At 43.6% G+C, this 144,179-nt stretch overlaps 1 protein-coding gene across 3 annotated transcripts; it reads left to right on the forward strand.

Annotated features, from left to right (window-relative positions):
• The first annotated feature begins 62,139 nt into the window (after positions 1 to 62,139).
• CHST3 (carbohydrate sulfotransferase 3) lies at positions 62,140 to 117,246 on the forward strand. Of its 3 annotated transcripts, none has more exons than XM_043986317.1 (4): positions 62,140 to 62,235; positions 63,759 to 63,860; positions 111,987 to 112,262; positions 113,548 to 117,246. In XM_043986317.1, exons 3-4 carry the CDS (start codon positions 112,123 to 112,125, stop codon positions 114,785 to 114,787), a joined length of 1,380 nt encoding a protein of 459 aa, XP_043842252.1. In that variant the 5' UTR covers positions 62,140 to 62,235; positions 63,759 to 63,860; positions 111,987 to 112,122; the 3' UTR covers positions 114,788 to 117,246. The 3 variants fall into 3 exon arrangements, with proteins under 3 accessions (XP_043842252.1, XP_043842251.1, XP_043842253.1); XM_043986316.1 differs by lacking the exon at positions 62,140 to 62,235 and adding an exon at positions 62,692 to 62,908; XM_043986318.1 differs by lacking the exon at positions 62,140 to 62,235 and adding an exon at positions 63,037 to 63,151.
• Positions 117,247 to 144,179: the final 26,933 nt, after the last annotated feature.

The raw sequence follows: 144,179 nt of genomic DNA on the forward strand, positions 1-144,179 counted from the left end.
GTCTCTCTAACACCATTCCCTTCTCCAACCCAATCTCCACACAGCAGCCACAAGAATGACTTTATTTTTACTTATCTACACTCAGATGAGATCTATATCCTGCCCTACCCTTCTCCTACAATAGAAGTTAGGTCCTTCAGAGAGGAATTATTTCCTTTTTGTCCTTATCTAGAACAATGGATAGCCAGGCACTAATAAGAAGAGGCCTTGAGGGCTGTCAACGTGCTAAGATGAGGCCACTCCACATCCTTTATCTGCCCTCCCAGTTCCTCTGGGATTCATTGTTCCTGAAGCTTCCTGACTTTGGAATATGGGAAATGGATTCCCCAGTTCTCACATTCATTGGCTCATGTCTTCATCCTGGGAACTCTGTGGAAAGATATTGCTCATTAGAATAGCTAATTATAGAAATAGTTATGGGCTTGATAGCTAAGGGATATCCTAATCAAAAGGCAAAAATGTAAAAGGTAGCCAGAGAACATAAAAATGAATAAGATATGGAGCAGGTAGTCTGATGCCACATGAAAAGTGGAATGCTATCATTTATAAAGCACTTTCAGGTTGTGCAGTGGCTAGAGCACTGGGCTTGGAATCAGGAAAACTCATCTTTTTGAGTTCAAATCTGGCTTCAGACACTTACTAGATGTGTGACCCTGGGCAAGTCAATTTAACCCTGTTTGCTTCAGTTCTTCAACTTTAAAATGAGCTGGAGAAGAAAATGGGATAAGCACTCCAGTATCTTTGCCAAGAAAACCCCAGCTAGGGTCAGCAAGAGTCGGACATGACTGAACAACAACAAATTACAAATATTATCTCATTTGACCCTATCAACAACCCTGAGAAATGGGTGCGATTATGCCCATTGTATACATGAGGAAGCTGAGGCTTAGAGAGGTCAAGTGATTTCTGCCCAGGATCACACAGCTATTAAGTGCCTGAAGCTGGATTGAACACAGGTCTCCCTAACTACAGGTCCAGGGCTCTAGGTATTGCATTACCTAGTTGCCTTTCAAAATCACAGAATGATTTGAATAGAAGCCAGTAATGCATTGTTACTAGTAGTGCAATCAATTGAAAGGTTAATATCGGTGGCTCCTTAGGACACAGTTTCCTTATAAAAATGTCAATTATCCAGTTACCTTTTCACATCCACCAAGCACAGTCTGAACTACACCAATCAGCCCCTTTCTTTCTGGTGGTCACTCTCTTTGGCCTGCTGGCTTCTGCTGATGGTGCTGTCACAATGACCCAAGTAGCCACTATCCCCTTGCTCTGGTGTTCAGGATGGTGAAGATCCCAGCTGCTTTTCAAGATCCCACAAGGCCCTATATGAATGAAAGAAGACACAAGGAGGGGGTGACTCCCTCTCCTGTACCTGATTGCCTTGGCCAAGACATGTGCTCACAGGATGGGGCTGGGAAGAGGGTTCGAGGGCACTGCTCTCGCCCATTCAACTCTCCAGACTGACAAAGCATGGCTCATGCTCTAAAGGTGGAAGGAGGAGGAGGAGGAGACAGAGAGGTCTGAGGTATGAGGGTGATCCCTTAAGTATATCTCAGAAGCCAGCTAAAAGGTATTTCATCACTGTGCAGTATGAACCCCTTAGTCAACATGGAAACAGTCAGAGGATATCTTCGAATTGGTGAGAAGACCCACCTCAAGTTTCCATGAGCTTTCCTGGAATGCCAGTTGAGCCCACCTAAAGGGACCCTCAGGGATCATTACTCTTATATCCTCCCTGTCTAGCACAGTACTTTGAACAGTCACATAATAATAAATTATCAGGCAGTTACCTAAACAGCCCAACAACAGAGTAGAGAGTGGTCTCTTAAATAGTTGGATTAGTCTCTGAGATATTCTTGGTGGCTGATAGAATTGCAAGCAATTGACCTCTGGTAACATATGGGACAAAGGGAACTCTGTCAGTCATGTGCTTGGTGGCTTTTAAAAACCATGAGTTAGCTCTGTAGAAGGGCTTCACTATTTTTTTTATCATAAAAGCATTTTATTATTTTCCAGTTACATGGAAAGATAGTTTTTAACATTTATTTTCATAAGATTTTTAGTTCTAAATTGTTTCCCTCTCCCCTCCCCAAGACAGAAAGCAATCTGATAGAGGTTATATATGTACAATCACATTAAACATATTTCTGCATTAGTCATGTTGAGAAGGGCTTCACTCTTTACCTTTTCCCTCATGCCCCTTGAAAATTACAGCAAGGGTGGGAGCAGCTTCTCTCTTCTCCCTCCACTCCCATTTGGTAACAGCAGGCATTTTGAAACAGAAGCACATGACCAGAGGAGGCATGTGCATATAAATATCATTAAAGGGGATATGAAGGTAAGTTGGTAAGAGGAGTTAAAAGCCTGACACCAGGGGCAGCTAGGTGGTGCAGTGGATAGAGCAACAGCCCTGGAGTCAGGAGTACCTGAGTTCAAATCCAACCTCAGACACTTAACACTTACTAGCTGTGTGACCCTGGGCAAGTCACTTAACCCCAATTGCCTCACTTTAAAAAAAAAAAAAAGCCTGACACCTGAAGTTGGAAACGCTGCTCAGGAGATGAGAAGTCTTGGTCAGAACCTCTTCTATCCCTAGTCTTGGCCTCTGTTGGTATGGATGCTAGTTCTGCCTGAAATGGCATAGAGCAGTCCCTAGGCCAGGGTTTCAGGAAAGCCTGAAGCTGGAAGCCATGGAGACGATAGTCAGGTAGAGAAGTTACAGGTCCTCTCTGGAGCAGGCTCAGGTAGCCCAGAGAAATGACTCACCTAGAGGAATGCCTTCATCCCCCAGGATGCACAGAAGCTGTGAATGAAGAAGAAGGGGCAGTGAGGGAAGTAGGAAGTCAAAGGGGCCCGTAGGTGATTCAAAAAATGTTTGTCAGATTTAATTGAATTGACTGTTCTTTTCTTAATAGTCTATCTGCCCTTTATCTCTTCAACATTGGATTCTCCTGGTTGTCAGGATGGGGGAGGAGGTGGCTCATCCAGGATGAGGTGGGTCATCTTGGAGGAGGTGAGCTGAATTTAAAATCATCAGACAAATGTAGGTACATAGTGCCTTCTTGAAGAAACAAGTTATGTATTCATTAGGGTGATCTGAACCAAGAAGAGTCTAATAGTCCTCGGGACCCTCCACATCCTGATAGGAACAAATACCATATAGTCCAAGAATTCATAATTTATTTGGTGTCATGGACTCCCCTTTTTGCTTTCTGGTAAAACCCATGGGTCCTTTCTTAGTGGATGACGTTTTAACACATAAAGTTTTTAACACATAAAATATGTAAGATTACAAAGGAAACCAGTTATATTGAAAGATGCATTTTCTCCCATTTTTGTTCATGGATGCCTTAAAATCTAAAACTACCTATGCCCTTTCACCCAGCAATGCCATTTCTAGGTCTATTTCCAAAGATGATTAGGGGGAAAGGAAAAGAACCTATACATTCTAAAATGTTTATAGCAGCTCCCTTTTTGGTGGCAAGAACTGGAAATTGCAGGGATGCCCATCAACTGGGGAATGTCTGAACAAGTTGTGATATATGACTGTGATTGAATACTACAATGCTGTTGTTGTTTGTCCTTCATTCTCAAAGAGGACCATAATATCAGGATGATGTCATGACTTGCACTGAATTGGATTTTCGTGAGGGAGGGCTATGCAAGGTTACCAACCTCACTCTCTCCTCCAGAAGCAAGTTATACATCAGGACAACTGGAGATGGCCCAGGAAATTTAAGGCAATTGGGGTTAAGTAACTTGCCCAGGGTCACACAGCTGGTAAGTATCTGTGGTAAGATTTTAACTCAGGTTGTTCCAACTTCAGGGCCAGTGCTCTATCTACTTCACCACCTTGCTGCCCTCTCCTGTGCTATAAGAAATGATGAGCTCATTGATCTTAGGGTGAAAAAACAACAACACATGGAAAGACTTCCACGGAATAATGAAAATGAAATGAGCAGAAATAAGAGAATATTGTATACAGTAATAGAAATATTGTTTTAAGAACAACTTTGTCATACAGGCATTTTATTATTTTCCAGTTACATGTAAAAATAGTTTTCAACACTTGTTTTCATAAGATTTTTAGTTCCAAATTTTTCTCCCACACTCCCTTCCCTCCCCCTTCCCTGAGGCATAAAGCAATCTGATATAGGCTATATATGTACAATCATATTAAACACATTTCTGCATTAGTCATGTTGTGAAAGAAGAATCAGAGCAAAAGGGAAAAATCTCAAAAAAGGGGGAAAAAAAACAACCAAAAAGTAGAAACAGTATGGTTTGGGGGTAGCTAGGTGGCGCAGTGGATAAAACACTGGCCTTGGATTCAGGAGGACCTGAGTTCAAATCTGGCCTCAAACACTTAACACTTACTAGTTGTGTGACCCTGGGCAAGTCATTTAGCCATCATTGCCCCGCCCCCAAAAAAGAAAGAAACAGTATGGTTCAATCTGCATTCAGAATACACAATTCTTTTTTCTGGATATGAAGAACATTTTCCATCGTGAGTTCTTTGGAATTGTCTTGGGTCATTGCATGGCTGAGAAAAGCCAAGTCTATCACAGTTGATCATAACATAATGTTGCTGTTACTGTGTACAGTGTTCTCCTGATTCTGATCACTTCATTCAGCATTAGTCCACTTAAATCTTTCCAGGTTTTTCTGAAATCTGCCTGCTCATAATTTCTTACAGCACAATAGTATTCCATTACATTCATATGCCACAACTTGTTCAACCATTCCCCAATTGATGGGCATTCCCTCAATTTCCAATTCTTTGCCACCACAAAGAGAGCTGCTAGAAGAAATATTTTTGTACATGTGGGTGCTTTTCCCTTTTCTGTGATCTCTTTGGGATACAGACCTAGTAATGGTATTACTGGGTCAAAGGGTATGCACAGTCCCATAGCCCTTTGGTAAGAACAACTTTGAATGAATTTTGATTATTATAAATACCCAAATTAACTATAAAGGGCATATGAAGAAAGATACCATCTGTATCCAGAGAAAAAACTGATAAATAGAAGTATGTATAGAATAATTTTACATATATATATATATATATACACACACACCTATTTGTGTCTAATGGTGGCCATCTCTATGGTGGGAGGGGGCAAGAAAAAATATATTTTCATGATAACTTGTATATTTAAAAGGAACAACAAGTTGCACATAGTAGATTTGCAATTTCATGTGCAATCATCTTTTTATTATACTATGTTATAGAAATGCTTGTTTTATTCCATACATTCAAAATAAAATAAGATTTTTTTAAATATTGGGGGAGGCAGCTAGGTGGCCCAGTGGATAGAGCACTGGCCCTGGATTCAGGAGGACCTGAGTTCAAATCTGGCCTCAGACACTTGACACTAGCTGTGTGACCCTGGGCAAGTCACTTAACCCTCATTGCCCCGGAAAAAATTTTTTTTTAAATGGAGGGGTCTCTGGATTCCAAATTAAAGAACTTGTGAAACAAGCCAACCCTCTCATTTTACAGATCAAGAAAATGAGGCTAAGGCAGAGCTAATGAATTGTAAGAGAGGCTTCCCTCCTTCATCAGTTTGGAATTTCACGATCCTCTATACCAAAGCAGATTACAAGACTGGTCTTTTTCAGACATAGGCACTTATCAGAGCAGGTACTTGAGGCCTTCCAGCTTCCTAGGACCTGCCAGACCTCGAACTTGGCCATCATAGCCTTCAAGAATGGTCACCTTCATGCCAAGGCCAGCCAGCTACAGAATCCCAGAGTAAGGAAGGACATCAGGGGTCAGCTAGTCTGAACCTCCCTGGATGAGAATCTTCTTGATAACTTCCCAAACGAGGGGTTGTCCAGGCTTGACTTGATGACCTCTAGGGAGAGAGAATGCACCAGCTCCCAGGGAAGCCCATTCTTCTTGTTGTTTCCTTAAGTGGAATTAACCAACTTTTCCTTTTTTGCTACCTCCACCTAGTTTTCTCCTTGGGAGAGAGGCTACTCCTTCCACATGACAGACCTTCAAATGCCAGAAGATAGCTATCTTCCACCTGGCTCCTAACTTTTTCTTATCCAGGCCAAATAGCCTTAGATCCTTGATTTGGACCTGGTAAATTGAACTCACCTTGTGTTACTGCTCTTTGACTGTGAACTTCCTATTACCACCTTTTTGTTCCATCCTTTCCACTCTAAAAAGAATTCTTTTTGGAAGACAAAACAGAAACAAAAGAAGGGCTGCATAGCTTTGCTTTGGGCAGCAAGGTGGCTCAGAAAATAGAGTGCTGGGCCTGGAGTCAAATGTGACCTCAGACACTTACTAGCTATGTGACCCCAGCAAGTCATAAGTCGAAAGTCACTTCACCCAGTTTGCCTTAGTTCCTCATCTAGAAAATAATCTGGAGAAGGAAATGGCAAACCACTTGAGTATCTTTGCCAAGAAAACACCAAATGTGGTCAAGAGTCAGGCAGGACTCCAAAATGACTAAACGACAAAGCTCCCCTTTCTCTTATCTTTGGTTCATTATGTCATCTCTTCCTTGGATCCTCTTTGAATGAAAACTTGTGACCTTTCCAGCCTTATCTACTGTCTTCTCAACAAAATATTCTTTGTTGGTTAATCCTTTCATTCTCCACATTTAGGCTTCATTGCTTAATGCAATGAAGTCACAGGAGTGAGTGATTTTCTGCCAAAGACTTGAATAGGTCTTTCCCTCTTCAGCTCCCCTCCCTCCCTCACCTTTACAATCTCCCTACCTTTCTCTTCCCTTTTCTTATCTCCCTACTCCCCTCTCTTATATCCCTTCCCTGCTCCTTACCTCTCCTCCTCTTTCCCACCCTCTCTTCCTTTCCCAAGATTTCAGCCCTCTGAACTGATTTATCAGAATCCCTTAGGTATTTTATCTCACTAATACCTATCTATTTAGGCTAGGAGCAAAAAGGGGTAACATATTGGAAGTACCTTTGAGCTAGGAATTAGGAATTCCAGTTCTGCCCCTAATTAGCTGTTTGTCTCTAGGTAAATAACTCCAAGTCTCTGGGCCTCAGTTTAACCCAGTTCCCAACCATGCCTGGGGTGGTTTTGCTATGATCTGTAGGGAAGAGGTGACTCTGTATTGGCTGAGGTGATGCTTAGCATGATACTGCAGACATGTCATAAGGGAATTATTTCAGCTGGCTTCAGAAACTCTTCAAAGACACATGTGGAGAAAGGACCTCCTGGGAAGTAGCTGAGACAGACGGACTTTGGAGTGGAACATCTAGATCCCTCTGAGAGTTGGAACCATCATGTTTCTGACCTCTGTTAACCTGGAAATTAATGAAACAATCAATATAGGAGAAATAAGGTCTTTAATTGGGGCAGAGGAACTAGAATACGGAATACCTCAAAGCAAGAATACCCAAAGTTGGGGACTGAGGACAGGGTTTATATGGTGTAACAGAACAAAGGGACTGCCCTTGAGTTGAGTATAGAAACTACTTAATTCTACTTTTTTTTTTTTGGTGAGGCAATTGGGGTTAAGTGACTTGCCTAAGGTCACACAGCTAGTTAAGTGTAGAGTGTCTGAGGCTGGATTTGAACTCAGGTCCTCCTGAATCCAGGGTCGGTGCTTTATTCACTTCGCCACCTAGCTGCCCTGCTACTTAATTCTAAATAGAAACTGTTTAATGTAAATGGACCCTTTTGCATAATAACCTTAAGTCCAGGGAGCAAGGTGGAGAATCTTTTGAAGGGGATAGTTTGTTTGGGGGAGACCCATAAGACAATCAAGAGTCTGGAATTGACAAAGATTGGTTAGCCCCAGGCAATTCATTGGGGATTGTGTGGGGATCAGTCAGTTCTCAGTAAATTTGTGGTTATCACCTCCAATGCCTATGAGATAGAGACCTCTGAGAAGAGAGGACCACCTCTGGATGAGATCTTTCTCTTTCTCCTGGTTTTGAACTGAGATCATTTCTTGCTACCCGATGAAGTGACCATGTACTCCAGTATTTGCTGGTATATCCTAATCCATAGGACTTCCAGTTTCTGTTTGCTATTTGGCTTGGGTGATTGGGTTTACTTGCTGCTTGTGATGGTCTTTTGCCTAAACCAACATTTGATGAGGAAGGTCTAAACTGCCAAGTATAGACTAAAGGCTTCCCTCTCCCTTGAAAGTGATCGGAGGAGCAACTTTCCTTGTGAGCCCAGATTCATACCCGTAGGCCAGAGATATGTGAGGTGGTGGTAGATATAATTCTGGCCTGAAATTCCTCTTAATAATGCTGATTAAATTTTAAAAGTATGCCCTGCATGCATGTATATATGTGCATGTATGCATGTACATACATATGTAGGAATACATGCACACATATTATTGTGTGTTTTTTCCTGGTAAATATATATTTGGGCACCTCCATGGCACAGTAGACAGAGTGCTGGGCCTGTAGTCAGGACAGACCAGAGTTCAAATCCAGCCTCAGACATTTACTAACTGTGTGACCCTGGGCAAGTCATTCAACCCCTGTTTGCTTCCTCTGTGAAATAGGGGTGGTAATAGCACCTCTCTCTCAGAGTTATTGTGAAAATCAAATGAGATCATAATTGTAAGGCACTTAGCACAGTGCCTGGCACATAGTTAGTACTATATAGATATTCGCTATTATTATGTTAAACATTTACAACATACCCCTCCTTCCAGTGCTAAGATTCTAGGACCTGGGTATACAGTATTCTATCAGTCAGTCTCAAGTATTTAATTAAGCACTTGCTCCAGCTCTCATGCTAGGTGCTGGGGATACAGTGACAAAAAGTAGAACAGTCCTTGCCCTCACGGAGCTTACATTTTATTGGGGGAAACAACCTGTACACATTCAGGTATGTAAAATAAAAACAACCTAATTGGGCAGGGGTCACTAGCAGCTGTGCAGGATCAGAAAAGGCTCCAGGCAGAAAGTAATGCTTGGGCTAAGTCCTGAAAGAAAGATCTGAGTGATTGTAAGAAGCAGCAGTAAATGGGGGAGGGCATTGCAGGCAGAGCAAAGGTACAGAAATGGGGGATGGAGTATTGGGTGTGATGAACAGCAAGGCCAGCTTGGCTAGACCAAGGGTCCTTAACCTTTTCTGTGTCATGGATTCCTTTGGCAGCCTGGCAATGTCTTTGGATCCCTTCTCAGAATAAGGTTTCTAAATGCATAAAGTAAAATATACAAGATTACCAAGAAAATCAATTACACTGAAATAGTTATCAAATTATTGGGAAAAAAATAATTTCACAGACCCCAGGTGAGACCATAGAATCTAATGAGGGACATAATAATGTTTAAAAGTCTGGAAAAAGACAATCCCAAAAGACTAATAATGAAACATACTATCCAAATCTAAAGAAAGAACTGATATTGATGGAACACAGACTATTTTTCACTTTCTTTCCATTTTTTTTCTTTTATTCAAGTTTTCTTATATATATGACTTATATGATAATGTTTTACATAATTGCACATGTACAACCTATATCTGATTGCTTACTGCCTCAGGTTGGGGAGAGGAGAGAAAGGAGGGATAAAATTTGAAGCTCAAAACTTTAGATAAGGGGCAGCTAGGTGGTGTAGTGGATAAAGCACTGGCCTTGGATTCAGGAGTACCTGAGTTCAAATCCAGCCTCAGACACTTGACTTACTAGCTGTGTGACCCTGGGCAAGTCACTTAACCCCCATTGCCCCGCAAAACAAACAAACAAAAAAAGCCCTTTAGATAAAAAGGTTATTATTATTATTATTAGTGGGACAATGCGGGTTAAGTGACTTGTCCAGGGTCACACAGCTAGTAAGTCAAGTGTCTGCCCCCTATTTTAGGCAGTTTTATTTAGGGGGCAGCTAGGTGGCACAATGGATAAAGCACTGGCCCTGGAGTCAGGAGGACCTGAGTTCAAATCTGTCCTCAGATACTTGACACTTACTAGCCGTGTGACCCTGGGCAAATCACTTAATCTCCATTGCCCCACGAAAAAAAAAAATAAAATAAAAAATAAATTTATTTTAAAAATAAAATAAAAATAAAAGTCTGGAAAGGTAGATTAGGGCCGGGTTGTGAAGGACACCAATACTGGAACTCAATTGAGGAATGGAGTTCATTAAGGTTTCTATTCTCAAACCATATATGGGACTTTAGAGGAAGTTTTCTTTGAACCTTTAGGAGATCAGTTCTCAAATTCTTCCTAAGTCTAAGGATTGCACAAGACCAGGTCACATGTAGCTCCTGAGAAGATTTTGTAAGTGCAGACTCATGTATGGCAGGCTGAAGATTTTGGGTTTTTTTTTTTAATTACAATCTTACAAAATATAATCTAAATGCAACTCTTTCAGATCTTGGGGGTACAGAAAAAAGGAAGCAAAAGGGGAAAGGAAACTTTACTGAATTATTTCAGATGAGCCAGTGCAGGATGTGGAAAGGAGTGGAGCAATGTACAGGCCGACTAATTAATTGTATTCCTGATGAGCAGACCACAGCCTCCATGCTCTGGGGAAAAAGGGAGAGAGATAGAAGCCAGGAGAAGCTGACAGTATAGCTGTGGGTGGAAGACATGCACGTGGTGAAACTGACATGTAATTAATACATACAAATGACAAGGTAACAGACTCAGTTCAGACTTCAAAACCTAGGCTATATTCTCTTCCTTTCTTCCTTCCTTCCTTCCTTCCTTCCTTCCTTCCTTCCTTCCTTTCTTTCTTTCACAATGAGGGTTAAATGGCTTGCCCAGGGTCACACAGCTAGTGTCAAGTGTCTGAGGTTGAATTTGAACTCAGGTTCTCCTGAATCCAGGGCCAGTGCTTTATCTACTGTGCCACCTAGCTGCCCTACCTGGGCTATTTTCAAGGCTCAACTAAAATCTCATCTCTAGTCAGTCAATCAACATTTATTAACTGCCTACTATGTGCCAGGCACTATGCTAAGTGCTGAGGATACAAAAAAAAAAAGAAGCAGAAAACTGTGGTCCTTACCCTCAAGGAACCTACAGTCTAAAGGGGAAGACTATAAGCAAACAAATATGTACAAACGATTATATATAGGATAAATAGGAAATAATTAAGAGAAAGAAAGCATTAGGATTAAGAGAGTTTGGGAGGGACAGCTAGGTGGTGCAGTAGATAAAGCACTAGTTCTGAATTCAGGAGGTCCTGGGTTCAAATCTGACCTCAGATACTTGACACTTACTAGCTATGTGACCTTGGGCAAGTCACTTAACCCTCATTGCCCAGCCCCCTCCCCCCAAAAAAAGAGTTTGAGAAAGGCTTCCTGTATAAGGTGAAGTTTTGTTTAGTCATTTTTCAGTCATTGACTGAACGTTTTCTTAGCAAGTGTAGTGTTTTGACCTTTCCATCTCCAACTCAATTTTACTGATGAGGAAACTGAGGTAAACAGGGTTGAGTGACTTGACTAGGGTCACACAACTACTGAGTCTCTAAGGCCAGATTTTAACTCTGACAGAGAAATGATGGACTAAATATGCAGAATCAGACAAATGTCTTTAGATGTAGCCATAGTAAAAATTGGTTTTGTTTTGCTTGCCTATATATATTTGTTAGAAGGGTTTTGGTTTCTATTTTATTCCCAGTGTGGGCAGAAGGAATGAGGGGGTGGGAGGGATAAATACTTGTTACTGGAAAAATTAATTATAATAAAAATAAGGTTGATATTTAGATCAAATACAGTTAATATTCAATTAATTTATTTTTTTTAAAGTATGCTAGAGGGCAGCTAGGTGGCGCAGTGGATAGAGCACCAGCCCTGGAGTTAGGAGTACCTGAGTTCAAATCCGGCCTCAGACACATAACACTTACTAGCTGTGTGACTCTGGGCAAGTCACTTAACCCCAATTGCCTCACTAAAATTAAAAAAAAAAAAGTATGCTAGAGGAAACAATTTGGGTAGAGTTAATCAGAGTGTTATAATACATACAGCAAACATTTAAGTGTCAATTGGGGGCGGCTATGTGGCAGGGTGGATAGAGCACTGACCCTGAAGTTGGGAGAACCTGAGTTCAAATCTTACCTCAGACATTTACTAGCTGTGTGACCCTGGTCACTTAACCCCAGCTGCCTTAAATATCCAGGGCCATCTCTAGTCATTCTGACATATATCCAGTCCACTGGACCCAGATGGCTCTGGAGGAGAGAGTGAGGTTGGTGATTTTGCATAGCCCTTCCTCTCTTTAATCCATTGCAAGTCATGATGTCACCCTGATGTCATGGTCCTCTTTGAGAATGAAGGACAAAGAACAACAACAAATGTCGATTGAATAAATGGCTAAGGGATGAGAATGAAATGGACAATATTCCAATCAGGAATGTGGGTAATGCTACCTTGACTCTCAATGATTGTCTGCTTCCAGAAAGTCACAATAAAAAGACACCCTAAAATTTACCACATTCGGGTTTATCTGGGAGACATGTTTAAGGTACATGAATATAAGTCATATCTGTTTGACCTGCAGAAGCCCTGGTAATGGAAGCAGTGAGTGGTATTGATAAAGGCAGGCATGGAACCTGATGCCCCCTAGTGAACAAACAGTTACATAACAACCAGTGGTATAAGAGATTGCATCCTTCCTTAAGTGACTGATCAGATTGTTTGCTTCTCTTCGGGGCTGATGCCCTCACCACATTTGCTAATTTTTGATTCTAGCTTTTTCCCTTGGGGACCAGCAATTCCCTGAGATACTTTGCATCCTGGCCAAGTACAACAAACCACACTCTGGCCCAGTGACTGGAATGAATACTGGCCTCAGGTGGGGGAAAGATATTGCACGGAGGGTGGGAGGGTAGAAACACAGATTTGGGGACACAGGTGTAAGGCCATTGTTGGTAAGGTCACTCATTCCAGCTCACTTCCAACTTGACTTCCAACTTGAGATGATTATCCCCAATAACTAGATGCTAAGCTCTGTTGCTTCACTACAAATGGACTTCAAGATCTATCAGCATCCTCCAGATTCATTTATCTCTAAATTCAGCACCCTGGGCAAAAGTTCTAGTTACTGTTCTGTGACCCCCACTACTTGCCTGCTGATCCACCTCATCAATGCAAAACACCCCCAAATATGAAGGACTGAACAGAACCCCTGAATAAATGTTAACCATCCTGTAACACCTATCAAGAGACTGGCTTTGGAAACTAGAGACCAGCTGGAGAGAGTAAATAGTTGTCAGAATATCAAGTGATGAACAAAGCTAACACATCTGTTTAGCCATTTTCTGTTAACCAAGTATCCCATGAGGCATGAAACCTTGGGCCCTATAGTTGTGTAACTCAAGGGTGGCCACTAGTGCCTTCGACTTGGAAGACTTGAATTCAAACCCAACCTCAGAAACTTACTAACTGTATATATGACCCTGGGCAAGTGCCTTAACCTTGGTTTGCCTCAGTTTCCTCAACTGTAAATTGAGGATAACAATTGCACCTGCTCTGCAAAGTTGTTGTGAAGATCAAACGAGGTAATATTTGAAAAAAAAAAAAAGAGCTAAGCACAGCGCCTGGCACATAGTAGGTGCTGTATAAACGTGTGTGTATACATATATATATATATATATATATATATATATATATATATATATACACATACATACATACATATATGGAGAGAGAAAGAATCTCAGAAGGCAGTTTTTGTGCCTAGTGGAATGACCTGATCTATAAACTCAAAACAAGTTGCAAATTTACATCTGCAACACTCCAAGCTGGGGTCCTAGGTGGCTATTTTTTTTAGAGGACCCTTCAATAAATCTGTCTAGGATATATAAGTTTTGTGTATGTGCTACCTTTTATTTCTCTGACTGGCTTACTATAAACTCCTCTATTTAGAGACAATTTGCTGCTCTGGTGAGGAAAATCCCTCTAGCTCCCTCCAAAGCCCCCCAGGAACCCACACACTTGGGTGACAAGTTATGACAACATCACCTTAGAGACTTAATGGATCATCATTTATAAAGTGTCCATTATGTGGCCACTAAGACAAAATGAACAGTCCTTGCCCTCAAGAGGTTTTGAGTCTAGGGTTGAGATAATACATTGATTCATCATATCATATGTGTGTATCTTCACAGAAGAGAAAGAGTGCCTGCCTTCAAGAAGCTTACATTTTTATCATGGGAGACAATGTATACACAAACGGGCAAATTCAAATTAATTGCAAGGTAATTTGGGGTGACAGGGCACTAGCTTCTCTGGGGATCAAGAACAGATTAATGTAGAAGATAACTTTTAAAATGAGTCTTGGATAAAATGAAGGATTGCAAGAAGTAGAGTTGAGGAGAGAGAGAGAGCATTGCAGACATCCAGCACAGCCTGTGAGAAGGTATAGAAACAGGCAAAGGTGTGTCATGTATGAGGAACCTCAAGAAGGCCAGTTTGGCCAGACTTTCGAGCAAGTGAGGGGAGTAATTAATAACTAGGTTGGAAAAGTAGGTTAGAGCCAGGTTGTAAAGGGCTTTAAATGCCAAACAGAGGAGCTTGTCTCTAAACCTAAAAGGAAAGGGAACTATCAGAATTTATTGAGTAGGGAAGTGACATGGTCAGGTGGAGTGGCGGGGGCGGGGGGCGGGGGGGGGGGGATTTACTAATGAGGACATTCCTCCAAAGCAATACCTCTGAGGGTAAGTTGGTGTTCCAGACCCAAACCATTATTAGACATTTCCTGTCCTAGACATACATGCCTATTAGACATTTCAAACTGGATGTCTCATGGGCATCTCAAATTCTCCACAGCCAAGGCAGAAGCTATTCTCTTTATCCAAAAATTCACCCATCTTCTAAATTTCCCTACTTCTGCCACCCATCAAGTCATCCAAGTTCACAACCAAGGACTCCTCACTCTCCTTCTCTTCACATTTCCAGATGCCAACTCTTGTTGATTTAGCCTTAGCAACACATCTCCCATGTATTTCCTTTTCTCTATTCATACAACCACTCACTAGTTCAGACCTGGTCTATTGCAATAGCCTCCTAACTAATCTTCCTGCCTCAAGTCTCTCCCCCTTCCAACCCGTTCTCCAATTAGACAGTCAATAAGCATTTATTAAGTACCTACTATGTGCCAGGCAATGTGCTAAGCTCTGAGAAAACAAAGAAAGGCAAAGACCGTCTTTGTACTCAAGTAGCTCATGGTCTAAAAATGATGTTCCTAAAGGACATGTCCAGCTATGCCATTCCCCTGCTCAATTAACTCTGGTAACTCCCTATTAACCAGAGGATTGAATACAAGTTCCTCTAGCATTGAAGACCTTTACACCCTGACTCAAACCTGCCTTTTCAATTTTATTATGCATCATTCTCCTTTATGCATTAAGCCACCCAAATTTTCTTCGTTCCTTCCTTCCTTTCTTTCTTTCGGGCAATGAGGGTTAAGTGACTTGCAGGGTCACACAGCTAGTAAGTGTCAAGTGTCTGAGGTCAGATTTGAACTCAGATCTTCCTGAATCCAGGGCCAGTGCTTTATCCACTGCGCCACCTAGCTGCCCCCTCAAATTGTCTTTCTTGCTGTCTGTCCCTCACATCTAACACTCCCTGTCACATATGCCACAGGGACTAATCCCAAGGCTGAAGTCACTCCCTTTTCACCTTCACTTCCAAGAATCCTGTTTCCTTCAAGATTCAATTCAAGCTCCACCTCTTACATGAAGCCTTCCCTGATTTCCCCAAGTGTTAGGGCTTCCTCCCTCCCCCTCCAAAAAACTAATTATCTTGTATTTATTTGTATACATTTTGTATATACTTATTTTGTACATATCCATGTGAGTATATATTGTCTCCTCCATTAGATTGTGAAATCCTTGAGGTCAGGGACTGTCTTTTGCCTTTCTTTGTATTCCCAGCACTTAGTACGGTGCCTGGCACATAATAAATGCTTAATAAAGGCTCTTTTGCTTGATTGATTTACCTTGGTTTCCCAAGCAAGTGGGACAGTTCCTGGCACCGCATTTAATAATTGTTTGTTGATTGATTCATTACTCGATCTGAGAACTAGAGTATCACATTCCAATAAAGATCTCTGGCCAAATAAAGCAATATATATTTTTTAAAAGCCACCCACTCACAGTCCAGTATCCCAGTATATGTTCATAGGAAGGTAGGTGGGTTGGGCCTTTGTAAAAAGTGTTGGAGTAAACAAGGCATGGTATGGGCAGCTAGGTGGCACCATAGTGCACAGAGTGCAAGACTCACCTTCCTGAGTTCAAATATGGCCTCAGACATCTACTGGCTGTGTAACCCTGGGCCAGTCACTCAACACTGTTTGCCTCAGTTTCCTCATCTATAAAATAAACTGGATAAGGAAATGGCAAATCACTCCAGTATCTTTGCCAAGAAAATTGAAATGTGGTCATGAAGAGTCAGATATTACTGAACAACAAACTGCATAAAAATCGCCTACGACTCAGAAGACCCAGACTCTTGTCCCAGCTGGGCTATCTGTGAGATCTTGGGAGAGACAGCCTAGCTTCATCTCTTTGCTCTACAGTTTGCTTATCTACAAAATGAGAATAATACTACATATAATACCTATATCACATGGTTGCTATGAGGATAAGAAGACATTTAGTATAAATCCATATGGAAATGCAAGATATTCATTGCTACCCACAGAAGCAAATGTATAAGAATTATTTCTATTTTATAACAACTATATAACATTTACGTATTCTAAGGTGTTGTTATTCACATTTATATAGGGTTTTTTGTTTGTTTGTTTTTAGTGAGGCAATTGGGGTTAAGTGACTTGCCCAGGGTCACGTAGCTAGTAAGTGTCAAGTGTCTGAGGCCAGATTTGAAATCAGGTCCTCCTGAATCCAAGGCTGGTGCTCTATCCACTGCGCCATCTAGCCACCCCTATATAGTTCTTTCAATATTCATTTTCATAAGATTTAGAGTTCCAAATTTTTCTCCCTCTCTCCCCTCCCTTTCCTCCCCCCTCCACAAGATTGCAATCAGGTTATATATGTACAACCCACAAGTGTTCTTTTTATCAGTTCTTTCTATAGGGGTGCATAGTAAGCTTCCTCATTAGTTCCTTGGGATTGTCTTGGATCATTGCACTGCTGAGAGTAGTTAAGTCATTCACAATTGCTCATTGAACAATATTGCTGTCATTACACACAATGTCCTCTCAGCTCTGCTCACTTCACTATACATCAATGTTCATTAGTCTTTCAAGGTTTTTTCGGGGATCATCCTGTTTGTCAATTCCTGTAGCATAAGACCATTCCACTACAATCATATAACACAGCTTTTTTCCATCATTCCTCAATTGATGGATATTCCCTTGATTCTCAATTCTTAGCCTCCACCAAAAGTTGCTATAAATATTTTTTGTACAATTTTCCCCCCTTTTCTCTTTTTCATGATTACTATTGTTAACTGTTTCCCTTCCATCCTATTCCCTTCCCCATGATATTTATTCTATTATCCATCTTCTTTCATCCTATCACTCTTCAAAAGGGATTTGCTTCTGTCTGTCCCCTCCCCCACTCTGCCCTTCCTTCTTTTGCCCCTCTCTCTTTATCCCCTTCCCCTTCTATTTTCCTGCAGGGTTAGAGAGATTAATCCACCCAATTGAGTGTGTACCTTAGTCCCTCCTTGAGCTAATTCTAATGAGATTGAGGTCTTTGAGCCAATTTTGATGAGTGTTAGGCTCATTTACTGCCCAGATTAAATAAATTACTCCACCTAGTTGGGTGTGTCTGTTAGTCCCTCCTTGGGGCAGCTCTGATGAGTTTAAGATCTTTGAGCCTTTTCTGACGAGTGTAAAATTCATTTACTGCCCTGCTCCTCTCCCATCTCTTCCCCTACTCCATAAGCCTTTTCCTGTTACTTTCATGTAGGATTTCACTTCTGCCTTTCCCCCTCCCCCAGTGAATTCCCTTCACCTCTCAATTTAATCCTAAAGATGTTATCATCTAGCTAAGTGACACAGTGGACAAATCATCACCCCTGGACCCAGGGGGATCCCAGCCAAAACCGGGCCTCAGACATAAGACAGTCACCCACTGTACATAACCCCAGGTATGTCCCCCAGCTCCGATTTTTTTTTAATGGTTCTCTAGGGTCTTGTATTTGAAAGTCAAATTTGCCATTCAGTTCAGGTCTTTTCATCACAAATATCTGAAAGTCTTCTTTTTCATTAAAGTTCCACTTTTTTCGCTGAAAAATAATGCTGCGTTTTGCTGGGTAGGTGATTCTTGGTTGTAATCCCATTTCTTTTGCCCTTCGGAATATCATATTCCATGCCCTCTGGTCCTTTAATGTAGAAGCTGCTAGATCTTGTGCTATCCTGACTGGGGCTCCACAGTACTTGAATTCTTTCTTTTTGGCAGCTTGCAATATTTTCTCCTTGATCTGAGAGCTCTGGAATTTGGCTATAATATTCCTAGCAGTTTTCCTTTGGGGATCTCTTTCTGGAGGTGATCAGTGGATTCTTTCAATTTCTATTTTAGCTTCTTCTTCTAGAATTTCAGGGCAATTTTCCCTGAGAATATCTTGGAAGATGGTGTCTAAGCTCTTTCCTTGATCATGGTTTTCAGGTAGACCAATAATTTTCAAATGATCTCTCCTGGACCTATTTTCCAGGTCAGCAGTTTTCCCCAGAAGATATTTCACATTGCCCTTTTATTTTTTTATTCATTTGGATTTGCTTTATTGTGTCTTTGTTTCTCATAAAGTCACTGGCTTCCATTTGTTCAATCCTAATTCTTAGGCAATTATTTTCATCAGAGAGCTTTTGTACCTCCTTTTCCATTTGACTTTTCAAGCTGTTGAGTTTTTTCTCATGTCTTTCCTGCATCACCCTCATTTCTCTTTCCATTTTTTCCTCTACCTCTCTAATTTTATCTTCAAAGTCCTTTTTGAGCATCTCTATGGTCTGAGACCAATTCGTATTTTTCTTGGAAGCTTTAGATATAGGGGCTCTGATGTTGACATCTTCCTCTGAGGGTGCCCCTTGGTCTTCCTTGTTACTGAAGAAACTTTCTATGGTCCTAACCTTTCTCTGTTGGCTCATCTTGCCTTTCTTTTACTAGACTTTTAGCTCCTTAAAGTGGGGCACTGTTTCCAGGCTGCAGTATCCCAAGCTTAAGAAGGCCCAGGTGGTATGATTTAAGGAGAATCAGGTTCTTTCCTTGCCCGGCCTGTTTCCTGGTCCTAGATGACCCCAGACCAACTTGCCAATCAACCAGCTTTGTGTGTTGTGGTTGTTAGCTACAATGAGCCTGTGCCCCTCCCCAACCTGGGCCCCTGCTACTCGAACCTACCTCCTGGTTCTCAGCAGGGGTTGTAAAATCCAAGTTCTGCTTTAGCACCAGCATAGACACCTGTAGTCTCTCCCCTGCCCAGGGCTCAGCCCACTCACCAGACTGTGAGCTTAGTTCCAGATGACACTGGTGCTTCAGCTGATTCAGAGGCTCTGGGGGTCTGCTTCTCTGGTGAGGACTTCCTGAGACTGGATCTGTGTCAGGGTGACTGTGGGGTTGGGCCCGACTCCTGTATCAGCACAGCAGCTCCCTCCTTCTGACCTTCCAAGCTGTTCTTGGTTAGAAGATGATTTCAGCACATTCTTCTGTGAGTTTTGCTGCTCCAGGCATTTTCCTATGGCATTATTTGGATGTTTTTTGGAGCAATCGTGTCATGAGTTCGGGAGCTCACTGCCTTTCCTCCCACCCCTATATAATTCTAATTGTTGTTGTTGTTTGTACTTTGAACTCAAAGAGGACCAGAGTGACATCATGCTGTCTTGGTAAGATCAGCCACAGGCAGACACACTATACATGGTTCTAATAAACAAATATTGATTAAGCATTTCCCTATGTGTCATGCTCAGAATTCTTAGAAAAGAAAAAGAGACCTTAGAGATCATTCAGATTCATTGGAAATGAACCCAATCTAATCCAACAAAATTCAATTGAATAAATATTTAATTTGTGAAAGGCACCACACCAGGCACAAGAGATACTACTTAATTGTGTTGTTGAGTTATTTTAGTCGTGTCCAGCTCTCCCTGACCCCATTTGGGGTCATCTTTGGCCAAAATAATAGAGTGGTTTGCCATTTTTTTCTCCAGTTCATTTTACAGATAAGGGAACTAAGGCAGAGAAAGTAAAGTGGCTTGCCCAGGGTCAAGATATAAAGTCAGAAGATGGAATGTTGTGTATAGGGAATAGCTAGTTGGTCACATTGAGGAATGGAGAGTATGTGAAGGGATATATTGTAAAGTAAGACTAAAAGGACAAGTAAGCAGTCAGATTATAGAGGGCTTTAAACAGTGGGCTGAGGATTTTGTAATTTATACTAGACATAAAGAGAAAATTTTGGACACATTTTTGAGGAGGGAAGTGAAATGATCAGATCTAAGTTTTAAGAATATCAGTTTGGGGGCACCTAGGTGGCACAGTGGATAAAGTACCGGCCCTGGATTCAGGAGGACCTGAATTCAAATCCAACCTCAGACACTTGACACTTACTAGCTGTGTGACCCTGGGCAAGTCACTTAACCTTCATTGCCCTGCAAAAAAAAAAAAAAAGAATATCAACTTAGCAGCTTTGTAAAAGATCAGAAAAGGGATGGGAACAGACAGAAAGAGACCACTTAGATGGCTATTGCAATAGTCCAGGTCAGAGGTTATGGAGGCCTCAATTAATGTAGCAGCTGTGAGAGCATAGAGAGTAATAATAATAGTAGTGTTATATATATATATATATATATATATATATATATATATATATTTAGGGTTTTACAAAGCACTTTGCAAATATTATCTCATTTTGATCCTCATAATATCCTGGGAGGTAGATGCTATCATTAGTTTCATTTTACAAATGAGTATATAGAGACTGAGAGACGTTGGGACTTGTTCAGGGCCGCACACCTAGTAAGTGTCTTAGGTTGGGTTTAAATTCAGGATTTCCTGATTCTAGATCCAGTCAGTGTTCTACCAGCTTTGACACCCAGCTGTCTTGGAATCCCTGTCCTAAAGGGACAGAGACGAGAGATATGGTGATAATTTATCATAACTCTTGGTGGCAGCTAAGAATTGGAAATCAAAGGAATGCCCATCAAGTGAGGAATGACTAAACAAGTTGTGGTATACAATGGTAATGGAATATTATTGTGCTATAAGAAATGACAAGCGGGATGATTTCAGAAAAACCTGGAAAGACTGATATGAACTGATGTATAGTGAAGTGAACAGAACCAGGAGAACATTATGCATGGTGACAGTATTAGTGTTCTATGAGCAATTGTGAATGACTTAACTACCCTCAGCAATACAATGATTCAAGACAATCCCAAAGGACTAATGATAAAGCATACTATCCACCTTAAGAGAAACTGATGTTGATGGAACACCAACTGAAGCATGTTATTTTGCATTTTCTTTCTTTTTTTATACTTTAGTCTTTTTATATAAAATGACTAATATGGTAATGTTTTACATAATTGTACATGTGTAATCTATATCTGATTGCTTACCACCTCAGGGAGGTGAATGGGGAGGGGGGCGTGGTAGGGAGGGAGGGAATGAGAGAGGGATAGAATTTGGAACTAAAAACTTAAAATAAATAAATAAGTAAATAGATAAAAATAACTAAACAAACAAATAAATAAATGAATAAACAAACATAAGGAATGAACAAATAAATATATAAATAAATAAGTAAATAAGAGATACAGTAATAGAATGAACAAGATAGTGGCTAATATGATGGAGGAGATTAAGCAGAAAGGAAGAACCAACAATGACTCCAAGGCTACAAATCAGGGAAACAAGAAAGATTGTGGGAAAGAAGTAGGGAAGTTTAGAGAAGGGATGGATTTTGGGGAAAATACCATGAGTTCTGTTTTGGACATGTTGAGTTTAAGGGGAATTTGTCCAGCAGGTAAATGAACAACAAACAAGGCATAGTGACTGATGCTTGACTTTAAAATCATTTTTGATTAAATTAAATTTTAAAAATAAGCCAAACTTTAAACTTCATGTAGCCAGAGATTCTATCATATACTGCTTTGCCTCTGTACTATGAAAATGATAGGTGCTCAATTAATAACTATGAAATTATACTCCCCCAAATTTTTTTTAAAAATTATACTCCCACTGTGAGAAATGGGTAGTTGTCTCCTCTCAATGTGGATATAACAGTCAGTCATACTCCCCCTGACCTGTTTGTAGGACAAAGGTCTCAGATCCCCTCCTCCCCCTCAGGTTAGCAAGGTCACATGGTTCAAGGAGCCCTGGTCTCAATAAGGTCCGCTTCAGAGTTGTGTCCATATAAGGAAGTATAAGGTCCACTCCTGAGTTATGCCCATACAAGGAAGAGGGGTGGGAATACTGCGTTCCGATTAGCTAGTTTTTGCGCATAGATTGTAACCCCACCAGTGATGAAAAAGAGGAGGGTCCATTTGTGTTAGGGACTAGGGTATAAAACAGGGCCTTTGAGCCCCCTTTCTGGGCACCCACTACCTGCAAACTAGGGTGCCTCCTTCTCATGAGAAGAAATTAAAGCCTTTCTCACTTCGCTGCTGAGTTCCTGCGAATTATTGAGAAGAGGATGGATTTTTCCCTCACCCACTACTTTCTAAATGGTGCAAGTCATGACATCACCTCCCAATATCATGGTCTTCTTCAAGAACAAAGGACAAACAACAACCATTGGTGGTATCACCCAGAATCATCTTCCTTCATCTGGCCATGGGTGGAAAGGCCAAGGTAATTTTACCCCTTTGTCCACATAAGTGAGGTGTAGCATCTAGGACCTGGCGAGATTTCTGTCACAACAGCCCTGTCTGTCCTTAAAGACAAAACCCATGTATTCAGGAAAGGGGCAATTTCTACTTCTGGTTCCTAGAAAATAAAACCATGTGCTGAAGTACTGACATTAGCCACCAGAGGGCAGAAGAATACAAGATTTGACTATCCAAATATTTGGGAAGGTGGTTTTGGTTCACAATTAACCAGCTGTAGCCAAGGGTTTTTTGGTGGGGTTTTTTGATTTGTTTGTAGCCACGTTTTGTATCCCATTCACGCAGCAGCACAAAAATAAGAATTCTGTGGGCAACAATGTCTATTCATCCATAAAGGTCAAATAAGACGGGCTTTCTAGTTACAATATAAGAGCCCGTAGGCAGAGTAGGCTTCTGGGGTATCTATGATTTAAGGTTTAGGAAGGGTACCCCACATCCAACTATGTCCCACATTGATACATAAAATTCTACTATTAGAAAGTCATTCGGGGCAGCTAGGTGGCACAGTGGATAGAGCACCAGCCCTGGAGTCAGGAGTACCTGAGTTCAAATCCGGCCTCAGACACTTAACACTTACTAGCTGTGTGACCCTGGGCAAGTCACTTAACCCCAATTGCCTCACTAAAAAAAATTTTAAAAATTTAAAGAAAAGAAAGTCATTCCTTTGGATGACTATAGCATGGTGAAATACTACCAGCTCAGATCTAGGGATCAGAGAGTGTGGATTCTCTTCCCAGCTGGGCCAATAACATGTAAGACCTTGGGGGATTCAATTCAACAGACATTTATGAATTTTCTAAGATATGAGAGAGAGGCATGGCACAGTGGTAAAAGAACTATCTGTTGAGTCTAGGTTTAAATCCCATTCCTGACGTTTGCTATCTGCATGACCCTGGGTAAATCCCAACTCCCTTGGGTCCAATTTCCTTAGCTGTAAAATAAGGGAGTGGGACTGGATATCCCATGAGAGCCTTTATCAAGTCTTGATCTATGATCCTATGATCCACAATGCTAGGTGAGAGATTCAGAAATTACAAGCATCCCTGCAGTCCCTGTGGAGTGTACCTCCTATCAACAGGCACACAGACAAGCAAACGTAGTAATTTGCCGAAAGAAAGAGCACTGATGTTTAGAGGGACCAGGGAGGGTTTCCTAGAGAATTTTCCTCCTGAGCTGCACTGTGAAGAAAGATGAAATACGAGAGGCAGAAGTGAGGAGGGGGTATATTTCAGGCATGAGAAATGGCTCGTGCAATCGCACAGGTCCGGGGAGTGGGAGGAAATTGAATGTCAAGTCTGGGTAATCATAGCTAGTAGTCCAGTTTGATTAGGATTAGAGCAAGGGAGGGGCTACACGATGGAATAAGGCTAGAAGGGGAGAATGGAGCCAGATTGTTGGGAGCCTCGAAAGATCAGCCAAGGGGGATGTCTTTTAGCCTAGAAAAAAATAGAAAGGGAGTTTTTTTTTTTTTTTTTTTGCTGGGCAATTGGGGTTAAGTGACTTGCCCAGGGTCACACAGCCAGTAAATGTCAAGTGTCTGAGGCCGGATTTGAACCCAGGTCCTCCTGAATCCAGGGCCGGTGCTCTATCCACTGCGCCACCTAGCTGCCCTGAAAGGGAACTCTTAAAGGTTTCTGAGCAGAGGAGTGACCACGTCTGGTCTGTCCTTAGGAAAATTCATTTGACAGCACTTCAGAGGCTGGACTGGAGACTTGGGAGATCAAAGATATGAATTTTAAAGTCACTTCCCCTTTGGGGCCTCAGTTTCCTCTTCTGAATAAAAAATGAGGAGGTTGAACTAGATTCTTTCTAAAATATCTTATAGATCTGATTCTAGTTGTTTCCTTTAAATGTGGAGCCCTTGGTGGGGGTCTCCAATTCCCTGGAACTGAAAAGGCTACCACCAAAGGGAGGGCAAGATAATCGCCTGATATATGTATTGTTAAGCACCTAAAATCATAAGATCTGGAGACAGAAGAAACATTCTAGATCATATTGGTTAAACCCTTTATTTTGGAAATGAGGAAACTGAGGTCTACGGGGTTTCCAGGACCCATCTAAAGTCATGCAGGCCATGAGAAACAGAACTAGAAATTGATTTTCTAATGCAGTATCCAGCTCTCCTGCCCAGAGCTAGAACACAGCTCGGCCTCCCTCCCAGTTCTTTTACAACGAACTGCTATTGGGGCAAGAGAACTGCAAGAGATCATGGAAATGGGACTCACCAGAGACAAGGGCTCAAGTTCTCTCTCTCCCCAGACCCAACATACTGATCTCAGGCAACATACGTATTATCTAGGATAAAACACTTTTGTTCCCTGAGACTAATTTTTATTTCTTCCTATCTTACAATCTTATAAGAATTAAGCAAAAAGATTTTTATGTACAATATAATGCTATACTGGAGAGTAGAGTTATTATTAATAAATACTTGTTTTTTGTTTTTTTGTTTTTGCAGGGCAATGAGGGTTAAGTGACTTGCCCAGGGTCACACAGCTAGTTAAGTGTCTGAAGCTGGATTTGAACTCAGGTCCTCCTGAATCCAAGGCCAGTGCTTTATCCACTGCGCCACCTAGCTGCCCCCAATAAATACTTGTTAAATAGGCAGCTAGGTGTAGCAGTGGATAGAGTGCCAGACCTGGAGTCAGGAGAACCTGAGTTAAAATCCAGTCTCAGACTGACACTAACTATGTGACCCTGGTCAAGTTACTTAACCCTGCTTGCCTCAGTTTCCTCATAAATGTCCCATGAGAACCTTTAGCAATTCTTTTTTTTTTTTTTTTTTAGTGAGGCAATTGGGGTTAGGTGACTTGCCCAGGGTCACACAGCTAGTAACTCTTAAGGCCGGATTTGAACTCAGGTACTCCTGACTCCAGGGCCAGTGCTCTATCTACTGCGCCACCTAGCTGCCCCACCTTTAGCAACTCTTGATCTATGATCCTATGATCCACCATGCCAGGCAGGAGATTCAGAAATCACAACGGTCCCTGCAGTCCCTATGGAGTGTACCTCCTATCAACAGGCACACAGACAAGTAAACACAGTAATTTGTCTAAAGAAAGAGCACTAATTTTTAGAGAGACCAGGGAGGGTTTCCTAGAGAATTTCTTCCTCAGCTGAACTGTGAAGAAAGAATGAAACTAGAAAAGGAAGGGGCAAACCAAGATGCTAAGAAAACCCCAGATGAACTCATGGAGAGTTGAACATGATTGAAACAACTCAACAACAACAACAAAAATAGAATAACTGAGTCATAATGAAAGTACTCACCCAAGGATTCATTCATTCATTCATTCATTCCTATATAGTACTCCCTCTGGAAGCTACCCCCCTCCCCCAATTCTTTCTTGTAGGTTACCCTTGGATGGGACAAAGGTGATAGGAACCTACCCCCAGGTTCAAAGTGTGTTTTGGTTTGTTTGTTTTTAACTGATAGAAAAATATTTATTGATCTTTTAGGATAAATTATGTGCAATCACCTTTTGGAAAAATCAGACATTCATAATGGACATATATTTTTTAAAAACCAGAGGTTAGCCTATGGTGCTAACAATGAAGGACTTTTTTAAAAGAGCATTTTTTTTTATAATTCCTAAATCAGGTACAAGACATCTTTATCAAGACATCTTAGAAATGAGTATCTCCAAGATGGAGGAAGATGGGATGCCATAGAGAAACAGATTTCAGAATAACAGAGAACTTGCTCAATGAAGAAAAAAATTAAGGAAATAATTTAAAATTTTTATTTCTCTATTACAGTTTCTTTTAAAAATATTATAGATTCATGTTTACCAATATGTATATGAAGGATGCCCCAAAATTCTTAACACAGCTTTAAGTCACTAAGATTTTTGGGTCACCCTGGGACATGGACACACACATAGAGTATAAATATATTATATATGCATACATATGTATGCATATATGATTCTCTTTCTTTAATCAAATTAGTCAATTATTTGTCTATTTTATTGTTGTATTTTTCCCCACACAAAACCAGCTCCTAGATTTATTTTTAGTTAAATAACTTTTTACTTTCAATTTTATTAATCTCTCCTTTGATTTGCAGTATTTCTATTTTGTTGTTTAATTGGGAATTTTTAATTGATTGTTTTTTTAGGGTTTTTTTTTTGTTGTTGTTGTATACCCAATTCATTGATCTGCTCTTTCTCTCTTTTAGTGACATAAGCATTTAGAGATATAAATTTTCCCCTAAGTACTGCTATGGTTGCATCCCATACATTTTGGTAGGTTGTCTCACTGTTGTCATATCTTGAATAAAATTATTGATTGTTTACATGATTTCCTGTTTGAATCATTCATTCTTTGGGATTAGATTATTTAGTTTCCAATTAATTTTTTGGGGGTGGGACAATGAGGGTTAAGTGACTTGCCCAGGGTCACACAGCTAGTAAGTGTCAAGTGCCTGAGGCCGGATTTGAACTCAGGTCCTCCTGAATCCAGGGCTGGCGCTTTATCCACTGCACCATCTAGCTGCCCTCAATTAATTTTTTTTTGGTAGGGCAATGGGGGTTAAGTGACTTGCCCAGGGTCACACAGCTAGTAAGTGTTAAGTGTCTGAGGCCGGATTTGAACTCAAGTACTCCTGAATCCAGAGCCAGTGCTGCCCTCAATTAATTTTTTTTGTTTTTTGTTTTTGTTTTTGTGGGGCAATTGGGGTTAAGTGACTTGTCCAGGGTCACACAGCTAGTAAGTGTCATGTGTCTGAGGCCATATTTGAACTCAGGTCCTCCTGAATCCAGGGCTCGTGCTTTATCCACTGTACAACCTAGCTACCCCCGACTATTATGGTTTTACTCTTTATTTCCTCCTATAATTCATTCAACTTTTTCTTGAAGAATTTGGGTGCTATACCATTGGGACTGAACAATATAATAATAATTAAAACAATAATATAGAATAGAACAGAATAATAATAATAAAAAACATATTCAGTATTGATATTAATTCATTGTCTATGGTGCCTTTTAGAAAAATGTAGTTTCCTAGATTATTTCTTTAATTAGGTCTATTTCTGCATTTACTTTCTCCATGATCATGATTGTTACCCCTGTCATTTTTTTTTAATATTATGGTGAAACATAATAGATTTTGCTCTAGCCCCTTATTTTAACTTTGTGTGTGTCTTTCTTTTTCAAGTATGTCTCTTGTAAAAAACATATTGTTGGATTCTAATTTCTAATCTATTCTACTATCCATTTACATTTTATGGATGAGTTTATACCATTCATATTCAGTTATGATTACTATTTGTATATTTCCCTCACCCTATTTTCTTCTTCTTACCCTTCTCTTTTTATCCTGTCTCTTCCAAAAGTCTGTTTTGCTTCTGACCTTTGCCTCTCTTAATCTACCCTCCTTCTTAGTCCCCCCATCTCAGCCCCTTCCTCTCTTACTTCCCTGTTGAGTAAAATGATTTTTTATATTCAACTGGGTACACATATATATATTCTCCCCTCCTTGAATAAGTTCAGATGAGAGTGAGGTTCAGATACTGCCCACTCCACCCTCCTTCCAATTTCCCTTCCATTGTAAAAACTCTTATTTGTATATCTGTTTTATGTGAGATAATTTTCCCTATTCTTCTTCTCCCTTCTTCCTTCTGCAAGTGCATCCCTCTTTTTAACCCTTCCATTCTTCTTTTGAGATCATCCCAACATAATTGACTCATACCTTAATGATGATAAAATTCTTAGGGATTACATATATCATCTTGCCATATAGAAATATAAATAATTTAATTTTCCTAAGTCCCTTATAATTTCTTTCTCATGTTTACCTTTTTCATGCTTTTCCTGAGTCTTGTGTTTAAATGTCAAATTTTCTATTTGGCTCTATCCTAGTCTCTTCTTATCTGTTCTCCTTGACCTGAGACTCTAAATTTTGGCTATAATCTTCCTGGGAGTTTTCATTTGGGGATTTCTTTCAGGAGGTGACCAGTAGATTCTTCCATTTTCTACTTTACCCTCTGGTTCTAAGATATCCAGGCCATTTTCCTATATAATTTCTTGAATATGAAGTATAGATTTTTTTTTATCATGACTTTCAGGTAGTCTAATTATTCTTATGTTATCTCTCCTTGATCTATTTTCCAGGTCAATTATTTTGTGAATGTGGGATATTTAATATTTTGTCCTATTTTTTCAGTCTTTTGACTATATTTTATTGTTTCTTCTTGTCTCATGGATTCATTATCTTCCACTTGTTTAATTCTAATTTTTAAGGAATTATTTTCTTCAGTGAGCCCCAATGTCATTTTTTTCGGTGTTCTCATGCTTCTCCCCCATGGATGCAGCATCTTTTCTGGGCAGGTTGCTCAGCTGAACTTCCTGGGTCTGTTCTATTGACTGAGCAGCTGCTGCAAGACATCATAGCTGATGATGCCAACAGAGAAGAAAAATTCCCTCTCTCTCCTTCCTCCAAGAGTCAAGGAATAATTTCCTCTAATGGACCGAGTTTTTCTTTCATAACAGGCTCCCTTCTTGACTCACAGAACTCTAATGCCTCAGAACTATGTCCTACTTCAACTACTCTCAAAAGTTTATCTTACCGGGGGCAGCTAGGTGGCGCAGTGGATAGAGTACTGGCCTTGGATTCAGGAGGACCTGAGTTCAAATCCAGCCTTAGGCACTTGACACTTAACTAGCTGTGTGACCCTGGGCAAGTCACTTAACCCCAATTGCCCTGCAAAAAAAAAAAAGTTTATCTTACCTTTCTAAAGGTTCACCAGGGTTGTGGCCCCAATCCTCAGCCAGCAAATAGCTAGAAGCCATCATGCTTGACTAAAGGTCTTGAAATCTGATAAAAAGAAAACAAAGTGAAGATACTTATTCTCACTTTCTTTAAGACATTCACAGCTTCCTTATCTCTATTACTGCCCCTATAATTTCATCAACTGTCCTGGAAGGAAATCAATTGATCAAATCTTCTAATCAACTCCCCTTCATCTCACAAGCACCTACTATGTGCAGGGCACTGTGCTCATACATGAGCAAATAAAGACAAAAGAGTCACTGCCCTCAAGGAGTTTATATTCTCTTGCATCTAGCCCAGAATTGTCTTTAAAGCAAGGGTTTGCTTTGGCAGGGTGAAGAAGAATCATCTCCACCAATCTGAGGCTCTATAGACTCTTTATAGTGGCTGAGATCTTTGCTCTACACTGTAGAGAAAGAGGTATCTTTAGAAGGTCTGCTCCAGTATAATCTCCTAAAAGAGGCTTTTTTTTGGGGGGGGGTAATAAGGGTTAAGTGACTTGCCCAGGGTCACACAGCTAGTAAGTGTCAAGTTCCTGAGGCCGGATTTGAACTCGGGTCCTCCTGAATCCAGGGTCGGGGCTTTATCCACTGTGCCACCTCACTGCCCCCAAAAGAGGCCTTTCTTGATCTCCCTATCTCCAGATTTTAGGGGATCTCCATCCCAAAATTACTTTGGATAAGTGTTCATCTTTCATTTCTCAGCTAAACCTCCTTATTAAGGGAATCCCTTCCCCTGGAAATTCCTTGTATAGGGACCTCCCCACCCTACCCCCAAACACCCTGAGCTAGCCAGCACCTTCAGTTCATTTGTGTGGAGCACCTTAAGGCCAATTACCTCTGGCCATTGTTGCCCACAGCCAGCCCCCACCAATATGCCCAGGTATTCTGGTTTTAGCATCCTTTCTCTATTTTCCTCTGCATCCTGTCTCCACATATCCCAGACCACAAGAGTCTGTTTTCTAGAGTTTGTTTACAAAAGGAGAAAAGAATATACAAATTTAGAAATAATACACCAAGCTAAGGTAATTAGAAGTCCATGTAAAGGAAATCCACCCAGTTCCAGACTGAGTGGCACCAACGCCTTCTGACTTATTTTTTAGCTAAAGTTCCTCAGACTTCACAAAGCTGACTATTTTCTTTAGGCTGGGAGTCCAACCCCATGACACAGCATCTACTCAGCTCAATGGACTTTGGGATTCCCCAACCTGGGCTCTGTGAATTGAACCCATTGGTTCATTCTCCCAATTCAAGACCAAACCCTCAGCCAATGCAAGGACCTTTCTGATACCATGGCAGGATTTTTACTGTTCTATACTTATTACTTCCTAACAATTTGCAAAGGCAAATTTATTTTGTAGATGGAAGTCTGGGCTTGGAATCATGGGAGACCTGTGTAAAAATCTTGCATCTGACATTTACTACTATATGACTGTGGACCATGTTAACTTCTTTGGGCCTCCCCAGTTTATCCAAGGGAGGTGAACAAGCCCAGGGTGGAAATGGAGCAGGTCAAAGCTTCCATTGATCAGTGAACGGGTCAGGACGGTGAGTAGCCCCTGGTTTTCTCACCAGGGCAAGATAGGGATGTTGTGGTGAAGAGAATCCGTCCACAGGGAAATCACAGTTCTGAAAAAAAAAATAAAATTAAAATAACTATCAGTTGTTCAGTCATGTCTGACCCTTCATGACTCCATTGGGAGTTTTCTAGGCAAAGATACTAGAGTGGTTTGCCATTTCTTTCTCCAGCTCATTTTACAGATGAGGAAACTGAGGCAAACAGGGTTAAGTGACTTGCCCAGGGTCACACAGCTAGTGAGTATCTGATGCTAGACTTGAACTCAGGAAGAGGAGTCAAGCTTTATCCACTGCACCACATATCTACAGATATCACTTATTCTTTATTAAATGCTTATGGTTGAAGCTGCTATGATAATAGTGGACAGAGTGTTAGACTTGGAGTCATGAAAAACTGAGTTCAAATCCTGCCTCGGGCATTTAATTAGTCGTGTGATTCAGGGCAAGTCATTTAATTTCTCTCTGCTTCAGTTTCCTCAGTTGTAAACTGGGAATAATAATAGCACCTACATCAGTGTTGTTGTAAGGATCAAATGAGAAAATATAAAAGCATTTGCAAAACTTGAAGTAGTATATTGATATATGATATGCTACTAATGCTAGAGAGTAATAATATTAGTTCACATTAATATGACATTTTACATGTATCATATCATTTGAGTATTACAATTACCCTGTGAGGTTGGGGCTATCATTATCCCCATTTTACAGATGAATAAACTGATAGATTAGACAACTTCCCCAGCACCTGTCAGTCAGACAATAAGCATTTATTAAGCACCTACTTTGTGCAAGGCACCAAGGTAAATGCTAGGGACACAAGGAAAGGCAAGACAGCCTCTGATCTCAAGGAACTCCCAATCTAATGGGAAAGCAGCATGAAAACAAACAGTGTACAAATGAGACATAGACAGGATAAATTGAGGATGGATTTAAAGAGAAGACACTAAGTATTTAAAACACATTTGCTTTAGACTTAAAGCATCCATATATTTGTACTACTTAGCTAGATAAGAAATCCAGTGAGCTAGGTGTTATCATTAGGAGCACCTCCAGTGACAAGAAACTCACTACCTCCCAAGACAAACCCTTCTGCCCATCATCTGAAGAAGGCTCTGGGGAGAATCCCAGGAACCTGACAAGAACTATGGGACAACATGATCCCAGAGGAGCTGTGGAGGTCCCTGTGCTTCAGCACTCCAGGGAATCCAGCCAGGACAGTGAGTCAGGACTCTGAGGGAAGCCAAGACAGTTGTCAGTGGTGCCGTCTGCTTAGTCACTGAACAACAGACTTGGGAGGCTTTCTTTTGCCTCACTCTACTCACAGACTTCTTTGCTGACACATACTGACACATGCTGATGAATACTGTTTCTCTTTTTCAATCTCTGTCTCTCATTTTCCTTTTCTCCATCTCTTTTCCTACATTTCATAAAACATACCATTGAAAACAATGTCTGCCTGAAGAGGCGGATAAGAGAAAGCTAGAAATTCTAGATCCTTAGGATTAGCTCTGTAGGACTCACTCATGATGTATAGACCCCAACCAGAACTGTAACTAGGGTGGGGTGACTGGGGTTTTGCCTCAGGGCACCAAAATTTAGGGGGTGAGGACAGCATTTACATTCTTTCATTAGCCTAGATACAACTGAATCTATTAGCACCTAGTTAGCAAGACTAATTAATTAAAACCGGAAGCTACCAAACTGTCCACTCCCTGACTCCTCATAGCTTGTGTGTTAGGGAAAATCCTTCCTAATCCATCCCCATCTTGCTTCCCCAACTCAATCCCCAGAAACTTTCCTAATAGTTTTCTTGCAGTATTCCTGTGACTTTCTTCCTGCATAGGATATATATATATATATATGGGGGGGCAATTGGGGTTAAGTGACTTGCCCAGGGTCACACAGCTAGTAAGTGTCAAGTGTCTGAGGCTGAATTTGAACTCAGGTCCTCCTGAATCCAGGGTCAGTGCTCTATCCACTGTGCCACCTAGCTGCCCCTCATAGGATATATTTTGCATTGTTTGACCAAGCCATGTTTTGTGAAGCTTGTCCCAGGAGCCAACTTTCCTAGTTATTAGGCTCCAGCCTATTTCTGTAATTCCTCTCCCATACAAACCCTCTGCATCAGCCAGACTGGACTATTTACCATCCAGAAAATTCAGTGTCCATTCCCAACCAACTGGCCTGTAATGTAAGCTCTGCAAGGTCAAGAATCAACTCTTCTACTTCTCTGTATCCCCCATCATGCTTAGCACAAATTCTTGTATCAATCAACAGGAATTTATTAATATTTATTATTACTATGTTCTAGGTGCTGAGGACACAAGACATAAATAATATGGTTCCTGCTGTCAAAAAGCTTACCCATACATAATAAATTTTTAGTAAAATGTTCAATGACAATTTCAATTTAAGAAAGCATTTATTAAGATTTCCTATTTGGAAAGGACTTATATGTACAAAAACATAGTTCTTCTCTGGTGGAAATGAATTAGGAAATTGAGGGGATGCCCATTAATTGGGGAATGGCTAAACAAGTTATGGTATATGACTGTGATGGAAGACTATTGTCCTGTAAGAAAAGATGAAGGAGGTGGTTTCAGAAAAATCTGAGATGATTCCCATGAACTGATGCAAAATGAAGTGAGCAGAACAAGGAGAACATTGTACACAGTAATAGCAATATTTTAAGATGATCAGCTGTGAATGACTTAGCTAGTCTCATCAACACAACGATCCAAGACAAAGTTGAAGGATTTATAATGAAAAATGGTTTCTATCCCCAGAGAAAGACTTGATGGAGTCTGAATACAGATTGAAGAATACTTTTCTTAAACTTTATTTTTCTTGGATTTTTTGGGAGGTCTATGTTTTCTTTTATAACATGACTAATGGGGAAATGTCTTTTGCATGACTGCACATGTATAATCTATATAAAATCGCTTGCCTTTTCAATAAGGGGGATGGGGAAAGAGAAGGAATTTGGAATTCAGAATTTTGAAAACAAATAGTGAAATGTGTTTTTACATGTAATTGAGGAAAAAATACTAAACAAATAACTTATGTATGTATGTATTCATTAATTCATTTGTTCCTTTGTTCATTCATTTATTCATTTACTTATTTACTCAGTCAGTCAGTCAGTCGTTCACTCATCTATCTATCTATCTATCTATCTATCTATCTATCTATCTATCTATCTATCTATCTATCTATCTATCTATCTATCCATCCATCCATCCATCCATCCATCCATCTATTTATTTGGCAGGGCAATGAGGGTTAAGTGACTTGCCCAGGGTCACACAGCTAGTAAATGTCAAGTGTCTGAGGTCAGATTTAAACTCAGGTCCTCCCAAATCCAAGGCCAGTGCTTTATCCATTGCGCCACCTAGATGCCCCTTAAACAAATAATTTAAAGTGACCTTTTTTTGGGGGGGTGAGGCAATTGGGGTTAAGTGACTTGCCCAGGGTCACACAGCTAGTAAGTGTGTAAAGTGTCTGAGGCCGGATTTGAACTCAGGTCCTCCTGAATCCAGGGTCGGTGCTCTATCCACTACACCACCTAGCTGCCCCCAACAAATAATTTAAAGAAAAAAAATATTTCCTATGTGCAAGGCAGCATGACATTGGGGAGTCAGGAAGAACTGGATTCAAGCCATTCCCTTGATACCTTGATGCCAGGAAAGTTTCTCAGATGATAAATTGCAGAGAAACTAGCGAGACTTTCCTCTTTGAAAGTTCTCTATCTCAATGAAATAACAGGTGCACTCTCTATATGCCAGGTACTGTATAAATGTGGAGATACAAAAGGATTTTTTGTGCTGTTTTGTTTTTAAAAGGATACTCCTAGGAGCAGTTAGGTGGCTCAGTGGATAGAACACTGGCCCTGGAGTCAGGAGGACCTGAGTTCAAATCCAGCCTCAGATACTTGACACTTATTAGCTGTGTGACCCTGGACAAGTCACTTAACCCCAATTGCCTCACAAAAAAAGGATAACTCCTGCTTTCCCATACTGTAACTGTGGAGGGGGAAATATAATTAATAAGAACTAGAATTTAAGTAGCACTTTGAGATTTTCAAGCATTTTGAGCACTTCACACATATTATCCCATTTGACCATCACAACAATGAGATGAGATGGGTGCTATTATTATCCCCATTTTACAAATAAGGAAACTGAGGCTTCCAAAGACTTGCCCAGGTCACACAGCTAGTGTGTGTCTAAGGTAGAATTTGAACTCAGGTCTTCCTGGCTGCAAGTCCAACACTCAACCTCCCACACCAACTAGCCATATGACTGGTATACTGATAAGCATAATCCAAAGAAGAGGGTGGGGGGAGGGTTCTAGATAAAGTCCCTCAGGAAAACCTGAAGGGGCAGAAAATACTTTTTGCTAGGGGCCAAGGGGAGGAGGAGAGGTAGATCGGGGAAGCTTTCATAGGCAGAGGAAGGTGATGCAAGTCCCCCTCATTCTTTAGATTCCTTCTTTTTCAGGCTCATTATAGAAAACAGAAATACTTTATGTATCCCTGGCACTACCTTCCAAGTCAAATGGGGCCTTGGATAAGTTCCTTTTTCTTTTCATTGCTATGGAACACCAATTTCAAACTGGGCTAGAGAGGTGACCTATGAGCTTGGCAGCCCTAACTCTAACTACTTCTGCCTGATATTTTATTACCAATTAAATAAATGTATTGTTTTTCCACCTGGGTAACCAAGGTGGAAAAGCCTATAGCAGGCCTTCCCAATCCAGAACCATGCAACAGATGAAGAGAATTTAACCCTTTGTACTCTGGGATTCATAAGAGGAAACAGAGATTAGAATAAAGTTTATTCTACCTTTGACTTCCTGCCAATCCTTGGATTCCTTCTTGTCTTTTTGCCTCAGTTTATTTTTTTTTGTTTGTTTGGGTTTTTTTTTTTTTTAGTGAGGCAATTGGGATTAAGTGACTTGCCCAGGGTCACACAGCTAGTAAGTGTCAAGTGTCCAAGACCAGATTTGAACTCAGGTCCTCCTGACTCCAGGGCCGGTGCTCTATCTACTGCGCCACCTAGCTGCCCCTTAGTTTCTACATCTATAAAATGGGGGGGGGGGTACTTTATGTCCTGTCTCAGCCCCCAAAGCTCATTCATCCTCATCACTTTTTTTTTTCAGGTCAAAGAGGGTTAAGTGACTTGCCCAAGGTCACACAGCAAGTAAATATAAAATGTTTGAGGCCAGATTTGAACTCAGGTCCCCTGAATCCAGGGCCAGTGCTTTATTCACTATACCACCTAGCTGCCCTATTCTCATCACTTTGGGGGGAGGGAGGGGCAATGAGGGTTAAGTGACTTGCCCAGGGTCACACAGCTAGTGTCAAGTGTCTGAGGCCGGATTTGAACTCAGGTCCTTCTGAATCCAGGGTTGGTGCTTTATCCACTGCACCACCTAGCTGTCCCCCTCATCACTTTTTGATACATTTGGTCCATTTGATTATATCGGTATAAGGAGCTCCCAACTAAATTAACTCCTTCTACTAAAGCAGATAACTGAGAAGTTAAGTGACTTGCCTAGGGTCACACAACCAGTATATGTCAATGGTGGGAGTTAAATCCAGGACACTCTGACTCTAAGGCTGGTTCTCCATCTGCCATGCCACACTGCCTCGTCATCCTTATCTAACAGCCTCAACCACTATTATGAATGTATCTTCTGACATGTGGTAAATGTGGGTAATGATAAATGCTGGGCAAATTTTTAAAAAGTAATCATTTTGGCCTGCAGGGAATGATAAGCTTGTAAAATGTAGTGGGCTGGTTAACTGGCAATACTTGTGGGCATGAGTATTGTGGGGTTTTTTTATTTAAAATTTTAAAAAATTAACAGAAATCTACTTTCTCTCCCTTCTTCCCCAACAGGGAAAAAAGGAAAGGAAAACAATCTCCCTGCAAAAAACAGACATGATTCCCTCATTGTTTGTGTTAAAAAATACACACACATATAACACAAATATAAATATATATATATACATATATGTAAAGATAAATAGACAGACAGGCAGGCAGGCAGACAGACAGACAGACAGACAGACAGACAGACAGACAGACAGACAGACAGACAGATAGATAGATAGATAGATAGATAGATAGATAGATAGATAGATAGATAGATAGATAGCATCAGGTCCTAATTAACAGGGAAGAATACAATGCAGATTCAAATAATGCACCTGCTTCCTGGCATTCATTCTTCCCGCTGATTAGGACTTAAGTGTATGTCTCTCATTCTGCATCCTGAGTCTATCACCTGTCAGGGGATGGATCCTCTGACATCATGGATGTCATTCATGGATGGCTGATGGGAGTATTTACAACTTTCACTTTGTCTTTACAGCTGTTGTCACTAGTATGTAAACTGTTCACTTGGTTCTGCTCCCTTTACTCCGTTTTGGGCCATACAAGTCTTACTATACTACTTTGAAATCATCAATTGCTTCATTTCTTTTTTTCTTTTTTATTGCTTCATCTCTTGCAGCACAATAATATTCTATCACCTTCATACACCATAAGTATAAGGTTTAAAGCTCCACTCAGAGCAATTCTGGCAGGCACCAAAGGTGGGAGTGAAGGGTAGGCAAACATACCTTAGACTGGGCCATATTTTGTCTCAGTTCTTACCTAGCCCATAATCATTGAGTGGGTGTTACCTCAGACAAACTGAGACCTGGGAAAGACCTAATTTGTTTGGGTTTTTGCAGGGCAATGAGGGTTAAGTGACTTGCCCAGGGTCACACAGCTAGCGTCAAGTGTCTGAGGCCAGATTTGAACTCAGGTCCTCCTGAATCCAGGGCCAGTGCTTTATCCTCTGGGCTACCTAGCTGCCCCGAAAGACCTAATTTAGAAAGGCCAAGGTCATCCACTGCATTCTGGGTCATCACCAGTCATCTTGACTTTTGTCTTGCCACTGGACTCTGATGACTTTGGATGAGAAAGTGAGGTTGATACTTTTGTGCAGCTCTGCCTCATTCAAATCCAATTCACATGCAAGCCAGGACATCATCTATAAGATATCATCGGTCCTCTTTAAAAATGAAGGACTACAGGGGGCAGCTAGATGGCGCAGTGGTAAAGCACCGGCCCTGGATTCAGGAGGACCTGAGTTCAAATCCGGCCTCAGACACTTTACACTTACTAGCTGTGTGACCCTAGGCAAGTCACTTAACCCTCATTGCCCTGCAAAAAAAAAAAAACCCAAACAAACAAACAAACAAAAAAATGAAGGACTACATAGGGGCAGCTAGGTGGCTCAGTGGATAAAGCACCGGCCTTGGATTCAGGAGGACCTGAGTTCAAATTTTACCTCAGACACTTGACACTTACTAGCTGCTTGACCCTGGGCAAGTCACTTAACCCCCATTGCCCCCCCCCCAAAAAAAGTTCATTCAAAAGTGAAGGACTACAATGACAAAGTCCTTTGGGTAGAGAGACTTCACGACCCCTTCTGGGGAGGCTGTCACCAAGGGAGAGAGTAGGGTAGGACCACATTGGAGAAGTGTTCTCTTATAGTTCAGCCAAAACAAGGGAGGAAGCAGGTCATCTGGTAACTTCTTTTCTAAACCCAAAAGTCTGGCTCAATAGGGGCTAAAGAGTCCCCATGGTATGGTGGATAGAGAGTGGACTTCAGAACCAGAAAGACCTAGGTTCAAATCCTACCACTGACGCTAGTCATGTGAACCTGAGCAAGTTTCTAAGACTATATAAGTTGTAGAGAATGTGTTGATAAGTGCTGGTGGAAGACCTTCCCTGGAAGTTCCCTATGAAGTAAAAGCACAGGATGAATTTCAAAAAACAAAACAAAACAACACCAACCTTTAATTCCAAGCTCAGGCATCTCTACCTGCTAAAGAAGTCTAGACCTAATCTGGCCTTTAGGTGGCACAATTGATTATTAGATCTGGATTCAGGAAGACCTGAGTTTGAATGAGGCCTTTGACACTAGCTGCGTGACCCTAGGCACACCACTTAAACTCTCTTTTCAGTGTCCTTATATATAAAATAGGATAATAATAGCACTTAGGTTACAGGGATGTTGTGATAATCAATTGAGATAATATATGTAAATACCTGTCCAACTCTTTGTGACCCAATTTGGGGGTTTCTTAGCAAAGATTCTGGATTAGTTTGTCATTTCCTTCTCCAGCTCATTGTTATAGATGAGAAATCTGTGGCAAATAGGGTGAAGTGAATTGCCCAGGGTCACATAGTAAGTGTCTGAGGCTGGATTTGAACTCAGGTCTTCCTGACTCCAGGCCTGGAGCTCTATCCACTGAGTCACCTAGCTACCATTTTGGGGCTGCTTAAATTTTGTTGTCCTGAGGCAAAGTCCCATTTGCCCTTCTCTAGTTAAGATTAGATCCTGCACTAAAGTCTTCTTCCCAACCTTCATTATCATTTGGGCATTACTCTGAGTTCCTGAAAGCTTTGGCAGTGGAGTAAAAGTTGGCAAGTCTTACCAAGCTGGAAGAACTTCAAACATGAGCCTGGCAGCAGAGTGGAAGTCTGTCATCTGAGGACCAGATTAACGAAGTGCAAAGAGATGGAATTTTTTAGACCTAGCAACTCAGAGGGATGAAGGAGTTATAATCAACTTTGGTATGGAGAATACCCACATCAACTGAGCAGAGGTAAAGAAATGGTAGTTTTGGAGTCAGATAACCTGAGTTTGAGTCTTGATTCTACTGTTTCACACATAGGTGACCCTGGACAAGTCACTTGATTCCCTTGTGCCTCAAATTCCTCATTAGTAAAATAGGAATAATAACAAACAGTTATAGCACCTACCTCAGCAGAGTTGTCATGAAGATTAAATGAAATTGCCCTCTGTCCTGCCTACCTTATTACCCCTTGAACCCTTGGAGTGGCTCAGGTGCCTCAGATTCCAGCAAGGAAATGAGAAAAGAGATGCGGGAAGATTTGAGTAGCAGAGATACGTGAGAGGCAGAATCAGAGAAGAAAGGGAAAGGAACAAAGAGAGGAGGGAGAAGGAGAAGCAAGGACTGGGAGGGGGGCGGGGAGGACATTTCCTTGGCTGGCATCTTATTCATACTGTGCATAGCACTTGTCTCCTCTCTGTCCACACAGGACCAGCTCTTTCAGATCTTTATGTGGCAGTACCATTGGACCTTGAGATTTTTTGTTTTTGTTTTTGTTTTTTTGCGGGGCAATGGGGGTTAAGCAACTTGCCCAAGGTCACACAGCTAGCAAGTATTAAGTGTCTGAGGCTGGACCTGAACTCAGGTACTCCTGAATCCAGGGCCAGCGCTTTAACCACTGCGCCATCTAGCTGCCTCGGACCTTGAGATTTTACCTGTGTAGGGGACAGTGGAAGGAAGACCTGAGAGTTCACAACATCTGAACCAATAGCAAGTGCATCCCAGGAATCAAGACTTCAATATTATCCATGGACCAAGTCATTATTTATTATTATTATTTTTTTTTGCAGGGCAGTGAGGGTTAAGTGACTTGCCCAGAGTTACACAGCTATTAAGTGTCAAATGTCTGAGGCTGGATTTGAACTCAGATCCTCCTGAATCCAGGGCCAGTGCTTTATCCACTGCACCACCTAGCTGCCCCCCCTAATTACCTTTTGTCTCACTATGCTTTCACATGTCTGATTCTTGTTCTGTGGATAGGGGAAGATCTAGTGGCAAATGGGGGTTCACAAGCAGTGGACCCCAGCAGAGGTTTTAGGAAGCCAACGTGGCAGAGAGATATTGCACATGTCCAAGTGCACAGTAACCTTAAAGCTTTGTATGAACAAGAGTCATAGCTGTTGCTGTAGATCATTTCCAGGCATATTTGTAGGAGTTTATTTCCCCTGAGGACCCAACAATGCCTAAGACACAAAGTTTGCCCTACTTGGTAAATTAAGGACATCTCTCCCAGATCAAGGATATCCCAAGTAATGAGAGACCAAACATCTGTCTCTGGTTTGGACTGAGTCTGGCTCCTCTGTGCCAGGAGATCTATTTTTGATGGTTCCCATGTTGATTTGTTGGTTCAGTTCCTGTGTCATGGCAAGAGACACTGATCTGTCATGGAGGTTTTGTTATGAGTAGAAAGCCCTAGGCAAATGGCCTCCTGGCAGCCCTTTAGAAGTCATGGCAGGAAAATGAAACCTTTTGACTTTTGGTTTACTCACTGCCTGGAAGCTGATCAAGGGAGTGAATGACCTCAGGCCTGAGCATGGTTTGCACTGGACCTCAGTTTCATCACATATTTTTAAATTTTTTTTCAAATTTTTTTGTTGTTGAGGCAATTGGAGTTAAGTGACTTGCCCAGGGTCACACAGCTAGTAAGTGTCAAGTGTCTGAGGCCAGATTTGCACTCAGGTCCTCCTGACTCCAAGGCTGGTGCTTTATCTACTGTGCCACCCAGCTGCCACAGTTTCGTCATCTATTAAAAGAGGAGGTAAGACTAGAGGATCTCTAAAGTCCCTTTCAGCTCTAATTTATAATCCTGATGTCTAGTTATCACTCTAATTCATTTGTAATATTCAATTAAAGACAACCTAGAAGTATAACCTGGCATAGATCTTAATGGAAACATAGTGGGGACAGGATGAAAGGGAGTTTTTCTTTTTTAGTTTCTTTTTTTTCATCATAAAAGTATTTTATTATTTTCCAGTTACATGTAAAAATAGTTTTCAACATTTTCTTTCATAAGATTTTTAATTCCAAAATTTTCTCCCACCCTTCCTTCTCTCCCCAAGACAGAAAGCAATCTGATATAGGTTATATATGTATAATCACATTAAACATATTTCCACATTAGTCATGTTGTGAAAGAAGAATCAGAACACAAGGGGAAAGCCTTGAAAAAGAGAGAAAAAACAAAAAGTAGAAACAGTATGATTCAATTTGCATTTAGAATACACAGTTCTTTTTTTCTGGATGTGTAGAACATTTTCCATCATGAGTTCCTTGGAATTGTCTTGGGTCATTGCACTGCTGAAAAGAGCCAAGTCTATCACAGTTGATCATTGCACAATGTTGCTGTTACTGTGTACAAAGTTCTCCTGGTTCTGCTCACTTCACTCAGCATCAATCCACTTAAGTCTTTCTAGGTTTTCCTGAAATCTGCCTGTTTATCATTTTTACAGCACAATAATATTCCATTACATTCATATACCACAACTTGTTCAGCCATTCCCCAATTGATGGACATTCGAAAGGGAGTTTTCCTAAGTTGGTTGGGGGCAGGGGATGCTAAAGCATGATCTCTTTCCACCAATCCGTATCTTAGATGGAGTGATAGAACTAAGGGGAAGGGACAGTCAACTGATCTGAGAGCCTTAGAGAGGCATATGGTACTTTGAGGTCATGGCAGGTGAGGTTGCGCACTTGCCGGATGCACATGCCCTAGTCCTGACTACTGAATGGGACTAGACACTGCTCAGAGAAACTCTTAACATGTTTCAAGGACATGTTTCTTGAACTGACACTGTGGTTGGAGAATCAACAAGGTCCAGGACTGAACAGAAGAAAGAGAGTGGGGTGGATTTCATTTGGGAAATTTCACCACGTCCTTAAGGACTCCAAGCTTTTCACTGAAACAAAGGTCCCAGTTTTTAACCTCAATATTCTTCTTGGAATGGTATGTGGCTATAAAACATGGGATATGAAAGTCTCTGAAAAAGAATTTAATTTGGAAGTCACCCAAAGGGCAATGGAAAGATGAATTGTGGGTGTGAGTAGGGTGCAGATAGTATCAAGAAAGAATTTTGTCTCTGATTACCTCTCCCCTTTCTCGAACTATAACTGGGCACCTGACTTTGGTACCTGCCCACTTTTTCCTCTTCTCCCTACTGTGGGTTCCCTAGAAATTGTTGTTGTTCAGCCATTTCAGTTGTGTCCAACTGTTTGTGAACCTGTGCAAGTCGATCCATAGAGTTTTCTTGGCAAAGATCCCGGAGTGATTTGCCATTTCCTTCCCCAGGGGCAAATAGAGGTAAAGTAACTTGCCCAAGGTCACACAGCTAGGAAGTTTCTGAGGCTGGATTTGAACTCCAGTCATCCTCCAACCACTGTGCCACCTAGCTGCTCCTCTCTAGCAATTAGTGACAGTTAAATTAGACAAACATGCATTAAGTACTCACTATGTACAAGGAGAAAGACAGCATGGAGTAAGTGACCAAAGAGCTGACCTCAGAGTCAGGAAGGTTTGATTTCAAGTGCTGCCCCTCAGGTATTCTGGCTGTGTGACCCTAGTCAAGTCACTGAACTTCTTCCCAAGAAGCCAAGAGAGAGGGTCTGGGAAAAGGGAAAACTAACAAAAGCACAAGCTCCAGGGGGTCAAAGAGGATGAGACCTAAGACAAGGCCAGCAGATTTTGTCATAAAGGAATCATTTATAACATGAGGAAACTATACCTCCAAAAAATATTGCACAAGGGCAAAGTAATTCATATGAAAATTATCATTAGTATTAAGTGCAACCAGGTGGCCCAGTGAATGCAGCGTCAGGCTTGGAGTGAGGAAGACCTGACTTCAAATCTGTTCTTATATGCTTACTAACTGTGTGACCCTGGCCAAGTCACTTAACCCTGTTTGCCTCAGTTTCCTTATCTATAAAATGAGCTGGAGAAGGAAATGGCAAACCACTCCAGTGTCTCTTCCAAGAAACCCCAAATGGGATCACAAAGAGTCAGACCTGATTGAAACAATTTGAACAACAATAACAATTAGTATAAAAGGCCAATTACCCACTCTCAGGTTGGGTGACACCTAAACTTTCAAAGCTATTCTACCTAGTAACAGTTCCTAAGGCCTTAGTTCGCCATGATCTCTCTAGGCCTGAAGCATCAAGCTCTCCCCCTTCCCCTAAAGAGAAATAGTCAATTCTACAATAGCAGTCCCACTTTTGGCCATTCAAAAACTTTCTTAAGGCATGGGGCTTTTGGGTATTTAAACCACAATCCAAACAAATCAATGACTCTCTAACTTCTGTTTTCCCCCAAGCAAAAGAAAACCAGGAAATACAAATAGGGAAATATAGTGATTCCAAAGCCTCAAAAAATCAGACCAGTTCAACCCTACAAGTTGGTGATATCTAAAGTTTATAAAAGGGCAGCTAGGTGGTGCTACAGTAGACAGAGCACCAGGCCTGAAGTCAGGAAGACTCATCTTCCTGAGTTCAAATCCAGCCTCAAACACTTACTGGCTGTGTAACTCTGGGCAAGTCACTTCACCTTGTTTGCCTCAGTTTCCTTATCTATAAAATTAGCTGGAGAAAGAAATGCAAACCATTCCAGTATCTTTGCCAAGAAAACCCTAAATGGGGTCACGAAGAGTTGGACATGACTGAAAAAATGACTGAAAGAAGTTGACAAAAAGTCAATCCTTTTTCTTATAGAGATAACCTATCTTGGTAGGTAACCAGTAATGGAGCTTGGCCAGTCAAATGTGTTGAAAGAAGAGATAAAATGGGTCTCTGACATTTTTTTGGTGGGGGGGGGCAGGGCAATGAGGGTTAAGTGACTTGCCCAGGGTCACACATATAGTAAGTGCCAAGTGTCTGAGACTATCCCTTTGAACTCAGTTCCTCCTGAATCTAGGGCCGGTGCTTTATCCACTGCACCACCTAGCTTCCCCTCTGACATTTTTTTAAATGGAAGAATGCTGAGGTATATCCTTAATGATTAACATAGGCCAGCCTGCTTTTCCATCTTCAACTACTTCTAGTGTATTCATTTTCTTATTCAGGCTCTGCGCTATAGAGTAATCTCTTCCTCCTCTTTCCTTTTCTTACCTTCCTCCTCCTCCTCCTCCTCCTCCTCTTCTTCCTTCATCCCTTCTTGTCTTTCTTTCCCCCCTCACCTCTTCTTTTCCCACCTCTTCTCCTCTTCCTCCACCTTCTCCCCATCTTTATTTTTTTTTTAAATTGTAATAGATCTGTGAGAGGAGAAAAGATATGCAACAGGACCAGTCATGTGTAGCCAATTATAAATGGGCACCAGTTCCATCTCAACCCGTATTTCACCCTGTGTCAGCCTGAGATTTAATAGTTTCAATGTTTTCAGTTTTATCCTCCCAAGCTCTGTGGCAACTTAGGAGTATGTTAGGATAATTTATTTTCTCATTTAAAAAACTTGTGTTCACTTTTATTAGTCAATTAGCTAAAGATCATATTCCAATTCATTAAATATTAGTTATTTAATGATCCAGAAAAACTTCTGGTCCTAATAGCAATCACTCTTGTTTACCTATAATTAAGTAAATATTAAAATTACTTTATATAACTTATTAATGAATGAGAGCAAGAAAAGTAAACGTAAAAACATATAATTATATAAATTATTTTGACTACAACCAATTTCACAGCTTGAATCCCCTCAAACCCTTTCTATATAATGGTATTTGATTCTTATTTGCTTGTCTAGAAATTCAGTCTTCATTCAGTTTGCTGAATTAAAGTCTTTTAAGAATCTTTATATTTCTTGGGCAACTAGGTGGCACAGTGAATAAAGCACTGGCCCTGGATTCAGGAGGACCTGAGTTCAAATTCATTCTCAAAAAACACTTGATACTAGCTGTGTGAACCTGGGCAAGTCACTTAACCCTCATTGCCCCCCCCAAAAAAAAAACCTTTTTATTTCTCTTCAAGATGTCTTTTTTTTCTTTGTATTATTTTCAGTAAATGCAAGTAACAGTTTTTCAAGTTTTCTCAAGCTCTTCATAGAATTGCCTTTATAGGATTTCTTCATAAAAAAACACAGACAGTTCTCACAAGAAAGAAGTCCATCCTCAGCTTCTTCCTCTCTCTTTACCATAGATTGTTTGGGGGGGGGATGCAATGAGGGTTAAGTGACTTGCCCAGGGTCACACAGCTAGTAAGTGTCAAGTGTCTGAGGTCGAATTTGAACTCAGGTCGTCCTGAATCCAGAACCAGTGCTTTATCCACTGTGCCACCTAGCTGCCCCCACCATAGATTCTTTATAGATCCTCATGCATTACAGATAAAACACACACCTTTCTATAACTCCAAAGGGAGAAGTATTTAGTATCAAGCTATATTCTTTTTCATTTGAGGTCTTCTCGGGCTTTTAAAGTCTTAGTAACTGTATCTTTGGTCTCTAGGAGTTAGACATTTGAAACAGAGGTTCCATTTTTCTCTGAGGCCAAAGAAAATAGCAAGCATTTATATACAGCTTTGAGGTTTTCTAAGATCTTTACAAACACGATCTCATTTTATCCTCGCAGCAACCAAAGAAGGTAGGTGTTGTCATTATCCCTATTTTACAGATGAGGAAACTGAGGCAAACAGGGTTTAAGTGACCTGTACAGAGTCACATACCCAGTAAATGTGAGACTGGATTTGAACTCGGGTCTTCCTAACTTCAGGCCCAATGTTCTCCCCACTATGCTCCTTAGCTGCTGTTAAAAAGTTTCATTCCCCTGAAACATCAATTAGGAGTACATCAAAGTTATCTTAATATTATATTAAATATGCATATCCTAATGCAAAGCACTATTTGTCTGCTTGCTTTAAATATTTAGGAACAAGCCAGGTGAGGTAGTGTATGCCCATATATAGATTGTTATGGAAGGCTGAGGCTGGTGGGTCACTTGAATTGAGGAGTTCTGACCTGTAGTAGGACTGCAGCTAATCAGAGACAGACACAAAGACTGGCAGCGACATAGTGAGCTTCCAAGAGTGGAGGGCCACCAGGCTACCTAAGGAGATGTGAACCAGTCTAGATAAAACAAAAACAAACAAACAAACAAAAACAGAGCAGGTTCAAGCTTATATGCTCATCAGTATTGGCTTAAGGCCAGTGAATCAATAATGTACTTTCATTTTTTGTTTGTTTGTTTGTTTGTTTGTTTTTGCGGGGCAATGGGGGTTAAGTGACTTGCCCAGGGTCACACAGCTAGTAAGTGTTAAGTGTCTGAGGCCAGATTTGAACTCAGGTCCTCCTGACTCCAGGGCTGGTGCTTTAACTACTGTGCTACCTAGCTGCCCCAATAATGTACTTTCAACCTAGGAAATATAGGGAGACTCAGTATTAAGTGATGGTGGTGGTGTATAAAGTTGCTATTTGTACGGTGGCTAAGATTCTAGCTATACTGTCTAAAAATCTAATGAGTCGTCGCCAATAAATTAGAAGCTTTAGCAAGAGTTTAGACTTTTAAGCATTTTTTTTTTTTAGTGAGGCAATTGGGGTTAAGTGCCTTGCCCAGGGTCACACAGCTAGTAAGTGTTAAGTGTCTGAGGCTGGATCTGAACTTGGGTACTCCTGACTCCAGGGCCGGTGCTCCATCTACTGTGCCACCTAGCTGCCCCTTTTTAAGCATTTATTAAGGAACATAAGAATTTGGTGAAGAGAGAGAGAAAGAGGCCTAGACTCAGCTATCTATCTCAGGGAACCTGTGTCTCCTGCTCCACTCCCCCCTGAGATCCTGGCAAAAGAGAGTGAGAGAGCAAGCCTTGACCCCTCTTCATCCCACAAGCCTCCTGTGAAACCAGCAACATCCCATCCACACGCACACACAGCTCCAAGCTAATTGGCTGGTAGCTTTGATCAACAGCACCCACGAGCAAACGTCACTTCCTGACTCCAAGGAACTGACCTTCCAAGTCACATGGCTTGCCCTCAGAGGCCTTCTCCTCATGGCGGAGCTTTCCTACAGTAACTCTCCAGCAGGTGGCGTCACTCCAATTGTCACAGGTGGTGGTGGTGGAGGAGGAGAAGGAGATGAAGGAGGAGGAGGAGAACAAGAACAAGAATATGGTGGTAGTGGTGGTGGTGGTGATGATGAAGAAGAAAATAAATATATAGGAACAATGCAGCAAAGCAACAGTAATGATAATAAAATACACCACAGTATCATAATACTAATAGTTAAGTAGAATATTAGCACATACTTAACATAAAAAAGTACAAAACATTGCATATGGTTCAACAATGAATTACACTGGGAGCAGCTAGGTGACACAGTGGATAGAGCACCAGCTCTGGATTCAGGAGGACCTGAATTCAAATCCAGCCTCAGATACTTTACACTTACTAGCTATGTGACTCTGGGCAAGTCACTTAACACCAATTGCCTCACCAAAGGAAAAAAAACAAAAACAACAAAAAAACCCAATGAATTACAGGTAGCTGACAGAGTAGTTACTGCTTACACAATCACAATGTAACCTATTTATAGGAGGGAAAGGTCTTTTGACCTACTGATTTTTCTACAACTTGATGTAAATGGGCGGCTGTTACAGGCTCGCTATCAGATTTTTTTTTAATTTCCATGCCTTGTTTCTTTCTTTTTTGCTTTGTTTTGTTTTGTTTTTTGCTTTTTTTGGTGAGGCACTTGGGGTTTAGTGACTTGTCCAGGGTCACACAGCTAGTAAGTGTCAAGTGTCTGAGGCTGGATTTAAATTCAGGTCCTCCTGAATCCAGGGCTGGTGCTCTATCCACTGCGCCACCCAGCTGCCCCTGCATGCCTTATTTCTTTATTCTAAAGGACTCTCCAACTGAAGAACTGGTCAAGCAAGGCTCTGGGTTCAATCCAGTAGCATTCTGGTAAGGTCAAACAACTGACTCTATGGAAAAAAGAAAATATTCCCAGGCAATACTTTTTTTGTTCCTTTGTTTTGCAGGGCAATGACAGTTAAGTGACTTGACCAGGGTCACACAGCTAGTAAGTGTCAAGCGTCTGAGGCTGGATTTGAACTCAGGTCCTCCTGAATCCAGGGCCAATGCTTTATCCACTGCCACCTAGCTGCCCCCAGGCAACACTTTTAAGATTAATCTAAATTATTAACATTTTCTCTATCACTTTCTTAAGTCTAGACAATCAATCAAAACAATCCATCAAGACCTGATATGTAGCCTCTGAGGTGTGAATGCTTAGCCTGAACATTTAACAATAGGCTCTCCCAAGTAGGTTGGAGCTTGCTCCAGCACAGCTCTGGTATAATCCTCCTTCCCTAACCTGAATTGGAGTCCCATTTAGTCATAGACCAAACTTTTGGGTTTCTATTTTCAGCGTTTGACTTACTAAAAGCAGTACCTCTCTCTGTAATTCTCTTTACAGCCTGGGAAGCCTCCCAGTTAGACACCCTTGACCAAGGTAGCTTCAATGTGGCAGTTTCTTTTTTAGCCCCTTCATAACAAGTCCTTTGTCTCAGGTGGTTTGCTTGAGACATTTCTTTTCAATGTTGCTGTTGTTGCTATTGATGTAGACTTGTGCTTTACCTCATTGCCCTATTCCTTCTTCAGCCAAGATGTTAAAGCATTTCTATGTGATCAACAACTTTCTCCAATATTTTCCAGACCCCTTGTGCTCATTTCACAACTGATTGCATAAACATCAGCTTCCTTTGAGCAGTGATGACTCCTCTCACAAGGGGGCTTGACCTATGTACAACCATCTTTTTCTTTCTCTTCCTCTTCCCCCTCTTCTTCCTCTTTTCCCCCTAATTTTCCTATTCTTTTCTTCTTTTTATTTCTCTTCCTTTTCTTCTTCATTCTCCTCCCTCTTCTTTTTGCTGATCTTGTTCATACAAAAAAACATACATGAATTGCTTAATCACATCTGACCCTGCTAGGACAAGCCCTTAAAATCTGAGAGACCAAAGCTTACAAGGTTTGTCTATTGTCTACCCAGACTGTCAGGGTACATTTTTGCCACACTGACCCTGGAAAAAATGCCTTGGTTTATCCAATATTCACAGATAACGTCCTCTAACCATTCATTGGCCTGATAACATGGTGCTGCTGGTACCTTGCCAAGCTGCCAGGGTTGAAAAGGAATCTAAGCTAAACAGTGAAATGAGAGCTTCCAAGACAAACAGTCTGGGACAGCTGGAGTTGTCTTTTGGAATAAGTTCCAAAGAGTATTATTATGGCCTTTGGCCTCAGAGTAGAGCAATCTCATTTTTGTTTGTTTGCTTTCCTTCCAAAATATTAAGACAATAGGAATAGGACACCAGGAGAGAGGAATATGTGAGTGACCAGTGGTTGTAGCACTGGCGACAGAACAGGATTTATTCTGCCTTTTTGTATCTCCCATCAGTCCATTGTTTATGGTTTATCAGTTATCACTATCATAAGCCTTTGCATTCAATGGTTGCACATGAAGGGGAAGAACGGGACTATGTGTTTATGAGTCCTGCAGGTACTGCTTTGAGATGTCTATGAGGTCCAGAAATATCTTTTGGGGGGGGCAGGGCAATGAGGGTTAAGTGACTTGCCCAGGGTCACACAGCTAGTAAGTATCAAGTGTCTGAGGCTGGATTTGAACTCAGGTCCTCCTGAATCCAGGGCTGGTGCTTTATCCACTGCATCACCTAGCTGCCCCCAGAAATATCTTATGTTCATGGGATATTAGAATTAGAGATGAAAATAATCTTATGGGGCATCTGGTCCAACCCTCTCATTTTACAGTGGAGGAAATTGAGGCATAGAGTTTCAGTGACTTAGTCAAAATCATACAGGTAACAAGGAGCTGAGGTAAGACATGAACCCAGATCTTCTGACTAGAAATTTAGTTTTCAGTGAATTATAGATCTACAGGATTCCCTTCCCATCTCTTTTTCACTCCTTTCTTCTTGGAGACCTGTGATCACCTTTTCTTTCTTTCTCCCCTTGACAAACTCAGGGGTGGTGACATCACTGTGTTATTGGTCATCCTTGCAGTGATTGTTGTTTCTTGAGTAGAGGAATGAGCTGGTTTGATATGTGCCTTAGGAATAGTGATTTGTCAATGGTGTAAGGGATGGTTTGGAGAAGGCAAAGGCTGGGTATAAGGAAACCAATTAGAAACTTATAACAATCATCCAGGCAAAAGATGATGAGCACCTGGACTGGGTTAGTTGTGATGTGAGTAAAGAGAAGGAGACAGATGCAACAGATGTTGAGGATGTGGAATTGGCAAGACTTGGCAACTAACTGGGGCTGGGGGGATGAAGAAGAGCGAAGTGTCAAAGCTGATTCCTAGATTGTGAAATTGGGTGACTGGAAGACTGTTTTGTTTGTTTGTTTGGTTTTTTGTGGGGTTTTTTGGTTTTTGGGGTTTTTTGTGGTGAGGCAATTGGGGTTAAGTGACTTGCCCAGGGTCACACAGCTAGTAAGTGTTAAGTGTCTGAGGCTGGATTTGAACTCAGGTCCTTCTGACTTCAGGGCCGGTGCTCTATCCACTGCGTCACCTAGCTGCCCCCGGAAGACTGTTGGTGCCCTCAACATAAATGGGGAAGACCGAAGGAGGGTTGGTTGAAGGGGAAAGATAATGAGTTCTGTTTGGGGCATGATGAATTTGAGGGACTTATGGGATATTTAGGTATACTTGTTTAATGAGCAGTTGGAGATATGAGTCTAAAGCTCAGGAGAGAAATGAGAAATAGATATAGATCTGGCAGTCATCTGCAAAGAGATGATACTTGAATCCATGGAATATGATGAGCTTGCCAAGAGAAAGAAAAGGTGAAGTGCGGGCCTAGGACAGACCCTGCAGCAGGAGGGTGGGGTAGAACACATGGATTGTGAATATTCAGAAGAAACCAGATAGAACTGTTCCAAAAGGTAGAAAGAGAGCCATGATAGAGAAATCTTATGAAAGCCTAGGGAGGAGAAAATATCCAGAATAAAGGGATAGCCAATAGTGTCAAACATGAGGAGAGGTCAAGAAAGATAAGAACTAAGAAAAAGGCCTTTTTTTTTGTCTTTTGTTTTGTTTTTGCGGGTCAACGAGGGTTAAGTGACTTGCCCAGGGTCACACAGCTAATAAGTGTCAAGTGTCTGAGGCTGAATTTGAACTCAGGTCCTCCTGAATCCAGGGCTGGTGCTTTATCCACTGCGCTTCCTAGCTGTCAAGGCCTTTGTTTTTAACAGTAAAAAGATCTTCAGTGATCTTGTAGAAAGCAATTTCAGTCTGGTGGGGATGGAAGCCAGATTTCAAGGTGTTGAAATGTTAGTGGGAGGTGAGGAAGTGGAGTCCCATGAGTATCGACACCTGTTTCAGGCATCTGACTATGAAAGGGAAGAGAGTTATAGGAAGATAGATTAAGAGCATGACAAGGTCTAGAGAGAGGTGGATGAGGAAAGGACAAAAGTTGTGTGTGTGAGGCATGACGATCAAAGGAACAAGAGCCTTGAGGAGCCAGAAGGATACGAGATCAAGGGAATAAATAGAGGGGTTGGTGTTGGCCAGGAGCAAAGGGGAATAGGATGAGATCAAAAAGGCTAACAAGATCCAATGTTGCATTAAGAAAGCCATAGCTTGAGAGCAACTAGGTGGCATAGTGGATAAAGCACCGGCCCTGGATTCAGGAGGACCTGAGTTCTAATCCAGCCTCAGACACTTGACACTTACTAGCTGTGAGACCCTGGGCAAGTCACTTAAACTTCATTGCCAAGAAAGAAAGAAAGAAAGAAAGAAAGAAAGAAAGAAAGAAAGAAAGAAAGAAAGAAAGAAAGAAAGAAAGAAAGAAAGAAAGAAAGAAAGAAAGAAAGAAAGAAAGAAAGAAAGAAAGAAAGAAAGAAAGAAAGAAAGAGGAAAAAAAGAAAGGCATAGCTTCCAGAAGTTGAACTGATGTACTCTGCCCTGGTCAGATCACAGATGAAGCATTGTGTTCAGTTATGGGCTCTACAGTTTAGGACACTGATAAGAACACTGATAAGCTGAAATAAAAACTTACCAACAATTAAGATTATCATGATTTGGAATGGGATGCTGGGAGTGTGTGTGTGTGTGTGTGTGTGTGTGTGTGTGTGTGTGTGTGCTGGTGAGGATGAGCTGGTGAAAATGTTTCCCTTCATTGGAGGTTTTTGAACAGTGGCTAGATATCCACTTGCCAGATGTGTGGTTGTGGCCATTCATATTTGAGTATGGGTTGGCTTAGATGGCTTTTAACATCCCTTCCAACTCTCAAATGCTGGTGACTATATTTGTCCCCATTGAATTTCATTTTAGTAGATTCAATCCAGTGTTCTAGTCTGTTAGGGTCACTTTTTTTTTTTTAAGTGAGGCAATTGGGGTTAAGTGACTTGCCCAGGGTCACACAGCTAGTAAGTGTTAAGTGTCTGAGGCCGGATTTGAACTCAGGTCCTCCTGAATCCAGGGCCGGTGCTCTATTCACTGCGCCACCTAGCTGCCCCCTGTTAGGGTCACTTTTGAATCCTGACTCTGTTATCCAATTTTGTGTCATCTGAAAAATGTGATAAGCATACCACAGCTTGGTGCCCTGTTGGATTTGAAATCAGATGGCATGGGTTCAAACCCTAGCTCTCCTCCACTGTGTGGCTTTGAGTACTTAACATCTCTGGGATTTCATTTCCTCCTTGATAAAATGGGCCAGTTAGACTAGACATTCTGGGAGATCCCCTTCAGCTCAAAATCTATGACCCTATGACCCATCAGTGCCTTTATCAGAATCACTGAATAGAGAAACAGTAGAGTACCAACTATAAGTCCCTGGAGCATTCCAACTAAAGACCTCCTTCTAGACTGACATGGGGCAGGTGAAGACCACGCTTTGGGGAAACCGAAGGTTGTCATTGGGTGGTTGGAAACAAAACTGTCAAACAATCTTCCGGCTACCCCAAGGATTGGGTATTCACCATCATAGTAATCAAAAAGAATTTACTGTATCAAAGACTGATTGCACATGATATTTCCTCATGCAGAGCTCCTTTTTATTAAGGGAAACCCCAAGGATCTTTAAAAACCAAACAAAAACAGGCACAGGAAATTCTCTAGGGTAGTAAGATAAATAAAACTGGCAGTATGAATTAGGCACAAGTTCTTCCAAGGCAAATGGCTATCTGCTAAGCTGACCAAAGTTACCGGCTGCCAGTGCCAACGGCCTGGGTCAGGAACAAGGAGGGTTTGGGGTCGTGCATAGGGGGTCTCAGGTTCAACTGACTCAAACTGAGACACACAGTGGGGCCTGGCCTTTTTGGCAGTTGATGCTGTAAACTGAGGGAATGGGAACTTCCTCCTGTGGTATGGGTGCCGCCCATTCCCAGCTAAGGACAAATTTGTAATTTCCCCATGTTCTTCACTGGCTCTCCAAATGAAGCTGTAAACACCCTAATCAGAAGGTTATTTTCATCTATCCCAAACACCAGTCTGTTTGCCAGCCCTGTAATTTGTAACCTTGGCCACATTGACATTACAATTCCCCAGTAGATGCCCCTCCCTCCCTTGGGGTTCACATGTTTCACTTGGTTTTTGGTGCTTTCTATGGGAAATCAGTCACTTCTAGATATTAAAAGACTAAGCATAATGGGGAGGTGGGGGAGAAGAGTTGGGGATGAAAGTTTAAGTGAATTTATTACTTTGGGAAATGCCAACACTTTCTATTTATAGAATTATAAATCTATGAGACAATGCACTGTTGCTGAATTGTGAACTGATTCAACCATTCTGGAGAGCAATTTGAACTATGCTCAAAGGGCTATAAAACTATGCATACCCTTTGACCTAGCAATACCGCTACAAAGTCTATATCACAAACAGATGTAAAGTAAAAAGGGATTGGACCTATCTGTACAAAAATATTTATAGCAGCTCTTTTCTAGTGGCAAAGAATTAGAAATTGAGGGGATGCCCATCAATTGGGACATGGCTGAATAAGTTGTAGTATGATTGTGATGGAATACTAATATGCTATAAGAAATAATAGGGGCAGCTAGGTGGCGAAGTGGACAGAGCACCGGCCCTGGAGTCAGGAGGACCAGAGTTCAAATCTGACCTCAGACACTTGACACTTAGTAACTGTGTGACTCTGGGCAAGTCACTTAACCCTCATTGCCCTGCCCCTCCCCCCCCCAAAAGAAATAATAAGCAGGATGCTCTCAGAAAACCTTGGAAAGACTTACATGAACTGATGCAAAATGAAGTGAGCAAAACCAAGAAAACACTGTACACAGTAACAGAAATATAGTAAGATGATCAACTGTGAATGACAACCATTCTCAGCAATTCAATGATCCAAGACAATTGCAAATAACTTAATGATTAAAAATGTTATTCACCTCCAGAGAAAGAGCATACTTTTTTTGTTTGTTTGTTTGTTTTTAGTGAGGCAATTGGGGTTAAGTGACTTGCCCAGGGTCACACAGCTAGTAAGTGTTAAGTGTCTGAGGCTGGATTTGAACTCAGGTACTCCTGACTCCAGGGCCGGTGCTCTATCCACTGCGCCATCTAGCTGCCCCTAAGAGCATACTTTTTAAACTTTCTTTTTCTTGGGTTGGCATTCTGTTAGGTGGTTGGTTGGCTTGGGGTTTCAGGGGGTTTTGTCTGTGTTCTTTTCACAACATGAGTAATATTGCTGTACGTTTTGGATGACAGCACATGTAAAAGCTATATCAAATTGAACATTTCTTCTTTAAGACCTTTTTGAAGGAGGATGGGAGCCACCATTTTCACAGATATTAATATCCCTCTTTCAGAGGCATCTCCTCTTCAACATGTATATACTTATTGCTATACACACTGGGTTTTTTTTTCTTTTAGAGTATAAACTCCTTGAGGGCAGGCACTGTTTCACTCCTGCCTTTGTAACCCCAGCACCTAGCCCAGAGCCCGGCACATAGAAGGTGCCTTGAAGTTCCCTCCTAGATCTTATGCCCCATAAATCTAAGTTCAATTATCTATGAGACATAATGCTTATACTAGCCAGGCCCACAGATAGGAGAAAATACATGTCAAGAGTTTTGTAAGGATTTACTAAGATGTCCAGTAGAAGCAGAAGGCAAGTAGAATGATCTGGTGAGCTGGCCAAGTTCTCATCATCCTAACCCAAAATTAGGGACAGTAGAGAGCTATAGAGAAGGCAAAATTGAGTTTGGATTCTTGATGTCGAGCTAAGAAAGGACCTTCAAGGCCATGAAATCCATCTCTCTTACTTTACAGATGAGAAAATTGAGATCAAGAGAATTCCCCAAGGTTACATGGGTAGTATTTGAAGTGGGATTTGAACCCAGGTCCATCTGAATATGGGCCACTGCTTTTTCTGTCTTGCCACACTGCCTCTAATCTTTCAGGGCCCTTCTCTGCTCCAGACTAACATTGTCTATGCTGTAGCATTCATTATTATTATTATTGTTATTATTATTATTATTATTGCAGGGCAATGGGGGTTAAGTGACTTGCCCAGGGTCACACAGCTAATATGAGTCAAGTATCTAAATCCAGATTTGAACTCAGGTCCTCCTGAATCCAGGGCCAGTGCTTTATCCACTGTACCACCCAGCTGCCCCAGCATTCATTATTAAAACCTAGGCACTAAGCAAGCTAAGACAGCAGGTTAGGCCCACTTAGCACACTATGATGTTTAGACTCTGAGTAGAATTGGGGGGAATGAGTTTCTGTGTGATTGGGAGCACCTGTTATGTCACTGGAGAAATAGGTGGAACAGTGAGGGAATACACAAATAATGCCTACTGGCTTCCATCCAGCCCAGTTTTAGAAAAGTTTAGGCCACCAGTCCCTGGATCCAGTATTTTCTGAGTCAGTTTGGACACTGAATTAAGAAGGCCTGGGTTCATATCCTACCTCTGGCATCAGCTGTATGACCATGAGTAAGATAATCCATCTCAGTTTCCTCCGATACAAAATGGGGATAATGAGAAGACAACATGGTATGGTAGATAAGGGCTAGAATCAAGAAAACCTGGGTTTAAATCCCATTTCAAACACTAGCTGTATGACCCTGAACATTTCACTTAACTATTCTGGGCCTCAGTTTCCTCATCTGTAAAAATGGAGATAACAATCCTTGTAGCAACTATCTTACAAGGTTGTTATGATGCTCGAATGAGATAACGCATGGAAAGCACTTTGTAAACCTTGAAGCGCTATATAGATGTCAGTTATTTATTTATCAGAAATAATATATAAATATGAATTATATATTATTTCATTTTCTCTCTCTGTTCAGTGGAGCTCAAACAAGTCAATATACTACTATTATCCTTCATGTTGGAGTCTGCAGGTGAATCATATGATGGATTTTTCCTTTTTTTTTTGTGAGGCAATTGGGGTTAAGTGACTTGCCCAGGGTCACACAGCTAGTAAGTGTCGAGTGTCCAAGGCCGGATTTGAACTCAGGTCCTCCTGACTCCAGGCCCGGTGTTCTATCCACTGCCCCACCTAGCTGCCCCGTATGATGGATTTTTTAAAGTATGAGGATACAGGTTCTTCTTTTGTAGACTTAATGAAAGCATCATTGGAATGATTCTAGTAGTGGACATTTGTATATCATTTTCCTTTTCCTGCTTGGTTTTGCTTTCCTCCACTAGGTCTCTCTATTTCTAGAACTTTTTGCTTCACATAGTTTGGAGATTATAAGTATCCAAATGGCAGCATCTATCTAAAATAGTCTTACATTTTTGTGTATCCATTACCGTATCTAGGCAAAGATGATAATGATGATAACTGGCAATGCTTCAGTCCAGAAGAATTTATCGGTTGAGCTTTGGGGGACCTTTTGGAGCATGAGATCATTCATTTAGCACTGGAAGAGAACTCGGAAACCATTGAGTCTCACCTCCTCTTTTATAAATGAGGAAACCGAGGTTCAGAAAGATTAATAACTTGTCCATGGTCATACTGCCAGTAAGTATTTATTTGAACCAGGATGTGAATTCAAATCTAGCACTGCCTACTACCTAGCTGCCTTTGAGGTGTGGAGTTGTAGTTCAAGGATTTGCTATTCATTACTTACAAAAACTTGTGAGCTTCTGGTATACAATTCTTTTGGTGGGGGAGGGGAGAAGAGGCAATTAGAGTTAAATGACTTGCCCAGCTAGTGTCTGAAGCCAGATTTGAACTCAGATCCTCCTCACTCCAGGGTCAGAGCTCTATCCATTGTACCACCTAAGCTGCCCCCTCTAGTATATAATTTTAACTATTATTGTTGTTATTACTAGGAACTGTAGCAAGTACACCAGCAATGTAGGAGTTAATCTCCCAATACTAGTGCCTTAAGAAAAAAAAATGACATAGTAGACACATCACCAGCTTGGACCAAAATGCAGATATCTAAATCTCCAGCATGATAATTAGAATCAGATGGCTTATTTTATTATATTTTTAAGCAGTCCAGGGCATTCTGGTTGCCATAGAAACCCATACCCTTTGCTTCCTTTCTGATGTCATTCCTGGGCAACTTTGCCATGAAGCTCAGCTGCCAGGCCACCCTTGCCACTCAGAGCTGGCCTGAAGGGACAGAACTCTTCCTGGCTTCTGCATGGCAAGCGGATGGAAAAAACACTGAAAAGTGAAGAATAGTAGTATTTTGATTTGCTTTCCCTAGAGCAGTCATGTGAGGGACATAGAAAAAGTTTTATTATCCCCATTTTTCAGATAAAGAAACTGAGTCTCAGAGAATTAAAATGACTTGATTAAGGGAAGACACCTAGTAAGTAGCAGAGTCAGGATTCAAACTTAGGTTCTTTGTCTCAAAGGTCGACTCTTTCCACTAAACCATATTCTTTCATGATGATTGGTTGCTTCTAAAGTGATGACATAGAGTGTGGTCAGGGGCTGAGTGCAGATTCGCATGATTCGTCAAGGGTAAAACCCAAGTCTTTTGCCTAACAAATCATTGCTCTTTCCATTAGGCAGCACTGCCTCCAGTTATTAGTCATAGCTTAGTGCTATTTTAGAACAAAATCATAAACATTATTCTCCCTAGGTTACCTAAGAGAACTTGGAACCAGGGAGAACAGGCTTCCTTTATTCTGTTTCAGCTCTGCTATTAACCTGCGGACTCTTTGGGTGTCTGTTTCCTCATTTGTTAAAAGAGTTTTGTTGGACTAGATAACTCTAATGTTCCTTCCTACTCCCAATCTATGGTCCTGTGAGCCAATTTAATCTAGCAATCAGTGTGTTTTGAGGTCCAACTCAAAAACTCCTTAGTTTCTCCATCTATAAGATGAAACTTATGTTTTTTCTTGTGAAACAAGGAGAGCATAAAACAATTGAGGAACAAAGGACCAGACTGGGGAATATGAGCATAATGGAATTGTGTGTGTGTGTGTGTGTGTGTGTGTGTGTGAGCAGTAAGAAATGACTAGGAAGGATTCAAAGAAATGTGAGAAGATCAGCATGAACTGATACAGAACAAAGTAGACAGAAACAAAAGATGAATATATATATATATATATATACATATACATATATATATAATGACTACAATAATGTAAAGGAAAAGAAAACTAGCTGGAAAACCAGTCTTGGTCCTAAGTAACAGATAATGAAACTGGGCCTCCCACTTCTCAGCAGAATAGAGGGAGAAACTTTGGGGGGCAAAGTATCAGATACTGCATCAATTGTCACTGCATTGTTTTTCTGTAATGTTTTTTTTGTTGTTGTTGTCAGCTTTACAAGGAAGGATTCATTTTGATATGGGGGAGAGAGAATGGTGAATCTAGAATCAATGAATTTTTTTTTTAATGAGGCAATTGGGGTTAAGTGACTTGCCCAGGGTCACAAAGCTAGTAAGTGTTAAGTATCTGAGGTCAAATTTGAACTCAAGTCCTCCTGACTCCAGGGCCGGTGCTCTATCCACTGCGCCACCTAGCTGCCCCCAAAGAAATTTTTTAATGGAAGTATTGACTGATTTGTTTACTTTTGGTACTTCTGATAGACACACGATTTATTTATTTTTTTAATTTCGTGTTTTATTTTTCCCTAATTATATGTAAAAACATTTTTTAACACTCATTTTTTAAAGTGAGTTCCAAATTCTCTCTCTCCCTCCATCCCCACCCTCCTCAGTGAGAAGGCAAGCAATTTGATATAGGTTATACATGTGTAGTCATGCAAAACATGACAATATATGATTTATTACCCCTATTCCCTATACTATATACCAGGGCTCCTTAAAATTTTTCCACTTGCAATCCCTTATTGACGGAGAAATTTTTATATGACCCCAGGTATATAAAATAGGTAAACATAACCTTTTACAGGTGTCAAATTTTTCCCAATCCCCACATTCAGTTACTCGACCCCATATGGGGTCACTACCCACAGTTTAAGAAGCTTTGGCATATACCATGAAGCTTCAGATGCACAAAAGTAAATAATCACAGGAATCCTCAATCAGACGATGAATTGGATCATGTCTGTCCACAATTCCCTTGGCATCAACTGGACATAAGTAAAATGAATCATTGATGTTAACACTGATGCTAACGGGATTCATGAGAAACATACAAAGGGAGGCAGCTAGGTGATGCAGTGGATAGAGCACTGGCCCTGGAGTCAGGAGTACCTGAGTTCAAATTTGGCCTCAGACACTTAACATTTACTAGCTGTGTGACCCTGGGCAAGTCACTTAACCCCAATTGCCTCACTAAAAAAAAAAAACATACAAAGGAAGCTGCTAATTCTTAGGAGCCCTTTGCCAGTTCAGCTAATGCACTGGGAACCTCAGAACTCAAATGCTCCCATTTCGCCGATGTTTCCATCCTGAGACTAAGGAAGTCCGATGACTTAGGTTGACTTTAAGAGCTGCTCAGTAAGGCATGGGAGCCCGGAGACCAGAGGTACAATGGGAGTGAGTTCCCCGAGTGCTCTGGGTGAATGGGTGGGTGGGATCATGGATTTAGAGTTAAAGGTTCAAGGCCTTAAAGATCCTCTAAATCAACCTTCTCATTTTACAACTGAGGAACCAGTCTCAGAGATATTAAGTGACTTGTCTCAAGTCACATAGAAAGCAAGTAACAGACAGGTTTTCAATTCAGAGATTTGTCTCCTTTGTTCAGTTTATGGCCAGAGGTGGGGGTGTGGGGGGAGAATCATCTTGCTGCATAACATTTGGTGAAGAGATTCTGTGAACTCTCTGGTCTGGGCTAACTAATAGGCATACAGTGGACTCTGGACTTGAAGCTCATTCATTCATTCATTCATTCATTCATTCATTCATTCATTCATTCATTCATTCATCACGCATTTATTTAAGCACCTGCTATGAGGAAAGTGTACTTTCCAGTTGGGTGAAGCCCTCCAGAATTTGAGTTCTCTTCCTGTAGCTTTCACCTTCACCCACCCAGGGTCACCTCCCAAACACGCTGAGGTCTGGGAGAAAGACTTTCTTTAGCAGAGGACAATTCGATTCTGGCCTTGTCTTTGGAAGCAGAAGTCACAAGGAGCTGGGCCCCTCGGGCCTCCATGTAGTGGAGCTGGGGTGGGTGGGAGAGAACGAGACTCTTACTGGGGACACTTTGCAACTTTCCAAGAGCCCTGAGGATATGCGCAAGGACCCGAGGGAATGAGGCTGGGGAGAAAGAAGTAGGAGGGAAGAAGCAGGGGAACCCCCTTCTGTTTTCCCTGGCCACGAGGGATCCCCAGTACCCATTGAAGGAGCAGGACGTGCCGCTGAGGGGCGGGGAGGAACAGGGAGAGGCTTCAGAGAGGCAGCCCGGGGAGGGGGGTGCAGAGCCGGCCGGCAGGGGAGGCGCGCAGGGAACAAAGGCCCACACAGGGGTCCTTGTTAGTCCTCCGCTCCCCGGAGGCGGGGGTGGGGTGGGGGTGGGAGCTAGGGCGCAGGCCTAGGGCGGGGGGACCACGGCTCTGGGAAACTCCTTCCCTTCTCTGTTCTCCTCCTCTCTGTGCCGCGGCTCCTGCAGCGCCCAGCCCCGAGCGCCAACTTTGCGAACGGTTCCCAAGTTGCCGGGCGCGAAAGGGGGCAGGGGGTGGGGAGGGAAGGAAGAGGAGGAGGGATCCCCAGGCGTCTTGGAAGGGGTTCAAGAATCCGCCGGCCGGACACAGAGCGGTAGCGGCCTGAGCCGGGGAGGGAGAAGCGGCCGCTGCTGCGCGGGACGGACGGGCTCCGGCACCCCCTCGGAGCCGCGGGCACATGGGACCCGGGCGAGGCGGCCGCTCTTCGGCTCCCCCGCCGGCGCCGGCGCCTCCTCCCCTGGCCCGGTGATCGGCCAGCCCGAGCCGGCCCCCGGGCCCGGGAGGTGCGAGCGGAGCCCGGGACAAGAAGACGAGAGGGAGGGCTCCCGGGCGCAGGGGGCAGGTCCCCGGGGGTGGGTGGGTGGGAACCTTCCTTCCAGCGGGCGCCCAGAGGAGAAAGCGGCGGATGCTTCCCGCTCCCCATTCCATCCGCCCCCGGCAAGGAGAGGCTGGGCAGGGTAAGGCAGCCTTCTTCCTCCCCTCCTTCCTTCTCCCCCCCTTCCTTCTTCCCTCTCTCCCCCCCTCCCTGGCCCACTGCTGATGCGGGGCTAGAGGGGGCCGCCAGCTCCCGAGGGAGGACTGCCTGCCCTCAGGCTCCCGTGCCAGTCCGGACGAAGCGAGAGGGGACGTCGCGGCCAATCCGTGCGCCCCCTGCCTCGGATCCCTTGGTCCCCTCCGTACACCCCCAGCTTAACCTCCTGGGCCCGGGGCAGACCGGAGGAGAGAGGAGGGGGCTGCGGGGCTGGGGGCCGGGCCGGGAAGGAGGCGAACCTCCCACTGCTCCAGGACGCGCCCCCTGGCCCAGCCTAGCACACCCTAGCGCCCCGGGGCTAGGAGCCCGGAGATCTTCACCCCTCGCATGTTCCCGCCCCTTCCCCCTCCCTTCTCAACCCCCTCCCCATCCGATCAAGCCGGCTTCTTGGTCTGGAGCCAGCGGGGAGGTGCTGGGAACAAGCTGGGTGCCGAGGAGGGGAGGAGTTGGCCGGAGCTCTGCACTCAAGATCAGGCCCCCAAACTGGTGGGTGGAGGGGAAAAAGGAGCATTTCGGCCCGGCCTCGGAGCGAGCTGCACTTGAGTCTTGGAAACTTGGTGTCTGGGCGATGTGTCTGGGTGTGCGCAGCGCTTCCGGAGGTGAGGCGAGGCGAGGCAGGCAGGCAGGCAGGCGGGCGGAGGGAGGGGAGCCAGGGGAGCGGAGGGAGTGATTCACAAATCCCAGAGCCTGGCAGCCGGGTCGGCCGGCGGAGTGGGGAAGGCAGGCAGAGCCGGAGGGCTGATGCTGGGCCGTGGAAGCAGAAACCTGCTGCAAATGAGGCGTCGTGTCTTCCCTGCCTTGCTCCAATCCCTTCCCCTGTTACAGTGTCTTCCTGGCTGGGAGTAAGTTGGGGAGCCTGGGGACCTCGCCTTCGGAGAGGGACCCAAAAGACCTAAGGTCCCCCGGAGTGAGGCCCAGTCAGGTCTTGGCCAGAGGCAAGGGCTGGGCTCTTCCGACCAGCCCCTACAGCTGGCTCTCTTTTCTGCCAATGACTTTATGATACCCTGAAGACACGGGCTGGCCTCCTCTGGGATCAGTCAGGGCTGGGTCCGCCATGGAGGAGATAGTGCATTTCCATATACTCCATATTCACCACCTTATCTGCTTTTATCTCCTCCCCCTAGTAGCCACTCCAAGGCAAATCTGGGGATTTCAGATTACACAATCTCTGAGCTGGGAGGGACCTTGCAGGTCATCTAGTTCACCAGCCCCCCTACCTGAGCAGAAATTCCTTCTCCAGTACTTTCCACAAGTGGGCTTCCAGCCTCCTCTTAAAGGCCTTCAGTGTTGGGGAAGTCCATGCCTCCAGACCGGTGGTGCTGCTTTTCCAATTTGGGGGGGCTTCCCATACAGATCCCTCCGCCTCCCTTCTTTTTTAACCTAACATCTGCATCCCTGACCAGCATACACCTATCCTGACCTTCATCTGTTTCCATGTTGGTCCAGCAGATTTAGAACTGCCCCCGGGTCCTGGCATCTACAGTCTCTGCTGCCTTGGTGGACCAATGCATCGCTCCAGGCCAGAGTGGGGCCTACAAACACAACTCTCTTGTGAGTATATTCTGAGCAGGAACTGGGGAAGTGGGGGTCAGCAGAGGAAAGCTTAGCTAAGGTTTCCTGTTATCTAGTGCTGGTCCTGGAATCAATTGATGTGGGGACCTGGGGGAAAAGGGGAGAAGCATAAACAGGAAGACTTGGCATGAGCCTTGTCACTTGTGTTTGAAATTATCTTTCAGTCCATTCCTGTTCACACTCTTAGATGGACCCTTTCTTTGTGTGGCTAAAGTAGTGGAAAGAAAAAAAGTGGTTGTTAGATCTGATGTCATTGTGGCTCCGGGGAGGTGAGTCTCCTCTCTAGGAGTTGTAGAGCAAAGTCAAAAGGCTCCTCATTCCTTGTGATTTACTTACTGTGTGAGGATAGTTGAAAGAATACAGGGCTTAAAGTCTGGAGCGCCAGTTTCATAGTCTGGCTCAGCCATTTATTAGCTATTCAATTCAATGGGCATTTATTAAGCACCTACTATATTCAAGACCAAAAAAAGTCTTACTGTGGGGTGGGAACTACCTGTGCACAGAAAAGTAAATACAAAATCAGTCAGTCCACAAGTGTTTTTTGTTTGCTTGTTTGTTTATTTTTTGTTGTTGTTTTTGCAGGGCAATAAGGGTTAAGTGACTTGCCCAGGGTCACACAGCTAGTAAGTGACAAGTGTCTGAGGCTAGATTTGAACTCAGGTCCTCCTGAATCCAGGGCCGGTCCTTTATCCACTGCCCCCAACAAGTGTTGTTGTTGTTTAAAATATGCTTACAATATGCCAGGCAAAGGGGTGCATGATAAACACAGAATTACTTGGTAGGGAACTAATATCCAGGAAAATCAGGAAAAGCCTTGTAGTAAGTGGCACTTGAGCCTTAAAGGACGCTGAGGATTCCAAGAAGCCGAGCTGAGGAAAAAGAGCATTGTAGGTATCAGGGATAGCCTAGGCAAAGGTGCAGAGGTAGGAAATGGACTGTTTTGAATAGAGAACATCTAGTGAGGCAGTTTAGCTGAAATACCAAGTGCTGGAGGAGAGAAGGATGTGTAATAAGCCAGGGAAGAAAGATTGGCGTCTGCGCTGATTGTAAAGGGTTTTAAATGCTGTGTGATCTTAAGCAAGCTGTCACCTCTCAGGGCGATGTAAAATGTGGAGGTTGGGTGAGACAGGGTAACCACTGTGGAGGTGTGTTGCCCTGTTAGGACAACTCAAGGGACCAGCCCCTACTAAGCCATATCAGTTAACTGCACACAGCTCGCCCTGGGGCGAGCTTCTGGGGAAGAATAGACGCTCCGTGTGTGTGTGTGTGTGTGTGTGTGTGTGTGTGTGTGTGTGTGTGTGTGTGTGTGAATGCCCCAGGATTTCATCCGAGAGAGGCAGGAAGGTCTTATTAATATTATTACTAGGACCCATCCATCCCTACCACTTCTTAGAATGATTTACCAATCCAGCAGGAGGAAAGAAAATGATCTTATTAGATCCACCCTTATGCCCACCCGGGGAGACTGGGGATGGAGGGAAGAATAGGGGTTTAGATTGCTTTGTCTTAGAGGCACAGGTCCTCTGTGAGTGTTTTCTGGGGAATTTGAAGGCAGGAAATTTTCTCTCTTACATCTTGCCTCACAAGATTGCTGGGAGGAAGGTGTCTTGTAAACCTTCCAGCATTCTCTAATTTGTGGGTTTCTTTGGTTCTGGAGAACTCCCACATGTGGAAATTCCCTTCACCAATAAAGACCAGTCATCCATTCTACCTGATTGGTTTTAGAGCATTGCCTGGGGGCACTCAGAAGTTGGAACTTGCCTAGGGTCACAGCAATGGCATGTGCCAGAGACAGACAGTTACTACCTCTGGCCCTCCCTGCTGATGACAAAATGACAAGAATGTCCCAAGAGGCTGCCACATGTGTACAGGGGCATCCAGCCCCACTATTGGAGGGCAGGGCAAGGGAGTAGGCTGGGAGGCACAAGCCTGCATAGCTCTGGGGAGCAGACAGAGCCTGCATTTAGCCTGGTGCTTTTCCCAAGGTTAGGGGAGTTCTGAGAAACAGAAACATTCCAGCCTCCAGGACCCTGGGTGGTGGGCAATCCTAGGAGTAGTTCTTTCCTAACATTGGACCAGAGCTTCCCCAGATGTGTGGGAGGCTGGGGTAGGAAAATACAAGGAATTCAGCTCCTCTGGCAAAGAATAGTTGTTGCCATTTGCTTGTAGTTTAAGACCTGTAAACCTGCCTTGGAGCTGAAGTTAGGAAGAGGCAAGAACTTCAGTCCTTGGTGGAAGTAGAGGCACACCTATCCCACTATCCTTTTTATCCCTAGGCTGGAGATATTTATCACTTCTTTAGAGATACCCATCAGCCCCTGTGGCAGTTAAAAATTTCTAAACTGAGTACCTCTTGACAAAGGAAAGAAGGAAGGGAGGGAGGGAGGGGGGAGGAAGGAAAGAAGGAAGGAAGGGAAGAAGGAAGGGAGGAAAGGAAAGAAGAGGGAAAGGCGAGAGAAAAGGGAAGAGAAGAAGAAAGGAAGAGAAGAAGAAAGGAAGAGAAGAAAAAAGGAAAGAAGGGAAAGAAGAAGGAAGGAGATGATGAAGGATCAGGGAAGGAGAGAGGAAAGGAGGAAGGGAGGGAGGAGAAAGGAGAAACAAGCATTTATTAAGCATCTACTGTGTACCGGCACTTTATAAATATCTCATTTGATCCTTAGGGAAGTAAATGCTTTTATTGTTCCCACTTTATTTTGAGGAATTGAGGCAAATAGAGATTAAGTGAATAGCTTGGGGTCAAGTAGCCAGTTAAGTGTCTGGGGCCAAATTTGAATTCTGATCTTCCTGACTCTAGGCAGTACCCACTGTGCTTCCCAGATTCACAGGTTTGTTGTGTGTTTTTTCCCCTATATATTTTATTATTTTCCAGTTACATTTAGAGATAATTTCCAACATTTGTTTTTATAAGATTTTTTTAGTCTCAAATTTTTCTCCCTCCCTCCCCTCTCTTCCCCCTCCCCAAGACAGCAAGTAATCTGATATAGGTTATATATGTACAATCACATTAAACATATTTCTGCATTAGTCATGTAATGAGAGAAAAATCAGAGCAAAAAGGAAAAACCTCAAAAAAGAAAAACAACAACAGCAAAAACAATAGAAATAATATGGTTCAATCTGCATCCAGATTCAACAGTTCTTTTTTTTTCCTCCTGGATTTGGAGAGCATTTTCCATCATGAGTCCTTTGGAACTATCTTGGACAATTTTATTGCTGAGAAGAATCAAGTCTATCACAGTTGATCAACATACAGTGTTGTTGATAAGATTCATGGGTTTTTAGAACAGGAAGGGACCTTAGAGGTCATCTTTGTTCAACCCAGCTAGTGAGCATCAGAGGCAACATTTGAACCTCCTAGGTCTTTTTTGTGTGTGTGTGAGGCAATTGGGGTTAAGTGACTTGTCCAGGGTCACACAGCTAGTAAGTATCAAGTGTTCGAGGTCAGATTTGAACTCAGGTCTTCCTGACTCCAGGGCCAGTGCTCTATCCACTGTACCACCTAGCTGCCTCTCCTCCTAGGTCTTAGTAACTGTGAGCCCCATAGCTCAGGTGCTATGCCAGGCTTTAGCATCTGCAGCGGCTGTGTGCAAAGAGCTTCCCATGTTGTCAGCCATCCCTACGTTGCCTTTCTTTGCCAGCATAATATAGTAACATATGGACTCAGTCATGGGATCACAGATTTCTCACCGGAAGGGCCCTTAGAGGTCATCTAATCTGACACTCTCATTTTACTGACTGAGGAAACTGAGGCCCCATAGAAGTGACCAAAGTCAGACAGGCAGCATGAGAGCTGGGATTCAAACCCAGCTCCTCAGATGTCAAATCCAATGCTTTCCCACCAAGCCATGCTGATACAGAAGACTTGAGTTCAAGTCTACCACTTCCTAGTTGTGCGACTCTGGACAAGTGATGCCTCCTCTCTGAGTATGGCCTTGCTCAAGTGAGACCTCTGCTGCACCTGGGAAGGTTATCTCGAAGGACACCCTTTGCAAATAGCAAAGTGTTGTGCAAATGGAAGCTATTTTTGCCACTGAATCTCGGGTGTAAATTGGGTTGTAAATCAACTCTAAAGAACCTCTCAATTTTCAGTGTAAGCACTTACCCTTTAGAAACCCACAAACTACAACTGGAGCTCCGTTTGTTATTTTGTGGATTGTCTGAACTATCAAAAGTGATGGAGGAAATGTGAATCACTCGGATTAAACTTAAAAGTGTGCCTGGGTACTTTTAATTCTCCCTGGAGAGCCACTTGTTAAACATTTACCAGCATAACCCTGGTTAAAAAAAGGTCTTAGACATCCAGGGACAGTCATATCCCTTAAAGATATGTTTCAAGGCCTGCTATAGAGGAGCGTGGTATCAAGCAGCTCCCTTCCCCCTTCCCCTCCCTATGAACTGTGGGAAGCCAGCTGTAAAGACATCCCAAGCCCCTCATGCCTCCCTCATTCCTTTCCACAATGGGCCCGAGCATCTCTGCCCCAGCTGGGGCCAGGGAGAAGCCAGAAGGAGAGCAGCTAAGACCAGCCCCCTCCACCCCCTTTTCCTTCTTGTTCTTCCATTACAAAAGGGATAGATCAATATTTCTGGAGCCTTGGGACATCCGAAGAGAGTTTAGAAATGGAATCTCCCTCCATCCCCTGGGCCTTGCTGAGGTCTTATTTTTTTATTCCATAGCTGTTTTTACAGACAAAGGGAGTTGCATCAAACTGAATCTTCTTCCTCCTTTAAGGATGGGTCATGAATCTAGTGTTGGAAGGGATATCAGAGTCCAACTGCCTCATTTTATAGATAATGAAACTAAGGTCTAATGCAAAACATTTTTTAATTTATCTACCTTTTGGAGGGTGGGAGCAAAACTTCTTTAACTGTGGTTCACACCCCCGTATAGGGTCACATAAGTGAATGTGGAGATGGCAAAAAAGAACTGGTACCAGCAAAAGGTTATGTATACCTCTTTTAGATGCCTATATACCTGGGGTCCCACAAAAATTTCTCAAGTGAAAAGGGGTCGCAAGTGGAACAAGTTTAAGAAGCCCTGGTTTAGAGAACTCAAGTAATTTGCCCAAGGTCACACAAGGTAGTTAGCATTGGAGATAGGACTCTAACCCTGGTACTCTTTTTTTTGGGGGGGGGGAATGGGGGTTAAGTGACTTGCCCAAGGTCACACAGCTATTAAGTGTTGAGTGTCTTGGGCCAGATTTGAACTCAATCCAGAATCCAGGGCTGGTGCTTTATCCACTGCACCACCTAGCTACCCCTAATCGTTGTACTCTTAACAGGAGTTAATATCCTTTCTAATTGTCCCAGGTTGTATGTACTTGGTTTTATGGGAAATGAGGAGAAGCAAAGGCAATTCTTATCCCCAGAGAGTTCATCTCCACCCAGATCTCTCCTGACTGCTGGAGAGAAAGTGTGAAAACTAAGACTAACCGTCTATCTTACTTAGGTTCCTTTCCCCTCATCCACCATCTCCTTCCTCCTCGGGCTTTTCCAAACACACCACCTACCTTCCTTCTTTTCACAAAGGTTGCTTGTCTCTTCAGGAGGTTTTCCTCTTTTCCAGTTCCCAGGAAATTATCAAGGAGGGGATCTGGAGGGCTCTCAGAAAAGGATTTGGAGGGAAAGTGTGGAAAATAAACAAGCCAGTCCCAGCCTGACCTCCCCAAGTAAACAGCCTAGAGCAGAAAACCTCAGAGCCCAGCTTGGGAGTTGTGCATTTGCCTTCTCATCCTCAGCTGGCCACCCCACAGAGGGGCAAGTCCTCCTTTCCCTCTTCTTGTGTGATTCAGACTTCAGTGTCTCCAGTCGGAAAAATAGATTGTCCTGGGCAGGAGGCAAGGGCTAGCAATAGAAGATGGGGACAACTGGCCTTCTTAGTGGTCTGGGTAAGTCACCAAGAGCTGTCCCTTCCCGAGACAGACAGGTGGGTTTACGCCTTTGTTCGGGAGTTTGGCTTTGAAAGATTTGGTGGCAAAGTTTTTGTTTTCTTTTGTTTTTTAAAATTCTGGTTCTGTGGAATCTGGAGAAGAATCCTTCTTTGGCCACACAGGCAAACATCTAGATGTTTTGTAAAAGGTTGGAGTTGGAGGGTAGAGAGATTAGACAGCATCTGGCTCTTCTTCAGTTGTGTCCTTCAAAGGGCCGGGCTGGGGGTGGGGGTCAGAGGAACACAGATCTAAATCTGGAAGAAGCCTCAAAGGCCAGGTAGCCTAGCCCTTTCATTTTACAAATGAGGAAATTGAGGCTCAGGAAAGTTAAATCACTTACCCAAGGTCACACAGAATGGGGCACCAGAGGCATTTATGAACCAGGACTTGTGACACTGGCACCAGTGCCCGTTCTGCTGTACCCAGACTGATCCCTGAGAGAGCCTATCTCAAACTCGGGGGGCTACTGAGGTCTCCTTCCTCCACATCCCCCATCTCTCTGGAGCTGCTGTTGGACTCCCCTCTGTGGGAGGCACGGCAGCCCCGGAGCCATCAGGACAACAGAGAATGTGCCCATTTATCAGCATCTGACCTCCCCACCTTAGTCCCCTCTGGCAAAAGGAAATATGGGAGTGACAACTAGAACACCAATTGTCATAAAGACTCCTGCTCTCCCACATTCCAGCTTTATGTAGTTGGCTCAAGATCTCAGACCTTTTAGAAACTCTTTGTGGCTGGATCACTCAGCCCTGCCCTAGGAAAAGAAAAAGAATTTGGCTCATCAGCCCTATGCTCTAGTCTAAGGAACCCCGCTAAGCCCTGGTAAACCTAGCCGTAGGGACAGCCCCAAGTGTGGGCAGGGCTGACAGAGGCAGCCCAGGCTGGAGGGGAGACCACGTGGATGGCCAAAACCTTGTTCAAGCAGACTGCCAGGCTGCCTGGAATGTTTAAGGTAGATCATCAGAGGCATGGGGAGCAGGAATGAGCACACATATACTCACCTCACCGATAGACACATGCCTGCAGACACTAATGCAGGGAGACACTCACAGACCTGCAAGTCCAGCTATGATATTCACCAACACGTACATCCTCATGGACATTCTCACCAACTCCTCAGTCCACAGAGTATAAGAGTAGAGAGATTTCTGTCAGCACAGAAATATCTGGGCCAAGGTAAGTTAGATGGAGGTCTGCCTCTGAACAGAGCCATAGGTCTGGGGTTTAAATCCTGTCTCTGATGTTTAATACTTGTGTGACCTTGGTCAAATTTCTCTACCCTGCTGGATCTTAGTTTCCTCATCTATAAAATGGGGGGAATTGGAATAGAGAGCCTCTTCAGTCCCTCCCAGGACTGGATCTAGGATCTTGGGAACTGGCATCAGTGTGTGTGATCAGTTAAGTTATTATTTTTGAAGCTCTCAGATGTGCGACATTAGATGTCTGTGACTGTCCAGAATTCACAGGATCAGAGATTCAGAGCTGGGAGGGGCCTTAGGTACCATCCCTACCCCCATTTTATTTAAGGCCTTAATATAAAGAAATTAAGGCTCAGAAATATCCCCAAGAAGTTATGATATGGAAACACAGCTTAGACAATAAGTCAAGTAGAATAAAGGATTATTTTCAAACAGAAAGTTATTTAAATTAATCAATGCAAAAGCAGAATAGGGTAAGGTAGAGGTGTTGCATGGCCTGAACCAGATTCAAATGTAATTGGGAAATATTTAACAAAATAAATGAAGTTATAATAAAATAGATAACATCACATTTTTTTCCTTTTTTAAAAAAATTGATTTGATTTTTTAAAAAGTTGTTTTCCAATTACATCTAAAGATATCTTTTGAGTTCCAAATTTTTCTCCCACCCTCTCTTCCCTCCCCCATCCTGAAGCCAGCCAGCAATCTGATACAGGTTATACATTACAATGATGTTAAACATATTTCCACATTAGTCATAATACTTTTTTTTTTCAATTTTTTTGTGGGGCAATTAGGGTTAAGTGACTTGCCCAGGGTCACACAGCTAATAAGTGTCAAATGGCTGAAGCTGGATTTAAACTCAGGTCCTCCTGAATCCAGGGCCAGTGCTTTATCCACTGCACCATATAGCTGCCCTCTATAATATTACATTTTAAAACTAAGTCAATATGTGGCCCACACAGATCCTTATCTATGGCTTTAGCAGGCCCTGATTTCTGTTTGAGTTTGACATCACTGGGGTAGCAGAGGGGCAGACTGACTTGGAGTCAGGAAGATGTGGAGTCTGGTTCAGTTTCACTGGCTGTGTGACTGTGGGCAAGTCACAACCACTCAGTTCTCTAGGCAGTTTTGGTAAGATTCTAAATTGCAGTGTAGGTTTCCTTATTGCAGTGATGGTTTCCTTATTGTTAATTACCTGTACCAATGAAATTACAAGTTAGTTCTAAAATGTATTTGTTGTTTAGTTGTTTTTCAGTTACATTTGACTGTTCGTGGGGGTTCTTTTGACAAAGATACTGGAGCGGTTTGCTATTTCCTTCTCTAGCTCATTTTACAGATGAGGAAACTGAGGCAAACAGGGCGAAGTGATTTGCCTAGGCTCATACAACTAACAAGTACCCGAAGCCGGATTTGAACTTGGGTCTTCCTGACTCCAGGTGTGGCACTTTATCTACTACCCCACCTAGCTGCCCCTCTAAATGTATATAATAATGACCAAATTAAATTAACCAGGGTATTTATGCAGCAGGGTATTCCAGATGTGTGCGTGTGCTGGAGGAAACAACATGAGAAGTCTCATTTACAAATGAGAACACTGAGTCACTGAGCTGTGAATTGGCTTGCCCATGGTCACATACCTCATAAGCGTCCGAGCCAGGAGTCAAGTTTCCCTTGTCTACAAGTCCAGTGCATTAATCTGGGGCTGAGTGCTGCCACATTCATGTTCACACGTGTGAACATACATGCCCACACATGCCTGCTTCACACACGGCTGAGCTCCATCAGATCTGGTTTTCCTTCCCCCTCTCCTTCTTCCCTCCTTACTCCTGGTCTGTGAAGCTCTGAAATGTGCTAACATGTCCAATTCAAAGCCAGCTTGAGTTCAGGAAATAACGTTAGAAACAAATGGCTGACTTTTTCTTGCTCGCGTGATTTTGCCAGGAATTTCACAACTCCTGAGAACTGCAGCCCTGGTTTTCTAGGGTAAGAGACAACTGGGAAGGGCAAAGGGAGAGGAGAGAGGGAGAGATGAAAGAAAGAAAGAGAGGCTCATCCCTGAATAGGGTAAGTGGTATATATGGAAGGGATGGTAAGATTAGAAACCATGAGTCAGGGACTAGAAACTATCTTCTGGTTGAGAGAGGGAAAAAAATGTCAGTAACCACAATTGATCTGTAGATCCCCATCCCTTCCTTAGCTATTTCTAGAGATGTTGTTTCTTTGCCCATCGCCCCCCCCCATTCTCTCTCTCTCTCTCCCTTCCTTCACTCTCCCTCTCTCTCTCTTTCTCACTCTCCCTTTCCTCCCTTCCTTCCTCTCTCTCCCTCTCTCCCCCTCCTTCTCTCTGTCTCTGTTTCTGTCTCTCTCTCCCTTCCCTCACTCTCTCTCTTTCCCTCTCTCTCTCCCTTTCCTCCCTCCCTCCTCTCTCCCCCTCCCTCCCTCCTTCTCTCTCTCTCTCTCTCTCTCATCAAAGGGAGGGGGACTAGAAGGAGGGACCCAGAAAAGGTTTCTAAGAACTCTCTTCTGTGGTTGAGAGCATAGAGGAAGAATGAGTGGTCTACTGAAAATAGAAGTGTCTAAGGTAGCGAGGAAACCTCTCTTATTTACTGCTAGACCCGTAGGCCTGGAGGAGATCTGGAGACCAGAGAGCTGCATCTGACTGTGAAAGGGGGACCGCAGAAAGCATGAAGTGTTTACAAGTTAGGCCATTGCAAGAAGGAAGCTTGTGAAACTCAGCTTTTCCTGAGCCCGGATTCAGGTGACCCTGCCCAAGATGCCTGAATCACTTGGCGAGTTACATAGCTGAATCTTGGGCAGGACCTTCATTCTGTTTGGTGCAAACCAAAGGAAATGGGTTTAATTTGCAAGAGTGGTGACTTAGGGGCAGCTAGGTGGGGCAGTGGGTAGAGTACCAGCCCTGGAGTCAGGAAGACCTGAGTTGAAATCCGACCTCAGACACTTAACACTAGCTGTGTGACCCTGGGCAAGTCACTTAACCCCAATTGCCTCACCAAAAAACAAACAAAACAAGAGTGGTGGCTTAGGTCTGATGTATGGACACCTGGAAGGCTGAGGCGAGGAAAGTTTCTTCCAATTTACATAAAACTCTAATGACCTTGGAAGACAAAAGGCTAAAGGAAGGAGTGTGGTATAGTGGAATTAGTGCTGACTTTGGAATCAGAGGACCTGGATTCAAATCCTTCCTCTTATGTTTACCTTGGGCAAATCACTTTACTTCCCTGTACTTCTATTTAGAAAGATTTACTCCAGATTTTTTTACTTCACCAATGTGTGGAATTCCTTGTATGGAAACTCCTTCCACCAATGTAGGTGGATAATGGGTGGGTAATTTATCGTTTTAGAGAGCTTCATGGCTCACTGAGTGGTTAAGCGACTTGCCCATGGACACACAGTATGTCAGAGACAAGACTTGAAGTCAGGTCTTCCTGACTCCAAAGCCTATCCTCTATACACCAAGCTAGGCTGCATCTTTTACCCTTTATTAACTGAAGATTAAATAGATTTAGCTGTGGGAAAGTCCTACAAAGAGTCCATGAGTGATGCTCCCCTCTTCAGCTCCTCTGGAGAGAAGCAAAGGCAGTGGCTGACAGGGTCCACTCCCCTGCCTTGAATCTTGTTTGCTTGGCACTGTCTCGTGCCACTTCTGGGTGTAAATCAATGAAGGAGTCTTCTAAGTTGGGAGGATTTAGCTGACGTGGAGATTGTGTGTTTGTGTATACAGGGTTTTTGTATCCTTAGGTGATCCCTGATGACAATGTCAAATTTCCCTGAAGAATTAGTGGAAAGTACCTTAGTCTGTTCTGGACTCCTTTCGGATTTGGGGTTCCCCAATGATATGAAGGTTTCTTGTACACTTAAAGTCAAGGCATCTGGAATATTGATGACCCAATTCATAGAGCTAGAAGGGACGTGAGAGACAATCTAGTCAAACACTCTCACTTTACAGATGGGGATATAGAGACCCAAAGGGGTCTCACTCCCCTCACCTGCCACCACCACCATCATGCTCTTTTTTCCCTTTTTGCCTCTGATAGAAGCCAAGGTCACACAGGTAGTAAGTGACAGGGGCACTCAGGCTATTTCCACTATCCTGCCACAATGCCCACTGTACCAACCTTTGTTCAAGTGGTCTTGGTAGCTTGACTTGACTCTGGGTTTTTCAGACGACATACCTTGGCTACCTATGTTCCTTTAGAAACTAACAGGTGATTCTCTCTTCTGTACAGTGTGAAGGAAGTCTATATGAAATAATATACCATTCTTCATTTACAAAGATGACATTACCCACCCACCACCATCTGTTGGGCAAGCATTACAGCCAGCTTTGAATTGTGTTTGGAGAAGTGGTGATGTGTTAACCTTAAGCCATCTATGCTCTTGGCTAATTTCTCCATTCCATGGAGTATTCAAGGTATGGTCAGTGGTGCTGAAACATCACTGTGCTGAGTACAGGCATTCACAGGATGGGGAAGGAGAGGTGTGTGTGTGTGTGTGTGTGTGTGTGTGTGTTCCAGACTGGCACCTACTTCTTATTGCACATCGCAGATTAGAGGTGAAAGTCACTTTAGACATCATCTAACCCCCCTTCCAACTTCTGAATGAGGAACTGAGACCCAGAGAGGTTCAGAAATTTGCCAAAGATCATTTAGGGAGGAAGTGGAAGAGGTGGGATTTTAGTCTCAGTGTGAGAGCACTAGAATTGAACTCTTTGTGCTCCTGTCTCATTAACTTCCTGTGTGATTGTGGGCAAGCAAGTCACTTACTTAGCCTCTAGATCTTTGCTTCCTCTTTAAAATGAGAAAAAAGAAAGTTGTTGGACCCAGTGGCCTCTAAAGTATCTTCCAATTCTAAGTGTCTCATCCTTTGGCTCTCAGGCCAGTGGCTTTTTGACCATGCTCTCCCCTCAAGTTGGATTTGTTTTTTGTTTTTTGTTTTTTTGTTGTTTTTTTGCAGGGCAGTTGGGGTTAAGTGACTTGCCCAGGGTCACACAGCTAGTAAGTGATAAATGTCTGAGGCTGGATTTGAACTCAGGTCCTCCTGAATCCAAGGCCAGTGCTCTATCCACTGTTCTACCTAGCTTCCCCTCTCAAGTTGGATTTGTGCAAAGTAGAGCCAGAGTAAGACCAGAAGAAGGAAGGAATGGAGACAAGTGCTCTGTGGTTGGAGCCGAGGTAGCCGTCGCTGTGTCCTTTGGGGAAAAAGTGACCTCATTCAATCCCACCTTCCTTCCATTCTCTCTGGCAAACTTTGTGGCAGCAGGAACTTCCCAGCCAGTGAGGTGGCTTCTGCTCTCCACCCTGCTAGCTGTCAATCCAGGGAGGGAGACAGCCAAGGACTCCCACTTTCTTGTCTTCTAGGTCTTCTTGCTCCTCTCCCAGGACAGGACATTCTTTGTTTCCCATACTTCTTTTTGGGCAGCCATCATCCGTGGCAGGTGACGTCCATCTTGCACGTTTTTGGTACTAATGCATTCCTTGGCCCCACCCCTGCCCGTGCCCCCAAGAGCTGAGGCCTGGAACTTTCAGGAAGGGGAGCATGAGGGGAGAAAGGGGTTAGTTAGCCAAGCTGGGGCTCTCTCTGGAAAGCTTCCAGACCCCAAGAGGAGCAGGGATAGAAGAAAGCTAAATGTTCTATTGGCTCAGAAAGAGTTTTCAGTATTTCTTTCAGGGGCAGGGAAAGCGGGAGAAATCTGAGCCCATGTTGGGGTTTGGGTTGGCCTTCGAAGTCAGTTCAGGCTGCCCGCCAGCTTGGGATTTCGAATCTATTTAAAAAACGATTGTTTGAGAAGTGCACAGCTGTAGGCTGCAGGCATATTCCTAGCGATGGCTCGCATACCAGACATGCGCTGATTGGGGATCATTGAGGAGCTCTGGGATCAAAAAGAGAGGTGAGCCAGTCTTGTAGTGTATGAATGTCTCATTTGAATATTTGGATAACTGTATTTCAATATAACTGGTTTCCTTCGTAGTTCTATGTATTTTATCTTATGCATTTTAAAACATGATTCTGGGAAGGGACCCATAGGCTTCACCAGACGGGCTCATGGCACAAAAAATGTTAAGTCTTGGACCCAAGAATATGTAACTTATAGAGGAAAGGGTTCAGTTGTTTTCAGTTGGGTCTGAACTGTGACCCCATTTAGGGTTTTCTTGAGTGGTTTGCCTCAAGCTTATTTCCTTCTCTAGCTTATTTTACAGATAAAGAAACCGAGGCAGACAGGGTTAAATGATTTGTTCAGGGTCACACAGCTAGTCAGTGTCTAAGGTCGGTTTTGAGCTCAGTTCTTCCTGATTCTAGGTCTGGCACTCTATCCACTGTGCCACCCAGTTGCCCCTCTAGGAGAAGGAGCAGGCTATAATAAGGATAATAATAACAACAACAACATTTATATAATGCTTACTATGTGCTAGGCACTGTGCTAAGCACTTTATAGACATTATCTCATTTGATCCTCACAACAACCCTGGGAGGTAGGTGCTATTATAACCCCCATTTTACAAATAAGGGAGCTGAGGCTAACAGAGGGTAAGTGACTTACCCTGGGTCACACAGTTAGTAAGTGTCTGAGGGTAGATTTGAACTCAAATCTCCCTAACCAGGCCTAGCGTGCTATCAGTAAATATTGGGGTAGTGTGCCTCTCTGAAACAGCTGTAGAAACTGAGGCAGACATTGGGGGTTTGAGGGATCTAGAAATAGCCCCAGGGTCTCTTGGCAGCAGCAGCAGGTTACATAAGACAAATATTGCATGCTCAGCATGAGTCTCCCTAGGGGAAGAGGAGAATTAATATTTCATGACCCATTAAGCCAAAATGGGTAAGAGAAGAAATAAGGCTGTGCTCTTGAAATCCTGTCTGGAACTGAAGAGTTAGCTCAGCAATGCAGCGGTAACTGAGGGACTGGCGACCAAGCCCCCGAACTCAGCCCACCACTGGTCCAGGGCTCATAGGCTCCAGGGAGATGCTGCCAGGCTTGGCAACACGGATGAAAACCAGGGACCAGGGAGGAGAGAAGCGTGAGCTAGAAAAGGGAATGCCGACCCGAGAGAGAATGAGGATTGTGGGAAGTAGAGCAAGAATGGACCTCAGAGGTCAGCTTGGCCAAGTCTCTCATTCTACGGACGAGGAAACTGAAGCCCAGAGTAGTTAAGTGATTTGCCCAAGTTTTCACAGCCAGTAAGTTGCAGGACTGAGGGGTAAATCCAAATTTTCTTTTCTTTCTTTCTTTCTTTTTTTTTTTTTTGGTTGTTGAGGCAATTGGGGTTAAGTGACTTGCCCAGGGTCACACAGCTAGTTAAGTGTCAAGTGTCTGAGGCTGGATTTGAACCCAGGTCCTCCTGATTCCAGGGCCAGTGCTCTATCCACTGCGCCACCTAGCTGCCCCTGAATCCAAATTTTCTAACTCTAACGCAGCAGCATAATGGAACGTAAGAGTAAAAATGACAAGGGAGGGGGGGATCATAGATTCAGAGCCTGAAGGGACTTCAAAAGTCCCTATTATTTTACAGATGAGGGTCCTGAAGACCAGGGAGAGGAGTGAATTACCCAGGATCACACAGATAGAGATAAAAGTAGGATTTGAACCTGAATCCTCTGTCTACAGACATTGTCCTCCTTTTTTGTTTTTTGGGTGGTGGGTGTGGATGTGTCTGTGTGTGTGTGTGTGTGTGTTGTTTTGGTTTTGGGTTTTTTGGCTAGGCAATTGGGGTTAAATGACTTACCCAGGGTCTCACAGCTAGTAAGTGTCAACTCTCTGAGAGACCAGATTTGAACTTGGGTCCTCCTGAATCCAAGGTATGGTCCTCTTTTTAAAAAGCATTTGTTATTGTTCTGTAGTGTCCAGTTCTTCCTGTCTTTTCACAAAGAAACTGGAGTGGTTTGCCATTTCCTTCTCCAGTAGATGAAGGCAAACAGAGGTTAAGTGACTTTTCCTAGGTCATACAGTGTCTGAGGCTGGATTTGAACTCAGGTCTGACTCCCAGTCCAGTGCTTTATCCACTGAGCTACCTAGCTACCTCTCTAATGCACTTTGCAATCCTACATGAGAACTGACTATATCCTAGCTATAATCTTTGCTCCCCTGAGGGATTGTGCAGATGAGAAATGTTGACCTAAAATGCCATCCACGTGCCATGACTCACTCAGATTCATCATATTTGTATTGCTATTGCAACCCATGTTACCATAATAATGATGATACCAACTTCAGGGAGGATCTGTGATTTCTTTGGCTTGGGGCAATCCTTGTGCCACTGCCAAACAACAACCTTTCTATGACTTGCTAGATAAATCCTCAGGAGTTGTCTGTCACATATAAGCACATACAAATAAAGTGGCCTACCCAGGACCACACAGCTAGTGATTGTCAGAGGTAGGATTTGAACTCATGACTCAGTGATTCCAAGCCCATCACCCTCATACCACTCCCCTCCCAGCTTGATATACTTGTGTGTTTATAAACCCAAGACTAAGGTTGAGGTCAACAAGGGTGGACCTTTAGTGTGAGAATGGAACTCACAAAAGCTTACTCAGAGCTTGGATTTGAACCCAGGTCTTCCTGCCTCCAATCCCATCATGAATCTGACCCACTGGACTGTTGTCTTTATATTATTAATGATGGCAGACAATTATATAGCAAGCTGACTGGTAAGAAAAAACTTTACAAACATCTTTCGTCCCATTTGATCCTTGAAACAATGCAATGACGTCAAGTTGGCAAGCATTAAGCCCCTACTGTGTGCTGGGCACTATACCAAACACTGGGGACACTAAGGAAGGCAAAAAACAATCCCTGCTCTTAAGGAACTTACAGTCTAATGTCACAGGTAAGAATACTGAGGCTCAGTGAGAACAAGTGATTTTCACCTCCATCCAAGGGAAGCTAGAACTCAAAACGATATGGAGTCCTCCAGTTTCTGGGAAAATATCAGTAGGTTGCCAGCATTGCCCTTACAAGGAGTACATTCCTGTACAGGCCCTAGAGCTTGCATGTGTAACATTCCCTGGTGCCTTGCTTGGCCTGGCTTAACTCTTCTGCAGCGATGTTCCCAAGCTCTCCTCTCCTCCTCCTCCTCCTCCAACTGGCCAACGATGGAGGGGGGCAGGGAAGCAGACAGGGTGAACTCCTCCCCATCCGAGCACATGCAGCTGGGTGGCTCTGAGCCTGATCTGATGGGGCTCGGAGAGGAAGCATATAATAGCAGAAAAAGGGTCCAAGCTGTCGAACGCACTCAGGGGGCCGGGTTTGAATCCCATTGGTGATCACAGGCAAGGCACCTAAACTCTCATAGCCTCAGTTGGCTCATCTCTAAGAGGAGGACAGTGATAAGAAGTGGAAGAATTGCTCCAGGCTAAAGAAATGGCAGAGCCTTCCTGAAGCTGGTCTCACTATTAATGTGGCAACACTGGTTGCAACTGCGATTTCAATGTCGTGAATCCCAGTGAGTCTTGGCAGATGCTCTTGTACATGCAGGGTTTTTTGTGACATGTAAAGTGCTTTGCAAACCTATGTAAACATTGATGGTGATGATTGAGTTGGGAGCTTGTCTCCACCATGGTGTGACCGTGGAGAGGTTATTTAATCTCTCTGGACCTCAGTTCCTTCCTGTAACAGAAGCAGATTGGACTAGACATCCCCTATACTCCCATCCAATGGCTTATGGACTCCTTGCTTCATGTAAGGCCCTATATTAGGCACAAAGAAATAGGAATCTGAGGACTTGTCTTCAAAGAGCTTCTAGTCTAATAAAAGTAGGCAATTTTAGCTGATGCAATGAGATGAATGAACATACGAGGCCACGTATGGTGAGCCCCAGAGGACATGCTGAGGAGCCAGTGAGCTGGTATACTCAGAGGTTCAATGGTTAGGCCATGAACAAACCTGTCGTTGTCATTGTCATCAATGTCATTGTTGTTCAGAGTTGTGTCCAACTCTTTGTGACCCAAATGGGGTTTTCTTGACAAAGATACTGGAGTGGCTTGTCATTTCCTTCTCCAGCTCATTTACAGATGAGTAAACCAAGGCAAACAAACTTGTGACTTATCTAGGGTCACACAGCTAGTAAGTGTCTGAGACTGGACTTGAACTTGGGAAGATGAGTCTTCCTGACTTCAGGCCCAGAGCTCTATCCACTATACCACTCACTATGCTGCTCCCTAATCGTTTAGGACTAAGTATTGAAGGCTGGTCAGGTTGGCATGTCCTGATCTGAACATGGGCACATTAAGGTGGTCTGTTAATGTCATGGGTTATGTTAAAAAATGAGGTGACTCAGGCAACTTAGCAAAGCAATTTTTAAAAAATGGATTTAATCCCACATAGGGGCTTTGTCCATCAAAGCAAATGTTTAAATCTTGGACTTGCTTCCCAGAATGCTTCTAATGTCATCATTACTCAAGGAATGCAAATTCACTAATATTTTACCTAGGCCCCACAATTGGGAATCTGCAGGACTGAGCATTCTGGTGAAACCAAGTAAAAATCCATTTTTTACAATCTACTTGAAATGATCAGGGCCTCTGTGATTGAAAGCTGATGGAAATTTAGGACTCTGCAGCTCTTAGGAATGTGAGATTGCTGGAAGGGGCCTTAGGGGCCTTCAAAGTCCAACCCCTCGTTTGAGAGATGAGGAAACTGAGGCAGAAAGAGATGAAGAATTTATTTGAGGCAGGCTGGTGCCTTCCTGTCTGATAACATTAAAAGGCTTTATCTCTCTTCCCAGGGACTTCCCTGGAGACAGCTCTCCCTCTCCAATTTCCCAGAAGGAATGTCCCCCCTGGAGAGTGTTCAGGACTCAGGAGGGCAGGGTAGCTAGCAGGAAAACAGGTGCAGGGCTAGCCCTGTTGCCCATACCTACAACCTTGTCTTCCTTGCTTGGGTCCATGACATGCTCCAGTTGGAGAGCGGGATCAGAGATTTAGGACTGAAAGGGACCTTGGGGAGAGATCATCTGAGCCAAACCTCCTTTTCCATACATAAGGAGGTAAAGATTTAGAGAAATAAGTGAGCTGGCATCAGCTAACATCAGAACCTGGGTCCCTGACCCCAAGTCCCAGGTGGCTTCTCCATCAAGCTACTTTTTTTCTTTTTTCTTTTCTTTTCTTTTTTCTTTTTCTTTTTTTTTTTCGGGACAGTGAGGGTTAAGTGACTTGCCCAGGGTAACACAGCTAGTAAGTGTTAAGTGTTTGAGGCTGGATTTGAACTCAGGTCCTCCTGAATCCAGGGCCTTATCCACTGTCACCTAGCTGCCCCCAGGCTACTTTTTTTTTTTTTTTTTTTTTAGTGAGGCAATTGGGGTTAAGTGACTTGCCCAGGGTCACACAGCTAGTTAGTGTTAAGTGTCTAAGGTCAGATTCGAACTCAGGTACTCCTGACTCCAGGGCCAGCACTCTATCCACTGCGCCACCTAGCTGCCTCCAGGCTACTTTTAAGAGCCAAAGAAAGGCACCTTGTCCTGTCCGGCTCTGGGGACCTAAAGCAGGTGGTTTCCAACATAATTCAGCAATTCCTATACATACCTTCCTGCTCAGAGAGCAACTTGCCCCCACCAACCTTTTACAGGTGACCCTCTCCAATGTCCCTTAAAAGAACTTTTAGTAAGCCAAAGGTGCCAGGGGCTGGTTAAATACCACAGGAGATAAAAAACTAGTTGACCTTTCAGCCTCCAAGCTCTGGTCTGTGATTAGGGTGTGATAACCTCCTGAAGAAAATTCCTAGGAAGCCAGCTCACTGAGGCAGTGTCCAGGCTCCTAAGGTCATAGCCTAGCCCTCCAGATAGGAAAAAGTAGTCCTGGGTACAAGCCAGGCCTCCGGACAAGGTGAGGCACATTGCTGTCAGGGAACGTCTCCGAGCTATGTGTCCATTCCAAAGAAATAGGCCTTGATGGTTTTACAAGGTAGACAGAAGGATGACTAAAGAGATGGCTGAGGTACCGAGAGAGCCACTGTCTGTTGGTCTGCAGGCACATGCAGGAAGTCTCTCTCTTACACCAGAATCATATAATGTTAGAAATTGAAAGAGGCCTTAGAAACCCAGATGAGAAAAGTCCCAAGGTAATGGAGTTAGGGGTAGAGCCAGGACCAATTGGGCTGGGAGGGTGGTCTAAGGGAGGGTTTCCACCAGTCAAATCTAAGTATAGAATAGCTTTTTAAAATTCAATTTCAGGGGCAGCTAGGTGGCGCAGTAGATAAAGCACTGGCCTTGGATTCAGGAGGACCTGAGTTCAAATCCAGCCCAGACACTTGATGCTTACTAGCTGTGTGACCTTGGGCAAGTCACTTAACCCTCATTGCCCTGCAAAATTTTTTTTTAAATTCAATTTGTTCAAACAAAACAGAACCCCAGCTCTACCATTTCCTTTTTTTTTTGGGGGGGGGGGGGAAGGGGGCTGGGTCTCCCTCCATTGTTCAGGCTGGATGTGCAGCTGCCCCAACCCCCTGCTGATAAGCAGAAAAGCTTTGACTTGGGTTGGTTCTCCCCTTCGAAGGTAGCCTGGTGCCCACTCTGGATTGCAGCCTACTGTAGCTCAGAACTTCTGACCTCAAGTGATCCATGAGCCTCCATCTCCCTAGCAGCAGGGGCAGCTAGGTGGCACAGGGGATAGAGTGCTGGGTCTAGAGTCAGGAAAATTCATCTTCCCGAGTTCAAATCTGGCCTCAGATACTTACCCTAGGCAAATCATTTAACAGCATTTGCAGAAATGACAAACCACTCCAGTATCTTTGCCAAGAAAACCCCAAATGGAGCCATGAGTGACGACTACTATTTACTTTCAGTAACTGTGAGACTTTGACCAAGTCACTTAACCTCTGGAACCTCAGTTTCAAAATCTGTCAAATTACAATAATACCACCTGCCCTGCTTTCCTTACAGAATTGCTGAATGAATTGAGAAAACTTTTGTAAAGTAGGGTACAGTGCTATGCAAATATAAATGACAACTAGTATTATTGTGAAGAAAGGTTTGTCTGTATTCACTATTTCCCAAATTCCAAATCAGTGGAAAGCCAGAGCCTTGGATCACCTAGGGAGAAAGAGTTGGGTGGGTTTTTTTGTTTGTGGTTGTTTTTTTTTTTTGGTGAGGCAATTGGGAATAAGTGACTTGCCTAGGGTCACACAGCTAGTAAGTGAAAAGTGTCTGAGGCCGTATTTGAACTCAGGTCCTCCTGAATCCAGAGCCAGTGCTCTATCCACTGCACCACCCAGCTGCCCCTGTTTTTTTTAAAGGAAAGAAAAAAAACAGCAGTAGAGAAAATATGCCCAAAATAGCATAAACTGTATTTCCAATTTTGCTGTTTTGGTGGATGGGAGGAAGCCCTAGCTAGCCCTGACCAGAGGTGGTTCCCCCCATGGGTTCATGGTTGGCCCTAGGAGCCTTTCCTTGGCTGGGCCTGGTTTCAGAGACCTGACTCAGCCTCCTTGTCTGTATAGGCTAGGCCTCACTTCCTAGCCCCATGCTCCAGAGGCTGGCCAAATCACCATCCGATGACAGTGTTCCTTGGGATCAGGGCCCTGGCCATCCCCACGCCCCACCCCACACGTAGGCACACACCACCCCCTCCCCCAGCCCTCCTGACCTCCTCCCCATCAGCCCAGCTTCCTGGCTCGTGGTTAAAAATTGCTCATTTAGGAGCGGGCCCTCAGCTGGGAGCAAGCTTACCGGAGGAGGGGGGTGTTAACTGGCACACAGAGACCCTCTGTTCCCATGAACAATGGACCATTTATGACTTAATTCTGCCCTGTGGTCGAAGTGCACTCTGAATGGACTTCTAGGAAAGGAGGCTTGGAGTCCCCACCCCTGCCCCCATACACCTCAGGCAGCAACGTCTCTGTCAGGATGGGGTCGAGCTCCCCGTGGTCCTTAAATCTTGGGAACGTCCGGCTGCTGTCTCCTTCAGCTTGTATTGGCTCTCTTTAATGCTTTTTTTGTTGTTCTTGTTTTTTTGTTTTTTTGTAGGGCAACAAGGGTTAAGTGACTTGCCCAGGGTCACACAGCTAGTAAGTGTCAAATGTCTGAGGTCGGATTTGAACTCAGGTACTCCTGACTCCAGGGCCAGTGCTCTATCCACTGCGCCACCTAGCTGCCCCTCTTTAATGCTTTTGACTGCAGCAAGGAGCAGGGGTTGATGGCCCCAGAGAACCATGGGTAGGAGCGTTAGCCCCCTCATAACAGCATGCCCACTTGGGAGATGTCTTCGTCTCAAGAGAGGGGAAGAGGCTGCCTGATTGGTGTTTTCATGTGAGTGTCTTCATTCAACTGTCAAATATCAACTGAATGCCTTCTATGTATGAGGCATACATAGATCGACAAGGAAAAGACCTGGTCCCTGAGCCAACTAGGGTAGGGCAAATGGGGTTTTCCCTCAAGGTGGCAAAATTTAGAAAGCATCAGGTCAGGTTCTAAGTTCCTCCATTAGATTGTAGGGGGATGCTAGATTATGGTGAGTCTTGAATGCCACGCTAAGAATTTTGGCCTTTCTCATATAGGAAACAGGGCCATTGGTTCCTAATATGGTTCCTCTTTTCTGTACTCAAGCACTAGAGCTGAAGTCAGGAAAAACTGGTTTCAAATCTCATCTCTGATGCAAACCGACTAACCTAAGGCAAGCCTCTGCTAGCCTCACTTTCCTCATCTAGAAAATGAGGGTGTAGAAATTTATTTGGCCTTGAAGATCTCTCCTAGCTCTAAATCTGTATGTGAGCCTAAGACTCAGTTTACCAAAATTGAACTGAAGCATTTCCACCTGTGATCCATGGGAGAATTGGAGCTTGGAAAAGGAGTCCCTGTAAAGACCAAAACAAGGAGCCAAGCTCTTTACCCTGAAAACAGCTAAAGCTGGCTCAGGGAAGAGCATTCCCATGGATTGCTGTTTCCACAATTCTTTATCTTAGAGAGGCAGGGCAGTTTAATGCATTGAGAGCTGCTCTCAGAGTCAGGAAAACCTGTATTCAAGTTTCCCCATGACAGACACTGGCTATGTGACCCTGAGCAAGTCACTTAACCTCTGAGTAACCATAGGCTATTCCCTAAGTCACAGAGCAGACCTACATTGATGGAGCTCACCAGAACTGGACTCAGTTCAACTGGGCTCACCAGGACTGATAAAATCACAAGTCTAGTGTTTATATTTTTAAAAGCCCTTCTTGGTTTAATTCAGTATGGGGGTCCATTTGGGGGGGGGAGCAATGAGGGTAAGTGACTTGCCCAGGGTCACACAGCTAGTAAGTGTCAAATGTCTGAGGTCGGATTTGAACTCAGGTCCTCCTGAATCCAAGGCTGGTGCTTTATCCACTGTGCCACCCAGCTGCCCCCGGGGGTCCATTTTAAGTGGGTCACTTTGTAGACAAAATGATGTTTCAAAGTAGGTCCCCAAAGTTTCCCAAGCACTTATTCTCCATCTCCCCCTGCCAGGATTATCCTCTTTAGTCCCCCCTCATTGATGCATGACTCACAATTTGCCCTTGCCAGGCTTGACTCTCAGCCCTGTCGGTAATTAAACATCTACTCCTGCAGCAGTCACACTCAGCCTGTTTAGTCTCAGTTATGTCAGCTCAGATTTGTCTGACAAGTGGAGGATGAGGGCTGACTGAACCTGTCTTCTCAGAGGATGTTGAAAAGGGGTGACCTTAACCATCGATCAGCTAAAGCAAGGTTGAAGAACTTATCCAAGGTCACACAGCTAGAAACAACATTGCAAGGGGTAAAAATGGGAAATGGCCAGGGTGGGGAGGGGACAGGGGTTAGTCCTGGCTTCCAAGGAGCCACCCGGAAAGGGGGTTTAGAGGGGGGTAGGGAATTGGGCACTGGTGTGCCAAGCGACTCAGGCAAGATGGCAGCAGTGGGGAGACCTGGGATGGGCTACTTGGTCAAAGGACAAAAACTGGATGGTGAGGGCTTGGTAGGACTCTGTTCACAATTTTATCATGACATGATGTTGGGTGGAGCAACATCAAAGGGAATTTTGTCTGTATGCTGGCTTATGTTGTTTGCGAGAGGAAAAAAAAACAAACTTGAAAAAATTTCAGAAATTTATTTGGTTGCTTGGCAGGGGACAGCAAGCCAGAAAGGGAGTGGCTCTCTCTCATGCAAGCTCTGGGAGGTTTAAGTTATATAAAATTTAGACAAAGGCACCTTCTTGTGGACCCCCATGTACTCCGTTAAGCAATTTTAAAGAGGGGGCAGCTTGAATGCAATGTTGATTGAGATGGATATTGGTAAGTATAGACATTCAATAAAATTTGGGTCCAAACTCAAGCTTTGGTGGACCCAAAACAAGACTTGGGTGAGGGGACCCAAAATGTGAACATTTGGATGATCCATGATGTGGGGGACCCAAAACTCCTTGTAGGCACCTCCAGTATTCCTGAAGAGTTAATGAGGTCAGGGCAACATTCTGAGTTCAAAGAATCTCTAGTCACATAAAGTTACATTTAAATGGTATACTAATTAATATGTTTCCTGAACAACATAATAAAGCATTTTCGAAATTTTCCTCTCTTGGGCTTATTAAAGCCCAACATTCTCATACAAGAAGAGGCATAATTACAGAAGCAAAAAGGCTGAGTTATGGTATCAAAGGGAGTTTAAAAAAAACAAAACAGCAGCCTGAATCTCGGCGGGATCCTCATTATCCAACTTGTCAAAAAGCTTGATCTACTTCCTTTAAGGAGGGCTAGTGTCAAGATTGGTGACAAACTTCTCCTGATGTCTCATGATCAGAGGAATCAAACTGAGTAAGCACCGGTGGTTGTCTAGTCAGGAGGCCTAGAATTGCACAGGGAAATAACTGTTCTATATGATACAGGGAGATTTCCCTGCACAGAAAGCAACAGCAAAGAACAAAGCATTATGCCCACAAGTGTCACCAACCCCATTAGAATCTGTTTAAGCCATCCAATGCCATCCACCAAGCATTGCCAGTGGAGGATTGTGGGATGCCAAAGACAGTTTATGTAAATCCCCTGGGGTGAGGGTTTCAATAAGACAACTTTTATCTGAAATATTAAAGTAATACTTGCCCTGAAAGTCTTGGCCACCCAGGGCTATACCTGAGCAAAAGGTAATCAACAGGGACAGCCCTGTTTTCTAATACTGCGCATCTTATTTCTCCAAATTCTGAGCTAAGGGCAGATATAATGGAGGAAGTAAGATTGATATATTTGGTGAGGCATGGACAAGAATGGTCAGGTGGATGTAACTAACTATGGCTAGGCCTGGTGTGCCAACTAGAAAGGAGGCATAAGAGATATACTCAGCCTCGGAAAGGAGTCTGAACCTATCCTCACAACCCTTAGGTAGTGCAAGGAGCTCCTTTTCTGTCTGAGTGGTGATGCCAAGGCATCAGTGGCTCCCTTGGGATAAGGGGAAGGGTTGTCATGGCTCTCCCTAGGGCGCAGGGTCCACTGGTGCCGTTTGCTGATGCATAGGTAGGAGAAGCCATCCCCTAGGAAGGTGCATATGGGTATCACCAGGGTGACTTTGCAGGTTTGGTTACATCATGTCATTACTAGTATGATTGACACTTGGTGTTACGCAATGCACACACTCAATACAGTACGATTCGTATTAGACAGACGAAACTTAATCATTGTCCAACCTCATTTTTTACTAACAATCTAGAAATTTCTAGGACACAGTTAAGTACTTAATTAGCTCAATAGTGAACAGAACCCCAAGAAATGTGTTGTCATAATATGACCTGTCAGCATTTCTTCCCACTCCATTCCAGTTGTTGGGACTCAGTTTTACCCCTCTATCCTATAAGCTCAATTATCCTTTCCAGCTCTAACATGTTAGGACTTCTTCCTTCTGCGCCAGGGTCCTCTCCCAGCCAGAGCATCCAAATTGCCACCCACTTTGGCTTTTCTCTGTCCTCCCATCACAAAAACTCTGACACTGGGTAGTCATCTTGGAGATGCTGAACAGGGCTCAGGTGGAATGCCAGAAACCTGTCAATCCCAAAGCTTCCTAACAGCCTCCCAGACACACATTCCATCTGAAAGGTTTGCTGACAACTTCCACTAACAAGGCACTAAGACACACAAACGAGTGTGGAGCTCTTCAGATGCTGAGATCAGCTGGAGTCGACAGAATGGGGCTGGGAGGGATTTCGTTGGCCCCACAGCCCTCCGTCTAAGGACAGGGTGACAGATTTCTTAGACTCTTCTCTGGCCCAAAGTCAGAATCACAACCCCTACAGCAGCCACTCATCTCCATCAGCAGCTAATTGGGAAACTCAGAGCACACTGGGATAGAACTCTTAAAACCACATTGTGGCAACCACCTCTCTCTAGGACTTGGGTATTCAGTTCAATGGTGTTTCCATTCCTTTCCAGCATTCAATCCTATGGTTCGATATGGTTAGATAGCATCTAGCTAGCTGTCTGTCTGTCTGTCTATCTAGGAGAAGAAAATGGCAAGCCACTCCAGTATCTTTGCCAAGAAAAACCCAAAAGGGGTCCACAAGAATCAGATACACCTAAAACAATTGAACAACAGCAAAGTCCACTAAAGGTCTTGGAACACAGGCTGGACAGCTACTCACAAGTTATATCATCAAGGAGATTTCCATTTTGTCTCTGAATCCACTACCACCCCTCACAGTACCTGGCTGGCACATAGAAGTCCCTTAATAAATGCTTGCTGATTATTGGTCAGGGAAGAGTGGGCCACAGTGACTTCTGAGATTCCCTCTGACTGGGAGAGCCTATTCTCCTTTCCTCACTCCAACTCCTTGAAGTGGGATGTAGAAGCATTATTGCACCCATTCTGTGGAGGAGGAAACAGGCCTGGAGAGGAAAAGCATCTAGCCTTCAGTCACTCCTCTAGTCAATATCAGAACTGGGACTCGAACCCAGGTCTCCTGGTGCTCCGAGGAATGCTCCGGCACTCTTTCCCTAGTGGCACACCATTTCTGTGTCAAGGAGTTTAACAGTCCTGGGAAATCTGTGTGGCCATTGGCCTTTATTCTCTTAGTTGAGTGATTCGTGGGGCCTGAAGCATTTGCTTTGAAAAAATTAGGGCACGCAAAGCAGCCTTAAGTTGTCTAGATGCCACAGCCAGCGCTAAGGGCAGAGGAACCCCCATGGGTTCTGTTTTATTGGGTTTGGGAGTCTGGACACCTTCATCTGGAGTATCTGTTCTGAGTCCCAGGGTTTATGGAGGACAGGGACAAGCTGAGGAATGGCCCAAGACGGGAGCCAAGACTGGGAAGGGCTTTGAAAACAAGTTGTGGCACATTTAAACCAGCCCACTCCCTGGGGCAGACAATCTAAAGCTACACCTGAAACTTGGAAGGGACGGAGCTAGAGATGGGGAGTCTGGGAAAAGTCCCTTGGGGAAAGATTAACCAGTTTTTTTCTGAAAGGCTGACAGTTCTGGGGAGACCATAGTTCTGGCCTGACCTAGCTCGGCTCTCCCCAAACAGTGGTGATTAATTAATAATAATTATGCAATAATAATTTTTATTATAAATAAAATGTTATGAGATTATTAGAATAATGAATAATGTTATTTATGAACAAGTTTATGCCTGTTTTACGTATGAGTCATATTGCTCAGATTGTCTCCTTTGGTTATTATTAATTAACCACCACAATCCGAAGGAATGGGACACGTTGGTCCTGAAAAAGGAAGAATATTCTCAGTGTGTCAGGGTGATGGAATGGTTGTCATATGGAAGGCAGATAGTTAGACATGTTCTGTTTGGCCCCAGAGGGAAGAACCAGGCGCGATGGGCAGAAGTTGCAAAAGGGGCAGATTTAAACTTGATGTCAGGCACAAGTCCTTAAGGATCAGAGCCAGCTAAAGGGGAGTGGGTTTCCGGGTCCTTGCACTTCTCCTGGCAGAGGCTTGTTGTCACCTTGTGGTGGGGGCATCTTTCACGTCTGGGTGGGACCAGACGGATGCTGTGGTCCCTTCCAATTCCCAACTTTTGTGATTCTGTGACTGTGCGGGGTAGAGTGGGGAGGCAAAGACACAGTGATGATGACAACGGAATAGAAGATTAGGAGTCACTCACTATCTAGTAACAAAGATGAAATGCACAAATGTGAAAAGATCAGAAGCAAACTCCATAAATGGTGAGTGCCAGGGAAGGCCACGGCAAGGTGGCGATCTGGGAGTCTGGTGGCAGTCAGGAAGGATTCCACAGAGAAGCCACGTCCTGGAAACTGGATGAGATTTTGATGGATGAAGCTGAGTTAAAAGGGCATTAGAGGCAGGGGAAATTGGTGTCCTAAAGAGCCATTAATGTGAAAGAATATGCAAGACACTTTTGTGATACAGTTTGACTGAAGTAGAAGATTCATGTAGGGGAGTAGAAATAGAGATGAAAAAACGTTAATTAGAGGGGCAGCTAGGTGGCACAGTGGATAGAGCACTGGCCCTGGATTCAGGAGGACCTGAGTTCAAATCCGACCTCAGACACTTAACACTTACTAGCTGTGTGTCCCTGGGCAAGTCACTTAACCCCAATTGCCTCACCAAAAAATTAAAAAAATAAAGTTAATTAGAAAGTCAGTTAATACTTATTAAGTGCCTACTATATGCACTGTACTGTGCTAAGTGGGTTGGGTCTAGGACGCTAAGACCTTTGAGTTATATTCTAAGGAATTTGAACATTATTCTTAGTACAAAAAAGAATTAAGTTTTATTATTCCCATTTTAGGAGGCAGCTAGGTAGCTCAGTGAGTAGAGCACTGGGTTTGGAGTCAGGAAGGCTTGAATTCAGATCTCGCCTCAGACACTCACTAGCTGTGTGACTGGGCAAGTTATTTAATCTCTGCCTTAATCCCCTGGAGAAGGAAATGGCAAAGCATTCCAGTGTCTTTGCCAAGAAAACCTCATGGACAGTATGGTCCACAGGGTTAGGAAGAGTCAGACAGGATGAAACAACAGCATTCCCATTTTATGGATGAGGAAAAAAAGAATCAGAAAAGTTAAATGACTGTCCAAGATCACACAGCTGGTAAGAGTCAAGACTCCAAACCAGGTCATTGGATTCTGAGTCACTTTCCACGGCATCATAATTATTCATTTGAACTGCAATGGTCTGGGAGCCAAGGGGCTTGGTTTCTGTCCTGTGTGACTTTGGGCCATCCTGGCTCTCTGGGCCTCAGTTTCCCCAATGGGGCTAGATGATCTCCAAGCTCCCCTTGGTCATTCTCTGCTTCTGTGATCCTGGCAGAGTTCTGAGACCACGGCTCAGGGGACAGGATGCAAGAGTCAATGGAGAAAAAGAAAAAAAGGAAAAAAAATGGGGCAACTAGGTGGCGCAGTGGATAGAACACCGGCCCTGGAGTCAGGAGGACCTGAGTTCAAATCCGGCCTCAGACACTTAACACTTACTAGCTGTGTGACCCTGGGCAAGTCACTTAACCCCAATTGCCTCATTAAAAAAAAAAGAGAGTCAATGGAGGGGAGCCCTGGGGGAAAGCATCCCCTCTCTTCTCTCTTGGGAGAGGAGAGTAGTTAGACTGGATTAACAAGGCTGCCAAAGGCTAGCTGGAAATATGAGTCTTGAGGCTGTCACTAACAATGTTCCCTCAGTCCATATATTTCAGCCTGGCCTGAACCCCTGAAGGCTAGGGTCATTGGCCCGGCATTCTGGGCACCTTGTGTACTCATTTCTCTGCCAAGAGTCAGAAGGGAGAGTTTACGCTTCAAGCTTTCACAGGTGTCTGATGGGTTGGCTTCTGTTGGAGCTGCTGGGCCTACACCAAGCTCATGAATCCATCCGACCCCAACTGACTGGTGAATGCCCCATGGAATCTGGGAAGCCCCCCCAACCCACTACCCTTGTGTTCTTCTAGCTGGGAAAATGATGCTCCTACCAAAGCGGTCATGGGTAGGAGGACCCAGATTTTCCCTCGGGATTCCATTCTTGGTGGTCTTCAAGGCATTTGTGAGCATCCACTTGTGAAATCTCTAAAGCGCTGAGTCTGGGAAGACGGCAAGCATGATGCCAATGGGACTCCTAATGGGATGGTGAAGGTTAGGTGAATACAGGACAACCTAAGTGTTGTGGTCAAGTTGTGATTCTGCCTGGGAAACATTTATGGCTTAGGGTCGAGTCAGGTGGCTCAACGACTAGAACACTGGACTGACAGGTAGATAGGGTATTAAGCTTTTGGTAACTAGTGGCACAATGGCTAGAGCTCTGGACGAATCGGAGTAGAAAGAGCATTGGACTGAGAGTCAGGAGACCTGAGTTTAGTAGATAGAGCACCAGCCCTAGATTCAAGAGGACCTGAGTTCAAATCTAGCTTCAGATACTTAACTAGCTGTGTGAGCTTGAGCAAGGGACTTAACCCCATTGCCTCCAGAGAGACTTGAGTTCTAGCTGCAGATAAGTCACTAGCCATGTGATCATGAATAAGCCACACCCTTACCCTTCCCTAGCTCCCAATTGCCTCATATGTAGAATGAGAAAGTTGGGCTAGAGGCAGTGTGGTGCAGTGGATAGGGAAATGGACCTGGAATCAGGAAGACCTGGGTTCCCATCTTACCTTAGCTGTGTGACTCTGGGAAAGTCATTTAAACCATCTGTGACTTGGCTCTTTTCATCTATAAAATGGAGGGGTTGGCTGACCTCTTGCTAAAAAAGCAATGCTAATTGTAGAAGCACAGGATGGACCCTGACTTCTGAGGCCCCTGGGGGGTAGCAGGCAGCTCTGTTGGGCACCAGAGCTGAGGTTAACAGAGGATATGAAACCCCTGCAGCTGAACGGGCCCAGATGAGGCTGCGAGCATGTCATCTGCAGAAAGAATCAGTTAGAAACACCTCTCACAGAAGAGGCCAAGGGCTCAGGCTCTCTTGCTGAGGAGCTCAAGGTAGCTTGGTTCTCTAAGCTGTATCAGTGTGCAGCTTTCTCTACTCAGCCTCAGCCTCTGCTGCCAAGGGTCAAGAGTGGCCATCCTGCCTTTCCTGCCACAACCAGCCTTCGAGCCTCATCTTTGCACCCTGCCAGTCATAGGGCCTGAGGGGGAGGCACCAACCGACATCTCAGCTTCCTATCAATCCCTAATAAAAGGTACTCACAGTTCTTGTAAAGACCTGTGACTTTTACAGATCTTCCAAACAGCTTCTCTGTTCTTTTTTTTTTTTTTTGATGGGACAATGAAGGTTAAGTGACTTGCCCAGGGTCATACAGCTAGTAAGTGTCAAGTGTCTGAGGCCAAAATTGAACTCAGGTCCTCCTGACTTCAGGGCCGGTACTCTATGCACTCCACCACCTAACTATCCTTTTTTGATCCTTAGATCGGTAATGAAAGGAGAGCTAGGAATACTCCCTACCTTCTAGGTTTACAGTGAAGAAAAGTGTTTGGTCAACCTTAAATTCTATAGAAATGTGAATCATCATTCCCTCTTCTAACTCAAAATCTGTGGTCCTGGAGTGCATAATCATTATTTTTATATCCATTGTGTCCCACAACTGGACCATCAAGGACAGCATCACATCTAAAGGTCATTTCTCCCCCACGTCTTCACCCAGGGGCTGTAGCAGGCATTTAATAAGTGTTTGTGGAATGGACGCGACGCATCTCCACCTTTCAGAAAGCCTACAACAGCTGATAGCACAAATATAAAATGCATTTCCTGGCTTTTGAAGTGAGTCAAGGAGTTTTCTTGACTGATGCAATGCCTGGCGGGGTTTCTCTTACTTTATCAGGGTCCTGGGACACATTCATACACTGACTGTGAAAAAGCCAGCCCTTTTTTTTCTTTGCAGTACACAGAGAGGGGGGAGCCAGTTCCCAGGCCTGCTATGAGAGAGCTGGCCCCTGGTGATGTGTCAAACACACGAGCCGGCCTGGCACAGGCAGCTCACTCAGATAGAGAGGTAGCTCTGGCGCTTATGCCACCTGTTTTTATCATCCAGGGGACTAAATCCTGGCTAAAGAGCTGGCTGCTGAGTGGCCACATGGTGAATGGAAGGGCCAAGAATTCTTCTGGGACATCATCCAATTGAGAAATCCAGTTTATTTTATTTTAAAGATTTTTTTTTTGTTATAAACTTAATAACCGTTAACAAAACACTCAAATAATCGGACTAAGGAAGCAACAGAATCTTTGTATTTTATTCTTTTCCGTTTTTATTAACGTCTCTATCTTACAAGTTTACAATTTTCTCTGGATATGCAGCAAGCGAGTCTCAAAATTAGGGTGAGTAATGATAATGATGGTGAGAATGCATATTTCTGTAGCAATTTAAGGCTGACAAAGCAGTTTCCTCACCACAGGATTGTAAGGTAGGTGTGTTCCCTGCCTCCCTTTTCATTAATTATCTAAGCATCAAAAGATTACTGGAGGGGCAGCTAGATGGTGCAGTGGATAGAGCACCAGCCCTGGAGTCAGGAGGACCTGAGTTCAAATCTGGCCTCAGACACTTAACACTTACTAGCTGTGTGACCCTGGGCAAGTCACTTAACCCCAATTGCCTCACTGAAAAAACAAACAAAAAAAAGATTACTGGAAATCCTTACTATTTAACAGAATAAAAAACAAATATATTAACAAAATAACATAAATGAAAAAAGTGCTTTAGATCTGGTCTCCACTTCAGGTCTATCTGAAGTTCTTCTAAACATGGCTTTCTTTTCTTTTTCTTTCTTTCTTCCTACTTTCCCTGCTGCCTTTTCTTCCTCCCTTCTTCCTTTTTCCTTCCTTCCTTTTTATTTCTTCCTTTCTTCCTTTCTTCCTTTCCTCTCTCCCTTCATTCTTTCCCCCTCCTTTCCTTCCTTCCTTCCTTCCCTCCTTCCCTTATTCTTTCCTTCCTTCCCTCCCTCCTTCCTTCTTTGCTTCCTTCCCTCCCTCCCTCCCTCTTTCCTTCCTTCCTTTCTTTCTGTCTTTCTGTCTCTCTTCCTTTCCTTCCTTTCTTTCTTAGGCTTGATGATAGAGAAAATGATTGAGTCATCAATAGAAATAGGAAACTTGCAAGGAGGACTGGGTTTAGAAAAATGAGGATGAGCTCAGTTCAGAACACATTGAATTTGAGGTGTTGGCAGGACATCATAATCACAGAAGTCCAAAAGACAAGTAGTTGGTGGTATAGGACAGGAACCCAAGGAATCCAATTGGGGTGGATTGATGGATTTGGGAGTCATGTGTGTAGAGAGGATAATTGAAACAATGACACTTGCACTTAGTAGGTGCGAGACAGATTGCTGACCCTTGCAAAGGTGACCAAGAAGAAGGTGTCAGTCAGGAAAGAGGAAAGCCAGAAGAGTGTAATAGAAGCAATTATATGCAAGAATACCCTGAAGGTCCATGCTATTGAATGTGGCTAGCTCCAGGGAGATGAATTAGGACCTAAAGATCCAAGAGATGCAACAGAGGAATCCTTGGCAGGGTGTGGTGGAGGAGCTTCTGGATGGGGGCAGAAGAGCTAGTTCAAAGGCCTTCTCGGTTAACCTAGGGAGGTGCGATTGCCTTGATTGACAGACCGATTGAATGATTGCTGACTATTGAGGATTACGAACTAATCAGCAGATTAGGGATCTTCTTCGCAGATACCAACTAGATATCTAACTGTTCTAAAGATAACAGCTAGATGGTGCAGAGACACCTTTCTGGAGAAGGGGCTGTGGTCCGAGTTGGGGAATTTGAAGATAGGTTAGGAGGGGCAGCTAGGTGGCACAGTGGATAGAGCACCGGCCCTGGAGTCAGGAGTACCTGAGTTCAAATCCGGCCTCAGACACTTAATACTTACTAGCTGTGTGACCCTGGGCAAGTCACTTAACCCCAATTGCCTCACTAAAAAAAAAAAAAAAAATAGATTAGGGAACATTCTCTCTATGAGGACAAGCAGAATTATGCCCCTGGGGCTCCTGCTGGGGGGGTGGGGAAACAAATAGCTGGACTGGATGCTGACCAAAGGGATTCTTGTTCAGGTGTAGGTTGGATTAGATGATGAAAAGAAGAATCTCTGGTGTCAGAGGACCTGGGTTTGAATCCTTTTCTAGTGGTTGTGTGATCTTGGGCCGATTATTTCTGGACCTTGGTTTTTCCAAACGGGAAAATGGGAAGGGAAGAATTTAAGTCAATTCCATAAACATTTATTAAGTGCCTAATATGTATCAGGCATTGGGGATTCAAATGCAAGTTTTTATTTTTTTGTGAGGCAATTGGGGTTAAGTGACTTGTCCAGGGTCACACAGCTAGTACGTGTCAAGTGTCTGAGGCCGGATTTGAACTCAGGTCCTCCTGAATCCAGGGCCAGTGCTTTATCCACTGTGCCACCTAGCTGCCCCCAAATGCAAAATTAAAGCAGTCTGCCTTCTAGGTTATATTTTGTAGGGCTCATTTGTAATGTTCTTGTTTTTGTTGTTGGGGTGGGGTTGGGTTTTTGTGGGCAATGAGGGTTAAGTGACTTGCTTAGGGTCACACATCTAGTATGTGTCAAGTGTCTGAGGCTGGATTTGAACTCAGGTCCTCCTGAATCCAGAGCCGGTGCTTTATCCACTTCACCACCTAGCTGCCCCATTCATAATGTTTTATTAATGATGTCTAACCTTTGGTAGCATCCTCACTTTGCCACTGACTACCCATGTGACCTCTGACTTGCCCCTTTCTGAGCTTCAGTTCCCTCATCTGTAAAATGAGATGGCTGTACTGGATGGCCACTGAGGTCCTTTCCAGCATTAAATCTCTAATGTTACAGTCCCTAATCACAAAAGGAAGTCAAAACTGAGGACAGTGGGACAATTAGCCTAGAAGGGGGAGGGCCAGGCTCAAAACTCTAAGCCATCAACTTTCTCCTTTCCACCATCATCATAAAACAAACCACCTCTGTATCATTTTGTCTCACCCACTTCAGGCTAATGCCTCCTCTAGGATTTGACATTCTTATCCACACATCTATTATTAGTGCAGAATTGTGAGGTGCTCCTTTCAAAAGCAATTCAATAAAGAGTGATTGAGGGGGCAGCTAGGTGGTGCAGTGGATAAAGCACCAGCCCTGGATTCAGGAGGACCTGAATTTGCCCCGCAAAACAAAACAAAACAAAACAAAAACAAAAAAACAACAACAAAAAAGAGTGATTGAGTCCCTCCTAGGAGCCAGGCTCTTTGGCTAAGCACTTCAGATACTTAATATGAAGACTCTACCTTCAAGAGGTTTCCAGTCTAGTAGGAGCAATAAAACAAGTTTCCAGTCCCCTCAGTTCCCCTGGCCCTTCACCAGTTTGCCAATGTTCCCCTTATCCCTTATGATATGTTGCCCAGCACTGAACACAATCCTCCCGATGTAGCAAACTACATCTGTAGCTGGTGCAGGAAACAGAAGGATAATTATCCCCTTTCCTCTGTTCTCACTGGGCTTCTTTCTGTCAATGGATCTTAGATTGAGTTAGCTTTGGGGGCCCCTATAACACACTGTTTACTTATGTTGAGCTTGTAGTAGACTAAAAAAATCTCTCATCTTTCCCCCAGGAACTGCTTCCTCATTCAAGTTTATCTCACCCTGGATTTGTACAATTGATTTTTTTAGCCCATATGCAGGATTTGACATTGATTCCTGCTGATTTCATCTTATTAATGTCAACCCATAGAGCTAGCTGAGATTGTTTTGAATCTTGATTTTCTCACAGCTTCCTGTGACCCCTGAGGTATTAGCCATCCTTCCTAGTTTTGTGTCCCCTGAAGATCTTCGATGCCTTTGTCTGAGACCCTGAGGGCCGAGGACAGAAGGGAAGGTCATAGAGACAGTGGATCAGTGGAGATTGTGGTACAGGGGCTCCGATACAAGGAGAGACAAAGATAGATAAAGATAGAAAGAAAAAGTGATATTGTTGGTGGTCCTGCCAGAGGGAAATATAGGGCAATATTACTAGTTCATCTCCCTAAGGGCAGAAACTAATTTTTGTCTCCTATCCTCAAGGATGAGTCCAGTGCCTTAAACACAATAGATGCTTGTTAAAGGAAAGATGGCACATAAGATGTAGGAGAGATGGAAGCAACAGTAATAGTAGCATCTAGAGTGGTACACGATGGAAAGAATCCCCGATTTCCATGCCCCACCTGCATTCTACTATCACCCCTTCACTATCCTGACCCCATACCTGAGAACGGGACCCAGTGTGAACACCCAGTCCAAGACACAGCCCAGTGTGAACACCCAGCGTGAGACACAAATCTAGCCCCCCATCACCTGCGCCCCCAGCCTCCTCCCTGATAGGCTCCCTTCTGGTTGAGGGACTTATGTATCTAGTAGGAAATGTATGTTTATAGTCTATTCTTTTTCTCTCTGCCTATAGGTTATTCTCATATGAAAAAATGCTAACTGTTTTATAGTCCCTCTACCAAAAAAAAAAAGAAGAAGGAAGGAAAAAAGAGAGAGAGAAAGAGCACTGATTTGGAGCCAAAGGTCCTGGGTTCAAATCCCACCTCAGACACTGGGCAAGTCGCTTCTTTCTTGGTCTCAGTTTGCAAATCTGCAAAATGAAAGGGCTGGCTTTAATGGCCTCTGAAGTCCCTTCTTCTAGGTCCATGTGTTTTCTGTGTGGCTTTCATCAAGACAGTTTCCTCATCTGTAAAATGAAGAAGTTGGACTCAGTGGCCCATAAGGACCCTTGCAGTTCTTGGCCTTATGGACGCTTATGGTCAGCGACGACAACAAGAATAGTATGTGCTGCACATTGTCTTCAAGGAATGTATCATTTGATCTTTATAGCCACCCAGGAACTACCTGGGAATTATTATCCCCATTCCACATATGAAGAAACCATATATTTTTTTTAAGGCAATTGGGGTTAAGTGACTTGCCCAGGGTCACACAGCTAGTAAGTGTTAAGTGTCTGAGGCCAGATTTGAACTCAGGTCCTCCTGACTCCAGGGCCGGTGCTCTATCCACTGTGCCACCTAGCTGCCCCTAAACCATAAATATTTAAGATCCTCCTCCCCTTTAGTCCTGCTCTGGGTTGGTTCTCCTGATACTGCTCCCTTTCACCCAGATGACCCACAGGTCAGTCTCCAGTGGCTCAGAGCATTTATTACCCTCTCTCCCCACCCCAGGCTCCTGGGGCCTTCTGCTGGAGCCTTTCATCTCCTTCATCTTCTTCCCTTTCAGGCTTGGAGAACAGACCCAGCCTAGTCTCAAGCAGTCTGCCCTCCAGCAAAGCAGCAGGTCAAGAAAGTCTGGCTCATAGGTTGTGTTGGCCTGCTCTCTTGTTTTCCCTTTTAAAGCAAAGCTGAGGAGTTTATTTTTTCCCCAGGGGAGGAGAAGGATTCTGGGGATTCTGAAACTAGGTCCAAAATAGAAACAGTCCCAGAAGAAAAGGGCAGGAGTTTGGTCTGGGAAGCAGGGAGACCAGACAGATGGGAGAGAAACCCCACTCTGCCAGACCAACTTGATAAACTTTTCTTAGAGAATCTGAACCTGGCAGAAACCTCGGAAATCCGCTCGGGCAGGGGGCCTTAACATTTTGGAGGTCAGGGCTCCCTAGTGAATTCTATGGACCACTCCTCAGAATTCTGCTTTAAACACATAAGATTGGAAAGGAATCCAAAGGTTAGTGAAAATAAAAATGGATTTTTTTTCCCCAGCCAAGTTTGCAGACCTCCTGAATTCTGTCTGAGGATGCTCAGGTTAAGAACTCTTGATTTAGAAGGTATGCACTATTGTGGTTCTCCCCCCTTTTCTCCTCTATTGACACCCCTTTCCTTCTTTCACGGGAAAGGTGTCTTCTCTAGAGAACTCTTTCTTGAGGGATCTAGGCCCCTGCCTGCCTTTCAGTGCAGATTTATTCAGAAGAGATTTCAATCTATGTCTCCAGCCCTTACCCCGCTCCAAAGCTCAAGATTTCCATTTCTGACTGTTGCCTGTACATCTCCACCTGGATCAATCATTCAATCAACAAGGATTTATTAAGCACCTAGTATGTGCCAGATACTAGATTAGACTTGGGAATACAAGTACAAAATGAACCAATCAGTATTCATCAGGGGCATAAATACTAACAGGGGAGACATCAACTATGTACATAATATATACAAAAATAGTTAGATACAAGGCAGTCTAGGAGGGAGGATACTAGCAGTTGGGGGGTGGGGATGGGGAGGAGGTCAAGAAAAACTTCATATAGAAGGCTGGAGGTGAATCCTGAAGAAAGGAAGGAATATGTCACTGTCACCTCCCACTCAACATATCCAAAAGCAAATTCATCATCTTTTCCCTCTTTTCCCTCTATTCCTCTATTTATGTCAATGACATCTCCATTCCCTCTCCACCCCAGTCATCTTTACCTCAAAACCTGTCATCTTTGACCCTTCCCTCTCTCTTGTCTCCCCTGCCCCCAACATCCAATAAGTTGCCAAAAGTCCTGTCATTTCTACCTAAGCAGTATCTCGGCATCTGTCCCCCTTCTTGCCATTTTTTTCTTTTTTCTTTTTTTTTTTGGTGAGGCAATTGGGGTTAAGTGACTTGCCCAGGGTCACACAGCTAGTAAGTGTTAAGTGTCTGAGGTTGGATTTGAACTCAGGTCCTCCTGACTCCAGGGCCGGTGCTCTATCCACTGTGCCACCTAGCTGCCCCCTTCTTGTCATTTTTATCCACACTTCCCTTGCTGTTGGAAGGGACCTCACTACTCCCCAGTCCAACTCACGCCTAAACAACATCTGTGATAATTAGTCATTTGGCTTTTGCTTAAAGACACCCCTCCCCGCCCCCCAGTAAAGGGGAATCAACATCTTCCTGGGGTAGTCCATTCCACTTAGGGACAGCTCAAATTGTTAGGAAGTTTTTCTTGACACTGCCCAAAATCTGAATCTCTTCTACCTTCTACCCAGTGTTCCTAGTTCTGCCCACTGGGGCCAAACTGAAAAAGTCTAATCCTTTTTCCACAGGACAGTCCTTCAAATACTTGTTGCCCACCTCCCAATTTTTCTTCTCTAGGTTAAACACTATGAGTTCCTTTAGCCTGGCCCACAGTAGGCATTTTATAAATGCTTGTTGCCTTCTTGGCTTGACCCCTCTATGGTATGATCTTGAGGTCCTTCATCATTCTGACTGCTTTCCTCTTGACATGTTTACTGACGTCCTATCTCTAGTGGATCCTTCCCTGATTGTTCCCTCCCCACAAAGTGTTCTGTTTCTCCTTTGAGATCCCACTGAATTTTCACATTCTCCGTGGATTACAATTATTTGTATACCTGGGCCTCATTTCTACTGTCACACTGTAAGCTTCTAGAGGGTAGAGACCATGTCTTACTCCTTATATCAGTGGTCCTTGCATGTAGCCTGTCCTCGGTAAGCACCATTATTGGATGGATGGATGAGTGGATGGATAAGTGGATGGATGGATGGATGGATAGATGGATAAGTGGATGGATGGATGGAAGGATGGATGGATGGATGAGTGGATAGATAGTTGACTGGGGAGAAAACTGGATGAATCTAGTACAAATCTCTAATTTTATAGAAAGTGCCCAGAAAGACTATGTGGTTTGCCCAAGGTCACACAGCTAGTTAGTGGCAGAACTGGGATTAGAATCTAGGTCTTCCTTACTCCTTATCTAGTCATCTGTCCCTTTATGCATCCTGACTCAGCTCAAGTCAGGTCTCCACAGCAGGGTGGATGTAAAGAAAACCCACTGAGAGAAATTATTATTTCTTTCTTATATGAATAACTACTTATTCAGTTAGGACCAAGGTTTTTCCCCTTTTCTACTTCCTCATCCAGAAATCAACCAGTGTAAGAAATCTTGGGCAAAGACTTATCCAGGTTAAGATAATAAAAGAAATTCTAAGTTTAGGCAAATGGGTAGATTCCTGCTCGTTGTATTTACTCAGCAGGTCTGGGAAAATGTGCATTCTCCTTTTTGTCAGATATAGAAATTGCTAATAACCTGCTAGCATTATGAACAAGATGATTAATCACCCAGAAACTATGTCTCTTGAATCTTTTAAACATCACACCATGGTGGACTGAATGTAACAGAAAAAGAGAGTGGCTCTCTTACAAATCACCATTTGCTGTACTGGTAACGACCATACATCCACAGCAGATGGATTGAGTCATAACTCTTGCTGGGAACCATCTCTTTACTTGTCAATAGGTCACACATGATATCATAAAACCCAGTACGACTCATTCCCATTTCCCAGGGTGTCACAAGAAGAGGAATGCACTTTTTCTCTAGGGAATAACATTCTAGCTTTTGCCTTCCTTCTAAAGCAAAACAACATCTCCAAGAAATCTTCCAATCAAAGCAGCTGCAAGGATAGGAAGGATCGTCCTTATTATATGAGTCAAAAATGGGGACAGAGTTAGATACATCTTGTCCTTGACCCTACACTTAGAAATTACTCGTCATGGGACCATGGATCTAGAATTAGAAGGGACTTTAGAAGCCAACTAATCCAACCATTTAATTTGTTGTTGTTGCTGCTCAGATATTTCAGTTGTGTCCTGACTCTTGGTGACCCCATTTGGAGTTTTCTTGGCAAAGATACTGGAGCCATTTAACATTTCCTTCTCCAGCTCGTTTTACAGATGAGGAAACTGAGGCAAACAGGGTTGACTTGCCCACAGTCACACAGGCAGTGAGTGTCAGAGACACTATCTGATTCCCAGGTCTTCTGAGTTCAGAACCAAACACCCTCCACTTTATCACACACAGCACTGAGTCAAATGACAAAATATTTTTTTAAAAAAAGACAATATTGGGGCAGCTAGATGGCGCAGTGGATAGAGCACCAGCCCTGGAGTCAGGAGTACCTGAGTTCAAATCTGGCCTTAGACACTTAACACTTACTAGCTGTGTGACCCTGGGCAAGTCACTTAACCCCAATTGCCTCACTTAAAAAAAAAAAAAAAAGACAATATTGAAAAACACATATGACCACCCTGTAGTAAAGGAAGCATGACATAGGTTTAAAAAAAAAGAACAACACAGTAGTAAATGGCATTTATAGATTCCACTTCCTGGACATTCGATCCTCCCTCGGCAGCTGCGCCACAACTATCTCATTTTTCCTACTCTAACTTGCTTATCCACTCTTCCTCTCCTCATCCATACTGTGCTCCCTAACTGTGGACAGGCCCCAGTGCTTTGTTTTAGGCCCACTTCATAATCTCTCTCAGGGATTCATCAGCTCTTGTGGGGTCAGTGATTATGTGGATGATTTCTGGAACCATATATCCAGCTCTCCTGACCTCCGGTTCTAGATTACCGACTGCCTGCTGAACATTTCCATCCGGATGCTCCATTCCCTGGCTCCCAAGCTCACCATGTCCAAAACAGAACTCTGGGTCTCTGTCTCCCCCTTCTTCTCTCCCCCTTTCCCTCTCTCTCTCTCTCTGTGTATGTATATGTGTAGATACACACATATGTATATTATATGAAAGTAAATGTATAGAGATATATGTATATTTCTATATAGTTACTTTTTTCTTTTTTATTATGAACTTAGTAAACATAAATAAAACCGAAGATTCCCATATACAAAGAAAAAACAAAAAAGGAGAGTATATATGAATCTATGAACTTCTGTTATAAATAATGTGTTGGGTTTTTTTCTCGCCTCTGTGTACTGTTTGGTAGGTTTTTTGGTATAATTCAGATTTAACTTGGTAGTTTCAACTGCTCTGCTTGTCTTTGTCTTCTTCTGAACTTCTGCTCTTTTCTGTTTATTTTTAAATGCTTCATTAGTGAGCTTTTCTTTTTAGTATCATTATTACTGCTCCTTAATTTCTCTCAATTATCCTACTCCTTACCTGCCCAGAAGAAAAGGTTCCCCCTTTACAGATAGGCTTGTAACAAATAAGTATAGTCATGCAAAAGAAATCCACACAGCTGTGGCCAAAAATGTGTCACCCTGTGCCTCTAGCCCAGCACTGCTGTGCCAAAAAGCACCAAGCATGTTTATTGCCAGTGCCCTGGACTGTGATCAATCATTGCACCCATCAGCTTTCTTAAGTCTCTCAGGTATTTCCGGGTATTTTCTTTTGTTTTTCTTTTCTTTCTTTTCTTTTCTTTTCTTTTCTTTTCTTTTCTTTTCTTTGCTTTTCTTTTCTTGTCTTTTGTTTTCTTTTCTTTTCTTTTCTTTTCTTTCTTTCTTTTTCCTTCTTTCTTCCTTCCTTCCTTCCTTTCTTTCTTTCTTTCTTTCTTTCTTTCTTTCTTTCTTTCTTTCTTTCTTTCTTTCTTCCTTTCTTTGTTTCATTTCTTTTTGGTATTTTCTTTACCATTGTAGTGCCTACAGAAATGGTTCTCCCAGTTCTGCTCACGTTACTCTCTCAGTATACAAGACCTCCCAGGTGTTTTGGAGATCATGCCTTTCATAATTTCTTACAGTGAAATAATAGTTCACTGAATTCTTTTGCTATACCAGAGTTCATTCAGCCAACACTGTTTCTGTATCTATAAAATGATGGGGTTGGACTTGATGAGAGTTCACATTTTTTCCAGCTCTAAGTCCCATGTTTCTGTGAAATATCACTGAGGCAAGAAAATCCAACCAGCTGTTTCTCTTCCTCCCTCTCAGGGAAGCCAGAGAAAACTCCCAAGCCATCCCTTAGCAATTTCTGTCAGGGCAAAGGGGTGGGTGGGAAGGACCTGCTCTGTTTCAATCGATTACATGGTTTTGTAGCTTTATGACTAGACCTCAGAGAGTCATCTAGTACAGCTCTCTCATCTTGCAGATGAGGAAACTGAGACCATAGAGGTGACTTGACCAAGGTCACACTATTGTAAATGGCAGGCCTGGGGCTTGGATGAAGGTCTCCTGGCTTCCCAGTCTTTGGACATGTTCCCGCTATACTGAAAACCAAACAAAAAAGTCAGTGTGTTTTCCACACTAAAGATCCTATTGTGCTGGAAAAGTAGGAACTTATTCCTTCTTACTTCCCTCCCAAACTTGCTCAGTACATGACCTTGGCCTCCTGGGAGGGGGGTCTCCTCCTGAATACTGCTTCCTGTGAGCTGGCTGATGGGGTGTTCCCAGAGCTGTCTGGGAGATATCTCCCTAAGATGCGTCAGAAACAGTCCCCAAGAGCCATGCTATCACTGGAGTCACCAGGGCTCTGCGCAAGTCATAATGGGAATAAGATTCTGTAGACTTCCTGCCAGGTGAGTGAATGCTGTTTTTAGATGGGGATTTCTGGGAGAGGAAGTTGGACATTCTCCTCAGAAGCAAAATCCAGCTGTCTCTGTGTTTTCCCAGGATGATCTGTGGATAGGTAGACTGACAGATGACTCTCCACACAATTCAGCATTTGGGGGAAGCCCCCCAACAGGAAACCTTCATCCAACTGTGACCCTAAGAATACTTGAACTGGGTAGTATAGTAGGGAGTGCACTAGATTGGGAGTGAGGCTAGATCTACATACAAATCTCCCCTTAAAATACTTACTCACGAGATTAGATCTAGCATGGACCTTAAAGGTAGTTGTGTGGCCATTGTGCGAGCCAATCTCTCCAAGCCTCAGTTTACTCATCTGTGAAATGAGGATAATACCTCACAGGGTTGTTGCAAATAATGAGTCAAGTCAACAAGAATTTATTGAGTTTCTACTATGTGCTGGGAACTGTACAAATGACATAATGTGTATTAAGCACTTTGCAAATCTTAAAGCATGATATGGAGAGGTCTTTGAATAAGCCCAGCCTGTGATAAGCTCTGCTTGGGTAGAACTGTTGTTAGAGAGATGCCAACATTTATTTGCACCCTCACTCCCTTCCCACCTTCTCCCTTGGAATTGGAGGCTGTTACCACCCCCCCCCATCCCCACCCCACCCCAACACACACATGCCACCTGCCCTTCCCCCACACGTGATGATAACAGAAGCAGCCATCAGGGAGAGGAAGGAGACCCTGGTGAAGATATCCACACCCTACCTCCAAGGGACGACAACCAACAGTCATTTATATCAGGTTCCTACTGGGTGCCAGGCATTGTGCCAGTCGGTGGGAATACAAAGACAAAAGTGAGACAATCCCTGCCCCTGAGAAGCTGATATGTTATTGGGGGAGAATACAACATATTCCTAAATAATTAAATACAAGGTATAGAATAATAATAACTGGCATTTATAGAACAGTTTATGGTCTGTAAAATGCTTTGGGGGCATTCATTTCTATTCTTACAACAACCCTCGGTATAGGAACTATTATTGTCACGTTACACATAAGGAAACTGAGGCAAGCAGAGGTTAAATGACTTGTCCAGGGTCACACAGCTGGTAGGTAGGATTTGAACTTGAGTTTTTTCTGCCGCTCAGCCAGTGCTGTATCTACTCCTCTGCCTTCCTTTCTTTTTGCCTTTGGCTTCCATATGTCTATGCCCCCTAATGAGCCCTCTTTGTCTAAAAGGCATTTAGTGACTTTACTCACACATTTTTCAAATTGTTTTGCTGAACCGTTGGAGCAATTCACAGTTTCACCAACAGCATATTAGTGTGTTCAGGCAAGTGTGGCCTGTTTTCCCCCTGAGTTTAGTACTTCTTCTCTAATTTGGGCTGTGAGCCCTCCAGGCAGGATTTATGTTCTCTCCTCCTTTTGACAAGGCATGGCTCTCATTGGTATTCAATCAATGCTAATTATACTATTAATAACCCTCTAAATGAGCCTGGTGCTATTCTCAAGGACACCCAGACATTCAAGGCAATGATATTTGCTCTAATTTTTTTAGGTGGCCTTGAAATTAGACATTTAAACCTGAATTTGGAAGATCGTGAGACAAGCAAGGCTGCTCTTGGTTGGTCTTTTTTTTTTTTAGTGAGGCAATGGGGGTTAAGTGACTTGCCCAGGGTCACACAGCTAGTAAGTGTTAAGTGTCTGAGGCCAGATTTGAACTCAGGTACTCCTGACTCCAGGGCCGGTGCTCTATCCACTGCGCCACCTAGCTTCCCCTGGATGTCTTAGGGTTTTTTTCTTCTCTTTCTTTCCTTCTTTCTTTCCTTCCTTCCTTTCTTTCTTTCTTTCTTTCTTTCTTTCTTTCTTTCTTTCTTTCTTTCTTTCTTTCTTTCTTTCTTTCTTTCTTCCTTCCTTTCTTTCTTTCTTTCTTTTTTTTGGGGGGTGGAACAATGAGGGTTATGTGACTTGCCCAGGGTCACACAGCTAGTACATGTCAAGTGTCTGATGCCAGATTCGAACTCAGGTTCTCCTGAATCCAGGGCTGGTGCTTTATCCACTGTGCCACCCAGCTGCCCCCGATGTCTTAGTTTCATGGCATATTTGTTCATCATAGGACAAGTCTAGAGTGGAAGTTGGTCCCCTTCTGTTGCCTCTCTTCTTCTACTATAGACCTAAACTTATGAAAATTGGGGCACTATCCCCTCAAACCCCCTGAAGTCTCTGTCTCCATGCTTGATGCCACCGCCTTAGCCCTTCCCTGCAGCCCAGAGGCTGCACCAGCATCCACATGGAACAGGGTCTAGAAAAGCTACAGCCCTCCCATGCTTACATTTTTCTAGCATTCATCAATGAGCTGTTTTTACACTTGGAAAACTTACGTTCCCACAGGGTTTCTCCTTACTCTGCCGGCAAAGAGCCAGCTATTTTTCTTTGGAAAGGACAAAGACTCTTGTGCATTCCAGCAAAGTAGTAAAACATTCAAAACCCAGAAGGCTCCATTCATTCTCTTGCCTTGTTCCCCTCTTCATATCACCTCCTGAGGGAAGGTTTCAATTCCATTCCCTGACTCCTTAAAACCCCTTTTGTTGTTCTTTCTTAGTCCTTAAGTTCAGATGTTTCCTCCAATCTCTGTCTCTCTCTGTCTCTGTGTGTGTGTGTGTCTCTTTCTCTTTCCTTTCTCTCTTTTTCTCTCTCTCTTTCCTTTCTCTCTTTTTCTGTCTCTCTCTCCTTCTGTCTGTCTCTCTCTCTCTCTGTTTCTCTGTCTCTGTCTCTCTGTCTGTGTCTCTCTCTGTGTCTGTCTGTCTCTCTCCCTGTCTCTCTTTTTCTGTCTCTCCTGTCTGTCTTTGTATCTGTCTCTGTCTGTCTGTTTCTGTTTCTCTGTGTCTCTGTGTCTCTCTGTGTCTCTGTGTGTGTCTCTCTGTGTCTCTGTCTCTCTCTTTCTCTGTCTCTGTGTCTCTCTGTCTCTCTCCCACCTCCAGACCATCACTTAACCCATTTGCCTTAAATATCTGTCTGGGGCCATCTCCAGTTGTCCTGATGTCTATCTTACCACTGGCCCCAGATGGCTCTGGAGGAAAAAGTGATGTTTGGTGACCTTGCACAACCCTCCCTCACTTAAATCCAATTCATTGCCAGTCATGATTCCACCCCAATGTCATGGTCCTCTTGGAGAATGAAGGACAAAAAATAACACCTGCCCAGGAGTTGCCCAGGTGCACAGGGAGGTTAAATGATTTGCCCCGTCACACAGCCAGTATTGAATCTTGGTTTTCCTAACTCACTCCATGGTGCCATCTATCCACTATGCCAAGATTCCTTCCCCCTGTTCCCTATTTTATGCACGAGGAAATAGACTCAGAACAGGGAGTTGACTAGTCAGAGTAGAAGTTAAGAAGAGGCAAATGGTCTCTGGAGTCAGAGGACCTGGGTTCAAAACTACCTCTGATGCCTTTGTTACCTTGAGCAAGTTGAAAACCCTGGCTGATTCCCTTGTCTAGAAAAGGAGACAGTTAAACCGGCCTCTGAGAGCCCTTTGAGCTTGAATCTATGATCCTCTAATTTGATGTAAGCCAGACATAAGGAAAAAGGGTGGTTGCCCATTTGTCAGCTATGCTGCAGAGAGGATTCTTATTCAGAGAAGGATTGGGTTAGATGGTATGCAATAGAAAAACACTATTTGCAATTAAGTGATACTGTTTGCAAAACATTATGCTACATACTGGAAATACAAATGGATAATGATACAAATAAGAGTCCTTGCTCTCAAGAGCTTACATTCTAATTGTTGGAGACAGTACAACATGGAAGAAATGCCCTGTGTTCTTTAGGGTGTATCAGCAGGGCTGCTGGCAAGGTTCTTAGGGTGCATTGTTGGAAAGCAGAGATTCTGGTCACATTTGAGTGGGCAAAGTTTAAGTTGGGACCACTAGAAGATGACAAGAAGGATCATAGATTGGTCCAATGGGTACTGCCCTCCGAGCAGGTGGGGTTTGATCTTAGATGGCTTCTGAGCTTTTCAAACCCCAAGTGTCTATGATTCTGTGGCCATAGTTGTTTCTCCACAAAGCTAGGCTCTAGGGACTAGAAATATGGGCTGGGTGGGCGATCTGCAAGGACATTTGAACACAGAGGTTTGGGAGGAGCAGACACTATCCCTACAGAATGAAGAGTTCCATGTGAAATCTGATCCACAGCCCCGCATGTCTCCTCCAACCCACGCTTCTCCTCGCTTCTATCCAAGAGGCCAGAACAGGATGGGGATTCAGAGGCCTGTAGATTCTCTGTTGAAGGAAGCTCCAATGGAGATGTTATCATAGGGACTCCCTCTTCTTTCTTCAGTGGTTTCTAGGGAAGCTGCAGGGATCCCCTGAGGAAACAGCTGGTGTGGAAGGAGCCTGAGTCCCTGAAACTCTTGGACTCTTGCACAGGTAGAAATACAGAGGATGCTTCCAGAGAGGAAGTACTCAAGGCTGGGAAGCGTCTCTGGGAAGACTAGTTCTGCTTAAGGGAAATAAATACACCACTGATATACGATGTTAGGGTTGGCGATCATCTCTTCCTAGAAATCTGGCCCCTCTTGGCATAAGGATCATTGAGAAAGAAAAAACCACCACCACCACTTTGTTCCTTTGAGAAAACAGGGCTGTGATAGATGAGCAGTACACGTGCTCTCCAGGTACTTGAGTGGGACAGTGTCTGGGCTCTGCCGAGGCCAGGGGCTGGGAAGGAGCTTCCTGGTCACATCCTCAGCGGTCACGCTTACTTCACAGACTTTCCCAGGTTATCAACAACCTCTTCAGTGCTCTTCCCCAAGCCCCATCTTCTTTGATCTCAGCTGCTTTGGAAGATGTTGGCTGTCCTCTCTTCCTAGATAACTTTCTCTTTTTTGGTTCCATTTTTCCTTTCCTGAGGCATCTAGGTGGAGTAGTAGGTAGGGTGTTGGACTCTGAGTCAGTCAGGAGGTCCTGAGTTTGAATTCTGCCTTTGATGTTTATGTAACTCTGAGTCAGTCACTTAACCTTTCTTCAGCTTCACTCTCCTCATCTCTAAAAGAAAGATAATTAGCAACCACCTCACAAGATCGTGTGATAATATAAGCAAAGTGCTTTGTAAACCTTAATATAAATATATAATTAATATAAATTTTAGATAGTATTCTTCCTCAATATTGCTCTACTGAGTGTCCTCTTATCTCACTTTTTATTTGTAAGCCATTGGGGTTAAGTGACTTGCCCAGGGTCACACAACTAGTAGTAAGTCTTTGAAGCTACATTTAAACACACATCCTCCAGACTCCAGGGCTAGTGCTATATCCTCCACTTGTCTCACTTTTTTAAAAAAGTATTTTGTTGATTCTTTTAAAAAAAATTTTTCTTGGAGAGGGCAATGAGGATTAAGTGACTTGCCCAGGGTCACATAGCTAGTAAATGTCAAGTATCTGAGGCCAAATTTGAACTCAGGTCTTCCTGAATCCAGGGCTGGTGCTTTATCCACTGTGCCACCCTATTTTGTTGATTCTTTCAAAAAAACACCCCAAAACATCATTGTGACTTCCAGCCAACCCTCAACAGGACCCACCCTTGTAACAGACATGGAGATGAGCAAAGCAGCCAACATTGACTCCTTCCTTATGCTTAGCTCCACGCCTCTAATTCACCACCTCTCTGCTGAGAAGGGGGTATGTTTCCATAAAAATCATCTTTTAATTCAATTCAGTTTCAGATTCCAGCCAATCCATGTCATTCATTTTGGTTTGGGGCTCTCTTTGCTCTAGGTTCTATAGATAGGGTCCTTGAAAGTGTGAGGTCCTGCATCTGCTACCTCCACCATCCCTTTTTACCTTGTTTCAAAATGCTTGGCTGACATCACTTTTCTCTTTTTGCAGGACGTGAGTGTCCTCCACCTGATGACAAGATCGAAGATGTGGTCCAGCTAACTACACAAGGTTAGGGGCTGGACAGTTTGTTGGGAGGGGAAGGAGCTCCCAGAGCCCCTCCCTCCCTCTCCTCCAATCAATCCCCATGGAAAAAGGATATTCTTGGCCCCAGGATACTCGGGACCTTCTACACAGCCTGAGAATGAGGAGCAAATATGCTCTTTTCCTGCTGTTTGTCGTCATCGTTTTTGTCTTCATTGAGAAAGAAAATAAAATCATATCAAGGTAAGAAAGGAGGGAACCATCCTTCCTTATTTCCACAAATTCCTTCATTCATTGAACAAAAGTCTCTACTCTGTATGAAGCATTACTCAAGACACTGGGACCCATGCAGAGTTTGGATAACACATGATTCCTACCCTCACAGAGCTTGTAAACTAGATGGGAGATGAAACGAAACAATGACACAAAAACCCTTTCAACCCCGTTTCATTCATTTGTCTGTCCACCCATACATCCATCTGTCCACCCACCCATCCACTTATCCATCCATCCATCCATCCATCCATCCATACATACATACATACATACATACATACATACATACATACATACATACATACATACACCCATACACCTATTTACCCATCTACCCATCCATCCATCCATCAGTCTGTCCATCCATCTGTCTGTCTACCTATCTATCTATTAGCAGAACCTGTGGTTTCATTGGTATAGGGAATTCTCAATGAGGAAATTCCTACCAATGCAGATTGGTACCTGCTCCACTACTTGGGAACCAAAACCAAATATCATAAATATTTATTACAAGAGTTTTCTTTCTTTTTCCAATTGGTTGGAAGGGGACAGGGGGGTAGGAGGGAAAAAAAAAAAAACATTGCTTGATAATTAGGGGGGGTAATTTAATTTTTTAAAAAAGAGACCTGAGTTCCAGTCCTGACTTTGCTACTATCTTTTTGTTTTTGTTTTTTGCGGGGCAATGGGGGTTAAGTGACTTGCCCAGGGTCACACAGCTAGTAAGTGTCAAGTGTCTGAGGCCGGATTTGAATTCAGGTACTCCTGAATCCAGGGCCAGTGCTTTATCCACTGTGCCACCTAGCTGCTCCGCTACTATCTTTTAGAGGGGGTTGCAATCAGGGTTAAGTGACTTGCCCACAGTCACACAGCTAGTAAGTGTCTGAGGCTGGATTTGAACTCAGGTCCTCTTGACTCCAGGGCTGGTACTCTATCCACTGCACCACCTTTTTAGCTGTATGAACTTGGGCAAATTACTAGACTGGTCCTCACTTTCTTCCTCTGTCAAATGGAGAGTTTGAACAAGTGACCTCTGAGGTCTAGCTCAGCTCTAACATCCTTGGATTCTATTTCTCTGAGTCAGGGATTGAAGTAGAAGAATTGTTCCAAGGTGATTTCCTGGCCATGTGTTGGCATTTCCCTGCATAGGTGCTTTGCAGACCTAAAAGTGAATATATGAATTTTAGCTGCTGCTTCTCTTCCTCCTTCCCTCCTCCTCCTCCTCCTCCTTATTTTTTTTCCTTTGTGCTCACAGGGTCTCTGACAAGCTGAAGCAAATCCCACAATCCCTAATGGATGCCAACGGCACCGACCCAGCCCTGATCCTATCAGAGAATGCATCCCTCCTGTCCCTGAGTGAATTGGATTCTTCCTTCTCCCAGCTCCAACAGCGGCTCCGGAACATCACCCTGCAGCTGGGTGGAGAGCCCGAGGAGCTGCCCCTGGGCCCTCGCCGACACGTTCTTCTGATGGCCACCACCAGGACTGGCTCCTCCTTCGTGGGGGAGTTCTTTAACCAGCAAGGTAACATCTTCTACCTCTTCGAGCCTCTGTGGCATATCGAACGGACAGTGACCTTTGAACCTGGGGGAGCCAACGCTGCCGGCTCTGCCCTGGTGTACCGGGATGTGCTGAAGCAGCTGTTCCTATGTGACCTCTACATCCTGGAACACTTCATCACCCCACTTCCCGAGGACCACTTGACTCAGTTCATGTTCCGGAGAGGGTCCAGCCGCTCGCTCTGCGAGGAGCCTGTCTGTACACCCTTCGTCAAGAAGGTCTTTGAGAAGTACCATTGTAAGAACCGCCGCTGCGGCCCCCTCAACTTGACGTTGGCCATGGATGCCTGCCAGCGCAAAGAGCACATGGCCCTCAAAGCTGTGCGCATCCGACAGCTGGAGTTCCTTCGCCCCCTGGTAGAAGACCCCCGCCTGGACATGCGGATCATCCAGCTGGTCCGGGACCCCCGGGCCGTGCAGGCATCCCGCATGGTGGCCTTCTCTGGCAAGTATGAGACCTGGAAGAAATGGGTGGCGGAAGGAGAGGCCCGACTGCGGGAGGACGAGGTCCAGAGGCTCCGGGGGAACTGTGAGAGCATCCGCCTGTCGGCTGAGCTGGGCCTGAGCCAGCCCTCCTGGCTGCGGGGCCGCTACATGTTGGTCCGCTATGAGGACGTGGCCCGCCTGCCTCTGCAGAAGGCCCGGGAGATGTACCGCTTTGCGGGGATCACCCTGACCCCGCAGGTGGAGGATTGGATCCGTAAGAACACCCAAGCCCCGCGGGACAGCAACGGCATCTACTCCACCCAGAAGAACTCCTCAGAGCAGTTTGACAAGTGGCGCTTCAGCATCCCCTTCAAACTGGCGCAGGTGGTCCAGGGGGCCTGTGGCCCTGCCATGCGACTCTTTGGCTACAAGCTGGCGCCAGACCCGGCCACCCTCACCAATCGCTCCATCAGTCTCCTGGAGGACCGTGGCACCTTCTGGGTGACGTAATGGCAGAAGGGGCACTGGGCCCTTAACCACGATCCCCGCCCTCACCCCCCTGACCTCCTACTGATGTCAGCTGCCAAACAAATGCAACAGATAAGTCAGGGCAATGACCCAGAGCCCGAAGAGGGCGGGCACCTGGTGGCAAGGGTCACCCAGTAAGAAGTTAAATGAGCCAGGCACGTCCTTCTTGCTAGAGAAGTAGGCCTTATCCCCCCTCCACTCCGGCCCCCATTTCTCTCTCTCCTCTTTATCCTTTTGTCCCCAGGATTTCCTAGAACAGAGAGAGACCAGGGCAGGTTCCTGACCTGCTTCTGGGACTTTCAAAGCTCCATCTGACAAGGATGAATTCTCCCCAGGAGGCTCGAAGCCAGACAGGGCCTGTTGATGTCCCGACTTCATTTTCACCCACTGACAGCTCGCTCTGCTTCCAGCCCCTTTCTCCCCTTCTTCAGACAAGTGCCTCCCTGGCCCTGCGGGGTCCATCTGTCCTTGATTGTAATTGTTGGGGGAGGTGGGCCTGGAGGGGAGAGTCACGGCCCCAGTACCAGGGGCCTGCCTGGGATGATAAGCCTGACTAGAGAGGCTCATTTCAAATGGCAAACTCCCAGTCCCAAGTGAGGCCCTGCCTGCTCCTGCTCCTTGCTACCTCCTTTTATCTCTGCTTCCTCACTTTTGTGGTCCATGGGCTGCTTTAAGCTGGCTTTTGACCCACCCTCATAACATCTTATTTATGAAGACCCCAGCCCCCAGGGGCCCTGTCCAAAGTCATTGGGCTCCAGAGAGTCAGCCTCTTGCTCCTCCAGGGCTACCCAGGCCTCCTTATGGAAGGCATGATCAAAGCTTGGCCTAGGGGGATGCATAAAGGCCTCCTTTGGTTGTCTGGCTGGCGGGGTGGAGGGGATTTGGAACAGCGCCTGGAGAAGGTATGAAGAATATGCAGGGGAGAAGGGGGAACGGGACAACCCCAAACCCCCAGACCCTTCTCTAGAAGACACTGGTTCTCTTCCTGCCCCTTCTTCAGCCCACAGATTAGCCATCAAGCTGACAGGCTGTCCACCCTTTTCCACGTCTGGAAGCTCCCCTCCCCTCCCCACCTCCTTGGGGTTTCTTCTCGGCTTGGGGCTTAAACGTTATTTATGGTTTGGTTCCTCCCTTTGTTATTGTTCTCCCAGTATAAAGTATTGGTTGGAGGTTGGTAGAGAAGACACTTGGGGCCTTGAGGGAGACTTGAGGGAGACTTGGAGGAGCCAAAGGCTGGGGTTTCCCCTTAACCCAGGGAGCAGAAGCCATTGCTACAGGGGGGTCCCCAGAAGCAGAGTGAGGCAGCTGGAGTCAATTTGAGTCTGCTCAGCTCTCTCTCCCCTCCCGCCCCCAGCCCTGCTTTTCAGGAGACAGTCTTCATTACCCCCTTTGTCTTCCAGGGCTGGGAGTGCTTCCCCATCTCCTTTGAGGGGCACCCCGGCCTCAGGATGTCGTCTCCATGTGCATGTTTTGCTTCTAAAGACAATGTCCAGTGACAAGCTGCCCCTCTCCCCTCCAGGGCCAAGGCCTGGAAATTAACACACAAAAATGCGGTTGTTCCATATAGTTCATTCATTCTACCAGCATTTCTTAAAGTGCCTTCAAGTTACCAAAGCTCTGTACCAGGGACTTGGCATCCAAAGACACACACACAAAAATAGTGCCTGTCTTCCGGGAGCTTACATTCTCCTGGGCAATTCAGCACATACAAGTGAGAGTTTGTCATCCCAGGCCAGCTTATTTGGTGAAAGAAGGGTGACATTCTATTGGGGGCTGGTCCTAGCTCAGGGGAACAGGGAAGAAACATTCCTAAAGGCAATCAAGATGCAGAGCGTTCAGAACAGTGATGGATTCATCCTTGTTTGGGGGCTATTTCAGTTGGTGGGAGCTGTCATCATGCATGGATGTCTCTCCGTTCTTGATTTCCTAGTCCATGTATGGGCAGTGCAGAACTGTGGCTCTAATGGCCTCCCCTGGTAGAGAGAGCTTCAGTTTGAACAAACCGGACTAAGACTCAAAGACCCAGTAACACTGTCTGGGAGCCTCTTCCCACCTCAGGATGTGGTGTTGCTGAAGATGTTTCTGGCAGGTCCAGAAATGTTTCTTTCTAATGAGGAGACTACTTTCCCCTTCCTTCCTCTCCCCACCCCTCCTGTACCTCTTGGCTTCCCAGAGTGGGAAGCTACCAGCTCGGGCCAGCACCATGCTAACAGGAACCGAGGGGTGATTGGGGTGGGGGGGGCTGTTTTACCTCCACTCCCAGTGTTGCTTTCTGCGGGGCTGGTCTTGCACATGCTGCAGGCTCCCTGCTCCCTACACTGCCTTCCCCCTCCTGCCACCAGAGATTTCTGGAGAAGTCTAATGAGGATGAACTTGGGAGGGGAGGGTTTCCTGTCTTTGGAGTATTGTTCACTGCAAATTGAATTAATTTATTTATTTTGTGAAGAGATGAAAAATAAAAAATAGTTTATTTGCAGGGAGTCTGTGTTATATGTGTAAATACACTAAAAAAAAAACAGTGGGGGGAGAGACAGAGAGAGAGAAAGAGAGAAGGGGTGGGGAGAGAGAGAGCTAAAAATAGAAATGAGGAAGAAGCCAGGAGCTGTTGGTCCAGGATGAGTCCCTGATATTTGTTAGGAAAAGCTCCATCGTTATTCTTCTGTTCAATTAGCTGGAGAAGTCAGAATTCCCAGGTTTTCTGCAGTTGCCACTGTTATTAGCTTCACCTGGGTTTTCACATGTTCTCATTCCCATCTTTACAATGATCATTGTGTTTAGGGAAACATGGGGACTGAATGTACCGACCACCCAGAAGGAAGGAAAATGAGAACGTTTTAGAAGGCTGTGAATAAAGTTAAGATAAAAACAGCTGTAAAAAAAAAAAATTAAACAGCAGTTATGCTCTGCCAACTCTCAGGGCCCCAAAGGTGATCAGGAGAGCCAACCATTTACTTTGTACCCACAGGATCCAAACCTGGAATCATAGAAGTATATTTGGGGCTTTCTGTTCCCATCTCCCCTGCTCCCCTACCATCCACAGATCAGAGCCCTTGAACAAGAGCAGCAGTGCTAGGTGGGGGCACAGAGGAGCAGATGGAGGCAGTTCATCCTTGGGTCTAAGACTAGACCCAAATGCCTCTTCAGCCCTTTCTCGTCCACTCAGAGGGGAGAGGAGCCGACTCTCATGGAGAGGACACCAAGACAGATGAAGCCATTCAGTTTTTGCTTCAGCTGGATCTCCAGGTTTCCACCAGCACAAGACACTCATTCAACAATTAGCATATTTATTTAGTTCCCTCGGAGTTGATGGATGCATCTTCAGTTCAACCTTTATAAATAGTACAGAACATTCCAGCCTGTGGGTGTGAGAGGGCAGTGCCTGACACCCCACACACCATGCCTTCTCCCTTCTCTGCCCTCCAATTAGGTTTGCTGACACAATTGAGTTTTTTTTCATAAACCCAGAAGGAAAAATGAGAGGTGGGGAAGGCTGAGTTCCTTACAGGAATATCTATCCTCTAATAGCAAAGATCCTTCAAAGGAGAAGGCTTCAGTACAACATGATACCTATGGCCCTGATTGAGGGTTGGGGAGGAGGGGAAGACAAAAGAATGAAAATGTTGCTTAGCGAAGAACTAGTAGAAAAATGACTTGGGTAGAAGTCAGGAAGCCCAGGGTCTAGTTCTGACTTTGCCATGTCACCTTCACGGACCTCCTTTCCTCATGACAGAAGGAGTTTGATAAGTGATCTCTAAAGACCCTTCCATCTGTGCTGTTCTATGATACACTGCTGTTGACTCTTTTGGAAAGGATTATCAGAATGTCAGGGCAGCAGAGAGGGTCTTAGTGGGTCACATCCCTTTTATCTCCCTCCTCCCAAGAATCACACCATCACCATTCATCAATGACTACACCTTCCAGGGTGTTTTCCTTTCCTTTGCCCACCAACCTCCCACCTATTTGGGTTTGGGGAATCAGGCACTAACACTGTCACCCCAATCCTTGCCAGAGAGCCTACTTTCCTGAATGAAAGAGCCTGGTGAAGGAAAAGAAGCCTGACCAGAGGCCAACTTGAAAGGAAATCCCTGGCCAAAGACAGGTGGGGCTGCAGGAAATGTGTGGAGATGGGAAAATAGAAAAGTTTCTGTTTTGTTTATTTATTTGCTGGGGAAGAATTCCTGAGCTCTGAAGCAACTGATTCTAGCTACAACAAAGCACCAATCTACATACATATCTGCTGCCTCCCTCAACCAGTCCTCATACACACCCCACATCTGCAGTCCCAGTGACTCTGGAACAAGAATTCTTACCACTTTAGGTGCCATGGGTCCCTTTCTCCATCTTATGAAGCCTATGGATCCCTTTGCAGAATAATCTTTTTAAATGTATAAAATATAAAAGATTACAAAAACCCAATTATGCTAAAATACAGTTATCAAATTACTCTTTAAAAATCCGTTTTCACAGACCCTAGATTAAGAACCTCTGCTCCAGCGATAAGAACGCTAGAGGGAATTAAGATTCCCAGAGATTTCAGATCAACACACTTCTCACACTCTGTTTTCAAGACAATTGAAGCAACTTGCTATCTCAAAATGATGCAGGAGAATGAGGTAAGTGCTTTGAGATCATTGGATCAAATCTGACTTATAAGCAGATAATCATATGAGTAAATGGTCTTACATATGTAATCACAGATACAATATGTACAGCGAAGGTTTGATCTAATAGAGTTCATCTCATGCTTCTGTTTGGATAAACTAACAGATCATGCAGCCTCTCCTGGTCTCAATTTCTCTATCTGTAAAATGAGGTGACCGAACAAAATGATCTCTGAGGCCCTTTCTACATAGATTCCTTTCTCCTTCCAACAGTGATTGGTGTTGCGCATACTTTCCACTGGGCTATTTGTAGAATCAGAGATTGAGAGCTAGAGTAGATTTTCAACATATATAGTTCAACCACCTTATCTTACTTATGACTGAGAGGAATAAGACCCCAAGAGATCAAGGGAATCACATGATCTGACCTGTGCTTGATCAAATAATATCAGTCTTCATAGAAATGGGTGACAAATTCAACTCCTTATGGAGTGTGCCAGGTCAAGAGCAAGCCCCATATGCCTGATGACATCAGACGGTGAAAGGTATAAGAAAAAAATCAGGGCAAATTTCAGTAGAATGATGAAATCAGCAACAGAAAGAACACCAAATTTGGACACAGAGGATCTGAGTTCAAATTTTGACTCTATACTTTCTACCCATATGACTTGGTGAAAGTCACTTAAACTTCCCTGTACCTCAATTTCCTTGCCTATAAAATAAGGTCCCTTTTAAAATAAACAGATCTTTAAGGTTACTTACAGCTCTAAATCAATGGTCTATGAACTCTTTAGCATTTCTAAAAGAAATCTTGAATGTCATATTTTCAAAGCATAGATATCAACTGGGAGGACAATCTCTAATCATAGGAACATATTTAGAACTAGACAACCTTAGAGGTCATCTTATCCAACTTCCTTATTTTACAGATGAAGAAACTGAAGACCAGGGAGTGAGTAATTTGCTCAAGGTCACACAGACAATAAATGTCAGAGGTGATATTTGACTCTAAAGTCAATGTTCTTTCTATCAGCATTTATGAAGTGCCTCCTATTTGAAGGGCACAGGGATAGCCAGTGGAGAAAAAAGACAAACCAAAACAACCCCAAAAATATCCATTCCCTCAATGAGCTTATACTCTACTAGGGTTTATATAATACACTCTATCTATAAACAGATACACTAGGATTTGAGACAAGAGGGAGGGAGGACCAACACATATGCAGGCTCAGGGAAGGCTTTCTCTGGGAAGAAGGACATCAGCCAAACCTTGAAAGAAGGCAGGGGCGGAGCCAAGATGGCAGAGGAAAGACATTAAATGCACAGAGCTCCTGACACAATTACCCCCAAAACAGCAATAAAACAACCCCTGGAGCAGCAAAACCCACAAAAAGATGAGCTGAAATTATTTTTCCAGCCAAAGACAGATTAAAGGGAGCCATGCTGGGCTTCTAGTAGAGCCCAACCCCACAATTACACCAACACAGACCCCAGGCAGGCTGCACCAGAGGAACTTACTCCCAACCTCCGATTAGCTGCAGCACCAGCGTTGTCTGGAACTAAGCTTGCAGTCAGGTGAGAGGGCTGAACAGCTGGCCAGGGGAGAAAATACAGAGCTGTCTACAGGACCTATGGAGGAATTAGGCTATCCCACCCCAGTGAGGAACCAGGAAGAAATCCTAAATGGCAGGAGGCCCAGGTTGGTGAGTGGCACAGGTTCATCAGAACTAAGAAACACCGCAGCACACAAAGCTGGCTAGTTAGTTAGCAAGTTGGCTTGAGGTTATCTTCAGACTAGAGAACAGGCCAAGCCAGAGAAAAACCTGCCCTGCCTCAAACCAAAACACCTGGGACCCTCTGAAGCTTGGGACAGTGTAGCTTAGAAGTAGGGCCCCAGGGCAGCTAGGTGGCGCAGTGGATAGAGTACCAGCCCTGGAGTCAGGAGTACCTGAGTTCAAATCCGGCCTTAGACACTTAACACTTACTACCTGTGTGACCCTGGGCAAGTCACTTAACCCCAATTGCCTCACTAAAAACAAAAAGAAAGAAAGAAAAAAAAAGAAGTAGGGCCCCACAGTAAGAGGGAGTTAAAAGTCAAGTAAAAGACAGCAAGATGAGCAAGCAAAGAAAGTTGAGAACAATTGAAAGTTTCTTTAGTGACAAGAAAGATTGAGGTGCACCCTCAGAAGAGGATAACAACCTCAGGACCTTTACATCCAAAGCTTCCAAGAAAAATATTAATTGGTCTCAGGCCATGGAAGCGCTCAAAAGGGACTTTGAAGAGAAAGTAGGAGAGATAGAAGGAAGATTTAGAGAGGTGGAGGAAAGAATGGAAAGAGAAATGAGAGTGATGCAGGAGAGTCATGAGAAAAAAGTCAACAGCTTGAAAAGCCAAATGGAAAAAGAAAAAGCTCTCTGAAGAAAATATTGCCTAAGAATTAGGATTGAACAAATGGAAGCTAGTGACTTTATGAGAAACCAAGACACAGTAAAGCAAATCCAAACAAATAAACTAATAGAGGGCAATATGAAATATCTCCTTGGAAAAATAGCTAACCTGGAAAATAGATCCAGGAGAGATCATTTGAAAATCACTGGACTACCTGAAAACCATGACCAAAATAAGAGTTTAGATAGCATCTTCCAAGAGATTGTTAGGGAAAATTGCCCTGATATTCTAGAAGCAGAAGGTAAAATAGAAATTGAAAGAATCCACCAATCACCTCCTGAAAGAGATCCCAAAAGGAAAACCTCCAGGAATATTATAGCCAAACTCCAGAGCTCCCAGGTCAAGGAGAAAATATTGCAAGCAGCTAGAAAAAAGGAATTCAAATATTTTGGAGCTATAATAAGGAAAGAAGGCAGAGAATCCAAGGGACTGAAGTGAGGGAGGCACAGGGCTCAACCCACACAAAGACTCCGAGGTAGGAGATCACAGAGTTTGTGATTTGGAAGGAATATCAGAGTTCTTCTAGCCCAAATCCCTTCATTTGAAAGACAGAATATCGTGGCTGAGGATTATCAATTAGGCTAGTCTGTCTGGAACTTAAAGTGCATGAAAAGTAGTAATGGATGATTAAGCCTGGGAAGCACAATATGGAGACAGACTGTGATTGGCTTGAAACACCAGAAGTTTAGACTTTAGGCAGCATAGCATGATGGAAAGTGCCTAGGACTGGAAACCCAGAGATCTGAGTTTCTTTTTTCTTTTTTTTTTCTTTTCCTTTTTTTTTTGGTGGGGCAATGGGGGTTAAGTGACTTGCCCAGGGTCACATAGCCAGTAAGTGTCAAGTGTCTGAGGTAGGATTTGAACTCAGGTCCCCTTGAATCCAGGGCTGGTGCTTTATCCACTGGGCCACCTAGCTGCCCTGAGATCTGAGTTTTTATTTGGGCTCTGCCACTATTGCAGAATTTTAGAGCCAGAGGACCCTTAGTTTTTTTTTGGGGGGGGGTTTGTTTGTTTGTTTTTGGTGAGGCAATTGGGGTTAAGTGACTTGTCCAGGGTCACACAGCTAGTAATTGTTAAGTGTCTGAGGCCGGATTTGAACTCAGTTCCACCTGAATCCAGGGCCAGTGCTCTATCCACTGAGCCACCTAGCTGCCCCTGGGACCCTTAGTTTTATAGATAATGAAATTAAACTACTTGGTTCAAGTAAGTCAAAACGGGTGTACTGACCTCTAGACTTCTGGTACACTTTGCTTTCCAGTACACCACACTGTCCCAGTCATTGTGCTTTTCTGGTCCATAAAATGACTGGGTGCAACTAAATAACCTTGAAGTTCTAATAATCTTGATTCTAAAGGGTTATTTTTCCCATCTAATAGCACATAAAGCTCTTATCAATCATTCATAACTTCATGTGGATTCATTTTTTCACCCCCTGAGTGAATCAGGGTTCCCAAGGGGAGGAAAAGAGAAGGATAATTTTGGAACCTGATAGGAAAAATCTGAATAGAATGATTCAGGGAGGGTCCCAGGCCCCCAGGATGCATCATGAAATATCAACATAGAAAGGGAGGTGGTAAAGCATCATTTCATCATTTCATCTAGGGCTGGACTGACTGGGAGCCTTAAGTCCTCCATCTCAAGTTGTAAGAGCATAGGAATTAGAGCTGGAAGGAACCTTACAGGTCATCTAGTTCAACCCCAGACCCATTTTACAGTAGAGGAAGATGAGACTCATAAAGAGTATGTGTTTTGCCCAAGCTCACACAGCTAGTAAATGCCTCTCTCTCTCTCTCTCTCTCTCTCTCTCTCTCTCTCTCTCCATTCTTCAGTCTGACTTATTCAAGAATTGTCTTGGAATCAATCTTGAGAGGAGATGCCTCAAACTATTTCTCTTCTGTGCCTTGGTGGAGTAGAAATGACTTTGTCTCAGGCATTGGGACTGTGGGGGAGAGCTCACAGACCAGGTGTTGTCTCAGCCTCCACTGCTAGAAGAATCCTAAAAATATCATTAATTTTAATGGATGGTTTCTTCTTGCTTTTTTCCTGACACAAATGGCATCCTGGAGAGACAAATTGTTCCTAATCATAGGGCAGAGAAGTGCCTTTGATGGAAAAACTACCCGCCCTCTCAACCACAAACCAAGCTGAAATTTACCTCTTTTCTCGCCTTCATCTGGTTTCTTCTTCAGTTGACTCCCAGACCTTTCCCCCTGCAAGGCTATGAGTGAGCAGGGTGTGCCTGTAGTCAGTGAGTCCCAGGGGTAACATGAAAAAGCATTTCTGCACCTGAGCAAAGCCTGGTAACTCTTAGACTCTGGAACAATGCTTCTAATGAGATAGCCTACGGCCATGGGAAAAGCCCTGTATTTGAATACTGGCATTGCTATTTTTTTTTTTTTAGTGAGGCAATTGGGGTTAAGTGACTTGCCCAGGGTCACACAGCTAGTAAGTATTAAGTGTCTGAGGCTGGATTTGAACTCAGGTACTCCTGACTCCAGGGCCGGTGCTCTATCCACTGCGCCATCTAGCTGCCCCTATTGCTATTTTCTAATAACACCATCTTGAGAAAGTTACTTCCTCTTTCAGGATCTCAGTTTGTTCATCTGTAAAATGGAGGGGTTGGACTGGATGGAATCAAAGATCCGTATCTATTCATCACTCTGTAATGATAGCTGTCAGTCAGCAATGTTCTAGCAAAAGTTTAACAACCAGTTCTAGGTGGGGAGGTGGGGGGGGGGGGAGAGGGAAGTATTCAGAAGACTTTTTTTTGTTTTTGTTTTTTTGTTTTTTTAGAGAGGCAATTGGGGTTAAGTGACTTGCCCAGGGTCACACAGCTAGTAAGTATTAAGTGTCTGAGGCCAGATTTGAACTCAGGTACTCCTGACTCCAGGGCTGGTGCTCTATCCACTGCGCCACCTAGCTGCTCCTGCAGAAGACATTTTAAAGTTTAATCTGCAGTATTAACATTGTCTCCACTTTCTTAAGTCTCGATATCAATAAAACAATAAATCACTCAATGGTTGAGGAAGGGAGAGAATTTGGAATTCACAAATTTGAAATTACTGTTTATTTTTAACTAATTAATTTTTTTGCAGGGCAATGAGGGTTAAGTGACTTGCCCAGGGTCACACAACTAGTATGTAATGATTGGAATGACGCCACCTACTAGAGACTTGCTGTGGAAAAGCTCCACCATGAGGAAAATGCCTCAGAGGCATTGTGGCTTTTCCTTGGCGTCAGGAAATGACGTTTGCTCATGGGTGCTGTCTATCAAGGCTACCAGCCAATCAACTTGAGGAGCCTCCTATGGTCTGGGAGGAGACAGGAAGGAGGAAAGGGAGCCTGCGCAGAGAGCACTGGCCTTTTTGGGCTTCCTGACTTGATGGTGGTGGCGGCAGAGGACTTCACAGGAAATTTGAGGAAAGATAGGAATGCCAGGCTGTTAGAATTCTGTTCTCAATCTTTTTCTTTCTATTTTCCAATAAACCCTTAAAAACCTAAACTCATTTTATCAGTGATTTTTAGTCAGTTTCCCCCAAACTGGGAGAACAGATTAGAATCCACATTTAGAATCTTAAATTACACAAGTAAGTGTCAAGTGTCTGAGGCTGGATTTGAATTCAGGTCCTTCTGAATCTAGGGCTGGTGCTTTTATCCACTGCACCACCTAGCTACCCACAAAATTAGTGTTTTTAAAAAAGCATTAAAAAAATAAGTCAAGCCCTGATTTGTAGCATTTGCCAATTTCTGGGGGTATCTATGCTCATATTGAAAAATTTAATCATCAGCTCTGGCTCTTGTGAGCCTGTATGAACTGGCTCCAGGCACCCCTAGTACTGCCATTTAAGATTTGCAAAGCCTGCTATATCCATTAACTCCTTTGAGCCTTGAAACAACCCTGTAATCTGGTTATAGTAGATATTATTATAGCCATTTTACTGACGAGGAAGCTGAAACCTAACGAAATGAAGTCATTTGTCCATGATCACACAGTTAATAAGAGAATTAGAATTCTATCAGAGGTCCCCTTCCTTAGCTTCTGTGGTAATTCAATTGGAAGCTGTCTTAATGGGAGAGTCCTCCACATTGTGATAAAGTAGAAATAATTCACTTTCAGGACCATTGCAAGGCCCTTAAACCAGGTGATGTCTCCATCTCCAGTGCTCAAAAGAAATGAAAAGAATAATCAGAACCTATTAGGCACAGTTACATGCTAACAAAACAGGGAGCACAAAAGAAATAGAAGAATACTTTCAAAAATATAAAATACTCGGGGCAGCTAGGTGGCGCAGTGCATAGAGCACCGGTCCTGGAGTCAGGAGTACCTGAGTTCAAATCTGGCCTCAGACACTTAACACTTACTAGCTGTGTCACCCTAGGCAAGTCACTTAACTCCACTTGCCTCACTAAAAAAAAAAGAAAAAAAAATATAAAATACTCAACCTATCAGAAGACCAGACAGAGATCTCAAATAACTGGATCTCAGAAAAGGAAATAGATCTAGTGGTAAAGTAACTACCAGATTAAAAACAAAACAAAACAAACAAAAAAACCCCTCCTGGACCTAATGAATTCATAGGAGAATTCTGTCAAGCTTTTGAAGACTAGTTAGTACCTATACTTCACAACTTATTCTCCAAAACTGAGAAAGAAAGCACCCTACCAGAATCCTTTTTCTGATATAAATATGGTGCTAATACCTAAACCAAGGAAAGGTAAAACATGGAAAAAAATATATAGGCCAATATAATTAATGGACATAGACTCAACATTTTAAAATAAAATCTTATCGAACAGACTACAGAGATTCAGCCAAGAAATCATACATTTCAAATCAAATGGGATATATACCCAGACTGGTTCAATACGAGGAAAACAAGCAACATAATTCTATTAAAAACCAATCACATGCCTGATAAAAAAGGAGAACAAGGTTGAATGGTCAACCTTAGTTCACCTCTAGCCCCATTTTAGTGTTGTCCGTAAGACCAATAGGCCAATGGATGCCTCTGAAGACCATGACCTTCATAGACTCAAGGGGTAATTTTTGGAAAAGCATTTAATGGTAACAAAGTTTTCATCTTGTTGCCAAACCACAAGAGTGCACAGTTATCTCTGTCAATGGGCCCCAAGTGATGAGGCAAGTAACTGGGATGGAAGCATAGTTAAGTGGGAACAGATTTGGGATTAGAAGACATGAGTTCTGTAAGAAATAATGGGCTTTTTGCTAATATCCAAAAGCCCCAGATTGATTTGGACTGATTAGATTGACTGAGAGTGATTGACTTTGCTGATTAACCCACTTAAAGTTAATTCAATTGAAGCCACACCTGCCTGACTCTGAAGACAGTATTGTTCTCAGCTCACCTCAGTGGAATCACCCTCAAGTCCAGTGAACCAATGGATTTGGGTGACGCTAGCCAATTAGCTTGAAGCAGTGTATAAGGACTGCCTCTTCCAGGGGACGCAGGAAGGGGCTTTGACACACACAGTTCAGTGCTCAAACTTGTGGTTGGTGGGTGAAGTTGAGGACACTAGGTTAGATAGGTCTTTTCCTGTTTTTATGAGCCAGGTGTTCTCTTTTTTCACTAATAAATGCTTAATACCAAACTTGGTGCTAAAGCTTCTAATTTATAAGTAAACCCTAGCTAATTTTCCCTTCACTTGGGATGGGAATAAGGCAACTACACATTAGATTTTACTCATCGCAGTTCAAATTTTGCCTATGCACTCACTGCCTATGTGACCTTGGGTAAGTCACATCTCTAAGCCTCAGTTTCCCCATCTGTAAAATAGAGGGATGAACTAGATGATCTTGAAAACCAATTCTACCTCCATATTAATGATCCTCTGAACTCTCTGGGTCTCAGTTTCTCGATCTATAAAATGAGGGAGTCGGACAAGATGACCTGTAGATCTCTACTACCTCTAAATCTGTGATCCTCTGTCCCTCACTTCTCCCAGCTGTCATGAAAAGACAACACTGATAAGAGAATTTCAGTCCTTAGAGACCACCTAGTGCTAGAATCACCCCCACAACATTCCCAACAAGGGGCCATCATCCCCCTTCCACTTGAAAAGCCCTCCAGAAAGGGAGCTTTCAGAGGCAGTACACCCCGTTTTAGGAAAGCTCTGTTGGTTAGCTTTGCATCCCATTGAACCAACCTTTAGCTCTCTTCAGTTTTACTCTCTGTGGCCAAGCAGAATAAGTCTAATCCCTCTTCCACGTGACAACCTTACATACCCAAAGGCAGCTAGTAAGTTTCCTTCTAAGCCATTTCTTCTATTGGCAAAGCATCTATCCTGCCTCGGCAGCCAGATGACACAGTGGATGGAGCTCTCCACGTGGAGTCAGGAAGATCTGAGTTCAAATCCAGCCTCAGACACTTACTAGCTGAGTTACCCTGGGCAAGTCACTCAACCTGTCTGCCTCAGTTTCCTCATCTGTCAAATGGAGATAATAATAGCACCTAACTCCCAGGGTTGTCATGAAGATCAAATGAGATAATAATTGTAAAGCACTTAGCATGGTGCCTGGCACATAGTAGGCATCATATAAATGTTAGCTGTTATTATTATTATTCTCTCCCAGCAGGTGTTGTGACTCTCATGTAGGGGAGTATCTTGGGAGATAAGTGATGCCTAGACACCAGATAGAATTTCTTGAGACCTTTTCTTTGGGTGGTTCTTAAAGGAATAGCTTCTAAAACAGTCAGACAAAGGTTACCAATAATAAATAGGTCCCCTGGAGGTGTAATCCTTTCAGAGTCAGTTAAAAAAAAAAAGCTCCCTAAATGTTGCTGCAGAATTCATTGAAAGAACAGGCAGGCAGTAAAAAGCCCAGCAGGACAGGCTTACCCCCAAGGAAATCAAAGCTGGGGAAAAGGGACCTTTGACCAAGAACAAGCAGGTTCCCATCCCCAGGGCAGCCGAGCACAGGCAATAACACTCTGGGACTGAAAAGAAGAAGAATAGCTTATATTGGTCCAGTTGCTTTTTGCAATTGTGCAAATTCACTTCCTAAAGAGCTTTCCATTTCTTTTCTTTTCTTTTTTCTTTTTTTTTTCCATTTATTTTCTGATTTGACCCTCACAATAACCTTCTTGGGTCAGTTAAGCAAATATTTTACAGAGGAAACTGAGGCTAGAATTTTATGATTTGTTCCAGCTTAAATGCCTAGTCAGCAGTAGAGTGAGAATTTCAAATGCTTTTGAATACTCTCCCTTGCTTAGGATTATAGATCCTGTGGAGGAACAGAGATTTAGAGCTGGAAGCAAAAGTCAAGGTCACTCAGTACAACCTTCTTGTGTACGAATAGTTCCTCAACATTTGAGGAAACTGAGCCCCTGGGAGGTTAAGTGATCACATAGGTAAGAAGCAGCAGACCTGGGGTCAGAGCTTAAGGTTGCTAGCTTCAATTCCTGAGCTCTTTCCATTGTACCATTTCCCACATATATATGGGTTGGTAAGGCTTGTCACCTACATGAAAGCTCCCCTAAGCTCTGAGGCATCCAATTCTGATTCTCACTGATAAGACGGTTCCCCAGAGCTTGGCTATATTTTCCCTGGGGGTTCTGGGAGTACCCAGAGGAGTCAGAGATGATTCTCTAATTCCATTGGTTTGAGCCCCCACTGGTGGACAAGATTATCAGTTGACAGTCATCTGCGGTTATCCCTTCCACATCTTGGGCATTTAGGGCACGGTGCTACCTCAATATAGAAAAATCCACATAAAATTTCTTGGCCCTCCCTTCATACCTGAGAAGAAGCCTGCATTTTTTTCTTTTATGGGGTATTTAGAGTACCTTAAAGCTAAAATGTTGATATCATACACTACTATACATATATTTTATGCATTTCTGAATTTCTAAACTTTTTCTCTTTCTTCTGCTGTCCTTCACACGCCATCTGCAGCTTCTACAAAATTTCAAAAAAAAATTCCCATTTAATTTCTTTTGCCAACCTTTTGTTCCATGGCTGCCTCTCCATCCCACCCAGGTTGATAGCAATCCCATCTGCTGCAGTTGCCAGGCTCCCAGCTCTGAATCAATATTAGAATTTACCTTCCCAGCCCCCCACCCCATCTGGTCAAAAGGAAAAATTAACCCATCCCCCCTAGTTAAACCTATAGGATTTCATCCCATGTTGTCATCTATACCTGGAGGTAGTCTGGGGCATTGGCACAGGACGACCCAGTCTGACAGATGCCTTTGCAAGGCATACATGCTCTGAGTATCCTGAGATACCCACTCACCCAGATACAGAAACTTGGCCCCTGGGATGCTTGCCTGGAATGTATCTGGTGCCAATCATCACCAAACAGCACTGAGCTTCAGGGCTGTCTATTGTTCCTGTTGGAAATTTTAAGTCTTTCCTGATGATCCATGCAAATTAAGGGGGAGAGGGATTGTTGTTTGTCCTTCATTCTTTTGGGGAGGGGGCAATGAAGGTTAAGTGACTTGCCCAGGGTCACACAGCTAGTAAGTATCAAGTGTCTGAAGCTGGATTTGAACTCAGGTCCTCCTGAATCCAGGGCCAGTGCTTTATCCACTGTGCCACCCTTGTTCTTCATTCTTGAAGAGGACCATAACTTGTACTTAATTGGATTTAAGTGAGGGAGAGCTGTGCAAAGTCACCGATCTCACTTTCTCCTCCAGAGTCATTTGGGTCCAGTGGCAAGATATACATCAGGACGACTGAAGATGTCTATGAATGTGTAAAGCAATTGGGGTTAAGTGACTTGCCCAGGGTCACACAGCTAGCAAGTGTCTGAGGTGAGATTTGAACTCAGTTCTTCCCAGCTTCTGGGCCAGTGCTCTATCCGCTGCCACTTAGGCCCACCACATAGGGAGGATAGGCTGGAGGCCATACTGCTGACCCTTGAAGGTTGCTTAACAGATTTGCTAGCCTTTTCATATTTGCTAGTCTTTTCCTCTCCTTTATCAGGTACATGAGCACCTCTAAGTAGGCACCTGAACCTATTCAAAGTTTTACATCCTTTACAAGGTACGAAATGATCCACTCAGGTCTAAAAGGGGCTCACCATTTAAAGGCATACTTACTGTTTAAATGGGACACGCCCTCCCGTCTCATTGCTGCTGTTACTTACTTACCCCTTATATTCTGAAGATCTGTCCATGTCTGAGAAGGATGCAGCCTGACTGTATGCTCACTCTCAGCTTTCTTTCTCGCTCTGGAGTCATTGGAACTTAGATAAAGTGGACAAGTCACTTAATCTCCCCAGGCCTCAGTTTCCTCTTCTGTAAAAGAAGGGGTATTAGATTTGATGGGCAGTTTAGGTGGTGGATCTGGAGTCAGGAAGACCTGAGTTCAAATCAGACACTTACTAGCTGTGCGACTCTGGACAAGTCACTTAACCTGGTCTGCCTCCATTTCCTCATCTGTAGCATGGGCTGGAGATGGAAATGGCAAACCACTCCAAGTATCTCTGGAGTCAGAGAGTCAGAAATGACTCAACAACCACAAATTGGACGTGAAGGTCTCTAAGGTCCCTTTCAGCTCTGAATCAATGAGCCTATGATCCCTGGGGCTGCTATAAAGGAGGATGGTCCATGACTTAAGTCAAAAAGTCCATTCAAGAGAATGCAGCCAGGGCCCATCCTCCCACCACACCCATAGGAGCCTGCCCCACCCCCCAGCAGCTTCTAGAGAGTTTCTTCTGGCGGGGATGGAAGCCTGTAAAAGGCGCAGTTTTCAGAACTCAATGAGCCAGTCAGCGCTGAAAGTATTAAGCCCTGCGTTTGCCAGAAGGGCTGGAGGCTTCACTGGAGACACCCAAGGGAGCTGGGAAGCTGGGACAACAAGGAAAAGGCTCCTTACAATGCGATCAGGAAGAACATCTCTAGGGGCAGCTAGGTGGTGCAGTGGATAGAGCACCGGCCCTGGATTCAGGAAGACCTGAGTTCGAATCAGGCCTCAGACACTTGACACTTATTAGCTGTGTGACCTGGGCAAGTCACTTAACCCCAATTGCCTCACAAAAAAAAAAAAAAAAAAGGAAGAACATCTCTAATGAGGGCAGCCCATGAAGCCCCTCTCAAGAACTGGAAACTGACTTCCGCAAGTTCAGGGAGGCTACTGGAGGACAGGACTCACGCCTCCAAAGGGGAACCAGTTCATAGGCTTAGAAGACATTTGTCTATAGAGAAAAGGGAACTCAGAGGCAATCTTGTCCAGCCCCTTACTTTTCTTTTTTTTTTTTTGTGGGGCAATGAAGGTCAAGTGACTTGCCCAGGGTCACACAGCTAGTAGGTGTCACGTGTCTGAGGCTGGATTTGAACTCAGGTCCTCCTGAATCCAAGGACAGTGTTTTATCCACTGCGCCACCTAGCTGCCCCCCGCCCCCCCTCCTTTTATAAATGAAGAAATGGAGACCCAGGGAGGCTGACTTCATAGAATCATAGACTGAGATCTGAAAGAGACTATCTAGTCCCATCCCCTCACTTTTCAGATGAGCCAACAGACAGTTGGTTGATTCGCCCAGACACAGAGGTAATAAACACCAGAAGCGGAATTCAAGCCTGGCTCCTCTGATTCCAACAGCAGTGTTCTTTATACCTTACCAGGGTGTCTAGGAGGGGAAGAGGAGACTTATAAACAGGGATGTTGTCAAGGATCTCCCAGCAGAGGAGGAATATGGCAAGGAGTCCACAATGGCCTGGGGCCCCGGGTCCATGCTTCCAGATGATTGGGTTAGGACGTCTGGGAGGTCAGAGCCATCTTTCACATTTTCTTAGGGAGGGGCCATTCTTAAGTCATACTCAGGGTGGGGTTGGCTGGTTTCTTACCCCAGGGGTCATACATAGGGAGACACCAATCAGCTGGAATTTTCTCCTCTAGATAATTCTAGATCCCATAGAATTCTAGATCCAGGTCTGTAAGGGACCCCAGAAGTCATCTAGACCAACCCCCTCATTTTACAAAATGGGGAAACTGAGGCCCTGTGTTTAAGTGATTTGTCCAAGTTCACAAGTGGAATCTGAACTCCGTTTCTCTGATTCTATGTGAGAGGAGACCGGACAGGAGAGATGGGGAGCCGTACGCTAGGAAATCTTCAGCTTGATGGAACCAGAAAGACTTGGGAAGAAAATGTAAAGGGTTTTTCTTTTTTTCTGGACTACAACACAAGCCCTGTGCTGCTCCAGGCCACTTTGCTCAAGGAGCCCAGGGGTTCATAGAGAAGGCAATACACTGAAAGGCTTTGATTCAGCTTAGCAAGGGGGTTAGCAGCCAAGAAAAGAAACCCATTGGGAGCAGTTAATCACGGGAAATGGGGTCTGGGGATTAGCCACAGTGATGCTCGGAGCTGAGAAAAGGCATTTATATGCCCTAGGTGAGGACTGAACATTTTACACTCCCCATGTCCTCTGGAGGCTTGAAGCCTTCAGTTGTGACACGTAGACTTCAATGCCAGGCTTCAACAGACATTAAATGCCTACTGTATGCAAACCACTGGGGATACCAAATGGCTGCAACACAGATGCCCTTCATAACATCCAGGCTAACTGGGCAGCCACAGTTGGGTCTCACAGGGATTCAAGGTACCAACCCCTGCCCTCTCTGTACCCAGTCATGCCTTTGGGCGTTGGGTTTTCTGTTTTGGGGTTGCCTGGCTTCTCACTAGGGGAATTAGGATTCCAATGACTTCCTTCCATATCTATCTCAAATGCTGAAGAAAAATTGCTATTTAGAGAGTTACTAATTATAGAAATGGTCATGGGCTCAAAGAGACCCCTAAGCAAGGGGGCTTGATACCTGAAATGGATCGGGTTTGTTTGTTTGTTTGTTTTTAACAATCCCTGCCTTTATACAGAAAAATAATCAGGAAATGAAACAATAATAATGCCCCCCAAGGCAATGCCAATGGGATATTTTATTTATTAAACTTCATATATATAATTGTGCCAGTAAAAAAAAGCAATAAATATTGCAGTACAAAAAATAAAAATATTGGAGGGATACTTTTAAATTATATTAATGTGGCTTTTTAAAGGGAAAAAACCTTTTAGTTACATATCGGTCAGCTTCAGTAATTAATAATAGTATCAGAAAGCCTTGAATGCTAGACTAAGGAGTTTATATGGTCAGTTCTGCTATAATATGACACATTAAGTATTGAGCTATGCAAAACCACGTGATTAAAACCACAGGGTTTATGGGGGAAATGGAGTTAGAGGCACAATACTCTAAAACGCATTAAAAAAAACAGATAGGAACCTAATAAAAACAGTAGCACAGTTTTATACATGTTAAATGGTTCAGAAATACATAAATATCACAATAAACATCAGTAGTATCTGTGGCCTAGCCAGCTGCCACCTCTGAGCTGGCAAAGTCTCAGCTGGGAAGGCTGGAGGCCGTGGAGGAAGGGGGTTTACTGAGAAGCAGCCCTCTTCCTCCCACAGCTCTGACTGAGCCAGAAAATAGATCATCTGTAATGGTCCCTTCCTCACCTTGACAAAAATATAAAGTTTGCTTGTGGAAGGGGGCTTCAGAAGGGTTGAAGCTTGCAAGTTATTGTAAAGTGCTACCTTCACCTTTCTAAATTCTCAGCATTTTAGAAGAAATTGTGCATAAGCAAACTCGAAATCCCATTGAAGCAAATTCATGTTTTCAAACCAGGGTTACAGCAGAAGTGACTGTACTTTCTTTTTTTAGACGATGGAGAGTTAATTGGTTTTTTTGGTAGATCAGTGTTGTAATCAGAACAGTATGTTATAAAGATTGCTTGGGCAGTGGAATGAAGGAGAGATTTAGAAAAGGGATAATATGGAACCAGGAAGACTACATGAGAAATGCCTATGTTCCATAAAGGGCATTATTTTTACAAAGATAAAAATTTGTCCCTTATTTTTCTCCTGTGCCCCTGGGCAGATGCCTACTTTTCTTAAGCCTGCTCTCGACGCTGGTGGCACTGCCAGTTCCTTAGCTCTATTACTTCCCCATACTTTTTAATTCTGTTTAATGTAGAAGAGGGAAACGTAAGAATAACTGAGAATTAAAAAGTGGATCAGAAAATGAGAAGTGCCTCTACCCCCTCATGCCCTTACCCCCTCACCCCATTGCAGAGAGCGCCTGAAGGTGGTATGTCTGCTCAATTTCACACTCAGTCTTAGAAGCAGTTGAGAGCGGGTGAATTGGTTTAGGAATTTCTCACACAGCTTTTCTTTCCCTTTAAGCTGTTTTTATGAAGGTCTTTATGTTAGTTATGTCACAATTATTTCCCCATCTATCCTTCTGCACATGCTTCTCAGAACTCTTCCTTGTAATTAAGAGAAATTCAAACCAAACCAACCATTCTAGTTATCGTGTCTGTTCATCTCTATTATATTTGGCATCCATGGTCATCTTCCTTCTAGATTCAATATGGGTCATTGCATTTATTCTGAGTTGAGTCGTAAGCTTCTCCAATTCTTTTGGGGGGGGAGGGGCAATGAGGGTTAAGTGACTTGCCCAGGGTCACACAGCTAGTAAGTGTCAAGTGTCTGAGGCTGGATTTGAACTCAGGTCCTCCTGAATCCAGGGCCAGTGCTTTATCCACTTGTGCCACATAGCTTCTCAAGCACAAGAACTGTTTAGTCTGTCTTTGCATCCCCACCACCCAGTACCATGCCAGGCACAATAGTAGGTTATTTAGTAAATGGTTGTTGACTGGTTGGGTGAGAGTGAGTTGCCTTTTCATGTGGTTTATATTATTATGATCACCATGTATATTGTTCTCCTGGTTCTAATTTCTTCACTCTGCATCAGTGAATACAAGTCCTTTTTGTGCACTGATGTATTGCTTTAAGATTTGCAAAGTACTTTATATCTCTTTATTCTTTTGATCCTCACAACAACCCTGTGAAGAAGGTGCTATTATTATACAGATAAGGAAACTGAAACAGAGAGAAGTTAAATGACTTGCTCAGGGCCACACAGCTGGTAAGTGTATAAGTTGGGGGGCAGCTAGGTGGCACAGTGGATAAAGCAGTGGCCCTGGATTCAGGAGGACCTGAGTTCAAATTCGACCTCAGACACTTGATACTTACTAGCTGTGTGACTCTGGCAAAGTCACTTAACCCTGATATCCCCACCAAAAAAAAAAAGTGTTTGAGTCAAGATTCAAACTTAGGTCTTCCTGATTCCACATCCTGCATATTATCTTCTGCACCACCTGGATACCCACGTTTCTCCGAATTCCTCATATTTGCCTAATCATTAACCTTGTTTGCCTCAGTTTCCCCATCTGTAAAATGATCTGGAAAAGGAAATGGCAAACTACTCCAGTATCTTTGCCAAGAAAACCCCAAATGAGGTCACAGAGTTGGACAGAACTGAAATAAGATAAATACAGATAGATGGGGGCAGCTAGGTGGCACAGTGGATAAAGCATCAGCCCTGGATTCAGGAGGACCTGAGTTCAAATCCGACTTCAGACACTTGACACTTACTAGCTGTGTGACCCTGGGCAAGTCACTTAACCCTCATTGCCCGGCAAAAACAAACGAATGAATGAATGAATGAATGAATGAATGAATGAATGAATGAATGAATGAATGAATGAATGAACAAATAAATAAACAAACACAGAAACAAATGAATGAATGCACAAATGAGTGGATGGATAAATAAATAAACAAGCAGACAAACAAGAATATAAATAAATACAGATAGATGCAAGGTAATTTTGGGAAAGGAAAAACTAGTAACTGAGAAGAACTCTTCCACATTTTTTTGCTTGCAAAAAAAAAAAAGGGCCTCTCTGAACATTTGGGTACACATGGGGTCTTTCTGTTTGCCCTTGACCTCCTTGGAGTATCTGCCCACTACTGAGAATGCTGGGTCAAAGGGTGTGTAATACACACTGTAGCAATTTTCCTCACATAATTCCAAATTGTTTTCGAGACAGGTTGGGCTCCCATAGATTTTTCTTGAGAAACTATATGCAAGAGTCTGTTCCCATACACACCCTGGAGCCCATCCCCAATCCCTGACACTTTGAAAGAAAGCCTTCTCTGACTCCAGTTTTCTGAATGTTCTATGCCCTAGTTACCTGTCAATTCATTTAAGCATCATCTCTCCAAGAGAAGAAATAACTTCTGTGCTCTGGCTCACAGTGGGGGAGGTCAATACCTGAGAAGCAAGAGGAGCCTGGTTTCAACCAATAGGACCAAGCATCCTCCCTACCGCCCCCTCCTCCCCCAGTCCACCCCACAACCACCACTGTCCCAGCTCCAGGCTCGCCAAGCTGGTTTCCAATGTGGGAGTCATTTGTCATTGGTCATGGCGTCCAGATACATGGTTCTCTCAGCTGGAGAGCCGAGAGACAGAACTGATCTCACGTCGGACATGGTGAGCCTCTGGAAGAAATAGCCTGAGAAAGAGATGGAAAAGAGGATTTCCTAAAATCCTTGCTTCTCCCTGGGCTGCTGTGATAGCTGTGACAGAGGCAGAGACATTACTCTTTGCGGGGAGTTACTATCTTCGATGATGGGAGGGGATTTTAACTTCTTATTTGGACCGGATCCAGGTTTCTGGGCCCCAATTAGAAGTAACCTCTTACACTTCAGAATTTATGACCAGAGATGAGATAGAGAACATTATGAAATGCAAAATGGATCATTTTGATTACAGTAAATTAAAAAGAGTTTGCACAAACAAAACCAATGGTGGTTGGGTGTAACCCAAACCAATGGAGAGACTGCCAACATTGATGAGATCCCAGGGCCACTGAAGCATCGAAACAGGTAGATACCGGGGTCTTTCAGGGAAATTGGTAGGAAACAGTCCCGGAGTTCTCCGATGCTCTTGTCCTATAAGAATGGCATCCTGATGGATTGTATATAAAATAAAGCCTTTGGAGAAATAAGCATTTGGGGGGGGGGCAGCTAGGTGGCGCAGTGGATAAAGCACCAGCCTTGGATTCAGGAGGACCTGAGTTCAAATCCAGACACTTGACACTTACTAGCTGTATGACCCTGGGCAAGTTACTTAACCTTTATTGCCCCGCAAAAAACCCAAAACAAAACAAAAAAGAAATAAGCATTTATTGGGGGTAACTAGGTGGAGCAATGGATAGAGACCAACCCTGGAGTCAGGAGGCCCTGAGTTAAAATCTGGTCTCAGATACTTACTAGCTATGTGACCCTAGGCAACTCACTTAACTCTGATTACCTGAAAAAAAAAAAAAGTAAACCATTTTTTTTTTGGGGGGGGGGAAGTAAACCTTTTCACTGTGTATTTTGCCACTGGAGGAAATCCTTCCCCATCCTTTCACCCTTGATAGCCCTCTAGATATACATTTAGGCAACTCTAGTGTGGCATCAAAGTCTCTTCAAGCATATTCTCTATTGACTTGGTTTTTTGGGGGGTGAGCTGGGCAATGAGGGTTAAGTGACTTGCCCAGGGTCACACAGCTAGTAAGTGTCAAGTGTCTGAGGCTAGATTTGAACTCAGGTTCTCCTGACTCCAGGGCCAGTGCTCTATCCACTGTGCCCCTTAGCTGCCCCTTCTCTATTGACTTGTAATTCTGTGTGGAGTCACAGAGAGGTAGGTGGACTTGGAGCAGGCAAGATCTGGGTTCAAATGCTCTTTCTAATACTACATGGCTAACTGTAAGTCATTTAACTTCCCTGTTCCTCAGTTTCTTGCTCTGTAAAGTGGACATCATAATAGTCCCCAAGTTACAGAGGTGGTTGTGAGGTTTCAATGAGCTCTTGTATGCATCCCACTTTGCCAACTGTAAGTGTCATAGGAATGGCCAATTGTTATTACGGTTATCATGGGGCTAATTATTATTATTGTTGTTGTTATCACTATTAATAGCTATTTAGCGGATATCCACATCGGTTGGGGCCTTGGGCAGTTCTTTGCAGATGGTGACTTGTCTCTTGGGGAAAGGCAGAGGGGATGAAGATATGGTTGCAAAAAAGTAGCAGCAGAAGAAAGAGACAATATGAGGCAGTTCCATGCAGTAGAAAGAGCAGTTTATTCATTGCCTTGGCAGCCAGAGGGCTTGCATTTGAATCCTGCCTCTGATGCTACCTATTCTAGGCCTCTCTGGGCCTCAGTTTCTTCATCTGTTAAATGGGAGGGGGTGTGTGTGTGTGTGTGTGTGTGTGTGTGTGTGTGTGTGTGTGTGCAGTAAATGACCTTTAAGATCCTTTTCATGTGAGAACTTCACTTTTTACCTTATATTTAACTACTTTGTATTTATTTGTTTATTTGTGTTTTTTTATTCAGGCTGCCTACCAAACTGAAGGTCTAGGGAGCCATTGTGCTGACCTCATTGTTGGATGTCTGTGGACAGACAGTCTACCAGCACCATGCCAGGAAATGGAATCATTTCCATTTGGATTGTCTGAGGAAGATTCTGAGCATCAACTGGCAAGATAAGGTACTGGACACTGAGGTCCTAAACTGCCCGGCATTCAAAGTCTGCTGCAGAGAGGGCAACTCCAATGGGCTGGCTATGTTGTTTGAATGCCAAATGTAAGCTTGCCTGAAAGATTATTTCACAGAAAACTCCCACAAAGGCAAGCACTCACACAGAGGTCAGAAGATACGAGGACACTCGAGATGTCTCTAAAGAAATCTGGAACTGATTGCGTGACATGGGAGATACTGGCACAGGACCACCCATCAAAAAAAAGGCGCTGTGCTCCATGAACGAAGCAGAATTGAAGTAGCTCAAAAGAAATGTGAGACGTGCACATTTAGAGCCATCTCCACTCCAGATGTTCACTATTAGTGCCTGACCTGTGGGAGAGCCTTCCAAGCTGGTATTGACCTGATCAGCCACAGTCGGACACACTGTATCTTGACCCCAACATAGTAATGTCATCATTTTTTTTTTTGGTGGGGCAATGAGGGTTAAGTGACTTGCCCAGGGTCACACAGCTAGTGTCAAGTGTCTGAATCTGGATTTGAACTCAGGTCTTCCTGAATCCAGGGCCGGTGCTTTATCCACTGCGCCACCTAGCTCCCCCTTATAGCAATGTCATCTTAAACCTCTTCAAGCATAAAGGACAACAACCAATGTATTTGTATTTATTGCGTATATTCTTACATAGGGCCTTGTCATTTCCACCAAGAAAATGTAGGCTCCTTTCAAATTGGAATTGTTTCATTCATTAGAGTTATATCCCCAGGCAGGAAGCTCAGGGCCTGGCAAAGAGACATTTAAGAAATGCTGGTTGATTGATTGATTGATTATAGTGTTAGTGATGAAAGGTTAAAGAAGCGAGAGGGAGAGTGCATAAGACACAGATAGAAACATGTCAGGCTGGGACGAGGATGTTTCATAATTTCTTCAAGATGTCAGTGTGCCTTTCAACAGCTGGTACCAATGTGGGTCTAAGCTGCCTCTGCTCTCCGGATCCCTGCCATGAAGCTAAGAAAACCATTACTCTTTCACCATATCTTACCAAGTTTCCTGAGCAAACCTGAGGGTTTCTGACTTCCCCACAAGAGGACCGCTGAAGTCTGGGCTTTCTAGGCTTCTTAGATCCATCTATAAGCCCTGGAAATAACTTTTAAAAAATGGTCATGAGGAATTCATTCAATCCTCATCATAAAATTGTGGGCTCACTTCAGGGTATGGGTCAGTGGGGATTCCTGGGTATGTCGATACTTTATTATTTTTATGAGCATTTATCATCTTTTTCAATGCTCCCCACACACTGAATAATTGTTTAAAAAAATAAGCACTGCATAACAAATATACAGAAACCAACAAAACAAATCCCTACATTGTCTAGGTCCCAGTCTTGATTTTAAGCCCATCGGCTCTCTAGTCAGAGGTGGATTGTAAATTTCATCTTCAGTCCTCTGGACTCATGGTCAACCATTGATTTGATTCAGGTTCTAAAATCTTTCAAAGTTATTTTTCTTTAGAATGAGGTTATCATTGTGTAAATTGTCCTCCCTAGTTCACTTCACTCTGGAGGAATTCATAGTGGGCTTCCCAGTCTTTACTCTGACACTATTTCATCATTTTTTTAGCATACAATAATATTCCATTATATTCTTATGCCATTATTTGTTTAGCTATTTCCCCATAGATGGGCACTCCTTTAATTACCATTTTGGGGTGACTATAAAAAGAGCTGCTATAAGTATTTTATTTTTATTAATTTTAGTGAGGCAATTGGGGTTAAGTGACTTGCCCAGGGTCACACAGCTAGTAAGTGTTAAGTGTCTGAGGCCGGATTTGAACTCAGGTCCTCCTGACTCCAGGGCCAGTGCTCTATCCACTGAGCCACCTAGCTGCCCCTATAAGTATTTTTGTACAGATGAGTTCTTTTCCTCTCTCCTTAACCTCTTTAGGGTATAAGCCTAGTAGTGGTATAGCTGGGTCTGAGGGTATGCACAGTTAGATATATTTCTGGATCTAGCTCTAAATTGTTTTTCAGAATGGTTGGACCAACTCACAGCTCTACCAAAAGTACACTGATGTGCCCATTTTCCCTCATCCCTTCCAAAATTTGTCCTTTCCTTCTTTTGTCATCTGTACCAATCTGATGAGATCTTACCATTTTTTTTTTTTTTTTGGTTTTTGTTTGTTTGTTTTGTGAGGTAATTAGGGTTAAGTGACTTGCCCAGGGTCACACAGCTAGTAAGTGTCAAATGTTTGAGGCCATATTTGAACTCAGGTCCTCCTGACTCCAGGGCCAGTGCTCTATCCACTGTGCCACCTAGCTGCCCCGATCTTACCAATTTTTAATGATAGTAACCTCATTTTTTTAAGATCCATTTTTCCCAAGGTTCCTCCAGCCCCTGTCCAGAGAAACCAGTTAGAGCTGCCCAGGATGTATTCATGAGCTGGCCCCAGAGCGAGACATGGAAGTTTACAAAAATGTATTTGGGGGGAATGAAAAAAATATTACTGAATGTTTGATTTGGTCAGACAGAAGGGACATTGACAGGACAAAGAGAGATTGGGGAAGGAAGGAAAAAGGACCTTTCAAAGAGGTCTAGGAGAAGTCTGTCATTCATTGCTCTGGCTTCAGAATTGTGTGTGTGTGTGTGTGTGTGTACACTTAATTTCAGTGATTGCTACTTCAAGTTCAGGGCAGCATCTGGTCTCAATATGTGACTGATTTTAATAAATCCAAGACATCTTCTCTAATCCAACAGACTTGGAAAGAATTGGTGAGGGGGAGGGGAATGCAGAGACCCTGCAGTGTTGCTAGAAGGAGTAGGCAGAAGGAAGGAGAAAGAAAGTGATTAATGTGAAAAAACAGAGTGAGCCATATATGTCTTTGGGGGGCAGTGGGATCTGTGTAGACATCTGTCCCATCCCTCAAATCTGAGGGCTATATATCAAGCTAGAAGGGCTGGGTGCCTTATTAGACTATTAAAGTCAACAGTGATCCCTGGCAAGACTCCATCCTATGGTCAGCCTGTCTCCTAACCTACTGTGAAGCCCATTCCTCTACCCTGGGTTGCTGAAACAGGCTTTCCCTTTGGTGTTGGGCCACTTTTCCCTTTGTTTCTACCATGGGGAGCCCCCTTCCTTCCCTCTTGGATTGCTCTTTGTATCCTTCACTAGCCAGCATTCAGCAGTTATAAGGCACAGACTTCTCCTGTTGGGAAAGGGAGGAGAAATAAGAGAAGGAGGAGGAGAATAGGAGGAAGTGTTATTTTTTCCCACCTCTGGGCTGGGAAAGTGAAAGGTTAAGGAGTTCAACAGAATCTCTTACAGATGTGCAGAACAGTGAGGGGAAGTCACAGCCTGCTATCTTTTGCAATGACCAGAGAATACAAGGGAGGAGCTGTCAGCAAATCCAATTGGCTTCCATCCCTCCCTTCCATAGCCAATTGAATCCTGATGACTGAAAAAAGAAGAGCTGTAGTTGGTAGATAGAGAGCCTAGGGAAAGATGGACCTTTAAAAAAAAAAAAGAGGTAGGAATTCTCATTAAAAAATGGTGGGGTCCCTAGGAATCCCCACTCCACCCACATCCTGCTACAGCTCTCTCATCCATTCCATGATGAGGTGTAAATGAATTCCTCATGGTCATCCTTTATGGTCATCACAAGGCTTGTATTACCTTTCCAGGCTTATTTCATGTCACTCCCCTTCACATGCTCTAAGTTCTAGCCAAGCTGGTCTACTTACAGTGCCTAGAACTCAACCTATCATCTCCAGCCTCCCAGCTTTTGCCTAAGTGTTGCCCTCTACCCGGATTCACTACATCCTCATTTTTTCATCTTAGAATCTGAGCATCCTTCCATACAGTTCAGGTGCCAATGAATCTGAGAGTTCTTTCCTATTTGCCCTTGTGGTTGATGTTCTTATCCTCCTTGAATTATCAGGTATACATTTATCTGTTTACTGTCCCATCTTCCTAGTGAAGCATAAGCCACCTGAGAGCAGGGACTGTATTTCATCTTGTCTTTTAATCCCCAGCACCCAATACAATGCCCTGCACTTAGGGCAAGGATAGGGACTAGACAAATGCCAGTGACTTGACTGGTATAGAGAATTCCACTTTACTACCAACATGGGCTGGCACCTTCCCTGCAATCCATAGACTCAATTTCTTGGAGTATTGGGAATTTAACTGACTTGCCCACAGTCACACAGCCAATAGATGTCATCCAGGTCTCCATAGCTTCAAGGCTAGGTCCCTGTCCATTACATTATGATGTCTTTTATATTGCACATAGTAGATATTTAACAACTGTTGGTTGGGTTGAGTTACACTTATTTATTCACTTAAGGGTTACAAAGGAACCAGATCTATAGTCAGAAAGACCCAAGTTCAAATTCAGCCTCAGATACTTACTAGCTGTGTGACTATGGGTATATAATTTAACCAAAATATGTCTCAGTTTCTTCATCTGTAAAATGCAGATAATAATAGTATCCCCCTTCCACAGTTGTGAGGATAAAATGAGATATTTGTAAAGTGCTTTGTACTATATTAATATTAGCTATTATTGTTGCTGTTATTATTTTATATACATGAAGACTCTGTATGGGTTCATTAATTGATGAATTACTCATATGGGAGCTTCCTTCACCACAGCTTGTGGAACAGATAACAACCTTTCTATGAGTTAGTAGATAAGTTCTAGAGAGTTGCCAGAAGCATTTAATAATTCAGTGACTTACCCAAGTGCCTACAGTTAGTAAGTATCAGAGTAGGATTTGAACCCAGATCTTCCTATCTCCAAGCCCATTCATTTGTCTACTATAATAGCATTTATGTAGCACTTTAAGATTTAGGTATGGTAACTTTTGATCCTCACAACATCCCTGGAAGGTAGGTGTTATTATTATTCCCATTTTATAGATGAAGAAACGGAGGCTGTGA

This window comes from Dromiciops gliroides, chromosome 2 (assembly GCF_019393635.1).
Source record: "Dromiciops gliroides isolate mDroGli1 chromosome 2, mDroGli1.pri, whole genome shotgun sequence".
Taxonomy (NCBI): domain Eukaryota; kingdom Metazoa; phylum Chordata; class Mammalia; order Microbiotheria; family Microbiotheriidae; genus Dromiciops; species Dromiciops gliroides.

Bases quoted from the DNA above. Each gene is read 5' to 3' on its own strand.
- CHST3 (XM_043986317.1), top strand. From the start codon at position 112,123: ATGGAAAAAGGATATTCTTGGCCCCAGGATACTCGGGACCTTCTACAC. The intron at 112,263-113,547 runs GTAAGAAAGGAG...TTGTGCTCACAG, and splicing joins GAAAATAAAATCATATCAAG to GGTCTCTGACAAGCTGAAGC.